Genomic DNA, 121,896 nt, shown 5'->3' on the forward strand with positions numbered 1-121,896 from the left:
AGTTATGAGAAACTCATCTTATCATCCAACTGCAGTAGTAGTTTGACGGCGTCTAACATGACTCTGATGGAAACCACCCTGCCAGTATCAATGCAATGCAATGGAGTTGGCTCCAATGAGTCCAGCCAGTCAAGGAAGCGGAATCAGCGTATAGTCACAAAGTCTTACCGCAATGGAATCACAACAATTGATGTTCAAGTAAGATTGCGTCGACCATGCCAATTGCTATATGGGTAATTTCATGGCGAAATTTGTCCCGTGCGAGACTTTTTACAGAGCACTGCAGTGAAAATAACATAAGCTGAAACAATTTGAAAAATAAGTGAATGTTATTCTTAAAGCTCTAGATAAGCACTATATTTAGAGCTAAGATTGATTTTAGGAACTTGATCCGATAAAATATATAATTTCGTTCATTTTTTGGTTTTGCGTAATTGGTTAATTTTTGCAATTATGACAACAGAAAACAAAACGGAAAAAAATTCCAAAACCATTCTTAGCTCTAATTAAATTACTTATCTAGAGCTATAAAAATAAACTTTTCTAATTTTCAAAATTGTTTCAGTTTATGTTATTTTCAATGTAAAGAGTCTCGCACGGGACAAATTCCGTTTTGGAATTACCCATATATTAAACATAGTCTTTTAATTTTCAGAATACACCAGCTTCGAGCTCCATGACTGACAAGTCGAATGCCTACGAGTTTTCAGAAGATAACGAGAAGTGTGAGAAGATTTCAATATTTCGAAAGCGACGACTCGCAGATAAAAAGTATGAGTTTTCCGAAGATAATTCTGAAAACATTCTACCTTTTACCAAAATTAGATCGGCAGGACGTACATTTAGTACCTCCACTACCAGTTCCACGGCTCAACGCAGTATACATCGATTTTCACCAACAGCACACTTTTTTCATAACTCCCCATGTGCTTCGCCTTCTTCCTCCCCGCATCCATCACAGTCTGCTCATACTCCCCCTGCAGCACCACATATTGGATTCCGCTCACCGCCATCTAGTTCGAATCTAATGCGATCGCCCAATCGTAATGCAAACACAGTCACTATGGGTGCACAAATCTACAACCAAAAGTCACCACCTCTTTCCCAAGCAACTCAACAGATGCTAAACTATAAGGCTGTTGGACCTTTGGGAGCACTATCTCCACTACAGGTGTCCATGGCTAAGCGCTTTGATATTGGCGGCTCCATTTCCCCCAACGCGGGGATGTCTTTTCTTTCGCCACGACGTGATGAGCAGAGAATTGTAGAAATGCCAGTACAAGGCGGTGTAATGCCAGAAATGCCGGTATGTACCAAAATACTGCAGCGTCGTTATGTTGATGAGGATGATGCGACCTCAGTGATTACCAGTGAAGAGGGTAAGTATACCTTATACCTTTTATTTATTTGGCTCTCACACTTAACATCGTTTTCGTACACAGACGATTGTATTTCCCCAGGCTATCACACGTCGCTTCCAATGGAGGTGCACGGTTCTTGTTACTCAGAAATGCAAATGATTTCTCAAGCATCATACCAACGATTACGGTGTAGCAGTGTCGTAGTAACGCAAAACTCTTTTGATCTCGAAACCTTCACATACTACGTCATTAGTATGATCTGTCAAAAGCATCAAAAAATCTACAACGTATTTTATGATTGGGCATATGAATTCATAAATGTATGCCCGATAAGCCATACCATAAGCTTTTTGCTAATGGCACAATTTTCGGCTAGAGATCAGATGCCAACAACTCCTACGAATTGCCTCTACTGCACAGGTCGAATGGGATGTGTTTTTCATAATCGACAATATGAATGTCGTATTCTTTTCACCTGGAACATGGATAGCGGGCAATGGCAAGTCCTTGATTATGGAGAGCTTAAGGAAATGCACGAACTTTTCAGCCCACTTAAACGGTTGGGGAAGTCTCGCTTAACACTGGCACAATTGGCTCGCCAAACGGCACAGGAAATGACAGCCAGTTTAAATGGTTTACCCGATTATTATTCTAATTTGCGAGTGCTCAATTCGGATATGAAGAAATCAAAATCATCCATATGTGATCTAGATAACATGGTAGAGTTTCATCTCAAACGCACAAACAACGAAATGACCTAAGTCCAAGAAAAGCCCTACAACCACATAGCATTGGACACTCTTGTTTTTCTCAAAATATACACATACAACTGCTCTAGTTCAGTTGTAAACAATTTATGGCTTTGTATCTAGTTTTAAATGAATAAACCTTTGTGCAACGAAATACTTTTGCATATGGTTAAAATGCGTCCTAATTTTGACTGAAGTAGTTTAATTTATAAGAAGTTCTACGACATAGATTAACATATATAGATTGATATTTCTCAAATGATATCTTTTGCTTAAATTAGTTATTAATTATGTAAAAAATTACGAATATGGTACTAATAAACGTATGTATTTTATAGAATAATTCGATTTCGCCTATTCGATAAGTAAGCTTGAATATACAAATCCAATGTACTATATTTGTTATTTAAATTTATATCTTATTTTGAAAAAAGTAATATTCTGGTAGTATTGCTAATACTTGACACCCTATTTCATTTTGAAACGTAATAAACATATGTTTATTTAAGTATGACTTTGAAACGATAATTATTTAATTTTTGTCGAACTACTTTATTAATGCTCGTCAATGGATTGTCTTGTTATTACAGAATAAACAAGTAAGAAAGCTACAGTCGAAAATTGCTCGACTTTGAGATACTCGCTACTGCTGTAATATTCTCAAAAATATACCGAATGACATATTTGGTATATCAGTACCGCATATAGTACCGCATTCAAAATATACCATAGACGGCACAATATACCAGATTGTTAGCCAAAGCAACTAAAGCCAAAGCAACTAGTAAGTAGGCGTTTTTGCCAAAAACAGTATTTCCTTAATAATAACTTCGACAATTTTTATCTGATCGCAACCAAATTTTCAGGAATCACAATTACTCTAGTTATTATTGTATATACCAATTCGCGACTCTAGCTTTAAAATTAAGCTTGTTATTCAATTTGCTGTCGACAAAAAAATTATAGTTCTATCTCTCATACTCTCTGAGGTCTAGATGTTCATACGGACAGACGGACATGAATAGATCGTCTCGCCTGTTGACGCTGATTAAGAATATCTATACTTTATAGGGTCGGAGATTCCTCCTTCTACCTGTTACATACATTTCCTGGCAGCACGAAGTTATAATACCCTTCTACTCTATGGGTAGCGGGTATAAAATATATACAAATGCACATTTTCATAATCAGATTCTGATCATTTTTTTTTCTCAAAAAGGAATAGTTATGAAATTAAATGTTTTTATTGAATGATCAGCTAGATGACACACTGATTTATCATTTGATACAAAAAAAAGTAAATACAGTTAACTTTAGTTGTATGTTAGTACTGTACATTTTTCTATTTAGGTACCCAATATACATTATCATTATACATTACATTAACATTATCGCAAGCAAAACGTTTTCGAAAAATTCAACGTTTTAGCTTTGAGATCGCAATATACTTAAGCAAACTTTACCTAAAATCAAGTTTTGGCTTTAACCCATAGTGTTCATGGAATCACAGAATTAAGAATTTATATGTACATATATGTATTTTCATGGTCAATCATTGTCTGACCAAGTAAACAATTTTGTTTTTCGAAAATCGGTTTATTTATTAACTTTACATATATTAATAAGTTCGGTATCTTTTATAATAAACATTTTCACACGCATGCGCTTATGTAATAACGGATGTTGGAACTATGAACATGAAAAAATATCAATTATTATGCTCCATGTATCCATGTATCAAGGTCAACATTTTCATGGAATTTCTCAAATTTTTTTTGTCAGATGAACAGAAGTTACACAATCCTTACGGCTTCATAATTCCTTTAGTCAACGTTTTTTTAGTTTAGTTATTTAGTTAGTTAGTTATGTCATGGTGATGTTGTAGATGGACCACTTTGTGATATTTGTTCCCCAATTCCAACACTATAATAAGATTTTAAATATACTTTGTTTTTGCTCTTCAATAAAAATACTCACCGATTAGCTAACGATTTTAAAACATCTTTTTTTAAAATTGTTGCTACAAACAAGATGATACCTTGGTTGCAATTAAAAATGTCCAAAATTGTAGTTCCTATATGGTTAAATTCTCCAAAATATGATATAACTTCCAAAATCCATAGAACTCCCATTATGATAAAAAGCCTTAAAAACATCGCAAAACTGAAAATACATTAAGTTTTATTATGAAGGAAAAATAAATTATGAATGAGCTTACTTAGTCAGACTCCTTAGACTTCTTTGGCTTTCCGAATTTATCAACTGAAGTCTATTTTTCCTATTTTGAACGAATATCTCACTGGCGGTTTTAATAAATAGTGTTGTGCTTAATGTTAGGTAAATACCTATTGGACCATAATAGTAGATTCTTGCCGACCAAGCAGTTGCTGTATCAATTATAAAATAAATATTTAATATTAAACGTAAAGTAAAAGGTAATTAAATATCCTACTATCGATCCAACAAGCATAAGTTCCGATATTAGGTGCCCATTTTGAGTCTATGTTTACCACCAACGCAACAATATAAGTTACTAAAAGTTGTAAAGCGGCAAGGCACAGTGGGCGATTTGGTCCCGCTAGCGGCATTTAATTCAAATTTTCAAATTTAAAAATCCGTTTATATTTTTTCACATATCGATAGCAGATGCTTTGATTAGATTTTTAAAAGCTTTTGAAAGCTCTACGATCAGCTGATCATCAGCTGTGATCGGTCAAACACACCATATGATTTCGCAAAGAGCTTTACACAATTTTTTCTCTTTGCGCGCATGGAATTTGAGTTCCTCGGAAATTTACAATTTTTGGTGAATTTGTTCGAAGTTTGGTTTTTTATTATATTCAAGGTATGTATTTTCAAAAAAATTAATGTTTGTGACCGGTCTATAAATGTGTAGCTCATAAAACGTAGTGGTAATTCAGTGTATTAACAACTAGCCCGGATTAGCGTACACCTGTCTTTCGTGGAGTAGAACTTAATTTATTCAACTAAGTTCAGTCTAACTCCTTTATTAGCCGAAAGTGTGAATCAGTGGCGTCCAAAATGTGTAATATCAACTGCTATTATCTGCTAGCCTTGAAACTATGGTACTTTGTAGACACAGTGTTAGTACCAAAAAGGGATCTTTTTTTAGTATTGCACTCAGAAGTCATCCCATTTTTTTCCATCATCCCATCATTTTTTAGATATAGTTTATATATGAAATATGTTAATTGAAGTTCAAATAAAATAAAAGTACAACAAAATTTTAAATTTAAAAAAAAAAAATTTTTAAATTAAAAAAAAAAATTTAAAAAAAAATTAAAAAAAAAAATTGTTTAACTTAAAAAATTCTATGATTTTTTTCTGATCAGTGAAAAAAAACCGAATGAAGATATCTATTTTAGTTTAGAAGTTATTAATTAAATGCCGCTAGCGGGACCAAATCGCCCACTGTGCAAGGCCCCAAACAAATATATGGTAATTCAAATATCTTGTCCTGCGAGTAATGACAATAGTGTTAAATGCTTTCCATAAATCGTAGTTTATAATTAAAAGCCAAAGAAATGTGGATATTGTAAAATAGTAACCAATATATCCTAAAAAATACAAGAATGATTAATTAAGGATCAAATTTGTAATCTCAATCATACCTGTTAACTGGCACAATACTTTTTGATGTGGCTCGATCCATTGAAAACGTACAATAACAATAAGTATAAAACTTAGGGTCAAACAACTGAAGTAGCATATAGAGCATTTAAAATAATCTCCTTTAAAATTCGGTAAAATCAAATACACAATTATGACCATAAGTAAGAAGAATATAGATACCGATTGCACTGCAAAAGAATTAAATAAGTTCAGTTATATTATAATAGACTTCAATGATAGTTTCTTAAATCACTGTTCCCAGATGAGTAAAATTTTGAACGTACGGAAAAGAAATATATTTCGCAAGCTCTAAAAAATTTAGATTGACCATTTTTGGAAACCTTTGGACACACTACTCAACCATTTGCTTATTAAATAAATGCTTTATTAAAAAAAAAACAGATGAAATCTCATTCATTGCCTATTTCTATGACGAAAATATCCTAAGCACATATTATTGTAAATTGGTTGAAATAATTTTAGTTGTTAAATTCCATATATAGTGTTTCGACTCCACAATATTAATTAATTTCTCATCACGAGCAAATGCCTTAGACACTTCATTCTTAATTTTAAATTTTAAATTATCCGTCTTGATGTCTCTCTTCACTTTGCCGATATGAGAGCGGAATAATAGGTTGTATATTTTTCGCATGTGCTGATTTGATTTAAAAATTTTGGTGTACTGGGAACTGCGAAATGAGTAGAAGGGTATTATAACTTTGTGCCGGCAGGAAGAAGGCATCTCCGACCTCATAAAGTATATATATTCTTGATCAGCGTCAACAGCCGAGACGATCTAGCCATGTCCGTCTGTCTGTCTGTCTATATGAAACACTGGATCTGAGAGAATATAAGAGATAGAGCTATATGTTTGCACGCAGATCAAGTTTGTTTAAAATTTTTTGCCACGCCCACTTTCGCCCCGCAAATCAACCAAAATCGAATAACAAGCATAATTATAAAGCTAGAGTCGAATTTTGGTATATACAATAATAACTATAGTAATTGTGATTCCTGAAAAATTTGTTGCGATCAGATAAAAATTGCAAAAACGCCTACTTACTAGGTCTTAGTTTATTTGCCGTCTATGGTATATTTTAGATGTGGCACTATATCGATATACAAAATATACCATTTGGTAATTTTTTTGCTTTTATTCAAAATGGGTAGCGGGTATATCACAGTCGAGCACACTCGACTGTAGCTTTCTTAGTGCTAAGCACTAAACACGTGTATCTACAGTGGCGGGATGATGAAGTAGTTGATTATTGCAATTTTTCCGATTAAGTACGAAATATAATGTTTAGTGTTAGTGAAAACCTATAATTAATCAGACATACTAGACTTATGGTCAAATTTAATATTTCATAACTATTCTTTGGATAGGAGAGTAACATCAAAGTCACAACTACTTGGACATTATATTTACTTACTGTAAGCGTTAGTATGGTCTGGAGGTTTAAGGCAATGATGCGGCACAAGCTTGTAGAGATCTTGAAATTTTCGAGGTTGTAAACAATAATCCTGCTTTGGAAGTAGTGCGCTGTCAAAATGTCTGAGAAGAGTGCCATTCTGATGATAAATTTAAGTAATTAAATATATGTTTGTATTTAGTAAACTAAAACATACTTCGTACAAAGTCCAAGTGTGGTCTGGATTGTCAGGTTCAAGATAATTATGATCATGACACGGTACAGGAAGATGTTGTTGCACCATGAATTCCAAGTCGCTTATATTTTTTTGTTAGTGTTTCATTATATGTTATGTTTAATAACATATTATAATGTATATTTTTATCAATATCTTCGCAAGTTCGTCTACCGTTTAAAAGCAATTGTTTTGGATTACAGCAAAATCGTATGCACGTTTTTAAATGACATACACAACCCCTTATATGCTTGGGCACCGTTTCGTAATCGCCATTAAATAAAATTTGGAAATTGTATTCCTGCGTTTTTTTCTTTTGGTATCAATACATCTTCGTACTGATATGATCCATTTTTAAATTTAATGCTGTTTGTAAGGTCAACGGTATCGAAATAATCACATCCTTGGAATATGTAAAATATGCCAAATATAAGAAATACTCTTAACTGATTCTTCATAGCCTAGAAGATAAATTTGAAATTAAAAATGTTAAATTTTTATATTGCACATTCTGAGCATAATTAATGTTACATTAACAAATATGTAATTCCATTTATATAATTCTCTTACAGTATGAATTAATCGAATAGGAAATATAAATAAATGTAGAAAATTTAAGTATTCTGGTACGAGTGTTATTCTTGAATTGGTATAATAAACTGAATTGAAATTATTTACTGCATTAACAATTCATAAGATTTAAAAAATCGATTGGATACATTTTATGATTACTCATAAACTTCTTATCGTTTATAACATAATTATTCTACATATGCATACATATGGCATTCTTAATGTGTGTATATACTTATGAAGTACATATTAGGTACTTAAAGGCCTGCTGATAAGTAAGAACCCAAGTCCAAAATCGTTTTAAAACAATCCAGTTTTGTGGAGCTTGTCAATACATTTTTATACTAAACTATAAAATTCCAGTTCAATAATATAATGTTAATGAAAGCTTCAGAAAGTCCTAAGAAATTGTAAATTTGATGCAATCAAACCCACTCTGCTAAGTGCAAGCATTTTTGTTGATTGGTGATAATGCCATTCTTATTCCACCAAAAAATGTTGCAAAAATTGTTTCTTTTAAATTACTTAAAACATGTTAATAAGAACAATTTATATATATATTATTATATATATTTCAGACAACAAATGTATAATTTTTTTTAATGTTATAAAATTGATTTCTAATTTATTTTCACAAGAAATCTTAACAAAATCAACCACCGTCCAGCGAATAATGGAATTAAGGCATATACATATTATTAATTCTTATTTTTATTGTGATGAAGTATGTATGTATGTATATACAAAGAAACAATTTTGTATTTTTTTATTAGCGACAGTAATCTTTAGTGGTCTTTACATTTTTGCTCAGCAAAATGAAAAAATGTGTTTAAATGAATAATTATTGATTGTTTTGCAGTAATCTACGGCTCAGACGGTTTAAATGATGATCTTTATATATAACCATAACCACTCAGAACCACATGTACAAGCGAGAGAAATTCAACCACGCTTCATTTCATTGGAAATTAAGTGATGGTGGTAAAATTTTATTTTCATTGCTACAAAAATATTTTTCATTTTAAAGAAAATTCTTAGGAGTTTAATGAAAAAAAATTTGTTAGCAATAATCCATTCGGTTTAGCCCAAATTATACTCTAAACATAAGTCTTAAGATGAGCTAGCACCAGAGTTGGTTGCACCGAACTGCAGGTTACGAAACACACTGCAGCGCATAACCAACGACACGTGCGCAGCGTCAGCAATATTTCGGTAATTAACTTCTGGGAATCAGAATCAGCAGTTGCAGCGGTACAACAACAACAGCAATGTTAATTGCAACTATTGCAATTACAACGGAAACGAGAACAACAGCAAAGTGGCAATGGGAAGGACGGAGCAGCGCCGACGGCATAAGGTGTCTTCATTCTTTATCAAATCATAACTAATGTTTAGTTTATAATCTGAAATGAATAAAATAAAATAAGTTGAGCTTGTCTCGCTAAGTTTATTTTTTATAAACTCATCGCTTTTATTTGGCGCCCGAGCAGGAACCTAATCGAAAGGTAGTTTGACAGACCAATCGCGTAAAACCCCGATGAAACTCGTGAACAGTGATCGTGCAAGTAAAGTGCCACAAAGGTTGATAAGTGGTTTAAACTCCCCGAATAAATAAGTGTCCCGTCACTACCTAGGTCAGGCCAAAAAAATTTTTATTGCCGACGTCCTATAGTGTCAGTTCGTAGGACACCACATGCAAAGTGTGCCCGAGGAGCCCCAGTCACCCATCGCTACTCAGCGAGGGCAAACGGGATTCACCAGCGCAGAAGATTCGCCGAATTGTTAATAGAACTGTAAGAGTAGATATTAAGTGAAACAAGAAAAAGAATAATCAAGTAAAAGGAAAAACGAAAAGAAACAAAGAATTAAGAATAAAACAAATCAAAAGAAACATCCAACACAGTCTGCTCATACTCCGCCTGCAGCACCACATATTGGATTTCGCTCACCGCCATCTAGCTCGAATCTAATGCGATCGCCCAATCGTAATGCAAGCACAGCCACTATGGGTGCACAAATCTACAACCAGAAGTCACCACCTCTTTCCCAAGCAACTCAACAGATGCTAAACTATAAGGCTGTTGGACCTTTGGGAGCACTATCTCCACTACAGGTGTCCATGGCTAAGCGCTTTGATATTGGCGGCTCCATTTCCTCCAACGCGGGGATGTCTTTTCTTTCGCCACGACGTGATGAGCAGAGAATTGTAGAAATGCCAGTGCAAGGCGGTGTAATGCCAGAAATGCCGGTATGTACCAAAAAACTGCAGCGTCGTTATGTTGATGAGGATGATGCGACCTCAGTGATTACCAGTGAAGAGGGTAAGTATACCTTATACCTTTTATTTATTTGGCTCTCACACTTAACATCGTTTTCGTACACAGACGATTGTATTTCCCCAGGCTATCACACGTCGCTTCCAATGGAGGTGCACGGTTCTTGTTACTCAGAAATGCAAATGATTTCTCAAGCATCATACCAACGATTACGGTGTAGCAGTGTCGTAGTAACGCAAAACTCTTTGATCTCGAAACCTTCACATACTACGTCATTAGTATGATCTGTCAAAAGCATCAAAAAATCTAAAATTTTTTTTATGATTGGGCATATGAATTTATAAATGTATGCCCGGTAAGCCATACCATAAGCTTTTTGCTAATGGCACAATTTTCGGCTAGAAATCAGATGCCAACAACTCCTACGAATTGCCTCTACTGCACAGGTCGAATGGGATGTGTTTTTCATAATCGACAATATGAATGTCGTATTCTTTTCACCTGGAACATGGATAGCGGGCAATGGCAAGTCCTTGATTATGGAGAGCTTAAGGAAATGCACGAACTTTTCAGCCCACTTAAACGGTTGGGGAAGTCTCGCTTAACACTGGCACAATTGGCTCGCCAAACGGCACAGGAAATGACAGCCAGTTTAAATGGTTTACCCGATTATTGTTCTAATTTGCGAGTGCTCAATTCGGATATGAAGAAATCAAAATCATCCATATGTGATCTAGATAACATGGTAGAGTTTCATCTCAAACGCACAAACAACGAAATGACCTAAGTCCAAGAAAAGCCCTACAACCACATAGCATTGGACACTCTTGTTTTTCTCAAAATATACACATACAACTGCTCTAGTTCAGTTTTAAACAATTTATGGCTTTGTATGTATATAGTTTTAAATGAATAAACCTTTGTGCAACGAAATACTTTTGCATAGGGTTAAAATTTTGACTGAAGTAGTTTAATTTATAAGAAGTTCTACGACATAGATTAACATGTATAGATTGATATTTCTCAAATGATATCTTTTGCTTAAATTAGTTATTAATTATGTAAAAATTACAAATATGGTACTAATAAACGTATGTATTTAATACAGATTAGTTCGGTTTCGCCTACGCGCTTCAATAAGTCTAATGTACGATATTTGTTATTTAAATTTATGTCACAGAATAAACAAGTAAGAAAGCTACAGCCGAGTGTGCTCGGCTGTGGGATACCAGCTACCCATTTTGAATGAAATCAAAATATTGCGGTAACATTCTCAAAAATATACCGAAAGTACTAAAAATATACCGAACGATATATTTGGTATATCGATATAATTCCGTATTCATAATATACCATAGACGGCACAATAAGACAAGTAGGCGTTTTTGCTCATACAACAGTATTTCTTTAATAACTTCGACAATTTTTATCTGATCGCAACCAAATTTTCAGGAATCACAATTACTATAGTTATTATTGTATATACCAATTCGCGACTCTAGCTTTAAAATTAAGCTTGTAATTCGATTTTTGTTTATTTGCGGGGGCGGAAGTGACCATGGTAAAAATTTAAAACAAACTATCGGCGAGCAAGCATAATAAATGCTGTCGAAAACAAATTATAGCTCTATCTCTTATAGTCTCTGAGATCTAGGTGTTCATACGGACAGATAGACAGACGGACATGGCTTTGAGATCGCCTTATTCTTAAGCAAACTTTACCTAAAATCAAGTTTTGGTTTTAACTGATAGTGTTCATGGAATCACAGAAGCGGACGTAATTGTCAAGATCATGGCGCGCTTATTAAGTATATATATGTATATATGTACATATATGTATTTTTATGGTCAATCATTGTCTGACCAAGTAAACAATTTTATTTTTTCAAAAATCAGTTTATTTACTTTATATTAATAATAAATTAATAAGTTCGGTATCTTTTATAATCAAAATTTGTACACGCAAAAGCTAATAGCGAAAGCTATTACATTAGCGCAGCTGTAATATTCTTACGATGTTTTGGGCTAACATATGAACATGAAGAAATATTAATTATTAAAATATTAGGGTAGAATATGCCGCGTATGCTCCATCTATCTAGCATTGTACCGTTTTTGACATCGAGTTGTATTTTACTTTTTTCAAAGAACAACATTTCTATAGATTAGGCAAAATATCTTGCGTACAATTTAAAAATTTTTTATCGCTTGGGCGTTGATACAATCAGTCAGTGAATGAGGATAAACAACTTGACCCGGTGAACTTTGTTCCGCCCTTATGACAATAAATAAGCAGATTGTGTTATTTTTTATTATTTCATTCATTATTATTTCTGTATTTTAGTACATACATAGAGTGCTCTTCAGTAAGAAATAATGTTTGGAAATACATTGTTGATAAGTTCGTCTTTTGATGAGCGAGAGAAAAAACAGAAAAAATTCCTCAAATTTTTTGTCAGATGTATAGAAATTACACAATCCTCGCGGCTTCATAATGCCTTTAGTCATTAGTTTTTCAGTTATTTGCATATGTCATGGTGATGTTGTAGATGGACCACTTTTTGATATTTGTTTCCCAATTCCAACGCTATAATAAGATTTTAAATATGCTTTGTTTTTGCTCTCCAATAAAAATACTCATCGATTAGCTAACGATTTTAATACATATTTTTTTAAAATTATTGCTACATACAAGATGATTCCTTGGTTCCGAATTTTTTAACTGAAGTCTATTTTTCCTATTTTGAACGAATATCTCACTGGCGGTTTTAATAAATAGTGTTGTGCTTAATGTTAGGTAAATACCTATTGAACCATAATAGTAGATTCTTGCCGACCAAGCAGTTTCTGTATGAATTATAAAATAAATATTTAATATTAAACGTAAAGTAAAAGGTAATTAAATATCCTACTATCGATCCAACAAGCATAAGTTCCGATATTAGGTGCCCATTTTGAGTCTATGTTTACCACCAACGCAACAATATAAGTTAATAAAAGTTGTAAAGGCCCCAAACAAATATATTGTAATTCAAATATCTTGTCCTGCGAGTAATGACAATAGTGTTAAATGCTTTCCATAAATCGTAGTTTATATTTAAAAGCCAAAGAAATGTGGATATTGTAAAATAGTAACCAATATATCCTAAAAAATACAAGAATGATTAATTAAGGATCAAATTTGTAATCTCAATCATACCTGTTAACTGGCACAATACTTTTTGATGTGGCTCGATCCATTGAAAACGTACAATAACAATAAGTATAAAACTTAGGGTCAAACAACTGAAGTAGCATATAGAGCATTTAAAATAATCTCCTTTAAAATAAATAAGTAAGAAGAATATCGATACCGATTGCACTGCAAAAGAATTAAATAAGTTCAGTTATATTATAATAGACTTCAATGATAGTTTCTTAAATCACTGTTCCCAGATGAGTAAAATTTTGAACGTACGGAAAAGAAATATATTTCGCAAGCTCTAAAAAATTTAGATTGACCATTTTTGGAAACCTTTGGACACACTACTCAACCATTTGCTTATTAAATAAATGCTTTATTAAAAAAAAAAACAGATGAAATCTCATTCATTGCCTATTTCTATGACGAAAATATCCTAAGCACATATTATTGTAAATTGGTTGAAATAATTTTAGTTGTTAAATTCCATATATAGTGTTTCGACTCCACAATATTAATTAATTTCTCATCACGAGCAAATGCCTTAGACACTTTATTCTTAATTTTAAATTTTAAATTATTCGTCTTGATGTCTCTCTTCACTTTGCCGATATGAGAGCGGAATAATAGGTTGTATATTTTTCGCATGTGCTGATTTGATTTAAAATTTTGGTGTACTGGGAACTGCGAAATGAGTAGAAGGGTATTATAACTTTGTGCCGGCAGGAAGAAGGCATCTCCGACCTCATAAAGTATATATATTCTTGATCAGCGTCAACAGCCGAGACGATCTAGCCATGTCCGTCTGTCTGTCTGTCTATATGAAACACTGGATCTGAGAGAATATAAGAGATAGAGCTATATGTTTGCACGCAGATCAAGTTTGTTTAAAATTTTTGCCACGCCCACTTTCGCCCCGCAAATCAACCAAAATCGAATAACAAGCATAATTATAAAGCTAGAGTCGAATTTTGGTATATACAATAATAACTATAGTAATTGTGATTCCTGAAAAATTTGTTGCGATCAGATAAAAATTGCAAAAACGCCTACTTACTAGGTCTTAGTTTATTTGCCGTCTATGGTATATTTTAGATGTGGCACTATATCGATATACAAAATATACCATTTGGTAATTTTTTGCTTTTATTCAAAATGGGTAGCGGGTATATCACAGTCGAGCACACTCGACTGTAGCTTTCTTAGTGCTAAGCACTAAACACGTGTATCTACAGTGGCGGGATGATGAAGTAGTTGATTATTGCAATTTTTCCGATTAAGTACGAAATATAATGTTTAGTGTTAGTGAAAACCTATAATTAATCAGACATACTAGACTTATGGTCAAATTTAATATTTCATAACTATTCTTTGGATAGGAGAGTAACATCAAAGTCACAACTACTTGGACATTATATTTACTTACTGTAAGCGTTAGTATGGTCTGGAGGTTTAAGGCAATGATGCGGCACAAGCTTGTAGAGATCTTGAAATTTTCGAGGTTGTAAACAATAATCCTGCTTTGGAAGTAGTGCGCTGTCAAAATGTCTGAGAAGAGTGCCATTCTGATGTTAAATTTAAGTAATTAAATATCTGTTTGTATTTAGTAAACTAAAACATACTTCGTACAAAGTCCACGTGAGGTCTGGATTGTCAGGTTCAAGATAATTATGATCATGACAAGGTACAGGAAGATGTTGTTGTTCCAAGTCGCTTATATTTTTTATACCCGCTACCCATAGGGTAGAAGGGTATTATAACTTTGTGCCGGCAGGAAATGTATGTAACAGATAGAAGGAGGCATCTCCGACCCTATGAAGTATATATATTCTTGATCAGCGTCAACAGCCGAGACGATATTGCCATGTCCGTCTGTCCGTCTGTGTGTCTGTCCGTCTGTCCGTCCGTCCGTATGAACACCTAGATCTCAGAGACTATAAGAGATAGAGCCATAATTTTTTTTCGATAGCATTTGTTGTGTTTGCACGCAGATCAAGTTTGTTTCAAATTTTTGCCACGCCCACTTCCGCCCCCGCAAATCAAAAAAATCGAATAACAAGCGTAATTTTAAAGCTAGAGTTGCGAATTTTGGTTTATAAAATAATTACTATAGTAGTTATGATTCCTGGTTGCTTGGTTGCGATCAGATAAAAATTGTGGAAGTTATTAAAGAAATACTTTTGTATGGGCAAAAACGCCTACTTACTAGGGCTTTTAGTTGCTTTGGCCGACCATCTGGTACATTGTGCCGTCTATGGTATATTTTGAATGGTGTACTATATCGATATACCAAACATATCATTCGGTATATTTTTAGTATTTTTAGTATTTTCGGTATATTTTGAAAATTATACCGCAATATTTTGGCTTTATTAAATTTGGGTAGCGGGTATCTCACAGTCGAGCACACTCGACTGTAACTTTCTTACTTGTTGTTAGTGTTTCATTATATGTTATGTTTAATAACATATTATAATGTATATTTTTATCAATATCTTCGCAAGTTCGTTTACCTTTTAAAAGAAATTGTATTGGATTACAGCAAAATCGTATGCACGTTTTTAAATGACATACACAACCCCTTATATGCTTGGGCACCGTTTCGTAATCGCCATTAATTTTTTCTTTTTGGTATCAATACATATTTGTACTGATATGATCTATTTTTAAATTTAATGCTGTTTGTAAGGTCAACGGTATCGAAATAATCACATCCTTGGAATATGTAAAATATGCCAAATATAAGAAATACTCTTAACTGATTCTTCATACCCTAGAAGATAAATTTGAAATTAAAAATGTTAAATTTTTATATTGCACATTCTGAGCATAATTAATGTTACATTAACAAATATGTAATTCCATTTATATAATTCTCTTACAGTATGAATTAATCGAATAGGAAATAGAAATAAATGTAGAAAATTTAAGTATTCTGGTACGAGTGTTATTCTTGAATTGGTATAATAAACTGAATTGAAATTATTTACTGCATTAACAATTCATAAGATTTAAAATCGATTGGATACATTTTATGATTACTCATAAACTTCTTATCGTTTATAACATAATTATTCTACATATGCATATGTTACATATGGCATTCTTAATGTGTGTATATACATATATAGTAATATACATATTAGGTACTTAATTATTGATTCTTATTGTTAATGTGATAAATTATGTACATATGTATATACATATATAAAATTATTGTAGGTATTTATTCCCAAATTGTATTTTTCAATACTACTTATTATTATGTATATAAGGTGGAAATAAATACCTACAATAATTTTTTAACCATCCAACTCCCCAGAATAATTGATTTTTCATTGATTGTATGGTTCTTTTTAAATGTTTTAAAGCATCACTCTAATACATGTATGATAGCATTACAATAGCAGGCAAAGGAACAATTATGTATTTTTTTACATTTTTGTTCAGCAAAATGAAAAAATGTGTTTACTCTTTTTGGCGAAAATTTCAAAATAGCATGAATAATTCTTGATTGTTTCTAAATTATATTTTTATACCCGCTACTCATAGGGTTGACTTAACTTTGTGCCGGCAGGAAATTTATGTAACAGGTAGAAGGAGGCATCTCTAACCTTATAAAGTATATATATTTTTGATCAGCGTCAACAGTCGAGACGATCTAGCCATGTCCGTCTGTCCGCCTGTGTGTCTGTCCGTCTGTCCGTATGAACATCTAGATCTCAGAGACTACGAGAGATAGAGCTATAATTTTGCTTTGACTGTATTCATGCAGACCTCTATTGAACACCTGGATCTCAGAGACTATAAGAGATAGCGCTAAAATTTTTCTTCGACAGCATTTGTTATTTTTGCACGCAGATCAAGTTTATTTCAAATCTTTGCCACGCCCACTTCCGCCCCCGCAAATCAAAAAAATCGAATAACAAGCGTAATTTTAAAGCGAATTTTGGTATATATAATAATAACTATAGTAGTTATGATTCCTGAAAATTTGGTTGCGATCAGATAAAAATTGTCGAAGTTATTAAATAAATACTTTTGTATTGCATTTGTTATGTTTGCACACATATCAAGTTTGTTTCAAATTTTTGCCACGCCCACTTCCGCTCCCGCAAATCAACACAAATCGAATAACAAGCGTAATATTATTATTATATATAATAACAACTGAGATAAAATTTGGTTGCGATCAGATAAAAATTGTGGAAGTTATCAAAGAAATACTTTTGTATGGACAAAAACACCTACTTACTGCTTTGGCCGACAATCTGGTATATTGTACAGTCTATGGTATATTTTGAATGTGGTACTATACCGATATACCATTTGGTGTATTTTTTAGTATTTTGTATTTTCGGTATATTTTGCTTTTATTCAAAATGGGTAGCGGGTATCTCACAGTCGAACACACTCGACTGTAGCTTTTTTACTTGTTTTCTATTCACTTGGTCACTACTCGGGCGCCAATTAACAAATCTATTGGTTCGATTTGTAAAAAAAAGCAAATTGCTTTATTGAGTTCAGAATTATAATTAACTTATTACTTATTACTTAAGAATAAATGCTGCTGTTGCTGCCGTCGCTGCTGGTGATTCCACGTTGATGATGGTTGCGCAAATTATATAATTTATTTCTTTGGCGGTTCCAGAATTCTGGGTAATTCTGACTATTCAATTTTTTATTCAAATGATAATAGACTGATATGGTTGAATCCTTGAACAGAAACGAATCTTTAAATTATGTTAGTATTCTAACAATGATAGGAATGGAATAAATCTAAATGAATCACAATTGATGTTAACAAAGAGTTTTTTGTCTTGCAGTATCTCAGATTTGTCATTCATACGGACAGATAAACAAACAAACTGATATGGCTTTATCGTGTCGATTGTTCATGATGATCAAGAAAATATACACTACATAGATGAAGTTGGAGATGCTTCCCTTTGACTGCTGTATACATTTCCTGTAAGTAACAAGTAAGAAAGTTATAGTCGAGTGTGCTCGACTGTGAGATACCCGCTACCCATTTTTAATAAAGGCAAAATATTGCGGTATCATTTTCAAAATATACCGAAAATACTAAAAAATACTAAAAATATACCTAATGGTATGTTTGGTATATCGATATAGTACACCATTCAAAATATACAATAAACGGCACAATGTATCAAATTGTCGGCCAAAGCAACTCAGACCCATAGTAAGTAGGCGTTTTTGCCCATACAAAAGTATTTATTTAATAACTTCCACAATTTTTATCTGATCGCAACCAAATTTTCAGGAATCATAACTACTACAGTAGTTATTGTATATACCAAAATTCGTAGCTCTACACTTACACTTACACTTGTTATTCTTTTTTTTTGATTTGCGGGGCGGAAGTGGGCGTGGCAAAAATTTGAAACAAACTTGATCTGCGTGCAAACATAACAAATGCTTTCGAAAAAAAATTATAACTCTATCTCTTATAGTCTCTGAGATCTAGGTGTTCATACGGACGGACGGACAGACGGACATGGCTATATCGTCTCGGCTGTTGACGCTGATCAAGAATATATATACTTTATAGGGTCGGAGATGCCTCCTTCTACCTGTTACATACATTTCCAGCCGGCATAAAAATTTATAATACGTTATGGTTAACGGGTGTAATCAACCTAATACATAAGTAAAGGGTAGAGTAGACGTAGATGTGTCTGGTCTCGGACAGAAAACCAATGTAACATAGATATTGTCGGTGTTGGATAGTAATAATAAAACAAGTAAGAAAGCTACAGTCAAGTGTGTTCGAATGTGAGATACCCGATACCCTTTTTTTTAATAAAAACACAAAAGTACAGTATTAAAATTAAAATAAACCCAATGAATACTATAAAAATACTATAAATATACCGAATATATAGTAATACATTGAAAATATAGCATATATGTATTTAAAAATATACCTGATTGTCATTTGTTGTTTATGCCGATATATATCGCAACAAAATTCAGAAATAATAAAAACTATAGTTATTATTGTCTGTCTCTATTATCCTTAATACTTGATTTTTATGGAATTGCAGAAGCGGAAGTGGGCGCGTCAAAAATGTAAAAAAAAACTTAATCTGCGTGCAAACATAAGAAGTGCTGTCGGAACAAAATTATATCTCTATCTCTTATAGAGATATTTGTTCATGCAAATGGACGAATCGACAGATAGACGGTTATGTGTATATCGTCTTTTCTGTTGACGCTTATCGAGATTATATAATATATATAATTTATAGGGTCGGAGAAGGTCCCATCTGCCTGTTACATATGTACATTTCCTGGAGGCACAAAATTATCATTGGGTAGCGGGTATAATTAAGGCCATCCATTATTTGATTTATAGAGTGTTGTTTCTAATCTAGAAAATTACTAATGCACCTAATGATTGTGATTGTTCTTCTATTGAATTATCTAACGGGTACTGGCTACCTCAAGCGTAGAGATCCTACCGTATGAAACCCTAAGCTGAATAAATTCTTAGACCAACTCACTTAAACTTTGAAGACTTTTTTATTTGCATAATTAATAAATAATATTGTTTTTGAGCCACGATTAAGGTAATTTTTCCGTTGATCATGTTATTGGTTTTGTTAAGAGACTAATTAATTAACTAATTCACAATTATACACCTACATAGATGTATCATTAAAACATATGAAATATTGTCTCATTATTAGGGTCTTTCGTTTTCTTTAGCCAAAGTTGTTGGTGAACAAGTTTTTTCCATTATTGGCGCAAGGATGAAATTTGAAATATTTTGTGTTATTCTTACTCCAATTCCAAATCTAAAATTAAACTAATGAATATACTTTAAAGCTTCTCGAAAATAAAAATACTCACCGATTAGCTAATGATTTGAGAATATCTTTCTTTAAAATGGTTGCTACAAATAATATGACACCTTGGCTACAGGTAATCACATCAAAAATCTGAATTTTAATTTGGTATATTTGAGCAATGTAATTTATGATATCAAGAATCCAGATGACGCCCATAATGATAAAAAGACGGAAAAACATGCTAAAACTGACAATCCATTAGGTTTTATTACATAAAAACAGTGAAAGAATTTACTTAGTCAAACTCCTTAGACATCGTTGGCTTTCTGATTTGGTTAACTGAAGCCTATTTGTCCTATTTTGGACGAATATTTTATAGGCGGTAATAACAAAAAGTGTTGTGTTGTATGTTAAGGTAATTAAAATTGGACCATAATAGTAGATTATTGCCGACATATCTGTTGCTATTTAATTGATAAAAGAAATATATTAAAGTAAGCATATAGTAAGACAAAAATGGAATAAATATCATACTGTTAATCCAACAAGCTGCAATTCCGAGCTTAGGTGCCCATTTCGAATCAATTATTACTAAATCAATTAAATATGTTATTAAAAGGTGTACCGCTGAAAGACTCCAAACGAATATATTGTACTTAAAAAATCTTCTCTTGCGACTAACGGTAAAAATGTAAAATCTTTTCCATAAATCGTAGTTTATAACCGAAAGCCAGAGAAATGTGGCGATAGTAGAGTAGTAACCAACATATCCTATGAAACACGAGAAATTTATTAATAAAGCTATATATTTTTGTTTTTGATTTTGGTATCATACCTGTTAAGTGACACAAAATTATTTGATGTGGCTTTACCCAATCAAATCTTACTATGATAATGAGTATAAAACTAAGAGTCAAGCAACCGAAATAGCATAGGCTGCATAGACCATAATCTTCTTTAAAATTCGGTAAAATTGAATACACAAATATGATCATAAGCATGAAGAATATCGATACCGATTGAACTGCAAGAGAACGGAATTTTAGAAGAGTTGTGATATATGTTATATTTATGTTGAGTAAGCTCGCGCTAGATTTATTCTTTAATAGAATGGTGGAATTTAATATTATGCAATTTAAATATTTATTATAAAATTATGTTATAGATTATTACTCTATTATTATTGTATATATTGTATATCATTATATTTACTTACTATAAGCGTTAGTTCGATCTAAAGGAATAGGGCAATGATGAGGAACAAGTTTGTATAAATCCTGAATTTTTTGAGGCTGTAGGCAACAATCCCGTTTTGTAAGTAGTGCGCTGTCGTTGTGTCTGAGAAGCGTGCCATTCTGATGAATAGTTTATGCAATAAAAATCAAATTTGTAGTTAAATTATTTAACTGTCACCTCATATAAGGTCCACACGAGATATGCGTTGTCAGGTTCAATTGATAAATGATCATCACAAGGTACAGGAAGATGCTGTTGCACCATGAATTCCAAGTCGCTTATATTTTTTGTTAGTGTTTCATTATATGTTATGTTTAATAACGTAATATAAAGTACATTCTCGTCAACACTTCCGCAAGTCCGTTTACCGTTCAATAGTAAGTGTTTTGGATTACAGCAAAATCGAATGCACGTTTTTAAATGACATACACAACCCCTTATATGCTTGGGCACCGTTTCGTAATCGCCATTAAATAAAATTTGGTAATTGTATTCCCGCGTTTTTTCTTTTGGTATCAATACATCTTCGTACTGATATGATCCATTTTTAAATTTAATGCTGTTTGTAAGGTCAACGGTATCGAAATAATCACATCCTTGGAATATGTAAAATATGCCAAATATAAGAAATACTCTTAACTGATTCTTCATACCCTAGAAGATAAATTTGAAATTAAAAATGTTAAATTTTTATATTGCACATTCTAAGCATAATTAATGTTACATTAACAAATATGTAATTCCATTTATATAATTCTCTTACAGTATAAATTAATCGAATAGGAAATAGAAATAAATGTAGAAAATGTAAGTATTCTGGTACGAGTGTTATTCTTGAATTGGTATAATAAACTGAATTGAAATTATTTACTACATTAACAATTCATAAGATTTAAAAATCGATTGGATACATTTTATGATTACTCATAAACTTCTTATCGTTTATAACATAATTATTCTACATATGCATACATATAATCACATCCCTTGATTATATGGAATATGCCGCATATAAGGAAGACTCTTAATTGATTCTTCATTCTCTAGAAGTTCAATTTTAAATATTTATTAAAAAATTATTTGTGTTATATTTATATATTTCACGTTGTGGGCACAATTGACATTGTTAATATAAAAATATAATTGAATTTACATTTTTACTTACGTATGTGTTTTTATAAATTATAAATAAATGTAAAGTATTGGATTATTCCCAAGTAATTTAACACACTCAAATGTAATTATTTATTTAATTACATTAATAATTCTAAAAATGTATGTTTTACTGTTTATTCACATATGATATATGGTTCTTAACAGAACCATACGCACACAAAATTCTTAATACTGCAGTCAAGATTGGCCCTCGTTGTATTTTCTATTAAAAGTTCTTTGCACTAATTTGGGGCTTCACAAAATGATCATCAAGAGTTAGGAAGCTTATTTCTTCACTATTTAATTTAAAGTAAATTCCGTTAGCTCTCACTAAGAAGCAGCTTGTCAAAATATGATCAACATATGATCAAATCATCATGATGGCAAGACACGGGACGGTATGTGTGTAAATATAGTACAATGCAGCGATCTCGCTCAGACGATGCAGATGTGCTTTCGTTTTAAGATTTTTATTTTTATGCAGCAGCAAATTTTTTAATATCCAAAAGAAATTAAAGAGCTCTCCGCTTTCAAGTGTAATTGATTCATATTTTACATGTGTTCTTACTCTTGTCTTAACATCTGACTTACCGACAAGGATCGGAATGGGGCATTTGGTTATCTTGGTTGTGTTTATACTGTATAGCATATTATATAAACTAAAGCCCAGTTGCCTTTTGTTTAAATTTTTCTAGTGATGCATTTTTTTATACAAACAGGCTTTATAATTTTTTGATATGTTATACAAAAGAAAGTCAATTCCTTCAATAGTTGTTAGAAAACCACATAGGAGCCCACCACTTTGCGTAATTTCGTCTGCAAGTGAATTCAACTTTTCGTATGTATGTATGTTAATGAATTTCTTGTTTAACAAAGTTAAATCTTAACAAACTTAAAATGTGTATAACCTGCTCCGCACGTATGACTGTTTCCACTCAAACTCAATGGTGAAGTCTTATTTTAGAGTACAAGTAGTTGGAAAACTCAGATTTCGCAGACATACCAAAGCCAAGAGAACACAATTAAAATTAAAAGAAAACCGCCGTTGCCTTTCAACGATAAAATTGCGTACTAAAATGTTTTAGTAAGACGGCTCCTAATTGAGAAGGAACGACAAATAGCAAATACTTTTGATGTAATTCAGAAACCAAAGTCACAGATGTTGTCACCGGGGCACTATTATTTCTTCAAAACAAAAAACATACAGAGAGCTTTGAATATTCCGCCTTGTTAGAGATATAATATATACCCGAACACAAGCAAATATACCTTACTAAGCTTTCTTTGTAACCAACTCGTACAAGAACTCACACCGTTATGCACCCATCTCCGTCTTCGTACCCGTTACCCATTTTTAATAAAAGCGAAACAGAGAGGTATTAAAACTTAAATTAATATACAGCAAAAATATTGAAATGTCCCGAAAACTATATTTGGTATATTGACGTTTGAAATAAACTATAAAATTCAAAATATACAATTTACTCAACCAAAGCAACAAAGACCCGAATAATAATTTAATTCAATTTTTTGTCATTTGCAGTTGGAGGAGAAAGGGTCGTGGTAAAAAATCTCAAACAAATTTATCTGCATACTTGATCTTGAGAATCGTAGTTGCGGTAATATAATAATAAAAAAATTCTTGAAATTGAAATTCGAATATGAAGGACAAGCTGGATAATTATTATACGTCCGTTTTTTAGCGTATTGGATCAAAAGATTTTCTTACTCTACCGTTAGACACATTTTTTTTACGGCAGGATGAATTACATTCTATGGGTACACTACCGTTTGTCGGAGTAAATATTACTTGAGTGCTATTTGCTAAGAACTTGAAACAAAACTAATTTACTAGATACCAAATTCTTAGCCACAACGCAAGGCTAACCCGGCGAAGGCTCAACCGGGAGTATAATAGTTCGCGCAAATCGACAGGTTTTCTGGGAGGGTTGGGTCACAACTGAAATGAGTTTGAGAAGTTATTAGTAGCTATTAGTCTATGCGTTCTTAGGTTTACTTTATTAACTAAGTACTGTCGGCTGTTATGGCTGTAGACATGTTAACGTCGAGAACTTGTCGACAAGGTGCTCTTCCGTCATAGTACTGAAGTATATAAGTATTTTATCATTCGTACTGTTCGTTCAGTTTATGGTGCTCAGAGCCAAAAGTTGTTTTAATAGTTAGTTAATTAAAAACGACCCAACAAGACCAGTCCTTCATTCTGGGAACTGGGTAACGGGTTGTCAGATGATAGACCACAGATCCTACTGATACTATTGCAGTACAGAGTGCGACTCGATTGTGCGTTGATTCTCGGCTAATTTTCACTAACGTAGTATACAATACGCTCTTGCACTCATGTTAGTTGGTAAATGTATATAATTGACGTGACTTGAGTGCAAAAGCGTATTGTATACTACGTTAGTGAAAAATAGCGAAAAAAAAGTTAATGTGTTGACGTTAGCGCTGAATATTTAATTTTTCGTTCGTCTTGTGACTGTGTAAAGAAGTTTTGGAGCATTGCGTTGCCTGAATTTTGTTTACATTGCAATTCGCAAATATAAGAATACTATCAGGCATGCTCCGGTTTTCACTTTCGGTTTTCGTTTTCGTTTTGGGACCAATAAACAACAATAAACCAATGAGTCAACAACTTTTTTTCCTTTTGCAAATAAGATCCGATTTAATATAGAAAAAGGCATTTACTTTTCATTTCGGCAAGACAAATTTTTTCGTTTTGGAATTCGAAAAACTCTTGTGAAAGTGAAAAAGGGGGCACCAATTTTGTCGTTTTCGTTTTCAAAACGAAAACGAAAACCGAAAGTGAAAACCGGAGCATGCCTGTATATTCAAAATCTATATATATAAAAGAAAGTCGTGTTATGTTTGAAATGTTATAAATCAAGAACGGCAAAGCAGATTTGAGTGAAAATTAGTAGGGAGGTAGTTTAGAGCCAGGAGACGGACATAGGATACTTTTTATCCCATTCGACAGCGCGAATTGTACTCCACCGAAATGGCTTCACTTATAGTAATGAATAACAGTAAGTAGGCTGTGAGTGTAACGTATCATACATTTATGTACGGTATTATGTATTTATACATTTATCTACAGTCAGCAATGCCGCGAGCAAGACGATCGAATCTGTTTTTTTTTTTTTGTCTCTCTCATCAAAAGATGAACTTATCAACAATGTATTTCCAAACATTATTTCTTACTACAAAAATAATGAATGGTTGAGTGAGCGAGCAATTTTAGCTGTTGAGAATAAAAATGTAACATATATGACCTGAATTACATAATTCAAAATAATATCATTTGAACAATGCATTCATTCAAATCTATTGACTGCGTCACAAATGAAGATGAAGCCACAAACTATTCAATTGAATTTTTAAACTCTTTGGATGTGCCTGGCACAATTTACGCCTAAGGGTTGGCGCCGTAGTAATCATGCTTCGAAACATAAACCAACCAAAACTGTGCAACGGTACGCTTTTGGCGGTTATAAAATTGATGAACAATGTATGTTAATTTACGCTACGATAATGATAGGAAAATTCAAAGGTGAGGAAGTTTTTATTCCGTGGATCCCGATAATCCCAACCGATATGACGTTTGAATATAAAAATATTTAATTTCCGATACGTCTTGCATTTGCCGTGACCATCAATAAATCACAAGACCAATCCTTAAAAGTTTGTGGTTTAAATCTAGAACATTCATGTTTTTCCCATGGTCAATTATACGTGGCATGTTCACGGGTCGGAAACCATCTACGTTGTTTATTTTTGCGCCTGATAATAAAACAAAAAATGTCGTCTATCACAAGGTACTTAGGTGAAGAGCAACCTATGTACTAAAATACAGAAATAATAATGAATAATAAAAAAAAAACACAATTTGCTTATTTATTGTCATAAGGGCGGAACAAAGTTCGCCGGGTCAACTAGTATTTATATAAAGAAGGCATTCGAAAAATATTTTATTGTAAAAAATGTAATATAACTCAAATAACTTGTTTCCATAGCATCAAAAATTTGGGATTTCTCCATTTATACTGATCTCAATATACAGTAGAATCCGGTTATAACGACTCCGCTTATAGTGTCCGACCGGTTATTACGACGAAAACTCGATAGCTTGGTTGGTCCCAATACAAACTTATATGAAAGGGCCTCCGCTTAGAACGTCTCCGCTTTTAGCGACTAATCGCTTATACCGAAGAAATTTTTCAGAATTCAACCGAATATTGCGACGAAAAAAAAAAAATCAGCGAAATAATGCCAAAAATATTTTAGCATCAAACGACGCTGTTAGAAATGTATGTATTTAACAGTGATCGGCACTCTTGTCTGTATTCGTAGGAGCGACAAATAGGTTCTTATATTGTCACTACTCTCTGTTAGTTTTAGCTGACGCCTTAGCTTATGCTAAGAAACATGCAGGTATACGATTTATTATGGGAAAACCATGATATTAAATGAAATTGATAAATTATTTTTGTTTTGTTTAAAAATTAATTTGTTTTATCTTAAAAACCTATTACGAGCATGGCAATCATAAAAAAAAACAAACCAAAAATTTGTTTTGCTCCTTTCGGTTAGTGCGTCTTCCGAGTATAACGACGTAAAATCGTCGCACAGTGGGCGATTTGGTCCCGCTAGCGGCATTTAATTCAAATTTTCAAATTTAAAAATCCGTTAATATTTTTTCACATATCGATAGCAGATGCTTTGATTAGATTTTTAAAAGCTTTTGAAAGCTCTACGATCAGCTGATCATCAGCTGTGATCGGACAAACACACCATATGATTTCGCAAAGAGCTTTACACAATTTTTTCTCTTTGCGCGCATGAAATTTGAGTTCCTCGGAAATTTACAATTTTTGGTGAATTTGTTAGAAGTTTGGTTTTTTATTATATTCAAGGTATGTATTTTCAAAAAAATCAATGTTTGTGACCGGTCTATAAATGTGTGGCTCATAAAACGTAGTGGTAATTCAGTGTATTAACAACTAGCCCGGATTAGCGTACACCTGTCTTTCGTGGAGTAGAACTTAATTTATTCAACTAAGTTCAGTCTAACTCCTTTATTAGCCGAAAGTGTGAATCAGTGGCGTCCAAAATGTGTAATATCAACTGCTATTATCTGCTAGCCTTGAAACTATGGTACTTTTTAGACACAGTGTTAGTACCAAAAAGGGATCTTTTTTTAGTATTGCACTCAGAAGTCATCCCATTTTTTCCATCATCCCATCATTTTTTAGATAAAGTTTATATATGAAATATATATATATATATATATATATATTGAAGTTCAAATAAAATAAAAGTACAACAAAATTTTAAATTTTAAAAAAAAAATTTTTAAATTAAAAAAAAAAATTTAAAAAAAAATGTTTAACTTAAAAAATTCTATGATTTTTTTCTGATCAGTGAAAAAACCCCGACTGAAGATATCTATTTTAGTTTAGAAGTTATTAATTAAATGCCGCTAGCGGGACCAAATCGCCCACTGTGTGACGCCGACGCGTCGGTCCCTTGAAAGTCGCTATACCCGAAATCTACTGTATATGAAATACCACAATTAACCCATATAAAATTCCATTAGAAACAAGTAAGAAAGCTACATTCGAAAAATTATAGTATTATTTTATTTACCAAAAATCCACTTAAACTTTTAAAATTACGCTTGTCATTCGATTCGAAATAAAATCAAAAACTTATATCTCTATCTCTTATATTCTGTTAAGTCTAGCTGCTCATACCGGTGGACAGACAGACAAGGTTATATCGTCTTGACTGTTGACGCTGATAAAGAATATATTATATGTATATACTTTAAAGGGATGCCTCTCTGCCTGCTACATACATTTCCTGGAGGCACAAAGTTAGAATATCTTTAAGCTATGTATAGCGGGTACAAAAACCAACATAACATATTTTCACATGCGTAAGAAATGAGAAATATCGACTAACATTTTTCAATAGATTTTTTTAGTCACACGTTGTTTTTCGAGGAGAGACCCAAACGAATCTCGCCTCTCAACAATATGTCGGTAAACACATGCGCAAAGCTATGTAAATTGCACTAATGATCACTCGGTTCAATTTTTTTATGATTTTATTGCTCGCTTTGTTTGTTGGTTATTATGACCAGTGGTTTTTTTACCTTTGTACAGTTCTGATAAAAAATAGCTGCTCAAAAGCGTTACCTGTAAAATTGCTGTGGAAGCGTCATTACGGGACTCGACCAAATGTGCAACCCACGAGCTAGTTAGAAATCTTATAAAATATCCAACCAAGAGCTATATAATTTTAAATTAACCAAAGCCATATCCCAATTATTGTAACTCTTTTTTACTGAAAATAATTCTTTAACTGTTGTAAAGACCTCCTGCAAAATATGTACAAGTTGTACAAAAACCACCTTAAATTATAATCAAATCCAAATTATATTAGATTGAACTATATAAGTGCCAACAAATCAGATAAAGCGGTCGCACTATATCATTTTTATAATTCTATATATATATATATGTATATTTATATATATATATATATATATATATATATATATATATATATATATATACATACATTTTTTAATATGTTCTTTCGCATATTAAAAGTATAATTTTCCGCCTCTGTCTTTTATTATTTCTTATTTATTTCACTTTAGAAATTTCGTTGGAGCTCCCATATATTGCGTCAGAGTCTAGTGTACGTTTTGGTGAGCGTTCTCGTTGTTATCGGAAAACCGATTTTGAGAAACTTGCCGTGCTTATATCTCAACTTTCTTTGTCTGCGAACTTGGACTACTTTGAACTCGCTACTTGATGGTTGTGTTCCATCAAGAATTCCACATTTGTCCGATAAACCCTTATGGTTTACTAAGAAATTATCGAATTTAAAAAATCGTAAGTCGAGACTTTACAAAAAACTCAAGGAAACTGGCTCTTCTCTTGATTTTCTCCGCTATTCTATTGCTCAAGCTGCTTTTCGCACTCATAACAATGTGTGTTATAATAATTATTTGAGTATGTGCAGAATAAGATTTCAGCGTGATCCAAAACGATTGTATGACTTCGTTAACTCGAAGCGTAGATCCGCGTCATCGCCATCATTTATGTCTTTGGAGAATATGACAGTATCTTTTTCCAAACGACATATTCTGTTCCAAGTTTTCAAAATTTCTCTTCTTATCCTTATCAGTTAAATTCATCTAATTGTATTTTTGGTCCTTTAATTACTGAAAGCTCTATTTTAACGGAACTATTGGCTATAAAACCTTTTTTTTCGGCAGGTCCGGATATATAGTTGTGTGCTAAGGTATTGTGCTAGTAGTATCTGTAAACCGCTTTTTAAATTGTTTGAATTGTCCGTAAACTCATGCTCTTTTCCAAAAATCTGTGAAAAAGTCATACATTATACCTATCCTAAAAAAAAGGAACAAATCTAAAGTTAAAAATTATCGCGGTATATGTAAATTTTCTGCGATTCCAAAAGCATTTGAAAAAATCATAACTTTTCAACTGCAACATTTGTGTAAATCTATAATTTCACCTTACCAACATGAGTTTGTGAAATCTAGGTCCACTTCTACTAACTTATTGGAGTTCTCGTCTATCGTAATTAAAGGATTTGAGAATAAAATACAAACAGATGTCATTTACACCGATTTTAGTAAGGCTTTTGACTCAGTAAGTCATCACCTCTTATTAAATAAACTTAATCTTTTAGAGTATCCTCATAGCCTAATTGAGTGGATCATACCTTTCTAACAGAATTCAGAATGTTTATTATAACGGCTTTGTATCTAAATGTGTCCAAGTTACTTCTGTTGTGCCCCAGGGTAGTCATTTTGGTCCTCTATTGTTCACTTTGTTTATAAATTATCTTCCTTCTGTTATTGAGCATTCCCGTGTACTTATGTACGCTGATGACGTCAAGCTTTGCCTGACATTTAATGATAGTCTTGCAATGTCACTGTTGCAATGTGACCTTAATCGTCTTGAATCTTGGTGCAGAGTAAATATGTTACATCTCAATAGCAACAAATGTAAGTTTATGACCTTTTGTAGGGGTTCTTCCCATGTGAATAACTATGTTTTACACAACACTCCTCTTGAGGGAATTGAAGTTGTGAATGACTTGGGGGTTCTGCTTGATGTTAAACAAAAATTTGATAAGCATATTCTGTCTGCTGTAAATAGGGCCATGGGTGTTCTGGGATTTATAAAACGCTGGTCGAAGGAGTTCAACGATCCCTTCATTGCCAAAACTTTGTACGTCTCACTGGTTCGTCCTATCATTGAGTACGGATCTCTTGTCTGGAATCCCCAGTATAGGGTTTATCAAGATTGGATTGAGTCGGTGCAGAAACAATTCTTGTTATTTGCTCTTCGTAGTTTAAATTGGAATCCTAATATTAGATTACCACCTTATCGCAGTAGACTTTTATTACTAAACCTTCCTTCTCTTTCTGATCGTAGAACTATGCAAGGTGCTGTTTTCATATTAGCTTTGCAGTTCCGGTCAGAATCACTAGGAATTTTCTTCCTCTTCTCATTTCTCGTAAAGCTACTAACTTTGCTTGCCATAATTCGCACGTCACTTGATGGTACTGCCGTTAGAACGTCAACGTGCAATTAACAAAAAAAAAAAAAGTGATTTACAGAAAATTAATAAAAACAAATAATAAGTACATTTTCTAACAATATATATTCTCTTATAAATGAGGTTCTTTGTTGTCTTTAGTTAGAATTGGTTGTGAAGATAAAACAGTTTCCATTCTGGCTGATGTTGTGGAAACACCACTTTGTGACATTTTTATTTTGGTATTTCCAATACGAAGTCTAAAATTAAAATAATTCTTGTATTTTTCTCAACATTTTCTCTTTAATAAAAACACTCACCGATTAGCCAACGCTTTCAACACATCTCTTTTCAAAATTGTTGCTACAAATAAAATAATACCTTGACCACAACAAATGACATCAATAAACTGCATTGATATGTCGAACATTTGTCCAAAATAGGAAATGATTTCAAGTATCCAGAAAACGCCCATAATGACAAAGAGCCGGAAAAATGTTCCAAAACTAACGTAAAAAAAAAAAAGTGAATGTTATAATTAAGAGCAAGAGAAAGAGGGTACTTAGTCAAAGTCCTCAAATTTCGTTGATGGTCCGATTGGGTTAGCTGACGTCTATTGGTCCTATTTTGAAAGAATATCTTAGAGGCAGTAATAATAAATAGTGTCGTGTTGAATGTTAAGTAAGTACTAATTGGACCATAATAGTAGATTATTGACGACCAAGCTGCGGCTATATAATTAATAGAAAAAAAATTGTAAAGATTAAACAAATTTTAATTTAGTATCTTACTGTCAATCCAACAAAAATATTCTCCGACATTAGGTGACCAGTTTGAATTTCCAATTACAAAATCAACAAAAAAGTGTTAATAAAAGTTGTACTGCTGCAACACCCCAAACAAAGATGTTATATTTGTAAAATTTTGACCCGTGACTTATCCCAATGTTGTTAAATGTTTTCCATAGATCATAGTTTATAATTAAAAGCCAGAGAAACGTGGAAATTGTAATGTAGTACCCAATATATCCTACGATATAGTGAATATTTTAAATTAATGGTATAGTGAAAATTTTAAATTAATGAAAAATTATTCATCCTCAATCATACCTGTTAGTTTGCACAATAATATTTGATGTGGCTTTATCCAATCAAATCGTATCATAACAATAAGTATAAAAGTTAGAGTCAGGCACCCAAAATAACATAAGCAGCATTGTCGATAAACACCTTTAAAACATGGCAAAAGCAGATATACAAATATAACCATAATATAGAAGAATATCGATACAGATTGGACTGGAAAAAATGGAATTTTAAAAACAGCTCAGTTATAAAAAATGTTTGTTATATGTATTACGGTAAAGCTAATAAATTGTATACTCACTATATGCGTTAGTAAGGTTAGGAGGAATTAGACAATGATGCGGTACAAGCCTGTAAGTATTCTGAAATTTTTGGGGCTGTAAACAATAATCCGCTTTTGAAAGTTGAGCCCCATCGAAATGCCTCAGAAGAATGCCATTCTAATGAAAAATTTGCTTATTAAAATAAAGGTTTAAAGTTAGTTTGTTAAGCTTATACCTCATACAAAGTCCACTCGTGATTTGGATTGTCAGGGTTAAGGGCTAAATGATCGTCACAAGGTACAGGTAGATGTTGTTGTACCATCAACTTCAAGACGTCAACATGTTTAATTTGAGTTTCATTATAAGTTATGTTTAAGAAAGAGTTGTAATCTAAATTTTGGTCGACATTCCCGCATTCTCTTTTATCCTGCACAAGAGTTTGATTTGGGTTACAACAAAATCGAATGCAGGTCTTTAAATGGCAAATGCATCCCCTTATGTGGTTGGGAATTATTTCAGTTTTTCCATTAAATAGAATTTGGTAGTTGTATTCCCCTGTTTCTTCCTTTGGTATTAATATATCTTCGTATAGGTAAGACCCATTCTCAAATTTCCTGCTGTATGTAAGGTCGACGGTATCCAAGTAATCACATTTTTCAATACGCCCGAATGTCTCAGCTATAAATACACTGAGTATAACAAAAGCCCGTATCACATTCTTCATTTCACAGAAGATAAGCTTTCAAAATTCCGCAAGAAATAAACTGTTCAATGTTTTAATGTGAGCACAACGTATTTTAGTACCATATACAATCATTGAAGTAACACAATAAACTGAGATTCAATTCTTTACTTACTTAATATTAATCCACAGTTTTTCAAAATTGATTACTCAGACTCTTATTTATAAAAAATATTTTATACATTCGTATTCAAATGTAAATATACTTATATTCAAACCGCAAAAGTACATATGGAATAAAGTATTACCTCCTTGAACAGAAATCAAAAGATTGCATTATGTTCCACATTAAGTACATATTTATTACATTTATATTTATTGTATACATGTACATAAAAGAGTATTTTACTTGATGCCTATGAGACACAACCTAATTTTTCTATCATTAAAAAAGTAATATATGCAAAGAATAAATTATTTTCATTAGGATTAAAGCAATTTAATATTTTTCTCTTTTTGTGTAGAAATTACTATTATTGGAAGAACTCATTTCAAATGTGTTGTTTTTTTCTCAATAGGAATTATATATTTATAAAAATGTATTATTTATTGGTGGTAAAACACATGCTGCTATGAGTATTAATCATTTAACTTTAATATTCATTATAGTCGTTGGTTTCGACATCGGTGTTGGTGCCCTTATTTATTATTTATATATCAAACAATTGTCACAATTTATTAAAAGTATATTAAAATGGCTTGGGTAGTACAGGACCTGCACATTTCTATTGTAGAATTCTCCTATACTATTGAAGTGTAGCTATACTTACTATGTAAACTTCATAAAGAATATTGGATAGGCCCTACTTACGGTTCTTGAATACATTATATATTATAACTTTGTGCCTGCAGAAAATGCATGTAATAAGCAGAAAGGACATCTCCGAGCCCAATAACTACATATCTTCTTGATCATCATTAAAAGCCACGTCCGCCTATCCACATGAACACGGAGATCTCAGAGACTCTAATAATAATTTTCACAGTCGAGCACACTCGACTTTAACTTAGATGTTATTTGTGTAGCTGCCAATTTATATCATCAGGTATTTGAGGATTTGAATGCATATGTTTAGCACCTTGATCATGTCCAGTCATCTAACATAACTCTATAAAGACAAATTTAGATTTTGTTTCATATAATTTTATATAACTGCACGAGCACACAATCAGCTAGTTCGAAGTTCGTAAAAGAAGAGACCAATCTATAATTAACTTGTAATACCGATTTTTGCAAGGTTACCATAAATTCAACACGCCCTCTCACACATAGCATTACAAATAATAAGATTAAATTATATTTCACTTTTGCAAATTCGGCTTGTATGCATATCTGGTGAGGTTTACAATATTACTCAGCATTTAATGGACTTCTTCAATTATTTATGAGACTAAGATTGCCACGCAGATATAAAAAGTTAGCACTACTATTCGTTCTCGTACAAACTATCACAAAAACATTAGTTATTATTGTATCTGGCAACAACTATGTTATTTTCTATGGGTATACCCATAACATATTTAAGGCAACAACTATGTAGGAAAAATTTAAAACAAACTTGATCTGCGTGCAAACCAAAGAACTGCAAAACTCGCATTTTTGTTGAGTCCGCTCATACGCAAAAATTTCATTTACTTCAAGTCAGCAATGAATAAAAACAAGTAAGAAAGCTACAGTCGAGTGTACTCGACTGTGAGATACCCGCTACCCATTTTGAATAAAAGAAATATATTTTGCGGTGTTTTCTCAAAATATACCGAATATACTGCAAAAATACTATAAAAAATATACCAAATGGTATATTTGGTATATCGACAAAGTGCCGCATTCAAAATATACCATAGACGGCACAATATACCAGATTGTCAGCCAAAGCAACTAAGACCCATAGTAAGTAGGCGTTTTTGCCCATACAAAAGTATTTCTTTAATAACTTCGACAATTTTTATCTGATCGCAACCAAATTTTCAGAAATCATAACTACTATAGTAGTTATTATATATACCAACTCTAACTTTAAAATTACGCTTGTTATTCGATTTTTTTTATTTGCGGGGGCGGAAGTGGGCGTGGCAAAAATTTGAAACAAACTTGATCTGCGTGCAAACATAACAAATGCTGTCGAAAAAAAATTATAGCTCTATAGTCTCTGAGATCCAGTGTTTCATACGGACAGACGCACAGACGGACATGGCTATATCGTCTCGGCTGTTGACACTGATCAAGAATATATATACTTTATAGGGTCGGAGATGCCTCCTACTACCTGTTACATACATTTCCTGCCGGCACGAAGTTATAATACCCTTCTACCCTATGGGTAGCGGGTATAATCAGCACATGTTTTCGTACAGCTCATTCATGTACGATGTGAGCGTTCGACCGAAATGCTTTACTCACATTTGCTTAGCCTACGAAGCCAAGCATTGCATAAACTCAGCCGCTTCCTAATTTGCGTATTTTGCCTTAGCTATATTTTGATGTGCGTAAAGCATCGATGCCCAAGCAGCGAATAGCAGACTATAAGGAAAAACCAAAAATTGTTTTTGCAATGCGTGCTTTCCTATGCTGAGTGCTGAATTCCCTAAAGAAAACTTTTCTATTTCGGGGTACCCAAATATCTTTTATTGGATAACGAGGAATCTTTTAATTCAGATTCAATACAATGTTCAAAGATTAACAAACATTTATAGCGCCCCCTTATAAGATCACTGTTAATGGGCAAATCTGAAGATTCTACTCTATATTGTCGGTGTCCGTAAAAAGACAAAACCCATAAAATATTCGAAGAACTTATAGAGCAATTATTCTATCGTAATCATAGATTAATCTATGAGTACAACTACATATTCCATTCAGTAACAAATAAAAGACCTTTCAAAAAGGTTTTTCGGAAAAACAGTCACTACCGGCCCAGAACAATAAGAATAAACTAGACTCGACAAACTAAAAGAAAATCAGAAAGCAGACTTTCGAATACCACCAGGAAAACTCTCAAAACCTCAAAAACCTGGACACGAAATATTCGTCAAAGATGATATTACTTTTGTGCACCGTCCTACAATTTTTGGCGAATATTTCGTCTCCTGGTTGGTCTGTTATTGAACAGACTAGGGTCAAAACTATCACATATGTATGAAAAAATCAAGACACAACTATCGTTACAATAGCAGAACGGTGCACAAAAGTAATATCAAAAACATTTAATTACAGATTTATGATAAAATGGACGATGACTAACACTAACGGATCACTGGACATAACAAGCTACTCAAACAAATCAGAGTATAAGTCCACGACCAGAATAATTCACATGATTGGCTTAAACCTAACTGAGGTAACACTAGATTTTATACAGAGCAAGACTTATAGTATAACATAACAATAAATTGGTTAGGAACAGCCTGGAAGCACGTCGCGGGGAAACTCGATCAGGACGACATTATCCAAATAGAAAATCACATTAATAAAGCAAACTCTAACAACAAATTATCATAAATAACCAATTTCATAATTTAACGAAAATAACTAACAGTATCAAATGCTATAAAAAAAGGACAATAGATTCAGTAACGAGATTTGCATTAGTATTCAAGTTAAATTTAATAAATACATTCTTATTCGGAGAACATTAAATATATGAAATAAATAAAATATTCAAATTCAGACGTATGCCATCCCTTTTAACAGAAGAAATTTTAAAATTTTCGAACTTTTTTATTTTGCACTTTTACTTATGTAACTAAAATTCTAAATTTAAAAGAAGAACAATATGAAAATATCGTAATTAAACCAATAATTATAAATATTTGGATTGTCAACATTCAGCTTAATGAAATATTGCAAATAAAAACAAGTAAGAAAGCTACAGTCGAGTGTACTCGACTGTGAGATACCCGCTACCCATTTTGAATAAAAGCAATATATTTTGCGGTATTATTCTCAAAATATACCAAACATACTGCAAAAATACTAAAAATATACCAAATGGTATATGTGGTATATCAATATAGTACCGCATTCAAAATATACCATAGACGGCACGATATACCACATTGTCAGCCAAAGCAACTAAGACCCCTAGTAAGTAGGCGTTTTTGCCCATACAAAAGTATTTCTTTAATAGCTTCCACAATTTTCTGTCTGATCGCAACCAAATTTTCAGGAATCATAACTACTACTGTAATTATTGCATATACCAAAATTAGTAACTCTAACTTTAAAATTACGCTTGTTATTCGATTTTTTTGATTTGCGGGGGCGGAAGTGGGCGTGGCAAAAATTTGAAACAAACTTTATCTGCGTGCAAACATAAAAAATGCTGTCGAAAAAAAATTATAGCTCTATCTCTTATAGTCTCTGAGATCCAGTGTTTCATACGGACGGACGGACAGACACACAGACGGACAGACGGACATGGCTATATCGTCTCGGCTGTTGACGCTGATCAAGAATATATATACTTTATAGGGTCGGAGATGCCTCCTTCTACCTGTTACATACATTTCCTGCCGGCACAAAGTTATAATACCCTTCTACCCTATGGGTAGCGGGTATAAAAAACATTAATTTATTCTAGGGGAAGATGAGTTGCTAATAAATCGGCGGAGATGTAACTTTTCATAGCGACATAACTCCGCTCGGAGATATGTCGCCTTGAAACGTCATATCTCCGTGCGAAGATATGTTGTTTTGAGTTCGGCGGATATATGTCGTTTTAAAAGCGCCATAACTCCGCGCGGTGATATGACTTTTGAAAACGACATATGTAGCTCCGCCAAAAATGAACGACATAATTCCGCTCGAAAATTGTACCGAGCGGAGATATGTCGCTATGCCAAAAATGAAATGTTTGGAATATATGAAAATATGGAATAGGGATTACATTGTCAACCTTAGATATAAAACATGTTTGCTTAGGCTCATAAAGGGAGAGCAGAACAACTTAAAATAGCTCGAGGGATTGTATCTCATCAGTTTGTGGAACGAATTAATATCGATTGACAACAACATAGAAACCACAACACAATAATAAAAACAAATACAAATCACCCCAGAGGAAAGTAAGCGCCTGGAGATATTGTTTCATTATCGCACAAGCTATGCAATCATTGCATATTAATAACACAGAGCGACTATATGATCTCTATCTTACATTGCACGGAATCATCGCATTCACTTCCGTCATGATGATGGTTGATATCTTTGGCATAATCTGTCTCTACAAGCAAAAGCAACAAAAAGTAATTCTACAAATACAGCCAAAAAAAGCCTCCACCACCAATGCAAAATCTAAAAGACATTAAAATTTTAACCCGACAGCAATTGTAAAAATAATTTATATTGCATCTAAATCAGATTGCTGTTTGCGCATCTTTCTGCTTCTAATTCCTTTTATTCTTCTTCATCAATCATCCTTAAGACATTTAACTAAAGAATTGAACGAATTCCAAATTTCCTCATCACCAGGGTTTTATATTGCGATTTTCCTTTGCCGACCATAGGCAGGGAGAAAAAAAAAAATGGTTTTGATTAAAATTTTAGATTTTTATTATTTTAGTGAACTGAGCCCATAACCTGTGCAATCCTTCACAACCCTCTAAACTGAATAACTCGAAATGCTCTTCGGAATTCTGCATGGATAAATCTGCAGGTTTGATTGGAACGGGAAACCTTACTCCTCTTTTCAACTCCATTTATGAAAACAATAAACAAATTACAGTAGATTTGTCACAGTATAAATGCGCCGATATGTTTTCGATTGGGTTTTTGTTCATTCGATATACATATGTACATAGAATATTTCGCTTATTTTATACTCGAAATGAATGTAAAGTAAAGCTTTCTTTCTTTTTTTGCTTTCTAGAGATTTTTTTTGTGATTTACACAGTAAATTGGAAGACATAAGAATGTATTTGTCGACAATCATGATCTTTCTGTTATTCGCGTTTCTAAATACGCATGTTATTATTACACCATATGTAAAGCAATATGTTCTACTATACTTCGGCTGCACAAAGTCAAGTTCAACAAAAGCATTTTTAAAGATTTGCCTTTCTAGGACATTTGTTGGATCAGTATTAGGTTAGGTTAGGTGGGACCGGCTGCCCCTGTACGGGGCAAAGCATAGACCAGTGGAGGTCCGTAGCTGTACCGGTAGCGTATCTACGTCTCAGAAGTCGCGCAGTATGGATGCATTTTTGGCAAAAGCCAGCAGCATCCTAGGAGGTAGCCGTGAAATGTCCCGTAGATCGTTGTAGCACGGCGAATTAAGGTATTTCAGCCGGAGTCGGGATAACGCTGGGCATCTACAGAGAAGATGCTCGAGTGTTTCCCTAACCCCGGGCTCGTTGCATTTCCTGCACTGATCACTGTTCGTGATACCCAGCTTTACAGCATGGACAGCCGACAGACAGTGACCAGTTAAAATGCCTAGCATTAGACTGCAGTCTTTCCTAGAAAGCTGCATGACGAATTTGGTTAAGTTTTTGTTAGTAGAGGCACACATCAGCCTTGCAGTTTTGCACGAGTTGGCAGTTTGCACGAGTTGGCAGACGCCAGCTCGCGTCCCACTGAAGTCTAGAGCGCACCTCAATTTCCCTGCCTAGAGTTCGCAGGGATATCGGAACATTGCACATGTTACCGTCATCGAGCCCCACTCCCTCTTTGGCGAGAGTGTCTGCGATCTCGTTGCCATCGATGCCCTGGTGGCTTGGGATCCAAAAGATACGCACGACCGCAGATGCTTGAATCAGTATTATTTTATCAACTTTATTAAATAAGAATACATATATATTTATATAAAATATATTAACCAGTAATATTACATTAATTGTACTGTAGTAAACGTAATCGTCATATTAAAATCCATACAACATGAATATTTTGTGCATTAAACTTTTAGTTCATAACAGCAGACACTTAAATACAATTTGGATTGTTGTTTTTTTTTATTGTTTTTACATTATTGTTGATTAAATATCAAATACATGGTCACAACGTTTAAGCTTTAAAACAAAGTTGTCAATCAATGCATTTTACACATTTAATAGTACACCGTATTTCGAAAATGAAAATTGGTATAAACTTTAACAAACATTAATTCAAAATTCATACATTTAGTAATAATAGTATTATAATTTGCCCAATATATTTGTAAATTCTCGAGCCCTACAAACCTATCCTAATTTGTCACTAAATCGTTTAATTTGTAACAAATAATATTATGTATAATTTGTTTCATTAATAATATGTACATATGGTTTTTCGCAGAAATACCATTCGGTTGAAATGAACTAGTATCTAAAATTTAGTTTGACTAATGATTTATAAATTTATAAAACACTAACTTGTAGGTAAATTTGAAACCACAATTCTATTGAAAAACATTATTACTCATCTAAAAATACATACTTATAGTAATGCACAATTTACGATTACTTTCAATTGTTATCTGCTTTGATTTGTTAACGTCGGCTGGTTCCTTGGCAACACACTAGAAAGTTTATACATCTGGTAGATAAATATATGTATACATATATTGTATGTATTTACATGTTTAACTGAGCAAAATTAAAAAAAAAACACAATACACTCTTAATTGATTTATGTTAATTTATCGAAACAGTAATATAAGTATACTAAACACACACAATGTGAACCATTTTGATATATGTACTTGTACACAAATAATTTGTGTTCCATTATTTAATTAATGAAGTTATGGATGTGGCTTAGAGACAACATCCGAGAAACTTTCAGAATATATGTATTCGAGTATACTCGAACAATATGTATTTTTAATTTTTTGTATGTCGCAGCCAATAAATTTTACACACAATATTTGGAATCAATCATTTGATGATTATTCACAGAAGTAGTGAGGTAGAATTGTTTTCTTCCATTTGTTTTTGTGGTGGGCCATTCACTCCACTTATGTTTACCAACTGTTACTGATAGCTTGCTCTAGTTTGGCCTTGGTTACAGCTGCTGCAGATCTTAACAGATCCTGAGCAGCGGCCGAGTTTGCACCCACCGTTGCGGAGTGGGTGGCAACTACATTCTGTTGCTTTCCGGCAGCATCTGTTGCAGCTGCAGCTGCTGCCGCCAGTAGTGAAGCTGACGTAGAGCTGGTCATAAAATTAACATTTATGTTGATAGGATGAACCACAGGCATACTCGTATAGCTTTTCTCGAGGAGATCGACACCGTTAAGATATGGCACCAACGCATTATAGTCCACGTTTAACGGCACGTAATAGTTTCCTTGGCAGTGCAATGCAAAAATTGGCACGGAAAATGAATGTCGCGGATGAATCGGTGCTGTTGTGCTGCTTGGCGTGCTTAACTGAGCGCCAGCAGCGCTCAGCTTCGCTAACAACGGACTAGAGTTTGAGTTAAAGTTGTGCATCTCCGACTTGATATCCTTGATGTCACTAAAGCTAAAGGAGGGCTTATCATCACGAAGTAGCATCATGGAACGTGGTGGATTAGTGTTGCTGGCTTCGCTGTGCACTTCTAATGGCAAATTGCCATTGCAAGCTGCTGCCGCCGCGGCTGCTGCCTCGGCCAGCTTGCGTTTCTTTGCCATAATGGGCGCTATTTCAGGTTCCGTGCCATCCTTGGAGTGCTCGGATAATGCATGTAGGTGAGAATGCTCGTTCTGTAGGTGCGGCGCGTGCTCGCTACTTGTCTCCTCATCGTGAAGCTCATGCACAAAACGCTCTTTAATGTGGTTTTTATATTTATAATTATTGTTATGCTCTATCTCATGCGACGACTCTGAGTAGTTGCGCATGCGTACAGACAGCAAGCTATCTGTCGTGTGAGGATTATGGGCGAGATGAGCGTGCTGATGTTGTAAAGCATCGCGGGGCGGGGGCGAATGCATGTTGGAAGTATCCGTATGGAGGATCGGCTCGCGTGATGAGTCAAAATCAGGCTGGCTGCTATCTGTGTGATGATGCGGAGCAGTCGAAGTAATCACCGGCGCCTGATGCGGTTGCGGATGGGCTGTGATTGCAACGGCGGCAGATGAGGTCTTTGCCAACGTAAGACATGAGGATGTTGATGTAGTCGAGCTTGCTGCGTTGCTACTGCCTGTGTTGGATGCGACTGAATTCGTGGGTACATTATCACTAGCACTGTCATTGGCACTGGCAATGGTAATGGCATTTCCATTACCCACCACAAGCTTATTGGGGCTCTGGCCCTCGATGCTGACATTTGAAGCGCTTGATGCATTGGTGACAGCAGCAGCAGCAACTGCTGCAGCGGCAACTTGTTGGCTACGCTGCAGCTGATTGAGATGATTGCGAAAACTGAGGTCTTTCACATCGTTGTGGTCATTGCTATGCTCTACATCAGAGGCACCTAGCATATCACGCAAGTGGCACAAAGGCGGATGATAGGCCTGGTGGGGACTTCCGCTGGATGCACTAACATTGTCAGGCATGTGACAGCTGCGTGTTGACTTGTAGCAGTCAGCTGAAAAGCAAGTAACTAATATTACTAACAACAATCGAAGGATAATAGAATCATACTACTCACCCTTGAACAATTCATCAATGTGCTCTTGCAGCCGGGCCAAAAGGCGATAGCAAAAGTCTTGCATTTGGCTATCGTAAAGGAACTTGGCGGCCTCCTTCATGCAGTCCATATACCCACTGCGATACTCGCTCTCCTTTTGCAAGCACTCACTCTGCAAGTGTTTCAAATGTCGGATAGCCATCTCAATGATTTCCGTCTTCTCAATGCGTCCACGTCCCTTGCGTTGGTATTGCGGTGGTATGAGGCGGGATAAATCTGCCAAGCAGGAATTCATGCGATCACGCCGACGCTTCTCAATGATGCGATGCGACAATGGATCTTGCTGTAGAATAATGAAATGAAGAATTTCGGTTAATGACTGCTTGCGGGAAGGCTTTAGTAACAACTAAAGTAAAAGATCATCGAGCTCATTCACCATTATACTAAATAATGATTCAGAGATTTTCAAATTCTTTATTAAATTTCGTTTTTTTTTGATTTTTTATTTTCAATTCGATGAAATATCTTATCGCTTTCTCTTCATCACTTCAATAAAAAAGGGTCAAAAGCGGAGACATCTCGGGCTGCTGGGCGTTCTGTGTGAGGCGTGTTACCGTGTAATCGTATCGTTTTGTGGACGTGGTCATCGACATCCATTGCCATTGTTTTCGCCAGTAATCGATAAACCGTTATCAATCAGGGTAAAATCTTTGATCATGTAACTCGGGTGCTCTCTCTTTTGATCCTTTGATCTTGTTTTCGAATTCGATTAGTTGATTTTGTCGCGAGTTTGTGTCGCTCTAAAATTGTAATATTTACCCTCGATGTTTTATTTCGTCTTCCGGTGGCATATTCAGCATCGTCCTCGCTGTATGCCGTTGCCGATGTTGAAAAATTTAAACTAGATTCTGTGCAATAAGGAAAACTGGAGACAGCTGCTTCGCTATATTTCGTAGCGTTTTGATTCATATGCAAAAAGAAGTGGGAAGGATAAGAAACACAAATAAGTCCAAATCGTGTTCAATAGTTTTCAAGTTGTTTTGTATATATTTTTAATCATTTTGTTTTAGTAATGCATTTATTGAACGAATAACTTAATCTGACTTAAAATAAATAATTAAAACTAAACAAGTTTTTATTATGTAGTGATATGAGTTGGTTTAACTGCTTTTTATTTTGTTTCAAATCAAATTGTATGCAGAAATAAGCTAAGCTGCAATTAATTGAAAATAAAAAATATTCACTTCGCTCCGCCAAGCGTCTCTTTAGCCCCCTCGTGCTCTACCAAACATTAATACGAGTGTTAAATCACGAAAGTGGAAAGAGTTAAAATTAAATAAAATAAATTAAAATAATTCGGACACCTATGATAGTCTAAGTATTTCTAATCCAAAGAATTCACAATCAGTAAATCAGTGATAATAGGCGAGAATTAATCCATTTTATTAAATTTGCACAACGAGTGCAGAAATATACACAACAATATTTAATGAAGAACAAAACAAATATTGCGCCAACGAAAAAAAAAAAGGAAATCGAGAAAGGCGTGTTCGATGCCGAAATCGCTAAAAAATTGTTTGCTACTTCGAGCATCGAGTAGATCCAACGATAACACGCTACGAATGCTTATATACATATGTATGAACGCATAAGTATTCACTAATAGTTATATTCACACAAAAATATGTTTAGATATGTGCCTACATGTGAATGTGGCCATTAAGTATTGTACAGCATTACACGACGCTGAAAACTTATGAATCTCAAGCAATCACCTGAAATCTGGCAACTGGCTTGCACGGTGACATTTTCAGCACAGTTTCAGTTTCTTAGCACCATTTGTCGGTTTATTTCATTATTTCTAAGCCGTACACAATACATAAATGCCTCGCACATACTTGAGTTTACGCTGCAAATAAGCAATGTACAGTTGTTTATTCCTACACTTCACATATGTACGTATTAGAATATACATCACATCTGAAACCTCTTCGATCTGTCGCATCATAACAATCGTAAATACATATATGGATAATTCGTAATAACTTTATTTGAATTGAAAAAGTGATATCGCAAACATTTATTCCATCAGCCGGGTTATTTTTTTTTCTTGGAACATCCTACGGTCGAATTCTGATTTCAGTTCAACCTTCTTCATACATTTTCTTTGAAGAGCGACATATAGCAAATCACTCTCTTGATTCATGAAGTATCGACGCGAACAAGACAGAACTTTGTACCCAAAAGATACGCCCCTAGCGCCCGCCCTAACTAGCAAATGCTTTTGCTAACACTTTGGCGAATTGCCGTTTTTATTTTATTTTATTTTGTTCTTTTGCTGAATTTGAGGAACAACAAATTTGCGATGTATCAGACCGTTGTCGCACTTTTGTTCTATTAAGTAATTGGCATCTAGCACCGTTCGTGTAATTTTAGACATGAGCAGCTCACTGCCACCATATACATAAAATACTCACTAATATATTCACATGCACAAATATTTGGATGAGCGAGTATTTCTGAGTCCTCGAATTTGCCACAGGTTGTCGTCAGTCTGACAAAGCCAAATGACGCCAACTGTTGATCAGCCGTAAGCTGTTTGCCAAAAGCATGAACGGACATCGACATTCATACATTGAACGCACATTTGACATCGTATTAACTAGCATTCGCAATGCACACACACAAAAAACCTAAATATGTACTGTCACTATATATACAAATGTTTATTTACAGATGATATCGTGCATTAACCTAAATTTATTCGCATTTCAGTGATGGACTCGTACAGTCAGCTTTATGGTTTCCTATTATTTGACCCTACAGCTAAAAAACCACGGTGAATTCAGGTGATCATGATAGACAACCGATTACGTTTATTAAAGATTGCACGAGTACACATACATACAGATATGTACGTACCAGATACGAGTACTAAAACTACTCTTATCAGGATCGAGCCTCGAATCAAAACGTGAAATCTGTCCGACGCTAAGGCAGCTCCAACTAAAATATCTTCGGTAGTGATCCTCCACAAAGAAATACTGTAAAACAATTCTTTCAATGTCGCCACGTGTCGTTACAAAACATATGTACATATGCATGCCCATATGTCAAGTCAAAGAAGAGAGAGATATTCTTCCTGCCTCACAGAATTTCAAAATGCATATTTCCAATATCGTTTTAATTAGCCAATGGAAATAAGTGCTGCAAATTGTGAAATGAGCATATTGGAGAGCTGAATAAAACGGTGACGCAATTTCGTAAACAAATTAGCAACGCATAATAAATTATTGACTTGTTGACTAAAATAAAAAAAAAAAAACAAAAGCGTTCTTCTACGACACACAAAATGAAGACAAGCTAAAACATTCTGCTTCATGGTTGACAAATAATGCCTGATGACTGGACTGATCGTTGGCCGGAATGACCTTGACTGCACCTGCAGTCAACGACGCTACTGATAAGATAAATGTCATATAAACAAATACTCTTGCTAGCAAATAGTCATAAACAGTCGCCAAAAGCTATTAGGAAACCACACTCGACGAAAATATAAACGAGTGTCGAGTGTTTCACACAATCAAGCTGCGATCACGTGAGAGCTTTTTTGTAACGAGTTCTCTCAAGTGTTTGTATAGAAAATGAGGTATTTCGACAACAACCGGTTGTAGGTGCTTCGCTAAAAATATTTCAAAGTGTGCAAACTGGACACGTGATATAATGAGCCAGAGGCAAAGCCAACCTGAAGCGTAGCAGTTCAAAGAGTGACAATGTGAATACTTAACCATCGAAGCAATGTTAACAAAGCTTCTATGTTGGGCAACAACACCGCAAACTGATGACCACGCAAGACTTAGGCACGTGTTGAATGGTCTGTTTAGCAACATCAGCGAGCTGACTACAAAATACCAACCTGGCAAACAATATTAAAACTCAACAAATACACATATATATTTGTGTGCACATATGTATATGTAAGTTCATAACAGCACAGTACAGTGGCACTTGGTACATTCCGTATTCGATATTTGTAAAAAACGAAGTGTTGAATGAGAACTATAGCGAATTATTACTGTAAAAACAGCTGAACAAAAAACAAATTTCTATTCTCGTTATGGCAATCGCGCCCATAAATTCGGAATGTCCAAATATTCGACATTTCACAATCACCATTTGCCTGCACACACAAGTGGAACACTTTTAATAACTAGGTCAAAAGACAAAAAAAGTCCATCTATTTAATCATTTAGCGGCAATCAAATGCAATGTGCCCAACTGACACACGTTACTGACTCATATGTCTCCACGAAAGCCCAGGGCCAGAGAGGCACAGTACATTAATCACACCGAGGAAAAGACGAAATACATAGATTCCCCCCACAGACACTCACACACTCATCAGTTTTTCAAGTTGGGTAAATTTCTCAATATTCGCATCACGTTTGTCAAACGGCACGAGGGGTTGGTAGACCTCTATAGAGCGAGCATATCCACACCGACACACTTATACATAAGTGTGTATATGTTTATAAATACGCTGCATACATGTAAGACTCGTTTATATTTACAATACACAAACCATTGTTAGTATAAGTGCATGGAATCGACGATCGTGGCTACGTGCCCGCGTTTATGATGCTAATGGACGAACGATGACGATGACGACAGCACAAATCCACGAGCAACCATCGAAAATTGGGAATAGGAATCGGAATCAGAATCACTTATTTGTACATATGCATAGATTTGTGTTTTGATAGTTTTAAATGAACATAACCTACTTTATAAACTAATATACATAATTTAAATTTAAATATACGCATAAATGTGTGGGCGTTTATGTATATCTGCTATCATTTGTGGCTTGCTTTGACGTGTTGTCTTGCTGAACATTTGTGAATTACTTTACATACATGACTAACCTGCGGCAGCTGTTCGGATTTCGTCATGTAACACAAACGTACCCAGCAAACAAACACACTTTCTCAGACTTCTCTCATGCGGGCATTATCACTAAAATGAAATCACAATGTATTAGACACTTTCTTATCACTGGGTGGTCATGGACGGAATTGTTGGGGTCACGTTGTTGTCAAGATCTCATAATCGAAAACAACGACAGGCAACTGCACATTTCAATCTTAGGCCTTTGAAGCAACAGCTGCCTAGTCGTGTATTAAACCCGAGATCTCACAAGAATTCTGACAGCCAACTTTCCAACTAATTACTCAACTCATAATCATAAGAATACGATCGATAATTAATTCATATGTACTTGTAAGTATGTGAATATGCAGATGCTTACTTGTTTATTTGTATAACTAAGTACTATATTTGCCGAAACTTACTCGAATGTTATCTGACATGTGCGTCACTACTCTGTCGCTTTTATCGCTCGCTCTTATCTCTTTTATGGATGAGTTGTTTGCAGTTCAACCATTTCTTTTTTATTTTTACAAGAGCTGCAAATTATAAACAAACGCGTGTTTGCTTCACGAGCGAGCAAAGAAGTGAATCGAATGGCAACTGTATGCCAAAGATTAATATAAGTACTACGATCGCGATTAAGAAAACAATATAGATAACGATAACGCTATCGATAACGATAACCGATAAGACGCTGCCTATTAAAATGCCTGTGAAATCTAGTTTAAAAAAAAAACTCTCCATTTGAAAATAACTTTTATTCTGTATTCATGAAATATGTTTGTAATATTTTACGACCAGATTTAAGTACCTAATAGTCTAATCTTTTACACTTTTCACAACTCAATTAATTTAAAACTGCTGGTAATTCCCAAGTAAAATCAAATAATAAATGTGTGTCACATTTTCAAGCTTTTTAAAATTATATTCACTTTGGACTACCCGTGCTCAATTATTGGCTCACGCGACGCATAAAAAAACATATCTACATATTTTTGTTATAGGTTTGCATTACATTCAAAAGGTGTGGAATTAGATTGTTATTGGAAATTAAAATACCCAACATTAAGTTAAGGCAATAATACTCGAAAATGATGATGATTGTAAATTAACAATTTATATCAATGAAATTGATTTGAATTACAGTAGAATCCGGTTATAACAACTCCGCTTATAGTGTCCGTCCGGTTATTGCGACGAAAACTCGATGGCTTGGTTGGTCCACATACAAGCTTATATGAAAGGGCCTCCTCTTAGAACGTCTCCGCTTTTAGCGACAAACCGTTTATACCGACAAAATTTTTCACAATTCAACCGGATATTGGGACGAAAAAAAAATACAGCGAAATAATGCCAACAAATTTAAGTATCAAACGACGCTGTTAGAAATGTTACATACATTTTTACCAGTGATCGGGAGTTCTGCTTGTGTGCCTAGCAGCGACACGAAGGTTCTTATATTCTCACTACTCTCTGTTAGTTCTAGCTGACGCCTTAGCTTATGCTAAGGAACATGCAGGTATACGATTTATTATGGAAAAACCATGCTATTAAATTAAATTTATAAATTTTTTTGTTTTGTTTAAAAATTAATTTGTTTTATCTTAAAAACCTATTACGAACATGGCAACCATAAAAAAAAAAAAATTATTTTTTTCCTTTCGGTTAGTGCGTCTTCCGGGTATAACGACGTAAAATCGTCGGTACCTTGAAAATCGTTATAACCGGAATCTACTGTACTTATATACTATGATATACTTTATGATTACTTATATATTATACTTATTTTAATTATTTAATTAGTAATTAATGTATTTGGTCTTTATTTTTATAAGTTTATATTTATTAGAAACGGCTTCGAGTTCGAAAATAGACGAGCCATTAGCAACAAAACTCAGGTGACCTTCAAAAGGACACAAACTGGCACACACTTATAGAAAGAAACATGCAAGCATAGGCCCACACACATACACATACACATACATGTGTTCAATCTCCTGCGTGTGGGATTATATAGGGAGTGAGCACACGCTAGCACACCCACAAAAGCCAATCAAATGAGCTGAGCCAATTGGCTGACTTTGTTGTTGTTGTTGCTATTTATAGCCACGCTTTTGGCCGTTGACATTTAGTAGGAATAAGCTGGCTTTATATAAAGCAATCAGTCCGGTCTCCCAACTTCATTCTTATATGTATTTATATCCACAATCAGAATCATAAGTATAAGTAAACATGTACACACATATTATGTACTCAAGTACATATAATATTTAAATTGCTTTATATAATACATGTCGACAAATAGTCATAAACAAACTCAATAAAAAACGTTAAAACAACAAATTCAATGGTTTCGCGCGATAAATAAAATTCAAGTTCAAAATACAAATATAATACGGCGAGAAAACGGGGGAAAAACCCCGCAAACTGAGTGTCACGTTTGCCTAATCGCGTTTCGGATTTTTGTTTGTGTTATTTTTCGAAATGTTTGCATAAATAATACATAAACTAAAAATCCATTTTATTTATAGATTTAAAGGCGTGAGGTAAACGCCAAACGAATGTCTGCCTGAGCACGTTTTCATTCGTCGATTTTTCACTTGATTTTCTTTTTTAACTCACTCAGCTACTAAATATAGCTTCTCGATCTACGCCCAATACTAATCTTGGTGTTCTTCAAGTAGCTGCATACACACATATTCACTCACACATATGTACATATTGACACTCTCTATCGAAAAATACACATAAAATAAGCAGTTACAAAATCAACGAAAACTTAAAGTTGAACTTAAAGACTAGGCTAAAAATATACAATAGTTATATATAGATAACCTATAATGCGCATAGGTGAAAGTGAGTGTGTAGTTGTTCTTGTTGTCGTTGTTGTTCTTCTTCTAGTGCTGCTGCACGGATTTAGTGGATTGGGTTTGGGCTTTTATTTATAAACGATACTTTGCAGCTGGTAGAGCCAAAAGCAAAGTTCCCATCTATACCTACCTCTCATACTTAACCGGATGTGCGGCATGTCCATTTGCCTCGCTCCAATAAGGCTCCATATTGCTGTTGTTGCTGCTGATTCTGTTGTTTAAACTTTTGCTGTGATGATTTTGATTTTGGCTACTGGAAACAATGATCCTGTGTAGAATTGTGAGTGCTGCTTCACTACGTAGCCCGGTCCTCTCAATCTGCGGCGTCGACGTTGCTTGCAATTGTGGTGGAATGGTGATGATGTTGCTTTCGACGTCAAAGCACAAAATTCGGAGCGAGCGAAAGAGAGAAATAAAACGCCGGCGGGCGAGTCAGCAAACAGGTTGTCGAGTACGGCGAAATCAAATACGGCGAATTGAAATTATTGTTGCTTGAGACGGAGACACGACGTTGACGACGATTGTGTTTGCGACGGCGTCGGCAACAGTGGTGGTATTTTCTGGTGGGTTCACTTTTTGTATATGTTTAAAAATTTTGCCATTCGAATATTCGATTGCTGTTGATTGTCAATTTGTATCACACGTGAATATCCAATACTCTTCGCCCTCCTGCAACACTCTTCTTATTCGATGTTTGTGTAACATAACATATCGTATTCGTATTTATTTTTTTTATTAATCTATCACTATCACTTTTACGGTCACAGTTGTGTCTGATGACTCTTATAGGCTTATCAGATCAGCAGTGTGGCGTTAGCTTTTGCCTTTTGTTTTTTGTGATTGTGTTTGTGAATGTGACAGTGCTGATAAGAAGCAACGACGACTGCTTATCTATACACACTATTCGCCTATAGATGTATATATCTTCATACACATTCGTTGGGCTCAAAGTATAATTGTAATAGACTAGTTCTCTCACTTCTATAGGTTCACTCAATACCGCCCACGCTTTTTTCTTTTTTTTATATTTTACTACTGATGGAAACCTTGAAATTTCTTTGCAGTCACGTCTCGGTTCGGCCACTCTCAGAGAATATACACACGCACAACAGAGCACAAAAATAAATGAGAATGATTGTCAAAAACGTGATTTGGATTCCTGTCACACGGCCGCGATTTACACGTTTTGCAATACCATTTATTTTTAATTTTGTATTTATTTTATTAATACACAACTTCCTTCGTTGAACAGTGGAATTTTACTAGCAACCAGCCGAGCATTCGAGTGTACACTACACTCCTATATGCCTATGTATGTATTTGTATTTGCATTTGTATTTGTATTCGAACGTTCCACTACACAGCACTTGTATTTTGTATATTTGTATGCGTATGCGTATTCGTATTTGTATGTGTGTATACAATTTATTATTGCTACTTGCTCGGCTGTTGTATGTATTTTTTTATTTTTTATATATTTGTTGTAAAAAAAAGCACTTGCGCAGTCCGATACGTTGGTAACACAACTGCTCACTTCGAACTGCTGAATTGAAATGAATGAAAAATTCACGACGAACGTGCTAAAATTAAAACAAAAACAAGTAAGAAAGCTACAATCGATATGATAGACTGTGAGATACCTGCTATCCATTCTAAATAAAAGAAAAATATTGCGGTATTAATTTTATAACATAACAAATTTATGTAACGCAAAAATACTAAAAATATACCAAATGATATTTTAGGTATATTGATACAGTATTACATTAAAAATATACCATTCAGCCAAAGCAAATTAAGACCAAATTGCATACAAAAGTTTTTCTTTAATAGCTTCGACATTTACACTTGTTATTAATTTTTTGTCAAACATACAAAGTACAGCCGAAAAAAAAAATATATCTCTATTTCTTGTAGTCTCTGAGATCTTCGATATGGCTATATCGTATCGGCTGTTGACGCTGATCAAGAATATATATACTTTTTTCAGAGATTATTCCTTCTGCCCGTTACACACATTGCCAGCCGGCACAAAGTTATAGTACCCATCTACCCTATGGATAGCGGGTATAAAAATCTGAATTTGAAACATCGACGCTGGAATGCCCTTCTCATTCAATTAATTTTAGTTGTTTTTCAACTTACATTTATATTAAAATAATTTTATCGTGCGTATATTTTTTCATTTTTATTATTGACGGCAACTAATGTGAACAAACAGAAATTAATATAAGCATTCATTTATTCTTAATTTATAAGTAACGCAACTGCAAATGGTGTCTTTAGAAAGGGTATGAGAACACACAACACGAGACTGAGCACTGTTTGCAAACTGTGAGAGTTGATGACGTGAATGAGACAGTCAGAGAGCAATGCAGAAAAAAAGTATACGCCAAAAGAGAGCAATAATGAACTTGCCCGCCGGTTCACTCTCTGACGAAGCCTCTTGGCAAGTCATGTTGAGCTGCGGCTGATAGTATGTATGTATGTACGTTGCGTATGTGTTCGTATTTATATCGTCGAGACTTACATATGTTGGTATGCGTTCGCTTTTGAATGTGCTTGCGTATGTGTTATCGCATTTCGTGCGCGGTAAACGTGATTGTCACAGTGGTTGAAGCTCAACAAACTTGAATTAAAATAATCCAAATGTTTCTAGTCATTTATAATCGATAAAATGTAATTTATTGATCTAAAAATTAAAATATAATTACATCCATATATAAAAAACTTGAAAGAAATAAATATATATGTATGTATGATTATGTAACTCAATAGTGCTAGTGTTAAACGTGCACCTAAATATGTACATAATACATACATACATGTACATACATATGTATGTATATAACACATGCTGATTATTGTTACAGCGTAGTCGCCATTTGGGCGTGCGTTGCGTGCTTTTGTCGCCTTTAAAGTTGTTGGTGTTTGGTTGTCTGACAGCTTTCTAGCTGAATACAAGCGCAAATACGAAAAGAAAACGACGTAGAAACCCAAGGCAAGGGAAACAGAAACAAAAACCGAAACAAAAAACAATAACAGTCACCAGCAAAAGCAACAGTAGCACCACATAATAAAACACGTGAACGTGACAAATTCCAAAATGATTCGCAGGTGTTACATTGGGCGGCGGCGCTGCAACGTTGACGTTTAGCGGCGAATTGCGACGAGAGCATTGCCTGGCAACAAAATGATTGTCTCATCAAAACGAACACAAGCATACACATGCAAACATAGATACGATACGAACATACATACATACATACAACACAATCGTACAAAGCGCCAAAGCGCAAGCACTCAAGTCGGCAGACATTTTGTTTTTATAATTCTCGGCAACCCAGTTGCGTTCGTATTATTAATCGAAATAATAATCATACGCTGTGTTGGTTTATCATAAACATGAGCTGCTGGCGCACCAAAATGCTCTCCCTACACATACATACGTATGTATGTACATACATACATACTTGTAAATATGTACATATGTATGTACGTGTACGTTTGTATTTTCTTGTTCGCTCTTGGTCTCTGTTTCTGTGTCTGTCTCTCTATTATAAGCGTGAGCAGCTTTTTAATCAAGGCACGTTGAAAACGGGCAGCGCAAAAAATTCATAGCGCATGACGTAATATCTCACGCGACGAGAGCGTGTCTGTCATTTCACGCAAACATACAGCAGTACACATGTAGTATGCATACATTGTCGTATGGATGTACGTACATATACATACATATATTTATAATAAAACAAATGTCAGTTTTGCTGTTGGTCACGTGTTGTGCAAATACTTTAGCTGTGTGTATGGATGTGATTATGTCCATATGCACATACATACATGCGTACGTATGTATAGAGTGTATGTGTTTCTGTTTTGACTATCAGCACAGCTCTTTGTTTACTTTAAGTGTGGGCAAACATACATACATAGTATAAACATATGTACATACATATGGCATTTTAGTTTGAATTATTCTCCATAATTTTAATTATATTTGAATGCCCACGGTTTCAAGTCACACAGAAAAACACGAGCTATTTATAACTCTACCAAAGGTCACAGCAAATCAAAGCAACAAGTCACTGCCTAGCACGATCTGGTAATGTCACAAACATGCCTAAGTCCAATGCACAATGCAAATAGGGCGCTGGCCGCTTCAATCGGTTTGCATAAGTTATATACATTCCAGTTGTTGTTTTTATTTTTTTTTTTTTAATTATTTGTGCTTACATATGTATGTCTATATGAACATACATATGTGTGTGCATACTCATGCGACGGGTATTATTATTGTTTGCTACTATTTCTGATCACACAATCAGCAAGTCGATTTACACACACATACATTTGTACATACATACATATATACATACATACAACCATATTTTGTATATGGGCTTTTTTGGTCGGCACGTGCGACGAAGCAAAAGCTATACGCGAAATACACGCTATTACGTATGTACACATGTATACATATAAACCCAAACGGGATACAGTAGAATCCGGTTATAACGACTCCGCTTATAGTGTCCGTCCGGTTATTGCGACGAAAACTTGATGCTTTGGTTGGTCCCAATACAAACTTATATGAAAGGGCCTCCGCTTAGTACGTCTCCGCTTTTAGCGACAAACCGCTTATACCGACGAAATTTTTCACAATTCAACCGGATATTGCGACGAAAAAAACGAAATAATGCCAAAAAATATAAGCATCAAACGACGCTGTTAGAAATGTATGTATTTACCAGTGATCGGGAGTTCTGCTTGTGTGCCTAGCAGCGACACGAAGGTTCTTATATTCTCACTACTCTCTGTTAGTTTTAGCTGATGCCTTAGCTTATGCTAAGGATCATGCTGGTATACGATTTATTATGGAAAAACCATTAAAAACCATTAAATTAAATTTATAATTTTGTTTGCTTTGTTTAAAAATTTATTGGTTTTATCTTAAAAACCTATTACGAACATGGCAACCATAAAAAAAAATAAAAAATTTATTTTTTTCCTTTCGGTTAGTGCGTCTTCCGGGTATAACGACGTAAAATCGTCGGTCCCTTGAAAGTTGCTATAACCGGAATCTACTGTATTATTCATTTGTACTAAGTCACAATACATATGTATGTATGTACATACAAGACCATATCTATGTACATACATATGTATGTCTCGTACAAATGTCTATATAATTGAAATGGCTTAAATTACTCATACACCCTTACCGTTATCAGAATATCAAATTGGTTCAATTGCTTAATAGTGGAAAATGTTATTTTCGTATTTTAACTTGTTTAAGTATTTAAACAGTTGGGTTTTGTTATGGTCACGTGTTGTGGTAATCGAAATGCATTACGTGGCCTGTGAAATTTCATAGAAATTAAATGCGATCAAGCAATCAGTATCAAAAACAAATCATTTTTTACGAAATTTTCAGGAATCAAATATATTGTGGTTATTATGTATACATATATGAACATACGTACCCAAATCTAACAAGTTCTGTCTAAAACAAGTAAAAAAGCTATATTATATACATACATATGTATACTATAAGTAGCGGGTATTACAAATTATTGCTCTATCTCTTGTAGTCTCCGCGATCCAGTGTTTCATACGCACAGACGTACAGACAGGCAGGCGGACGGCTCTATCGCCTGGACTGTTGACGCTGATCTAGATATATATGTATATAGTTTATGGAGTCGGAGATCCATCCTTCTGCAATGAATGCTGGAAAATAATACCCTTATACCTTATAGGTAGCTACTATAAATAGTTAGAAATATACAACGTTTCTACGTTTTGTACGCCGACGGCGTGATAAAAAGTAAACAATCGTAGATTTCTTGTAGTGCGTATCTTTATTGTTCTGTTTGTTTTGACTGAGCTTACTCCTATAAGCCAACCACATTGGATGTGTACATTTTATCGCAAGCTGCCTTCTCATATCTATATACACAGAAAGAAATCTAGATTAAAAAGTAGATTGTATATTTTGATTTTAAGGACTTTTTGTTCCTAAAGAAAAATGATTAAGACAAGAATACTAGATTGGCGCGGTATTATTCTGAAAATATATCAGATTAATGTACCGTAGGCTATAAGTGGTATATATATATCATATTTATATACATACATATGAATATACCAATAATTTACACCTTTTCCACTTTTCATTAAAACACACAACATCACCCCAAAACAAGTAAGAAAGCTACAGTCGAGTGTACTCGACTGTGAGATACCCGCCACCCATTTTGAATAAAAGAAATATATTTTGCGGTATTTGTCTCAAAATATACCGAATATAGTGCAAAAATACTAAAAATATACCAAATGGTATATTTGGTATATCGATATAGTACCGCATTCAAAATATACCATAGTCGGCACAATATACCAGATTGCCAGCCAAAGCAACTAAGACCCCCTAGTAAGTAGGCGTTTTTGCCCATACAAAAGTATTTCTTTAATAACTTCGACAATTTTTATTTGATCGCAACCAAATTTTCAGAAATCTACTATAGTAGTTATTGTATGTACCAAAATTCTAGCCTTAAAGTTACGCTTGTGATTCGACTATTTTTGATTTGCGGGGGCGGAAGTTGGTGTGGCAACAATTTGAAACAAACTTGATCTGCGTGCAAACATAACAAATGCTGTCGTAAAAATTATAGCTCTATCTCTTATAGTCTCTGAGATCCAGTGTTTCATACGGACGGACGGACGGGCGGACGGACGGGCGGACGGACGGACAGACGGACATAGCTAGATCGTCTCGGCTGTTGACGCTGATTAAGAATATATATATATTATAGGGTCGGAGATGCCTCCTTCTACCTGTTACATACATTTCCTGTCGACACAAAGTTATAATACCCTTCTACCCTATGGGTAGCGGGTATAAAAAGACGCTACCAGCTAAAAGTTCCAATAGTAGGACAAATACTCGTACAAATAGCTTTATGAAATCACAATTTATTCATATGCAAATAACTCTGCAGTGAAAACTCCTTCAGCAATTTCTCCACGAACAAATTCTGCTCTACAATGAGTGTCCGGTCAAGAGAGTCTCCACTGTACATACATAGTAAGTGGTCGTAATGTATGCACTTAATATTTGCGGCACACTAATTTTACACTCAATTCTTTAAAGAGAGTGACTGTGTGTTTGTGTCATATAAAACGATATATTCGTACGTGATAGAAGTAACCTACTGAATTTCATTTTTGAAATAGAGATAAACGCATGAAATGTAGACCTACATGAGTACAATTTATGTTTATATATACTCGTATGTTGGTATTGATAGAATTTAAAGTGAATTTTTGTATTAATATTTAAAAATATGTAAAATTCGTAAGTCGTTAAAAGCGTTAGTAGAAAACAAAATTTCAGATGAATGTATTTTACTTATACAAAAGAGTGAAAAACCGTTTCTGATGTTTCTTAAACAAATATTTTGAAAATAACAGAATGCTTTAGAGGACGTTAATCATAAACGTGTCACTGCGGCTGATTACTTGAGATTACTTGTACTATATACTTATAAGTTCTTCAATTTATATCTGCTCACTTGTATAGTCCGCTATAGTAAAAAGTATTATTACATGTCAGCTTTGTACTCAGATTTTAAGGTCGACAGAGTTTGCGATGGTTGAAGAAATTTGATCCTCACAACCCTCTGTTGAAACATTAGTTGTCCAGAAGAAGTTAGTTGCTGAATCATCGCTTAACCAAATTTTTCTTTCAAGTTTTTCGCTTGATACGATATTTCATGATATTTACGCTTATAAGGACTCCAAAACTCAAGCGTCATTAAGGTGGTCAAAATACATTTTTCTTTTGAACGGGAATTTTCTTCTTTTAAAATAAGTTTTTCTGCTGATCAATTTAACAAGAATTGCTCTTAAGAATTTTGGCCGGAACACCTATTAATTAGAGAATTTTTAGCTTAAAAGCAAAATTTGTACCATTGTATTACTTAACCTTCCCTCTCTTACTGACCATAAAACCATGAAGTTTTATTGTTCCGGTCAGGACCACTTGGTTATGTGGATGTGGATTGAAGCACACATGATCCTCACGGAATATCAGAATATTATGTATGATCTTTGGCAAGGGTGTCTGCGATTTCATTGCCTTCGATACCCTGGTGGCGCATTGATCTTATGGCAGCTTAGCTCTCAACAAAATGTTAATCGAGTTATGATTACAGCGTATAATCTGAGCCACTTCACATGTTAGTTTATTGTGCAGGACCCAGATAATTTAACAGCAGTCTAACTTCCTAGTACTAACTAACTAGTACCGTCAACTTTGAAATATATAAAGAAAAATGCACACAGAAAAAATAGATAATAAAGTTATGTGGATTAATTACTAGATTACAGTACTGGGGATATTACAAAATCTGCTACATAAATGCATTATCCACTACTGTTGTTTTTTATTGTATTCCTTACGCCTTTTTAATATTTATATTAGTACATATTTGCATTTTATTAGATCGCAAAGTTCTTTGTATTTGTTTACAGTCTCTCGAGTTCTATTTTCGCTATAATCTTAACTTATGTAAAATTTACAAGCTGCGATACACGTTTGGCATTCAAATGTGGTTGTTTTAAATCAGACAAAGCGGGTTTTGAATTTCCTATTACCTTTACGACCCTGACGACATATATGCATACATTTAGCAGTAGTAACACCTAATTTTATTCAATTTGCAAGCGACTTTTTGGGTGGTTGTCCTAACTCATATCACGAGACTCCCGAGAAATAAGAAATGTTGCGCATACACCATGGTTGCAGTTTTGAAAAAGAGACCAGTAAAATTGTATGCCAATAAAAATAAGTAAAAATAAAACAATCGCGCTGGGTAGCTGGTTTTTTCTAAGGGTATATACATACATATGTGACTGTATATGACAGCAATAGAAAATGGAAAACATTTTTATAAAGTGTCGCAGCGACTGCATTATGCATTACATTTACGTATGTATATACACAAGCTACAATTGCACTTGTATTTTCAAAACAAGCTCACCTTCTAACGAGACGAGTTGAAAACAATTGTGGACAGCGTAAATATGCATATATCAACTATACACTCGGTGTACGCTCAACTGGTGGATCGGTGAATAAGCTAATGTTCAGCACGTGTGCGAACAATCAGAGACCGCGTCCCAACATCTGATTTACTAAGGAAAACTACTGCTGTGTACATTTGCTTACACTATTTCTACATATAGACAAATGTACAAAAATTGCAAACACTCTGAAATGCATGCACACATTTTCACTTAATACAAGGCAGACATTATTGCTTAATATAAGCGTTAATTGGTTTTGTTTCTCTGCCAATCGTGTTTTGAAATAACTTTTTGCGACAGCTTTGTTAACATGTAATGTGTCAAACATCGCTCACGTTAGTAGAGTAGTGCTTTATTTTCTTGTGTAATGTTTTTGACAATTATATTTTTAACAATATTCACAGTTATCAGCAAAAATTTTCTTTTTTAATTTACATAATTTAATTTTAAATCTACCGCCAATAAATGTCAACGAGTTGTGTGAATGGCATTCGTATCTTGTGACACAGAAAAGCGTTGCCAGATAGAGCAAAAGTTTTACAAGCTACCAGCTGTTAATTGATTGCTTTACAACACTTGCAGCATGGCGAGTCAGCTGCTCGCTTTGTGGTTCAACTCTTTATTCATAAATAATTGCAAATTTTATTTAACCGTGCAATATGTTCCTGAGATACGTGCAATAATCACTTTCAAGTACCAAGAAACACCTCATCACCAGTGGTGCCGGCCGTATTAGTAAAAATACCTTTCGGCCAATAAAATGCCATCATTTTGTTTGTTGTTGTCCCCTGTATGTTACCAAGGAAACGAAAAAACGCAAACACAACAAGTTACGTCGAAGTTCGGTCGATCTTCGTGTAGGAGTGTTTCACATTTCCTTCCGGTCTATTTTTTGTATAAAATAGACAGAATTGCATAAAAAATTTGGTCTACAATTTCAACTATAATTGTCTTAAATCGTTTGCTCAAAATAATTTAAAGAATTAAAAATATATTGACCAGAACAAGGATAACAATAGCACTTGATTATATGGATATACTAAACGTTTAATATGGTAAGTGCTAGAAAAATCTATTGGGCCAATTAAATAGTCCTGTATGATACTCTGTCCCCCTAAGCTCCGCATTTACTTTAGTACAAGTAAGTACTTGCAGTCAATGCTAGGATTATATTCAAATAAGAAATAAAAAAAAACTTTCAGGCAGGCGACAAGTGCTGAACTCAAAGATCAAAAGGAAAACAACTTTTCTCATTTTGCTAAAAATATGTATTTGTGTAAATTGTGGAGCATATGAAATGAGTTTTCATTGAACGGGAAAATGAGAAAATGTCGCGACCTCGTTAGATACATTTACCCCACACTTCCACTTTCGCAGGCTCGTCATTTAAAGGCAATTAAGATTTCCCTTCAACCTTCAACCGACAAATCAACCACCTCGGACGGGTAACCTGTCCTAGTACAGGAGTAATAAGATAAGGAAAGCATATGGTGCAGCCTGACGTCGTGGTTCCGTATGTTACAACGTTTGTAATCCCAAACTGAGCCATCGCCAAGTGTAAAACAACCATCTCGACGCACATTTCCGTTTTGCTGCCTCGCGCGCCTAATTGCTTGACCGACTCAGTCAAAGGACACCAAATGTTCAGGAAAACAGGAGAAAAGGGTGGGAAGAGGAAGAGAGGCAAATGCCGGGGGGACTGGTATTTGAGGACAGGGTCCATTTTAATAACTGTCAACATCAAAATGCTCTTCATCACCACAGTCATCAATAGAATAAAATAGGAATTGGTCATTATAAGGAAATAAATTTGTACAAACTAGATCGTTAATAATTTGTAAAAAAGTTTTGTCAATGAACAGTCTCAATTTATATATACAATATATGTGTAATATGTTCATTGCCAACAATGAAGCCATTTTGCACTCATAAGGAGAACATTAATATATATACCCGCTACCCATATATTATATATACCCGCTACCCATGTATATATAGTTTTTTATGATCCCTGAAAATTTGGTTGCGATCAAACAACAATTTTATAAGTTATGGGTAAAACGCCTTCTTACTACGGGGTCTTAGTCGACCACACTCGACTGTAATTTTCTTACCTATTTTGATATGTGCCAACAGTAAAGACGATATTATTATAACCGCACATTTATTAGAACACATTTAAATTTATTTATATTTTTAAGTTAAAGTAGATTCGTATGTACTGAATGCCTAAAAGGTTGTAAATGTAAAACTTACTTAAAAGTCCGCTTCTCATAGCCTAAATACCCATTGATTATTTATTGCTCAACACAGAGGCAAAACAAGGAAGAAAGCTACAGTCGAGTGTGCTCGATTGTGAGATACCCCCCGAACATTTTGAATAAAATATTCTTATCTTATTCTTAATCTTTAATTAAATAATTGTGGTATTCCAGAGAATATACCAATATACTAAAATATGTCAATGGCCGTATTTGGTATATTTATGAAATTCTACATTAAAAATATATCATGGAGGTTAAAATATACCATATTGTCAGCCAAAGCAGCTAAGACCCCATTGCAGTAAGCGTAATTTGCAATAACAAAGTTTTTCTTTAATAACTTCTACAATTTTAATTAGATCACAATCAAATTCATTCATAAATACTATAGTTATTATTGTATGTAGAAAAATTCGCAACTCTAGTTTTAAAATTACGCCTGTTATTGAATTTTTGTCAATATGCGGAGGCAGAAGTGGGCCTCCCAAAAATGTAAAACAAACTGGATCTCTGTGCAAACATTACAAGTGCTGTCCTATTGTCTCTGAGATCTAGGTGTTCATACAGACGGACATGGCTATATAGTCTCGGCTGTTGACGCTGATCAAGAAGTTGTAATACCCTTCTACCGTATGGGTAGCGGGTATAAAAATGTTCGCTGGTTTGTTGGTAAAAGCGTCACGCTGACTGAGCCACAAGCTGGTTATTCATATACCAATAGAGCCACAGCTGCTAGAGAGCATTGGAGATATTTAATGCATATCCCTATTGCAGGGGTGAAAAGGGCACATTTTCCAAAACTAATGCTTAAAACTGCAGCAGCGCTCGGTCGTATTTTGGGCCAAATGTGAGTGCGTTTTTTGACATTGTCACTGTATCCATTTGAATGGTCTAGACACCACCATCGCAATAAAGGCAAACAAGCAGTATTGTCCAACTCTAGTACCAATTAACTACCCCTACGTCGAGTCTACCTAGTGTCAGCTCGGGTACGCCACCTGCCACCTGCACATGCACCGCCACATGGACCGCCACCGAAAATAATAATAGCGCGTTAATATTTTCCATGTTGTAGTTGCACTCTTACGTTCGTGGCAAGCGCAGCAAATGACTGAGCAAAAGCGTTCAATCAAACAATAATAAAGATTCCGCACAACGCTATTCATTCGATTGCACGACAAAAAACCCATCCAAAAACAACAAAAATAACAATAAATGAAAACAAAAAATGCCAAACTTATTTGATCAATAATTTGCCGTCGCGCGTCCCTAGTGATTACGAACTTGCCAGCGTTCTGTATGTTGTGCTTTAGTGCACAAGTTGCATTTTTACGCGTCAAATTTATGAACTTGTCCGCGTCGCTTTAATATTTGATTTGTGCACTAATACCCAAGAAGTACAGACTTCCGGTAGGAAAAGGGATACGCAGTTACCCTCTAAACAACAACTCCAACTCCCCCACGACACCCCCCAGCCACACATTCAACGACTTGCTCTCGCCACTTACTTCGTTTATTGTTTATAAACAACAACTTGTACTGCAAGTTTGACTGCATGACGTATGCCAGGTCGTCGTTAATGCCGGCATCCATTTTCCTAACTCACTCCACGTCTAGTCCTCGTGCAATATTCCCGTCCGATGCGAGGACCCGTTCCCAGTTGCAAGTTGCCAGTGCTGCCGTCTCCTGTTTGAAAAGTTGGCGCAGCCAGTGGCGCTACAACAAATATTATTTACATTGAACCGGTTGCCCAGTGAACAGTGAGCGGGAACAGGCCAAAGGCGTAAAACGGATTTGCCAAAGAGTGTGAATAATATGAGTGAGAAATATCGCAAATGAACATTTTTGACACTTTGTTTGCAATGATAAATGAAAAAACCAAGGAAGAAAGAAAGTGCTCGTATTGGTTAGTTTATTTCACACATACGACTCGTAAGCTACAACTAGAGCCTAAAAGATGCCGTTGTAAATGGGATGTAAATCAATACGACGCATACAACACCAGCATTTACTAAAAGAACTTTTTTTTTGGAAGCCTTCGCTTCGTAGTTGTTGTTGTTGTTCAAGCTGAAGCTGCAAAGAACAAAGCGAGGAATAAATCAAAGTATGGAGAAAATACCTGTGAAATGTTTAATTTCATGGCAACGCCCCAGTGGAAGCAGTCAACCCCCAAAGAAGAAGAAGGTAGCCAGGCAACAAAGGCATCAAGTGGGAATATCAAAAGCAGCAGCAGCAACAGCAACAACAACAATACTACAATATTATTAATAGTGCACCATTATATGCGTCGTATTTGTATTTGCCTTGTGTCGTGAATTTAAATTAATATTAAATTGCGAATATACATATGGGAATCTTTTCTTTCGTTTCAGCTACTAGAAACTTAACTAGCAACTAACAAACTAGAAGCACCGCAATTGCCTTACATCCAGCTAGTCATAAGAGACGAGAGCGAACGAATGAGCAGGAGAAAGTCAACGAATTTCGCATTCAAAGTGCAAATAAAACAAACGCCTTCAAACTGCAACCAACCAAATTGTAGATATCTACACACTATATATACTTAAATTTAAATTTGAGAGCTTTAAGAGAGCTAAGCAAATGAAATGAGCACACGCCTGGCAACCCAGCGACAGTTTATTATTTCGACCAGCGCCAACGTTGAGGCGAGTTCAGTCGATGCCGGCCAAATCGAATCCAAGGATGAGCAACAGCAGCAACTGGCGAAGGCCACAGAAGATTTGCTGACGGTGGTGGAACAAAGAACCCCCTCGCCGCCATCGGTTCATGGCCATGCCGAAGAGTTTGAGTTCTGCACCGAAGATGGTGTCGTTGTGGCAGCCACTCTGGAGGATGTGATGACACAGGTTTCTATTTTCAATACTAGCATATTGATTTAGAGATACTTATCGGAGTGTTGCTGTTATCATTGCAGAACTGTCAGTTATTACAGAAGAAATTAAGCGAAGGCATAGATGATGACACTACAACGACCACCGACCACCTAGAGGTGATTCGTGTCGTCCTCCCCATGGAAACGAGCGATTCTAGTCAGGAGACACATCTGCAAGCACATGTTCATGATGTCAGCTCTGTAAGCAACAGTGAGGCGGCTGCCACTGTCGCTGCAGACAGTGTTGCAACCATACACACCTTGCCGGGCCTAAGTGCAATCAAAGGAGACATCAATATAGCGCAACAAGTGGCAAATGGCCAATTAACTGTGGTGCAAACTAGTGAAGATGACGACGGCACTCCGTTCATAACCGTAACGGGTAAGTTTGGTCAAAACAGTTCTATTCTAAGCCGAAGTTGAATTAGGTTTTTGAGTCTTTCTTGGATTTATTCAGTTTAGAATTACTTTCTAAATATTATATAAATTCTTGAGGTTTTAAAATGATTGTTTGACTCACCTGCGTTTGATTATACTTAATCTTATTGATAATAAACTTCTCGTTCTCAATCCAAAGTGATGAAATAATTAACTATTGTGGTGTAGTACTAGAATCTTCACTCGAGGAATGCGGAACTAATATTAAAAAATTATTAGCTGTTGTTGTTGTTGTTTTTACTGACTTTCTTACTAGAAGCACTGGGGATAAAATTTGTATGTTCCACAACTTCTGACACGTAAACTATTTTTGATTTCTTAAGACTCCAATTATTTAAAACAAACAATAAAGCAACAGTCGAGTTTGCACGACTGGGAGATACCAACTACCCATTTTGAATAAAAGCAAATCAGTGCTGTATTATTCTTAAAATATACCAAATTAATATACCATAAAATACTGAAATATACCAAAGAGTAAAAAATATATCAGATTGTCAGCCAAAGCTACACTATGACCCGTAGAAAGTAGGCGTTTTTCCCCTATACAAAATAATTTCTTAAATAAAGTTATTTACATTACATTTTCTATCTGATCGCAATCAATTTTTTAGGAATCATAAACGTAACAGTTATTATTATATGTACCGAAATTCTAACTTCAAAACTACGCTAGCTACATATTAGATATTTGTCGATTTGCGGGAATACTTCATCCCCGCCCACTTCGGGCGTAACAAAAACTAAATTGACCTGCGTGCAAACATAAGTTCTGTCGAATACAATTTATATGTATCTCTTTTAAAGTCTCTGAGATGTTTGTGTTCATACTGACGGACGAGCAGACAGATGGACATGGCTATATGGTCTCGGCTGTTGACACTGATCAAGAATGTATATACTTTATAGGGTCGGAGATGCTTCCTTCTGCCTGTTACATACATTTCATGCACGCATTTTTTTATACCCGCTACCCATAGGTATTATAACTTTGTGCCGACAGGAAATGTATGTAACAGGTAAAAGGAGGCATCTCCGACCCTATAAAGTATATATATTCTTGATCAGCGTCAACAGCCGAGACGATCTAGCCATGTCCGTCTGTCCGTCTGTGTGTCTGTGTGTCCGTCCGTCTGTCCGTATGAACACCTAGATCTCAGAGACTACGAGAGATAGAGCTATAATTTTTTCGACAGCATTTGTTATGTTTGCACGCAGATCAAGTTTGTTTCAAATTTTGCCACGCCCACTTCCGCCCCCGCAAATCAAAAAATCGAATAACAAACGTAATTTTAAAGCTAGAGTTGTGAATTTTGGTATATATAATAATAACTATAGTAGTTATGATTCCTGGTTGCGATCAGATAAAAATTGTCGAAGTTATTAAAGAAATACTTTTGTATGGCTGACAATCTGGTATATTGAGCCGTCTATGGTATATTTTGAATACTACTTTATCGATATACCACATATACCATTCGGTATATTTTAGTATTGTTGCAGTATATTTGGTATATTTTCAGAATAATACCGCAAAATATATTGCTTTTATTCAAAATGGGTAGTATATCTCACAGTCGAGTACACTCGACTGTAGCTTTCTTACTTGTTTTATTCTTCGTTATTGAAACTTTTAAACATATTTTACTAATACTTAACATTGCATAATGTAAAGTAAAAAGCTATAAAAGGAAAACAGTATACCGTTTATAATATAAAATCAACTCTACTTAAAACAGCCACATATAATTATTGTAACTTTTATGTTTTGCACATAGATCAAGTTTCAAGTGCTTTGGTTGGTAATCTGGTATATTTTGTACTCTAAGATAAATATCAAATGTAATAGTACATTAATATACCAGGAAAAAAACTTTCAATATACTTTAATATTTTTTGAATATAAATACGGTATATTTTAAGAATAATACCACCCCGCTTTGCTTTTATTAAAAATTTGTATCGGGTATCTCTTAGTCGAACACACACGAATGCAGCTTTTTTACTTTTTTCTATAATTTTGTTAGATATCGTGCAGAGACATAGAAAGGTATTATCACCAAATAGAGTATATCTGTAAACCTAAAGAGATTTTTCCAGTTATATAAGTAGTAGTGCAAATATATGACAAGAGTAATCATTTATCACCTGCACTTGCAACGGAATAAAAGAGAATACCAGCAAACAAATAACAGACGGAAACGGCAAAAGTCGCGCCTTTGTAAACAAACATAATCACAGGATCAGCATGTCGTCTCTGAGTGCTAATGGGAAAAGGGTGAGGCAGAGCCCGGCGCACAAACAAGAGCAAGGACAGCAACAAGGAGATGAACCGACTTAATCCAGATACATTTTAAACGTTTGCCTGATATCACAATTAAAGCGACTTAATTTGAAAACTGAAACGAGCTGAGTGCTGAGCTGGTAACAAAACCCAAACAGACTGATAGACAACAAACTGACAGTCAGTTACCCCATGGCTGATGACAGCTCTACCTGTACCGAGAGGCAGAACAGTATCATTGTCCACATCCACATCTACAACCACATTCGTGTCAGCACCGTCAGGACGCGGTGCCCAGTTACGACACGTGCACGACTGAAAGTGTAGCAAAGTGCAGCTGTGTATCACAGTATTACTAAAGGGATGATTCGACAGATATGAATGAAAACTATAGCCTACACATGGACGTACAGCACACGTTTACGACGTCCACATAATTATTATATTCCACTTCAGCGCTGTACAATGGATAAATCGAGATTACATTTGGTGAGCACTATCTATAGGATAGGATCACACGCTGCCGCCGCCAACTGTGAGATGCGAAAAATGGAAAGGACAACGGGGAACGGGAAACGGAGGGTCGAATCATGAATTGTTTAGCCATGATACTTGATTTTATTAGCGCAAATTACCACCACCAGTCAATTCCAATAACAACGACTACAAACACGGCAAGTAATCACAACAAATTGTAGTGAGATTGGGAATCACGGTTGAGCACTGCGACTCATTAATAACCGCCCGCTGTGTCGTGTATTACTGAATACCTCATACATAAATGGGGTATTTCGACAACGATATCAATTAATTTCATTTGCGCGGTTTTCTGAGGTACTTACTCAATAATTCTTGCTCAGATTGCTCACGATAATTCCTATTAGCAAATAAAATTTCAAAAATAGGTAGCTAGAGTATACTGAATTCGGCGAAAGGTAATAATATACTCTCCATAAGCTTCTAGAATACTAAAATCCTTTTCATATAGCAAGTTCGCCTGAGCACTAGTTGCCACCCCAGACAACTATGAATAAGTAAAGGTGTATCAATTGGTATGCTTTCGTGGGGTGCTCAGTGAATCAAACATGCAGAAAGATTTCAAATTTAATAAAAGTAACAACTAATACAATTTTAAATCCATCCAAAAGAAGCATGTAATTCACCAGCTGACTACGAAGGAGTTTAGCAAAGACGTCCACGTGTTTGTTGATTGAACACGGACCAACTTGGTCAGGGAAAATGAGCATATGTTGAGCTTCTTTTAATTGGGAAAATATCCAAAAATGTTGAGATTGCAATCACTCGAGGTCGAAGTCAGGTTTCATATTTTGCGGAGTCTACAATCTCAACAGCAAATCAGAAGCTATATTGGAAACCCTATATATAACTCTGAATTGAATGGACCACAACCCCTGGTTTAAGCGAGGTCCATTCTGTTTACGAAAGGTTAATTGTTTGATGATATCGTTGTTATTATTTTTGTTGTCGCTTCTGCTGCTGCTGTTGATTTGAATACTTCAGATGGACGGATAACCTTCCTTAGCCAGAATTCACGGATGAAGATTACAATGCACTTGTCGGGTATCCTAGCAATTTACTTTTATTTGGTAGTCTTGGGCATAGAAAATTTTCAAAATTTCATGAAGACTTCAATAAGAAATGGTTTTTGTAAATAGTTATATTTGAAATTGATTATAAGAAAATATGCACAAGTGGTTTTTGTGGTGATATTTTTAAATTATTACAAGATTATTAAAAGAAAAAATTTTTATAATTTTTGTCATTAAAAGCAAATATACCAAAAGTTTTTAATTATATGGCAATTCTTTTCCCCCAAATTGATTTGTTTATTCAAAATATTGAAAATTTAAAAATATGGGAAATATAGTATTAATATTTATTATGTCTATAGTTGTTAGAATATTCTCGATCATATAAAGTATGAATCGATTTAATATAACAATTTTCGCCGAACGACACAACGATTGATTTTTCCTACAAATCCACAAAGATCTTGTTTATTGACTTGAAAGTTATAACATACAAGAAACTAATTTAGTTGACCAAAATAAGATATTTTGATAAATCATTGTTCGCGAAAACCAACAATAAATTTTCGGGTTTTCTTCAATCCTCATCAAGTGAGGTAGCTAATGTTTAGTATGGGCAACAGTAAGAGTCAAGAGGCAGCAATACGCCTTTAAATCTAGAGTAAACGACAATTAACAAGCAATGCTGGAGTAAAAAATAAAGAAGAATGTTACAGTCGAGTGTGCTCGCTGTGAGATATCCGCTACTCATTTTGAGTAAAAGCAAAATATATAAAAAAAAATATATGTACCTAAATACTTCAAAAATACTAAAAATATACCAAATGGTATATTTGGCATAACGATATAGTACAACATTCAAAATATACCATAGACGGCACAATATACCAGATTGTCAGCCAAAGCAACTAAGACCCATAGTAAGTAGGCGTTTTTGCCCATACAAAAGAATTTCTTTAATAATTGAAACAAACTTGATTTGCGAGCAAATATAACAAATGCTGTCGAAAAAATTATAGCTCGAAACTCTTATAGACTCTGAGATCCAGTGTTTTATACGGACAGACAGACAGTCGGACATGGCTATATATATATACATATATATACTTTATAGGGTCGGAAATGCCTCCTTCTGCCTGTTTCGTACATTTCCTGCCGGCACAAAGTTAGAATACGCTTCTACCCTATGAGTAGAGGGTATAAAAAAAACATCCAATACAATTTGTTATATGAAGAAGTACTTAAGAAGTATTCTTAACCGTCAAAGCCTAACAATAATCTACCAAAAAAGAGTTACACCGAGTTGTAGTTGTGTATGTATAGATTGTATGTTTTTCCAAGTTGAAATCGATAAATACTGCTGTACTTGTGCAACACTTTAATAAACCATAAAATGAATGTCAAAGCGATTTACTTAAAAATCTCAAATTTATTCGCAGCAGGACTTTTGTGTTTGTTAATTATCCAAGAATTTCTAATAAGCTGAGGGGTGACGCCATATTTACAGTTCTTGGTTGTGCTTTAAGTTTGAGGGGCTAATTGTAGTTCCCTCGACCACGTACAGCCATTGTAATATGTTATGTGAACGAGGGAGCACAGGCAAAGAAATATTTCTTGTAGACAACTGGACGCTCGAACATTTTGGGTTTGGGGGTTAAATTAATATGCGAAATATTTGCATGACTTCAACAGAGAACAGAGAGAAAACAGAAAAATATCACGCGTGAGAGTGGAGTGATAATTTGCAGGCACACGTGGGCATTGTCATCCGCATTGGCATCGGCATCGGCATCATCCTCACACCATATCCACCTGTATGCCTCTAGCTTTATACACCGCCCACCGCCCGAGGAAAACGCGTGCCGGCAGCAAGAGTTTTGGTTGGCCAGCGCCAGGCTACGCAGCATCCGCTGGGGGTTGGAAGGAAGCGAATGAATGCACTAGTGTGCGAGTGAGCTCGTTGTGTGTGTATGTGAGAGAGAGAGAGAGAGAGAGAGTGGTAGAGAGGCACAGGGAGAGAGGACAGGGCATGTGAGAGAGAGAGAGAGAGAGAGAAAACGCGCGAGAGAGTGTCCTAGCAACCACCAAGCAGTGCGGCTGTGACAGGGTGGCAGCGCTGCGCCAGGATGATTGGCTGCGTTGCCTTGGTGCCGAGGTTGCCACATGCCACATGCCGCAGTTGCTATCTCTCTTCCACCAGGAGTATCTTCAGGCCTCGTTCGACACTTGTTCAGATCCCAGAAAATGCGACTTTGAGACCGGAATTAGCTGACGTCGCTTGAAAAATAAAACGCAGCTACTTCCCCAGCTACCCCTGCTGTTATGGCTTTTGCTTTTGCTTGAGTCCTTGGTGTGAGCTGGATTATTTGCTACGGTGATGCGATGCTGTGTGAAGCTGGGCTGCTGCCCGGGATGGTTGCTGCGTTGATTGGGTGGGCAGGCACAAATCATAACAACGCAGTGTCAAGGCACCCATCCATCCATCCAGCCAGCCAGCCAGCAAGCAACCTACCAACTACCCATCCACCCACGATTCCATCAACGACACCACCGCCGCTGTAATTTAATTCGTTGCTGCGCCGCCGCCGCCATCATCGCCATCATTATTTTTTGGAGGCATATTGCTAGGATAACATTTGATTTTGAGTTCAGTTGTAATTCTACCGTGCATACGTTCTGGTTGCTCTTGCTCCGTTGCTAAGTCACAGCGCTCTACGTCCTACTTCCGTCATTAGATCACCCTGCGCTCCCCACCACCGCAACGACAGCAACAACAGCACTAGCCACAGCCACAACGAGAACATCAGTTGGCTGCGAATTTAGCGGGCTCTTGCCGATATTCACTTTTACTTTTCGCCTGTCACTGTGTAGCAGTTGCCCAAAGCAACCGAGCGGCAACAACATCTCGGCTTACAAGCTGAGGACAGCAGTTCATTTAGCAGCAATTCTGGGCATCAAGCCTTCGACACAGAGCATGCTTAAGCTTGCGGACATGTGACTCCTATATCAGCTGATTGGCGAGTGAAGAGCATTCTTGGCACTGTGGTGCCCAGTTAACTTATTTACCAACTGCCCACTTGACATAAAACCAAACGAATGCATTCGCGATTTGGCTTCAACTGTCAGACCCGTCACCAACAGCAACACCATCCGCAGCAGCAACAGCAACATCAGCACCAGCATCAACAACAACCCCAACAACAACAACAGCATCATCAACTCCATCAGCAACCTGAGGTGGATATCACACCGCCACCTCCGCCTCTGTTACCACCGAGCACTGCAATCACCGCCTATACAAACCTCTTAGAAAAGTGTCGCTGTAAAGTGCAGGCGCAGTCACCTTCACCTTCATCTTTACAACAACAACATCATCATCACCATCACCATCAACAACAGTCGCAAATACAACATCCTCAGCAGCAGCCACTGGCGCAGCACCCTCATCAATTGCTGTCGCAACACCAGCAACAGTTGCCAGTGGCGGCAGCAGCACCAACACTAGCACCGCTGCCAGCCGGTCAACTGCAATTGCAACTGCACCATCATCATCATCATCATCACCACCAGACGTTTGTGGCGAGTGCCAGCGCCGTTAACTATAGCAGCTGTACAGCCATTGGCTCTGCTGCCTCCTCCGCAATACCTTCGAGCTCAGCAGCAGCAGCGGCAGCTGCAAGCACAGCAATGTATCATCATCATCATCACCGACGTCACAACAATCTCTCCTATTGCGGTGGTAAATATTTTATATTACCAACAATTTCACTTCGAATCGCATCAATGCTTTTTAATTGATGCTCTGTTTACACACTTCCTTCATAGTGTCATTGTGTTTGTATCGTGTGGCTGTACACACATGTGAGTATGTGTGTTAAGTCCAGCCAACAAAAGTGTCAAGTGTCTTTCTAATACGTCATTGTCGAAAGTTGTAAACTTTGAAGTGAACTGGAATCTGGAATCTGAAAGATATCCACGACTTTATAATAAAGATGGTGAATATTCGTATTCTTACGGATTGATCAAAACACTAATAATATAAATCAAATGCAATCGCAAAAATCATCACGTTAATAACTAACTAAACTTGATGTCTTTTAAGGAACCTAAATATTTATACCCGCTACCCATAGGGTAGAAGGGTATTATAACTTTGTGCCGGCAGGAAATGTATGTAACAGGTAGAAGGAGGCATCTCCGACCCTATAAAGTATATATATTCTTGATCAGCGTCAACAGCCGAGACGATATAGCCATGTCCGTCTGTCCGTCTGTCTGTCTGTCCGTATGAACACCTAGATCTCAGAGACTATAAGAGATAGAGCTATAATTTTTTTTCGACAGCATTTGTTATGTTTGCACGCAGATCAAGTTTGTTTCAAATTTTTGCCACGCCCACTTCCGCCCCCGAAAAACAAAAAAATCGAATAACAAGCGTAAATTAAAAGCTAGAGTTGCGAATTTTGGTATATACTATAATCACTATAGTAGTTATGATTCCTGAAAATTTGGTTGCGATCAGATAAAAATTGTGGAAGTTGTTAAAGAAATACTTTTGTATGGGCAAAAACGCCTACTTACTAGGGGTCTGAGTTGATTTGGCCGACAATCTGGTACATTGCGCCGTGTATGGTATATTTTGAATGGTGTGATGTATCGATATACCAAACATACTATTTGGTATATTTTTAGTATTTTTTTTAGTATTTTCGGTATATTTTGAAAATAATACCGCAATATTTTGCCCTTATTAAAAATGGGTAGCGGGTATCTCACAGTCGAGCACACTCGACTGTAACTTTCTTACTTTTTTATAATTGTTTCGATTGCCTTTCTACTATGGACATTAAAGGAAGCGAATAGACATATCATATTTTAGAAAATAGTTGATATAAATTCACTTTCAAATAAATGGATAGCATTGCACTTAAATATTTTATTGATGCCAAATCAAACATAAAGCAAAGAACGGTTTAATTTAAATTCGAAAATCTTCAACGCTGATTTCGAAATGTAATTCAACAAGTTGAAAATCGGTAGTAGCGCAAACGCAATCTTTTGAAAACCTGAGCTTTACATTTTAAATAAACCAATCGTTGGCGACTGCTGATATTAATAATAATACGCAAATAGTTACAAACATGCAGTACATATGTATTATCTCAAAGACTTTTTGATGTGAGATTAAAAAGGACCACAATACCATTTTATTATATACCAGCCCGATCTTTAGCTATATTTTTATGTAAAGGCTTACTAGCATTTACACTTTAAAAATTAAAAATGGCTATTTTAATGCCACATTATTATGGGATAACAATTTTGTTTACTTATTGCAATTAACCTTAAAAAAGTCACATTTCTCATGCAATTTTTATCATTACTTGAAATGTAAATGTATTCATAACGTTCAAAAGTTAAGATCTCATATATAGATGGATTTAAATCTTCGATGATTTTCAAACTTATTATCCGTACTGTTATTATTATTGGTATTGCAAAATTCAACACTCGATGCTTTTCAATAGCGGGAGATGGTTGTTGAGTATATGTACATACATATTTATAAAAATTAAATAAATGTTTTAAAATAAGTGCTCACAGTGCAATCACTACGTCTATATGTAAATATCTAAGACCCATTTAATAATATATGTAACTTTGTTAACTTAGAGTAATTCACAATTTACAATTATAAATGACTATTTTACGGTTGGCGTTCAGTTTCAGGTCAGGAGCAAAACTACCAAGTGCAATATGTGGACTCGGAACTTTACCACAGTAATTCCAGTCAGACGCAAATGTAAGTACATCATCAGTGAGCAATTGGTCCGAGGGTAGATAAGTTATCGAACAATTGAACATATCTCGTCTATGTGCAGGACGTATCCATTCTGCCCGGTGGGCGATTATCAGAGCAATGGACAGACTTACTACTCCTCAACGGGGGCAACGGGCAACTATACTACTACGACGGGCAATACGGGGAATGCTCACTCCACAGCATTGCCGTATCTTGTACCCGTGGATGAAAGCCTGCTGTTGAATGGGTCCTCGCAGTCGCACAGCCGAGATTCTCCGCACAGCTTGACGGTGAGTAGTAGAAGGAATTGATGAGAGGTCAGTGAGCCGATGACATTGACTAACCATTATTGGAAATCATTCTCTTTGTGAACGGCAGCACGAGGTTGCCTACATACAGGAGGCGCAGAGCACTCCACAGACGCCCACCTCGACTACAACCACTAATTCGGCCAGCGGCGGGAGCATCGGCAATGGTGCCGATGGGGCGTCACCCGACAGTGACCAGAGTGCCATGGGAAACAGCAACAAAATTGCTTCGGCCACGGTGAGTACCCCAGATAAGAGATAGAGTCACGTTATGGGGGTTGTTCATGATGACATGCCCGACAACGAAAGCGAACAGCAGCAGCGTTGCTAACATCTCACTCGCACATTTGCAGATTAAATGGTTGTCGCGCAACTACGAGACGGCTGATGGAGTCAGTTTGCCGCGCTCCACACTTTACAACCACTACATGCAGCACTGCAACGAACAGAAGCTGGAACCCGTGAATGCAGCCAGCTTCGGCAAGCTAATACGCTCTGTGTTCTCCGGCTTGCGCACACGTCGCCTGGGCACACGCGGCAACTCCAAGTACCACTATTATGGCATTCGGATAAAGCCCGGATCTGTATTAATTCATCAATCCATGGAAGAAAAATCAATTCAGGGCTATGGCACACCGCCAGCAAATAGCGCCCTAGTCAACGTCACAAGTAGCAACAACAGCAACAACGGCAACCAGCTAACAAGCTCAAATGGAAGCTCAAACGGCATTACAACAGCCTCCAACGCCCAGCGAACAGTTGGCACAAAGAAGCACAACTTCAAACCGGAAACTTACGAAGCTTGTATACAGGTGAGCAATCCCTAAGCCTATCCTATCTCCTCACTCACCTCTATATAATTCTCTTATCCAGTATATTGGTGATGGAGCTGGTGCGATGCCCGTCTTTCCAGCGATTGAATTGAGCCACAGTTTTCACAGTGAGCTTACCCTGGACGATGTGGATACCTTTCGTGCACTCTATCGGGAGCATTGCGAATCATTTTTGGACGCTGTGCTTAATCTTGAGTTTGGTACTGTTGAATTTCTACTGCGCGACTTTTGGCGCACCACAGACAACAACAATCTGGACGAGTGTGAGGAAGAGAAATACTTGAGTAAAACAAAGTTGTATCTGTTGTGCCATTGCGCAGAAGTCCAAAATTTTGTGCGAGAGGTGAGTGCACAAATTGACCACAAATGAAGTCAAAATGCGTTTTTACCTTATCATCAAACGTCTAAAGTTTTAACCTAATGTTACTCTGACTCAATGCACGAATTAACATGTTTGTCTATCCACATGTTCAGTTACGAGCAGCAGTGGAGCAGCAGATACATTTAACATTTAAATAAACTAAATTTGTTGATATATTTAGAGATTTTAGAGACGTACATAGCCCATAGAGTCAAACATGCTGCTCTGCTGTTCGCTACTGTAGCTATACATATGTATACACTAATCATTTTTAATAGCATTTTAATTGCAATTAAGTTAAATAAGATAAGAAAATAAAAAAAAAACTGTTTACTGCAAATTACACAAAATGAATTAAATCAACAGCCCTAACGCGGTTTGACTAAGGGACTTGTGCAGCTATAATAAAAATAGCATTACATGCAAAAGACATTAGAATATAAGATACACAATCACTTATTAAAAAAATGGTTGAAGTCCGACCCTCTGTTAGGAAATGTTTGACATCAACTACCCATAGGGTAGAAGGGTATTATAACTTTGTGCCGGCAGGAAATGTATGTAACAGGTTGAAGGAGGCATCTCCGACCCTGTAGAGTATATATATTCTTGATCAGCGTCAACAGGCGAGACGATATAGCCATGTCCGTCTATCCGTCTGTGTGTCTGTGTGTCTGTCCGTCCGTCCGTATGAAACACTGGATCTCAGAGACTATAAGAGATAGAGCTATAATTTTTTTTCGACAGCATTTGTTATGTTTGCACGCAGATCAAGTTTGTTTCAAATTTTTGCCACGCCCACTTCCGCCCCCGCAAATCGAATAACAAGCGTAATTTTAAAGCTAGAGTTACGAATTTTGGTATATACAATAATTACTATAGTAGTTATGATTCCTGAACATTTGGTTGCGATCAGATAAAAATTGTCGAAGTTATTAAAGAAATTCTTTTGTATGGGCAAAAACGCCTACTTATAGTACTGGGGGTCTTAGTTACTTTGTCTGACAATCTGGTATATTGTGCCGTCTATGGTATATTTTGAATGCGGTACTATATCGATATACCACATACCATTTGGTATATTTTTTAGTATTTTTGTAGTATATTTGGTATATTTTGAGAAATATACCGCAAAATATATTGCTTTTATTCAAAATGGGTAGCGGGTATCTCACAGTCGAGTACACTCGACTGTAGCTTTCTTACTTGTTTTAGATTATAGTTTTCAACGAAATTACCCATGGGTGTCATCTATAACAATGCATTTTCTCGCTTTAGGTGGACTACCAGTTTTATCAAAACACTGTCGACGTCATAATACCAGATGTACTTCGGTCGATACCCAACGCATTAACACAAGCTATTCGAAACTTTGCAAAGAACCTGGAGCTATGGCTCTGTGAGAGCATGCTGGGCGTGCCGGAGCAGCTGGCACAGATCAAGACTAGTGCCGTATCAGCATTTTGCCAGACGCTGCGTCGTTATACGTCACTCAATCATCTGGCCCAGGCAGCTCGGGCTGTGCTGCAGAATGGTGCACAAATATCCCAAATGCTGAATGATCTCAATCGAGTGGACTTTCACAATGTCCAGGTGCGTTGTTGTGCCTGTGTCCTAATCGGGGAATTATATTAGTATCGTTATTTAATTCTCTTTCTTTTAAAGGAGCAAGCCGCGTGGGTAAGTCAATGTGCCCCAGCTGTAGTTCAGCGTCTGGAGAATGACTTCAAGGCGGCCCTGCAGCAACAAAGCTCCTTGGAGCAATGGGCCAGCTGGCTGCAACTTGTTGTGGAGTCCGCAATGGAAGAGTACACGGGAAAGCCAAGTTATGCCCGAGCCGCACGTCAGTTCTTACTAAAATGGAGCTTCTACAGCTCGATGATTATACGAGACTTGACACTGCGGTCGGCATCGAGCTTTGGCAGTTTTCATTTAATACGGCTGCTGTTCGATGAGTACATGTTCTATTTGGTGGAGCACAAGATTGCCGAAGCACAGCAAAAAACGGCCATTGCGGTCATTTGTGAGCGCATGGTAAGCCCCTAAGCATCTACTAACGAAACTCGAAAGCCTCTGCTAAATATGAACCTTTGCTCAGAAGAAGGAGATGGACTTTGAGTTCGAGTGCCAGTTCGCCTACATAACTAGTGATGGGGATCAACAGCAACAAGCAACGGCCAGCACTGTATCAGCTGTTCCTGTTGGTGCATCTGCATCTGGTGTCTCGAGTGTTGGTGGTGAAGGCAACGATGCTAAACGCCTTAAACAAGAATGAGCCGTTCGGAAAGCTATATGCACAGGACATTGTAGAATTTATGTAAATTGAACATTTCTGTCATTACCAGACTACGTTCACTTTACCTCATTCATATGCTCACATTTCGCTATTCATTACTCACCACATTTCTACTCTAACCCTATCGGTCTTTCATTAGTTCCATAAACTTTAAAAAGTCAACAATGTTTGTATGTACTGCTTGTCAGTTAGTTCATAGCTTAGGTTCTTGTCACTGTAAACATATTATCGGATTAACGTACTATACCAAAAGACAGAGAGACACACATATGCATTACTTATAGAATTGCCCCCGCATTAAAGTAAAAAACCGTCCAAGCAGCAGGCTAGTCACGCCCCTCACACAGCGCTGACCTTGTCTGATCTGATTACATATGTATTCATGGAATACACTTTAGTTTAAGTACATGTGCGTCAGTATTTGTATTTGTATCTGTATCTTTATCTTTAACAGTATCTGTATTTGTGGACTTCTTGTCTAACTACACTATAATAATTGTGTTTACTTTTAAGACAAACAAATGTATCACAACAGTTTTGCCGGGTTTCAACGAATAATGTACAGCATAGCGCGCGGCGCAAACACTCATGCATATATGCATACAAACATACTCGTACATACTACATACATAATTACACGCACATCAAAATACATCTGTGTATGTACGCACATAAGAGAGCGAGCACTTGCACTTATTTGAAATCTGTATAAATTGTTAGGAAAAGAAAGAGAATTAGAAAAGCTCATCAAATCAGCTTGCTCAAATAAAAATCTAACAACTAAGTTAAGTAAAACAAACAGGCCTTAAATGTGCAAATATTAATTCTCAACTTAACAACAAAACAACCTAAACATTATATTGCATACGCTCAATTATGTTCATATAGATGCTTTTAATGAGTATATACTCTAACTACATGTGACGACTATTTATATGTATATATCTTATATACTTACAAAGAAACATGATTAGCTTGAAGATTTTGACAGAGACGCTGGAATATTATGCCATTTTAGGTATTTACTCGAGCAACAAAACCTTTTGTAAGTCAGTCAGGAAATATAAATATAAGTTAACTTGTAACGAAAATGAAAAGAGATCTAGTCCAAATGACATGCACATAGAAAACAATATTGGAAAATTTTACATTCGGCTCCTGGTGCATTTGTAAGAAGTAGATTTTGGGAGAAAAGTATTTAATGAAATGGACAGTTAATACTTATTAATAATTTAATAATTTTCTAATACTCCGTTTATATTAAAATCTTCATCTGTATGTTCCACTATATTGTTGTATGACCTAACTTTAAGTACTGATTTTCATGATAAACCTGCAAGTAGGGAACTAAATCTCATCACATTTACATGATTAGTCATACTGTTTATTTTGTTATAATCAACATGGATGACACATTGCTCTCCTGTAAGACAAAATCCATTGCTCAACACGTATGCATTAATCTGAAAACTTGAGCTTTATTGGTTGTAAAAATAAACTGAAAACAAATTTAAAAAGTGAACAACATGCAACTAAATTAAGATTTTAATTAAAACCAGAATTATCTATTTATAAATGTGAAATAAAAATGTCTTAAAATCAATTTCTTCAGGTTTACTTTGACATAGAGGCTGAACCGTCTCCTAATGGATCAATTTCGGACAACTAATTGAGAAAATTAGATTTCGAATGCGACAAAACGCTCAATGAATTTTATTAAAGCTATGTATTCTTTATATTGGTTGATATAAATAAGATCTCAGGAACTATATTAGCAATAATCAACACTTCTAAAATAGATTCTAGCTTTCGTCAACGGTCATAGTTATATCGTCACGGCTGTTGACGCTGATTAAGAATTTATAAGCTGTTTGGGGTCAGAGATGACTCCTTTTGCGTGTTACATAAATTCCTATGGGTAGCGAGTATATAAATTATTAAGATTGCATGAGAAATTTTAATATTAATGCTTTACAATTTATTTGCTTGAATTTTCTTTGGAGTTTCTTTTCGCTTTAGTTTTTGACAGACGAATGTGTGATTTTTTGCACAGATCCTCCTTCGCTGTTTAAAATTGAGTTCATCAGGGTTTTCATTAAAAAACCTCTTGGCAATCTTCGCAATATGGAATAAGTCAAAGTCTCTCATATCGTTACATCCGCACAAGGTCCAAAAAGTATAATTAACTCGGTGCAGGCCTAATACACATCTCAGAAGTTCTTGTCACACGATCTAGCCATGTTCGTCTGTCTGTCTGTCCGTATGAAACACTGGATCTCATAAACTATAAAAGATAGTGAAAAAAATTTTTTGACAGCATTTATGTTTGCTCGCAAATCAAGCTTTTTTCAAATATTTGCCACGCCCACTTCCGCCCCCGGAAATTGACAAAAATGGAACAACAAGTAATTGTGATTCCTGAAAATTTGGTTGCGATCAGACAAAAATTGTCGATGTATGTTAATTAAAGCAATATTTTTGTATGATTAAAAACACCTACTTACTAGGGTCTAAGTTGCTTTGGCTGATATCTGATATATTGTACGGTCTATGGTAAATTTTGAATGTGGTACTATATCGATATACCAAATACACCACTTTACATATTTTTAGTATTTTTGTAGTATATTTTTAGAGTAATATATTTTGCTTTTATTCAAAATGGGTAGCGGGTCTCTCAAAGTCGAGCCCGCTCGACTATAGCTTTCTTACTTGTTTTAATAAGTAAAGGTTTCTCGTGAAGTCCTATAAGAAAGTGAAGATTGGCTCATCCAAACGGTAATCATGGCAAACCCTTTTGCTGAACTACGTAAAAGGCACCTCCAAAATAAATTGAGCAATTTACTACTGTGCGAGTGTCAAGTCGCCAGGACTCGACGGATTGTCGTCAGCAACGGTGCAATCCAGCAAATCTGCGATAACTGCATGGCTCTAAGAGATATGCTCAGCTTGCTGCCGAACATGGGCAAATGCAGTCTTATAGGTCATAACAACTTCAAGTCAATCAGGCTTATGTCCTCTGTACTCAAAACCTTGCAGAAGCTATGGAAAGCATGTGATGGTCAACATGGCTCCAGCGATCCATCGATAAGTCAATTGCCTTCCTGGTGACGGGTACCAGAGCATATTCAGCGAAGATAAGCGTAAGTCAACGAGGCGATAAAGAAATAAATCCATTAATCACAGAATATATGTTTTTATGATGCTTAACAGCTTCAATAACTATTGAAATAACGTAGTCTATCATATAACGTATTGATTTGCTCCCATTATCACTATTGAAGGACAGCAATGCTCACTGAACTGATTTAATTATACGCATTTCGTAATACTGAATTTCGTCTATCATGTAAATATTATATATAAAATATGAAGGGTCAAATGCATTTAGTCAACTTCTTATTAGCGTAATGAAGAATTAGTCTAGATTAACAGTAATCGTCTTTTGTTTAAAATATTCGAATATTGAAACTATGCACTTTTATACACTAAATAATTTGAAAAACATGAAAATTAAATGTACTAGAATTATTCGTAATAAGATTCCGAAATGTTGCATGAAAATTTACAGATTTTGGCAAGTTATTTCTTACCTTTTGACAACTTTAGAAATACCTATACTTTGAAAAATCCTATAGCAGAAAATGAACACTTATGCGACACTCATCAACGAACCCATAAAGTATACATATTCTTAATCAACGTCAATAGCCTAGACAATTTAGCAACTTTTATATGCCGGTCTGTCCGTTTATCGGTATTAAACACTGAATCTCAGAGACTAACGATATAATTTTTTTCCGGCAGCACTTTTTATGCTTGCAGGCAGATACGGTTTGTTTCAAATACAAAATCAAATTCAAATTCCACTTAATACTTCACAGCTCATTGGAAATAATCATAGCAACCATTGAAAATTATTGCCAATTTTAATTCATTTTCCGGATGTTCATATAATCGAAGTTAAACTGAAAATGCCTCTTATGATACTTCCTTCTAATTAAAAAAGTAAATTCAAGATGTTTAGATCAATTTATATTTCAGAGTACAAAATACAAAAAATTTTCTCTAAAAATTATTTGAAATTTTTTATTACATTTTTTTTTGTTTTTGGTTTCAATTGTATTGTACACATTTCTAACAATTATATACAAATTGTTCGTGTTGTCCAAAGTATGCACATTATACACATATAAATGTTTATACATACACATAATTTAAAATATATAATTGCTTAATTTCTAAATTATACCTATTCGAACAGATTATGCTGAATATTATAAAAATATTAATTGTATGACTAAATGAGATATAGAAATCGATATGGAACACAAAATGTATTAGTTTCAAATTGAGCAATGTAATATTTATTTACAGTACTTGCTCTTAACCCTATTTCAATTAACTTAAAAATTGTTTGTACTTTGTATATAAAATCTGAGGTCTTGTTTACTCTTACGTAAACTGAATCCTGAATATTCTGCTGTATAATCGTTGATTTTAAGTCTTTTTAGTTATCTTTATTTGGAATTTTGACAATTCTTTTGGAATATTTGTAAAGATGCAATATTCACGGCCTGCTGCATTTTATTGTTTTATTGTATACCGTTTAAATGTACATTTAATATACAGCTATATTAGTATACAAATTCGACGTAAAAAAAAATTTACATACCATATATATTTACATACGTTATATAATATATATCAATGTTTTAATTGACTGCACTTTCAATCGATAATTGATTGTTTTTTATAATATATGTATGTATTCATATAGAATATACTTGGTAACAATTGACCAAAAATCTGTGTGTTAAATACTGGACCGGCAAGTTTTGGGTGGTGATCTTCAATATTACGTACACGTAATTCTTCTTTTTACAAGTACGCCAAAAGGGCGTAAAATTCGAAAAAATTCAATTTTTTATGTACACTTAACAAAGAATCGGAAATTTAACTAATCTTTGTATTTCCTATTTCCTTGTCAAAAAATTTAATGTTCCACTTGATCTAATCAATTTTCATAGGATATTTTTTCGTATTTTTTACAAACTTGCATTGATATTATTAAAGATAATCGTCAGAAGTGATTACATGTAACATAAATTAATAACAATTTCTTTTCATTCGAGATCAAATTCGAAAATATTATCATCATTGTCAAGAAAATGGAAAACAATATACACAATGGGAATTTAAACAATTACATCGTATGGATTGAGGGTGGTCCCAATATGTCAAAATTTTGAACTGAACTTTAAAATGTTGCGTCAATAGTGGAAAGGGAATTCTTACAAGTTTAATGTTTGATTACGTAAACATTTATTTGACTTTACTGCATTAAGCTACGGTGCGAAAACTATGTTCTAAACAATTAAATTGAATAACAAACTTATTTGGAATCAACAGAATTGAAAGATATTTCATGTTCACACAGAAATCAACTTAACATTAATTAAGCGTAACTGACGGGAGTTCCCTAAAAAGTAAATCTAACACTAGTGCATACTGCTTAAAATAAAGTGTACGCTTCTGATTTGTTCCTTTATATAATTCGATTCACCAGTGGCATTTTTCTACGATTGTACGTAGGAAGCTGTTGTTGCAACACTTGCTGCACCTTTACCTTTTGACCATACTGCTGCTCCAACTCGCCAGCTGGCCCGATGGCATAGTTAATGTCAAGACGGGCACGCTTTTGTGACTGGTAACCATCGTTGGCATTTAGATCTGCCGGATTGAGCTCAATTATACTTGACGATTGATCAATGACAAGGGCGCCTCCACGTACTATCTGCTTGTCGTCCTCAAAATCAATTGCATCGTACAAATCGTCGACCTGGATAGAACCAATGAGACGAAATTAAATATGTTTTCTTTTAATAGCTAGGAAAGTCAGTTACGCACCCCGATCTCAAAATCAGTCCCCTTCTGGGCGTATTGGGCTATTAGCTGATTGTTTGGCAGATGATTGCTTAATTGATTTATTTGCTCATACTCATGTACCACGTGCTCGTCCTGGGCGTGATCCTCATCCTCGCTATTTGCCCAGCTGAAAATAGCGATTGAATAAGTGTAATGATATGCAGCCGTATAACAATATTTAATTTGACTTACTCAACATCATCGTTCTCTTCCTCTTCGACAAGCATAGCATCGATTAGAGTGTCATCAAAATCATGCTCCTCCAGGTCGGATGATTCCTCGATCTCAGATTGTGAATCTAACTCTACATCCGAATCGGCTGAGCCATGCTTCATTTCCCCACGCTCTAAGGCGTCAAGATGCTCCGGATAAACCATTGCACCGCGAATTGCAGCGGGATCCTTACGTGACCATTTTTGTACTTCCTCGTCCATCTTACAGATCCGTTCGGGATTCATAGCCCAACGACAGCCTTTGCGCTGATTACCATTTGTTGCTGGACGCTCAATTTTCTCAAAGCACTTGTTGAGCGACAAATTATGACGAACGCTGTTCTTCCAACCACTCGGCGCGTTCTCAAAATATGGAAAATGCTGGCACAGAAAACTGTAAATCTCCGAGACGGGCAGAGAGCCAGCACGTGAATTCTTCAGCGCCAGCGCAATGAGGCATGAATAGGAATAGGCGGGTTTTGGAAATACGCTGCTCAACGCTGACTGCTTCGTTTTCTGTTGTATTGCCTTAACGCTGGCATTAGCAATGGGATTGGTATGGATGTTGCCATTGTTAATGATGTTGCTGTTGCTATTACCCAAAGGCGTTAGGGACAACGGTGACGACGATGTGGCAGGTCGACCCACAGTACAGCCAGAGGTCGGTGAGTGTACTGCTGACGCGATGCTCTTAGGTGCACTGCCTCGCTTGGCCACGGCCCCGGCGTGCAGCGTTGTCATGTTTTGCAATTGACTCGCCTCTCGATCGCGCTTAAGCAAAATATTGCCATTTGATGTGAGTGGCGCCCCACTAGGTGACTTACTGCAAGTCTGCTGCTTCAGTTTGTTGTAAGTGGCGCTGTTGGCAAAGGTTAATCCACCAATGCCGGGTCCCAGTTTTATGGTGTTCGAGACACCACTGGAGGTGAGCAGACTATTACTACTTTTGGAAGTGCTCTTTGTCTCGTCCACGCTCGACTGTAATCCCTGAACCTTACGCAATTCCGTGCCCAGATCCTTGCGCACCGCATCCACGGCCGGAGAGTTACGTCGTTGCAGCAGGCCAGTCATGGTTGCCGTGGTTGTCGGTGCAATTACAGGCGATGATGCAATGGGCAAGGCAGAGGGGATCTGTTTCGGTATGTGGGCCATAACTTGCTCTCTGCGCAAGGATCCAGCGCTGACCTTCATCTGTGCTGGCGAGAAGGTCAAATGCGATTTATGCTGATCGCATGGTGAAGCGGGTGGAACAATTACTGATGCAGAGCCCCCTCTGCCCTGTGTCGAGGACAGACCAGCAGCTCGGGTTTTTTGCGGTGATCCGGAGGCCAACATCGAACTCGAGCTAGTGCTCGAGTTAATTAAAGGCATCACAGAAATGGGATTCACACAGGCACCCACATCAGCATAGTAATCAGTGGTTGACCAAAAATTTGCGCATGATCCCATCCACTTGGCTGTGGGCGACGCATGCAACGCATTGCTGGCTAACAGAGTTGCATTCGCATTGTGGGTTAACGATGAAGAGGACAAGCTGTTGGCTGTATTAGTACTGCTGTTGTTGATGGCCGAAATGGACTCTAGGGCATAATCGAGCGAACTCATCTCACTGGAGCTGCCCACGACGTTGGCAATCTCTGCCCTGATGTCCACATCCAGCATATCCTGCATGGAATCCGACACATAAAAGTCCAATGAAGGCCCAGCCGCATCCTACCAAAGATGATAATAGAAAATCAATTAGTCCATATACATTAACCAAATACAACATACCAATTACTTATTATTCTTTAGATAGATTATAATAAAACGTAGCATATAATTTAATTATAACTATTACAGCATTTATAAAATACAAATTATTAACGTGTTGATTTACTGTACTAAACGACATAATGTGTTTATCGCTATTCTGCATACCAATACGATATTCATGCACATGTGTGTATGTATGTACATATACATATATCAGCAGATACTTTTCCTTTTTTTCACGTGCTGCAACAAGGTGATGAAAACGAAGGTTAGGGGATAAGAAGCAGGAGCAATGTTCAAACCAGTTTTGTATTGGATGACAGGCAACCACCGCCAAACATGAGCACACAGGCATATACAAATATGAAATGAATTTGTATGTACAGCTGCATTCACAATAATAATAATAATAATAACAAACCTACCAGAGTAGAATAACCAAATTAAACGAATTTTAAATATTCTGTACCAATACCAATCTTGACCTAATATTTTATCGTTTACATATGTATAATATAATAATAATGTGACGCAAACTATAAATGTGTAAATATGCAGTATTGGGACTCTCAGGAAGAATGAGAAGGCCAACTTAAACCGGATATATGTACATACATAAGCAAAAAGGAAAGATTTATGTGCAATTACAAGCTACAGGCAGCTGCAATCTATACTCACTTTTACACACAAATATACAACCTAAATGTAAATATACATCGAAACATGCATATGTTCATATGTATACATATACATATGTATGTACATATACGCAAATAGGATTATGTATTGTCGTTTAACAAAACAGTCAACGAAAAAAGTCGTTTAAAACTTTACATAGTAAATTTCTCGCAAATACAGCAATTTGAACATATACAAATGCGTATACATACATACATCAGATTCATCGTTCTAGCAGAAACTCATTTCCCTTTATGCGTGCTAAAAGCAACCACTCATGAATGTGTTGCGGAGCAAAAAGTGTTGCAGCAACATTTTGCTTGTCACTAACAGCGACCCAACATGGGTGCCAGTTTAACAGAGAATAACAAAAGAAAGGGACAGCGTATAATACATACAGCTGGAAATTTTGTATGCCCACCAGTGATACCAACTTAGCTATTTAGCATCTATATTCAGAGTTTTTGCAGGCGAGAATTACAGTTTCGTATATTGGCAATTAAAATTATTTTTACTCATAATAGACCAAAAATTTAACTTTAAGTCTTGGTAATCTAAGCAATTATTTGAAATTAATTCGATATCAAAATAATCTCCCTTTTCGTTTGTCCTATGTGACTTGAAAAATATACAATTTTCTTTTTTTTTTTTTGATACAGCTGCGTTTACATAGTCTGTACATATCAGCATTTCCATTGAAATCGACGGAGTTGGCAGTAAAATCGACAGCAACAGTCTCATCAGCAGTAACAATTCAAGCACAGCAACGCTTGCGTGTATGTGTGCGGGTTTTATTCACAGCAACGAACGTGAGAACCAGAGAACGGGCAGCGACGTCGACGACGTCTGGTTTATGTTAAGGTTGAAAAGAGAAACCAACAGCACAGAAAGACTGCTGCTTTGTGGTGGAAACATAGAACATCGACGGCGAAACAGCAACACACAACAGAGTGGTCTGTTAAGCGCTCAAGCAGTACAGTTGGCAACAAAACATTTTGCAAATTGAAACATCAACAGAGCAGAGTTGAAACTGAACTGAGCGTTCCATCTGACTTTTGAGTGAATTTCTTGCTGTTGCGGAAACTTGAAATCTGCTACGAAAAGGGTAGTATTTACTTTTAAGCAGTATGCTGTCGCCACATGTTGATATGTATGTACATGTTGATGGAACATTGACTACCTTTGTACAGAGTATACATACAGTAGATCACAGCTTATTTCAACCACCACCAACCGACAACTTTGAGTTAGTGTACTGGCCAAACTAAAAGAGGTATTAACTTTATTTAAACGCAGGATTTTAGTTTAATGTTTTAAAATACAAGATATTTTTTCATTTATCCACTAATTTTTACTATATAAAATTATTGAAAACCAAAAATGCCAAAAAAGTACCACAGCTTATTTCAACCAGCAACTTTGCAGCTGTGCGAAGATCAGTTTCCTAGGAAAATAACTGGTGTTTATGGATTTATTGCTTTGTGTATAGTATTTTCAATATATAGAAGTTAGATTTTCGACATTTTAAGCTTTAGATTTCGAAATACACGCGTATTTTACAAAATGGGTCCGTGAACCACAATTGAGAAGGAAAATGACGTCATAGCTCCTTTAAAGAATGGATTTTCCGTCAAAAATTTATGAAATGCTGCATCTGAGTGTTTCGACTGTGCAAAGAATCATTTCATTGCTTTTTCGCGAAAGTATAGTGCATGAGAAGGGCAAAATGTACCCAATGCATTTTTAAGGAGACCGACGCGCGTTATATTGTCCGGAAAATCGGGAAAATCAAAATTTTCGCCACCAAAATTTGCCAGTGTTATAGAGGAGGAATTGAGTAAGGCGTGCCACCCAGAATCAATTCGAGAGTACTTCGGGAAAGTGACTTTAATGACAGTACAAGGAGCAAGAAACCGTTTATAAGGCTCGCGAATCAAAAGGCTCTTTTGAAATTTGTCAAGGAGCATGTGGGAAAGGATAAAACTTTTGGAACTTAATCATATTTGTGGACGAGTCCAAAATCAACATTTTGGCTTGATTGGAGCTCCATATGTCGGTCAGAATCAAATTCCTGGCGTCAAAACATAAATTTAAAGCCTACAGTCACGCATTACGGTGGTAGCGTCGTGGTTTGGGCCTGTATGTCCACAGCCGTAGTCGGAAAACTCAATTTTATTGACGCGACCATTGACTAGACTCAATACCTAGAGGTACTGAATGTCAATTTGGTCCAAAGTGCAGATAAACTAGGCATTAAGGATGATTTCCGCTTCTACCGAGACAATGACCCTAGGTTTAAGGCAGGAATTGGGCAAGATTGGCTAATGTGCAACTATCGTCATGTCATGAAACCATCAGCTCAGTAACCTGACATAAATGTTGTAAAAATTTTGGGCCATTTTGGACCAGAACATCGGAAAAAGGCCAATTTCCAACAAATCTAACCTTAAAACGGCTTTAGCGGAAGAATGGGACAAAATTAGCCCCTATATCACAAAAAAATTGGTGGAATCTATTCCAAACTGTCTGGAAGGAGCTATTAACCAAGAAGGAGGTCATACGAAATTCTAAATACACAGTTTAACATATTTATATTTAGTTATTTTCAGCTGGTTGAAATAAGCTGTGGTACTTTTTGGCATTTTTGGTTTTTCAATAATTTTATATAGTAAAAAAATTAGAGGATAAATGAAAAAGTATCTTGTATGTTAAAACATTAAACTAAAATCCTGCGTTTAAATAAAGTTAATACCTCTTTTAGTTTGGCCAGTACACTAACTCAAAGTTGTCGGTTGGTGGTGGTTGAAATAAGCTGTGATCTACTGTACATACATGTGCGAGTTTTAGGTATTAGGCGCAAGTTTTTGCATGCAGACAGCATACAAAACAGAATAAACGAAAAAGGAAAGCGGCTGGCGCCTGTTACTTGCCAGTGGGCGATTGGCGACGAAAGGGCAAATGGGGTTGATGGGCAATGTTTGCTTGTCCTTGGATACATTCCAACTCATTGACCCGCCCCTAGATCTGCTTTGTGCTAAAAAAAAAATCGATATAGACAAAGCTAAAAAGGCCTGATTATTGTTGATAAGTTACATAATTTAGCAGGATATCATAAATATTTGAAAGCTAGCGACGTTGATGTTGGTCACTTGACGTTTTTACTCTTTTATCAGACATACATATGTATGTATTTACGTCTCCATACACCGTAAAACTTGTGTGTGACCAGACTTTGAACAGCTTTAAAAACTATTCTATTGAAGGCTGTTGCAGAGTAGAGAATCCTTAATAGCATTCCACAAGCATACCAGTTTAAATACCACTGTGGACTCTACTCGCTTTCGGCTTATGCCATGAAGGACAGTTGCTGTAGCCATGGCTGTTTTTGTTGTGAGTTGCAACATTAATTGAGGCACACAGCCGGTGTTGGAGCAGCTGCACGCTCTTGTTGCAACAGTCATTTGGTTTTTTGACATGAAACGGTTGATCCAACCAATTTATATATGTGTATGTATATATACAGTAGAATCCGGCTATAACGACGGTTATAAATGTAATTAAATCATAATATATCATAAAATCATATCATATCATAAATTTATTTTTAATTAAATCTAAGAAACTAAGTAATTATGAAATAATTTTCATGCACACAGAAAATTAACATATTTTCAAGACGGTTTTTCATTGTAACTACACTTTATAGAAAGGAGTGCATTATAAATAGCATTATACTTCGAACTGTTTGATGTTTCTTTCCTATTGATCAATTTCTTATGCAGTTAAATATTATTTTATACTTAAGGGTTGTAACTCTTCTGTGTGTATGTATGCATTTTACATTTTTCCGATTTATCCGTCCGTCTGTCTGGCAGTCTAATTGCTGTCTACATGCCTATGTTCTGTATGTATGTGTTGGTGTGTTCCGATAACCTCTGCCAAGCAGAAAATACCAGGCAGCTGCAATGATGAAGCTCGGGTGTCGTTGCTGTTTCTGACATCACAATATGAGAAAGCTATATACATATATGCGCACACATACATACCTACGTAGAACTATTTTGACTTCAATGAGTACTTGGAGGTGAGATGTATGTACATTCGGAAAGAATACGGAAGGCGAACTTCCTGTAATTAATTGTAAGTAAGCTGTTACTTGCTGTACTTGTTCTTGTGTGAAAAATTCTTGTTCTAGATTTCTAGCACCTGCAGAAATTTATATATATGTACATTTATTTATCCGGGTTCATTGTTAATCTCCGTTACTCCTCCTCTCTAGCTTTTTGGAGAACCTCAGAAGTAAATAATAATACTATAAAAATAGTGTTTAATGCAAAACTGCACGACACCCTCGCATACACATACACATAATGTAACATGCCTGAAAGGACTTAGGTACCTTTCGAGCTAAGGCTTAATAGCAGGGAATAACAAGGAAGTCTTGGCAATGCAGCTGCTGCAGCAGATGTCTGATGACCTCTTTATGCTGTGCATCAAGGCATGGAAACACACAAAGAAGGTAGAATACTATTGCCATCTCTCTCTGTTTCTCACTGTTGCACCCTTGACAAGGAATTCATGCCCAAGACATTACGCCTGGGGTTCAAGCATTGTGCATTTTTGTGTGTCGTTTGAATAATAGAAATTTCGTTGTTGCCTGGTAATTCCTTTTAGCTGGATATGCACGATTTATGGGCCATGCATCGGCATCTGCCATATATTATACATATCCTTTGCCGTTGTTAAATCTTAAATGTTACTTCAAACACCTCTGGTTGCAAGACATTTCTTTTTCATGCTGCCAGGAAACTGGCACACAAATTCCAATCATCGTATCGGGACCATTATCACCATCAATATGACTAAAAAACGAAATCCCGCCAGACTTATATTTTATGAACGCCCATTTGTAAATTACTTTATGATCATTACATTTATTTGGATCCTTAGACCTTGTTGCTTGCGTGTGTCGTTGTGAGTGGTATGTTTGGCCGTTGCGGCATTCAGCTGGGCGCCCATATTCAAGCAACAGACAAAGCAACAGTCGCATTTACAGAAATCTGTCGAGTACGAACAGCGACATGTTGCCTTCTCATATTATGATTGCTGTTGCTGTAGGTAAGTGAGAATGTATGTATGTATGTATACTTGTGGGTGTTTCATTCACTCAAAGTCAAATTTGCTGGTGGTCGTGGCGCGCCTCGTTGAACTTTGAAGATTCTGCACTCGTTTGGGCTCGACGAGAGTAAGAGATACTAAGAGAGAGGCTGGAGCGGCCGGCTAAGCAAAAGCTTTTTTACGTATATACATATGTACCTGTGCATACACAGAGAGCAGAGTAGTGGCTTTAGCTTTGACTCCCCCTACCTTCTTACAACTTGTAGCGTTTCTAACCGGCGTTTCACATAAAAACATGTTCCTTGTTTAGTCCACACACACACATACACCTTGTCAAAAAAGAATTTAAACACACTTGTGGCATATGTACATACAATTGTATACAGTTGAGTATTGTACATTTTGATTAAAATTGCTTTAAGTGATGACACCACGTTAACAAGGACATTGCCTGGCAACTAATAATCAACAACATTCAACAACCGTGCTTTTCATAAAAATTTATTTAAGTTTATGTACATGTATTATGTATATGAACAAACATATGGATGTACAAACAAACAGATAAGTAACAAAAAACAAAAATATCCGCGATGAGGCATAGGTTTAGCCTTTAAAATTTTTAAGTCGCAAAAGCAAAAGATGAGCCAAAAACCAAGACAAACCAAGAGGCAAACAAGGCAGCGGTTCAAAGAGCCAAAAAAAAAAAAAATTAAAGCCGTACATAGAAATTAACATGTTTTGTATCTACATACATATACATATATGAGCAAATAAACATAATTCGTTTCCATAAGTAAATAAACTTCACTAGCTAACAGAATGCTGAACTGAGGTTGACATCAACTTGATCAACGTGTTCGGTTCGACCCTGTTGTTGCTGCAAACTTTTTAGTACACACAACAGAGGACTGGACTGTTGTGTAAGCATTAACATCGAAAATTCCCTCGGTCTCTACACAAGATTGTAGCCGAGTTAGTAACCAAAAGATAAAGACAGAAAGCATAATGTAGAAACAGAATTACGAAAATACTTTACATATAGATAAATTTAATAGAATCTAATTATCGGAATGCCAATACTCGACGGAACTCTTCCTGTTACGACTACTCGTCTTCGTTAATCAGCATTTCCAATAACTGTGATGAGTTAAGAGCAATTTTAAAGCACAATGCTTGCAAATAAATAAACGCGCTCACCCATACTTGTACATATTTACATGCATACATATACTTTGCAGTGGAAGCCACTCACGCGGCGAACGGGCGAATTGAAATTTAAAATGGAACGTTGGTTTTGCTTTTGAGCGAATTTGCGGCGAACAGACATGAACGAAGCAAAGCTACAAAGCTCCACTGAACAGGGCACCACAACTTGGCGACAATGCTTAGGGGAATGCAGGTGCAGAAATACCAGAAACAATTATTTGGAGAGCTGCTGCTGCTGACTGCGCTGCTTTGTCGACTGCGGCGAATTCTACACTAAACGAACGTTACGTATTTGAATTAAACGAATAATGGTCATGATTATGAGCTATTTTAATCATGAATGCGTGTACCCGGCCGGTAGAGCAAACAAAAAAAAAATAAAATACAATTTTGCCTCCTCTAGTGTTAGCTTAATGTATATATATTATACATTGGTATTTATTGGTAATATTATAATTATTAAGTATTTATGTACTTACCGCATATTTACTGAAGAAACCTTCATGTATATTGCTTGAATAATCCTCTAATTCAAACATACTGCAGACAGACGTTTGACGTTCAATTTCAACCTTTGTTTTGATCGACTTCCCTTTTCCACCTTTTCTTAATTCCTTTTAAACTGTGTGCGATTGTATTTGTGCGTGTGTATGAGAGCGTAAGAACAAAAACCGTTGTGCGTTCAATAAAAACAACAAAAAATTAACCGTTCATTAGTCGGTAATTTATGCTTTACGATTTAATGGAAAATTAACACTTTTGGACAATATATAAATACTTGGGTTTACAATATCGGCACATTTTTTTCATATAAATTCAATATTCCCAAGCGGAAATTATAAATACACCAAATCATAAATGCGCGTGCCGCGTAAAAACGTCCTCTTCGGTCGACGTTGTTGTTGCATTTGGACCGGGGATCGCGTGACCGCAAGTTGAATTTAAAAATGCCCTATATTACGGCATAGAATATACCGAAAGTACTCTTCCATATACGCTGCCTGGTAATACCTTATTGGCGCAATATTTAAAAAACCAAAAACCGTTAAAAATATATTTTTATTTTGTTATTTTTTAAATAAAAAAAACCGAAGTCTTTAATTCGGATTTAAAAGACCTCTCTTAATTTATAGTAATATTTATGTTGTAGATGTTGATTAACTATTAATGAGAGACATACATATGTATGTTCTTTAACATTACATAGAAAAACAGTGCTTGACGAGTTAATATTGAGTATTTAATATACATATATCAAATATTAATAATATAAAATATGTAATACATCAAATATTAATAGAATAATGTTTTGTCAACAGTGATTTATCATACGTTATATAGAAATAAATGCACTTGCAAGAATTTGACATCAAGGGCGTTTTAACATAGTCTTAACATTTTACAGTAGTACGTCTTTTGGCGAATTATTTACAAATGTGAAACATTCAAGTAAATTAATTATTGTAAATTCTCCCCAACCATACAATCGTTATGTGTAGTCTTTTATATTCATATTTGTAATTGATGTATAAGGCATTATCGGCCTCCGATATTACCATTTATAGTCATCCAAAATATCGATAATTCTACCAGCTGATAAGAAATTCTTTTTTTTTAGCTGTTATGAAAATATAATACAAAAAAAAAGAAATAGGTGCATCCAGCTTTATTATTCGTATTAATATAATATTAAATCGCATTAATGCGATAAGTCGCAAGCCATACTTTTACCTCTTTTAATGTCCAGAAAATTCGTATTAAGGTTGCAACCCAAAAGCAACATTAAATCAGCATTGCATAACTTAAGTACATAAACGAAACAAATGTTTTTAACATTAATGTAAATTATTTTAATACCATAATACAATTTGTTGAATTTGTGAAAAGAAAAAAAGCTCGTTTTAACGCAGAAAACAATTTCAAAAAAAATTTTTTTTAACATTCAAGAAAATATATAAAATAAAAAAAAATGACCACATTGCGCTGTTCGTTTCGCATGTAAATATATATGTATATTCCTTATTTTTATTTTCTATTGAACATTTGCCGCTTGAATCGAAGTGCCGATTCTGTAGCCGGGTTCCGACTCACAGTACTGCGTGCTCCAGCTTCAAGCCTTTCCTGAAAACCTGAACGGCTATCTGGAGTTGGTGGAAGCTCTTTGAAATATTTTTGGGTTGGTGTGCACGGCTCCACTTTAACGATGCCTGATCGCGTCTTAATAAGTTCAACTCTATCCTTGACATCCTTGGACATTAATACATATCCAGCACTGGTTTTAATACGTTTAATGGCATGGTGATTCTCCTCATCTGAGCTTTTCATTGGAGATGGTTTGTTCACTTTAGACCTCTTCCTTACGATTTGCTTCTTCACTTTTTTTGTCTTACTTGCTACATCAGGTTGAGGCGACAATTTGCGAGCCAGTGTCTGAAGCTGAAAAATATGCATTATAAATAAAAGAAAAAAAATGGTGAGTGTGGCTCACCTCTTTGCTTGCTGTGTCTGGGGCTAGAAGATGCATAGCATGCTTGACAGCATTTCTAGCGGCCTGTAAACGCTTTACACCCTTCTTGGCATTAGGTGGTTGGTCAGGCTGCTCTGATTTAGTGGTTGCTCCAACAGGATTTTGAACACTTTTTGTTATCTTACCAGCAGCAATTTGCTTAAAATAAAAATAAATGCATTTAATATATTGATGAGACATTTTTGAAATTAGTCTTACTTGCTTCTTTTGCTCAAGCTTCGCTTTATTAGCCGCCTGAAGAATTTCCTCACAGTATTCCATATAATAATCCGTATCCTTTAAAGGAGCATGTGCTTGCTTCTTAGGATTCGCATCTTCTGTCACAAGCTCTTCCTTGTTGACAACTGCACTAGTTGACGATACAACCTTCTCTTTGTCAATCTCAATGTGCAGAGCAGTTTCAGTTTTCGTGCCATCTGGTGATGATATCTTGATAGCATCATTAATTTTCTTAGGCTTCTTGGAAGTAACTTCCATTGTGGTATTCGAGTCTTCTGGTGCACCGCAGAAACTCTTTGACAACCGTTTCCGCTTCGACTGTTGGCGTTTTTCCTCGTCTAGGGTTTCGATGAATGACTGAGATGGTTGGACATCGCAATTTAGTTGCTCACTACGACGCTTCATTTTTGGTTTTGGTTCAGTGTCGGTAGATTGAACGTACAGTGTTTGCCGACGGGACTTCTGGAGTGGATTAAACATTTGCTGCAAATGAGACAAGTCACAAGAAGACAATCCTGCCAGCAGTACTGCCTCGTCCTCATAATTTTGCTTAGAATGGAAAGCACTTGATTTACAGTTGAGTTTCATTTTTTTAATAACTGCTTCTGGAGTATCATCCTTGTCTTTATGGATTAAATTCTGCTCCATAGGAGTGGGATTCTCATTATCAATAGAATTTACTGTTTTCTTAAGAAGCTCGGCATTGGGCGTTTCATCAGCACCATCTTCAGAAGGCTTTTTATTTTTCATAACATTAGGATGCTCTTCCTCGACCATAGATTTAGATTTTACTGGGGTGTGTTTAACAAGTTTTTGTGATGACTTTTCAATCTTCGATGCGAGTTTACACTCCTCTGCAACATTCCCCTTATCTACTTCCCCTATTTCTTCGCTGGAATCGAGAACTTCGCAGACACTCACGCTATTGAAATGACAACTCTTATCTAAATCACGAGCTTCGACTTGATCTTCTTCATTGGAAATGTATTGTAAATCTTTATCTTGTGAATAATCATGAAGCGATACATTTTCAGCTGTTTTAGGTTTATTCTCAGAGGACTTCTCTGTAAAACGGCTTAGAATTTGTTTAGTATAATCTGACGAATCGCTAGCTGGTTTCTGTTTTTTTCTTATTGTCCTGCTCAGCGACTTCTTCATCACTATCGCTATCATGGACAATGATCCGTCGACGTTTCTTAGTAGTCTGGCCGTAAATGTCGACGGATTCATGCTCAGAGAAGCGGATGAGAAGCATAAAGCCTCAATTCCTTCCTGATTATCTTCCTCTTCATTGTCGGACACAATGAAGGATAACTCTTCATCGTTGCTATCCTCAGAGCATTCATCATTAGTGTCCTGGCTGCCAACAGATTCGCCATCGTGGGGTATTTCATTTTCTTCAATCTCTCGGCGTTCAGCACTATCCATTGAATCGCCGGATTCATAATTTTCGACAACCTCCACTTCGTTGTCCACGAATTCGCACACACCTTGCTGATTGTCTTCCTCATCATCTTGCTCCTCCCGATCTTCTTCACTTTCTTCTTCACTAAGAAGACAACGTGAGGGTTTATCTTGTTCAACCACAACTTCGGCAGCAACCATCTCTGAGGGAGACCGCGGTTTAATTGTATCAATTTGAAGTGGTGGCGCCGCATTCGTAATTGACTTATTTAATTCACTTGTCTCAACAAGCAGCACATTTGACTTTGCTAAAGGAGTCGAGCTATTACGTTTCTTCAATATAGTGGCCTTTATGGGAGTATCAATATTGACACTGACGTCCTTCTTGGACTCTGCCGTCAAATTGTAATAGTCTACGGGTGGTGTATTAATGCGCGCTGGTGTTTTCGGGTATTTTGGCTTGGCAGCAGACTCTTCTGTATTTTTATCATGAAAGAGCACCTTCTTTGTGGAAGAAGACCGTTCCTCGACGATGGGATTATGGTCAACTTCGCTGGGTAATGGCACAACATTTTTTGTATCTATTGATACATCTCCGTCAGCTTGATTTGACTCAACAGTGTTAACATTATGTTCCTCGAATTCTGAGGTATCTTTCGATTTTTCTGTTACTAAGGTTGACGGCTTTTCTACCTTACTAATGACAATCTCTCCGGAGGTTTCATTTTCAATGGATTTTGGAGTTTTGGTCTCTGCCAACGAAGTCTCCACGCTGATTTTCTTAATTTTGATTTGTAGCTTTGCATTTCCCACACTTTCTGATTTCTGATTCGATTCAGCACTTTTTGCGGATTGTTCCTCGACACCAAAATGCGGAATCCCTTGTTGGGGCACAGATTGTGAAATCACATCATTTGTTTGTTTTTCTTGATTTTGTTTCTTTTCCTCCGAATTATTAGTATCAGATTGTAACTGCAGCGAACTGTTTATCGATAGTTTCACAGATGGTGGCGTCTTTGACATGGAGCGCGTTACGCGTCTATCATCTGATGATTGAGGTGAATTCTTGGGTGTGGAGTCCAATTCGGCAACTTCGTTGACCACATCCATCGGAGCTTCCACGACCTCTTCCTCCTTTAGTGGCAGCTGCTTGCGAGCCGATTTGGCCGGAGTGCGTGTTGCACGCTTTACAGACGATACATTAACCGGCGTGCTCGGTTCCGGAGTTTCACCACGTGCCACGGACAAGCGAGTTGAACGAGTGGGAGTCCTTATCTCAATGGTAGTCGAGTTTAAGCGAGTTCTGCGCAAGGGGCGGGGGGATGCTACAAGGAGAAAGCATTTGTGATAGGAAACAAAGGAAGAACCTTCAACTTACCACGTTCAATAGTTGCATCCACAAGATGCGGCGTCGAAGGACGATTGTCTGTGTCCAGAGTGGACAGACGCCGAGTTCTAGCGCGAGTTACTAACATAAAAAGAGACAAGTACGTACATATATCTGATACTCAATTTGATATTGTCGAATTTGTTTGCATTTGAATCGCAACGGTTGCAAAATATAACCAATTTGAAGAATTAATAATTTCAGTTTCAATTGTTACTTACCACGAGGAACGTCATTGTTATCTTCGTCCATATTGAAAAATTATTTTTATGCTTTAACTTGAATTCTACTTATCAACACACCAAAAATTATTGAATCAAATGAAATTAGTGATTTTTTTTTTTACTAATATTACATCTAAATGAAATGCTGCTGACACGCAACTGACGCTAAACTTAGAAATGAAATAATCCAAGCATCAAGCCGCCAAAATTACCATGTGCGTCAGCGTGACCACATATTAAATTTAAAAAATACTATTTTTTCGCAAAAATACCAATGACAAGCTAAAAATTACATTAAAATAGTAGTGTTGTCGTAAAGGGACGTTTTTTTTGAATTGTTGGTTGCTCTATTTAAATAAAGTGCGTCTGCTTCAATGGTGAAAGTGTTTACACCAAAACTCAAATCAACCAAAAATTGGCAATTTATTAAATTAGGTGATACTGAGGGCATTCAAAAAGTATAAGTATATATACTTTTTATTTATTATTCATAAATTGACATTATTTATTTCAGTTTAATATCATAATATTCAACTTGCTCTGCAATGATTCCTGTACAAAGGTGTCATATTGATCGTCTTGTCGCTTTCTATAGTCCTCTATCTATTTACTTTTATTTTTTCGACATATTTGTTTTTTTTTTTAAGAATTGCTAATTTTAAATAATTTGAAGGCGGTAAAATTCCTAAGTGGAATAATCAGCTGATTTTCATCGACAACGCATTTTTTTCGATAAGTATAATGAGGTTCTTCTTAAGTGGGGAATGGGTGTTTATGATTGAAATTTGGGTATGTTGTGGAACATCTACATATTTAAGAGAACAAATAAATTTTTTTCAAATAATATGGTAAGGCCCCCCGCACTAAGAAGTACATTTGTATGTATTTCGCTTGAAGGCCTCCGCGGCACGTAGCACACATTGTGTAAATTTGAACCTACCGGGTGACGGCGAACTTTTGAACAAAAAAGTCAAAATTTCACTACAAATTTCGGCAGTTTTTCATTAATTAAAAATCGCGAACTTAAGTTATGGTCGAAATTTTAAGCGGAAATATTGAGAATATGCTGTTTTTTGTTTTCAAATTCACCATTCACTTTAAATTTGGCACGCGGTTTACATTTTAAGTACTGATATTCCAATTGTATACATACATATATACAAAGAGCAGATGCAAAGAATAAAAATAAAGTATGCAGTAAGTTTAATTAAAGATGATATAGTATTTTTGGATGAAATATTATTAATTTAATGCAGGCATGGCATAGAAGATACAATTCTTTTAGTATTAAGCCATATTCTGCTTTGCAAACTCTGGGTTAAATTGGCTATTATACTTTTGGATAATACGAGGCGTGGCTGTTGGCGTCTTGGATGATGAATTCGAATTCGCTGAAAATTCAGAGTCTCTTTGTGCGAACAGCTGCTCCTGACGTCGTTGCTCAGTAGCTTCCCGAATAAGACGCTCTTTTCTCAAATTGTTTAGTTTGTCTCGCTTAGCTTGGGCTGCTTTTTTGGATATTTTATCAGAATTCTTGTAGCTTTTGTGTTTATGCTTCTTGTCTTTTTTGTAGCTTTTCTTTGGCCTTTTGTTGCCTATCGATTTTAATTTTGATTCTGGACAGGATGTGCATGTGCCCATACAAGAAAGTTTGTTCTCGGCAACAAATTGTTTGTCTGTCGAAATCAAAGAGTTTATTAATGTTAGTGGATCTTGTGATAACTTTTGCTTCGATTGAGTTTCTTCTCCCTTGTTGTCGCTTTCCGAGGAGCGTTTGGGTGCGACTTCATACCAACTGCGCACTTTCAGAGCTTCATTTGTGTCCTGGCCAAGATAGGTGAGATACCCGATTTGCTTTTCATATTTCTCTTGTTCCTCCTTCTTTTCTTTTTCCAAGTCCTTATTCGTCTTTTTTATGTGACTTTTGTAGTCTGCGAACAGATTAAAGGAAACTGACGGCGTCGATAGGTGATGTGAGTTTTTCTTTCGTGTTTCAGATTCACATGGTGCAGTTGTTGTTATTTTTTTTTCCAAGACGCCCGTTCGGCTACGCAAAAAGTTAATACGCGCCTCACTCTCCTGAAGATATAAGGATATTTGGGATACTACTATAGTGATTATGATAGATTCCAACTACTTACGGCTAATTCCAACTTGTCGCATCGTTTCTTTTCATCTTCTTGGGCCGCAGCTTCATCTCTCCGCACTCGGGCAATATTTTCTTTGGTGCGCACATGCCAGCTATTTGATAAGTGTAGTTGAAATGCTAGATATTATTCATTAATAGGTACGTACCGTTTCTTTGGCAAAATATTCATCTGCGCTAGTACTAAAAATAAAATAAAATCACGTCGAACAATAGTAAACAAAACGAGTCGTCATGTGAATGGCAGTGAACACTGTTCACTGAACAGTGTTGTAAAGCGTTTGATCTATGGAGTAGGTCAAAATAAAATGAATGTAGAATTGATAATGAATACAATAAATATTCGGTAGTATCAAAACAATCTAGTGGCGGACGAAAAAGCAGCATAAAACATTGATTTAAAATATTCTCTATATTAAATTGAACAAAAGTGTGAATAGACAATTGTCACAATTCACTGTGAATGGTTATTAAAATACTCATCTGTCAGAAAGAAGAAAAGGGGGAGCACAGAAAAACTATAGCACAGCAGAAGCAGCGAGAAGCACAGAAGAGTCCCGAAAGATAAAGTTTTTTTTAATTGTGAAGAATCAAGCGTAATTAATAATACACAAGAGACATATAAAAAAGAGGCGACTCTGAAATTTGCGTTGACATTCAACTCGTCCCAAGCAAGCATATGTATGCAGTTACAGCATGGAACAGCGTATTCTAAAGCAAGACGGCTACTTGGATGTGGGCGACGATAGCAGCAACGATGCTGTTCTACCAGGCGGAGCTCCACTGTTTGAAATACGCAACGTCGTCTATCATCCGCAACTCAATGTGCTACTTGCGTTTGGCGTCAATAATCTAGTAAAGGTTCTAGATGTCAATTCCGGCGTTACCCTGCAGACATATCAATTGAGTACAAATGGTAAGCAACACAAACACAAGCATGCATCGACACCTCTACATATCCACATATGTATGTATGTGTTGTGTATAGTAGGTGTGCACATACATACAGATATTAATGCACAAATACAAAGTGATGAAAAATTGCTACACAGACAAATGTACAATTACAGTACACGAATACAATTTGAAATGACAATTTATTGCAATGTATTTTGTAAATTTGATTCTATCATTTGCCTGCTGATATGTAGATTATGTATACACACACACAATTACAGAGATATGTGTATTTTCAGCGTTTTGCGAAGAGTTTTTAGATTGTTATGACTTGACTTCTATTATTTTATTTGCGCCCTTTCCGATAATCATTTTGTTGTGTGTTGTTTTTTCATTTTAACTATTACGCAGTTACACTTACATACATCACGTTGCAGTCAATTCTTGTAGATTCATACATTAGAGCGCTTGTGCATACATATGTATGTATGTATAGTTATGCTACATCATTCAGACATCCTATTCGCGAATCTTGTCAAATTGACCTTTCCAATTGCAGCTGAGAGCTTTATACTTGGACGTTATATGCCTCTGCAAGATAAAATCTTATTTTGGGATGGTCACAATCTTGGACTGCGTGGCGATTACAATGGCGTCTTGCTCTTAGACACAATTCTTCAGTCTCCTATTGGACAGAATGATGATTACATTAAGCTGGAGCTTATTTTGTCCGAGGCAATAATATTTCAAAACTGCATCAATGAACTTGAGAGTGAAGGTCTTGAATGTCCGTGCGACATAAGCAACGAGCTGACACAGAAGATTAATCAAGCCCAGTTGAATGCCAAAAAGGGAATTAAGGCACAACGTGTAAGTTTTCTTTAAATTATTACCTGTTCTTATTGATTGCACTGAATATAAGAACTTGTTTAGAGTTGGGAAACTGTCAAATTTTATACAGTACATATTGCATATTGAAATAGTGTTAAAATATGTTTGAAAATTATAACTTGTTTGTAACTAGTGTTAGAATATGTTTCACGATTATAACTAGTTTGTAACTTAGTTAAGCCCACGTTTACATCTAATGGGTTGGCCTAAACTTAGGTTCTGTTCTTAACTAATAATTAGAATTGGAATTTTGTGAAACAAGTTCTTGCTCTAACTTTGAAACTCTTATAAATCAATCAGTGAATCAGGATAATTATTTTGATATATAATTTTCATTTACATAATTGAATGCTAATTGATTGATTCATTACGATTGAAATTCTTTACAGTGGAACACAATTTGCTTGGAGGTGCCCTATTCAAGCTTGAAATTAGTGGCAAATAATGTAGTAATATTGCTGAAGCGCTTGGAGCGACACATTCCCGTATTGGCCATTGCTTCGGCCATCAATGAACGGCTGACGGACATGCTGATGGGTTCCAGATTGCCGGATTTTGGCTGGAAATTCAGCAATTTTCAACGAGTCCTCATGCATTCAGAAGCGGTGAGACGGCAGACATTTGAAAAGTGGCCACATATGGATTATAAATGGGCCCTACCCGATCAAATGGCTCAGGCAGGCTTTTACCATCAGCCATCTTCGTCGGGGGAGGATCGCGCCATGTGCTTTACATGCAATGTATGCCTAGTATGCTGGGAAAAAACCGACGAACCTTGGAGTGAACATGAACGCCATTCGCCGCTCTGCCCATTTGTGAAGGGAGAGTATACTCAGAATGTGCCACTGTCAATCAGTTACGCCACCAATCCCGCTTTGACCGCCCCAGGTGTTGGCTTCGATGTTATTTCGAACAGTGATTACGCGAATGTTTTGTGCACGAGCTGCACTCAATCCGGAGAGCTGAGCGTGTGGAGCATTGAGCGCCACCTAAAGCTAATGCACACTGTTCATGTGCCCACCCTGCTCAAAGAGGTCTTTGAGGAGAACTTTGAATGGGCGCGTGTTACGGCCATCTGCGTACTACCAAATGCTCGCGGTCGTGCTAAAGTTAACTATGTATATTCGGCTAATTACAGTGGCAGTGGAAACAGCAGTAGTGCTGCGCATACTGCTGGCACTCCGAGCTTTGGTAAATTCGATGTTGGCGTCAATGCCCAACACATAACATCAACATCTACGCTGCGAGCCGGTGTTGTTGGCTCCAAGATTGTACTTGGTGTCAGTGTGCTGCACAGCAGTGGAGAGATGGCACTGCGTATGGTGGTGTTAAATATTGTGGAGTTGGATAGGCACAGCGAGAACTCGGCCATAATTAGCAATGACAGCGGCAGCATATCAAGTATTGCAAGTCACCTGAAAAAAACTTCATCTCAAATGGGGACCAGTAAGTTAATCTATCTTCAAGAAAATTAACATTTTTAGTTCGCTTATGAATATTATTAATAATTATTAATTACCCTTTATGTTTTATTTTTCACAGCCTCCAGTGACTCGAATGTTGTTGCCAGTCAAGTGAGTCTTGAATCTTCGAAGGACGATGATAACAAATCGTTGACGCCGTATGAGAAATTCACTGATGGTTTTGATAGCAATGGCTTTGTGTCTGCATTAATGACATACAACAAGAACATTGGAGTTAATCAGACAGGCAACAACTCATCTATGCTATATGATTTTGACTTGTCCACATTGTCGCAAATACTTGAGAGCAATCTGGACGATACGTCTTCTGGTTTAATGGTATCTTCCAATACTGTCAATGTTAGCAACAGTTTACTGGGCATGGGCAATGAAATGGATAAACTTATAGATCAGTCGGAGATATCGCATCAAAATAACAATAACAACAATGACAACAACTCGCTGGGCGTGAGCTCCACAAGCAATAACAACAATAGCATAATAATGAATGGCAGTCACAACAGTGCAAGTGAAAAGTTGACTGCAAATGAGGAAATAGATTGCGTGGTGGAAAGCTGGACAAGTGTCAAACGCATGAATGCATTGGATGGCGCTCACAGTGTCGATGGCAAATCTTTAGAGGTTGAGGAAATTGTGGAGATAGCTGAAATTTTGCCCACCAGTCCAAACTGTAATCAGCTGCTAGTTAAGTTGCTGCGCACCAAAGCTCCAGAAACTGAAGCTGCCAAAATCATTATGGCCACGGTATCCAAAGAGGAGGAAGAGAAGCATGTGTCAATGGACATAGGTAAGTTTGTATTAAGTCAATATTTTAAATAATAAATTGAATATGAACACACATGTTGGTATTTTCAGATGATAACAACGCTGAATGCAATGTGGCCGCACAAATGCTTCTTTTTGACTATGATGACTTACAAATCTCGAATGACTATACTTTAGCCATGACTTTCAGTCGTGCCAAATGTCCAAAGCAGCTATGTATCCTACCACCCAGCATGTCATCGGCATCTTCGGATGTAAAAGCGGCTGGATCCATTTGCGTAGTTTGTGCAGATGGTTGCATCGAAATTTATTCGCTTGATGACTTCCAAGTGACTTCTGTCATCGAAGAAGAGGGCGAACATTTTGAGGCCGTGGTTTATTGTCGTAACCTCGACAGACTGTGTTGCTGTTCACGTCAGGGTGGCATGCTATTTTATTCGCTGAATGACGGTGAAAATGATTCTGGCGATGAGCTGTTGGAAATGGATGAGGACTGTAGTACAACATTAACCCATGCAGCGGATCTGAGCGTAACGGATGGTGCTCGCAATATGGCTGATGCCGATACAATTATGATCGATGGAAATATCTCAGTTGATGTTTGCAATGAGGCAGCAGCTACGACATCAAGCCAAAGCGTTCATGTTCAGACTTCACCATCGACTGTCTCCTTGCTAGCCAACAACGCGAATTTATTGGCATATAAAACTACAGACTACACGCTTGAAGATCTGCGCTTATTGTATGCGTTGACTCAGTTTGATGATAAACTGACGGTATACTCTGCTGAAGTACCCAGTTGTTGGAATGATTTGGGTCAAGTTCAGAAGCAGCGCAAGCAGTCGCAAAATATGCGTCATGGAGGCGACGAGCGGGACTTTACCCGCACCTGGCGACTTCATAACGATGCGTAAGTCTTCACATTAGAAAACAACCTTAGTGGACCTTTTTATACCCGCTAATCATAGGTAGCAAGCAGAAGGTGACATCATCGTCCGCTTAAAATATATATATTCTTTGTCAGCGCCGACACCAGAAACGATAGATATGTCCTATCTGTTTGTCTTTTCGACTGTCTGTTTGAACGCCTAGATATCAAGCAGGGATAGCGAAAAAATTTATTTTAACTTTTTGCCATGCCGACTTCCGGAAAAAAACAGAAGTTATTTGACAATTCATTTCATATGCCGTAGAATTGCAATCTGGTACATTTGTATTACTATAGTATATTTTGAGTGTAGTAGTATTTTGATATACCAAATATAGCTTTTTAAAATTGGTAGCGGGTATCTTATATTCGAGCACTATACCTTTCTTACTTGTTTTGATTTTAATTGTATACATTTTATATTAGAACCACTTGGGACGAGCATATAATTGAGCTTAACTTAGCACAGCCAGTTTCGTTGGGCCACATTGATTTGAAGTTTACTGTATACCAGCAATGCTCGAACCCAGCTGCCATACAGGTCACCCTACTGAAACAGAACACAAATGGTTTTGGTTACCGTATGAAAGGAACTCATGCCAGTTACAAGCCGAACGTGATTGACGACAATATTGATCTCTCTTACAGTAAGTAAACGATAATGGTAGAAAGTGATTTAAATAATCATATTTATTTATTTGCAGTTGTCAATGACAACCCCGTGCTTAGTGAGGAGTATTTGTTGGCTCACAATGCTGAAGTACTGGCTGGTCCCATAGAGCTTTCATCGTGCATTGATCTTTGCGATCAAGGCGGTACTGCGACTCTGACTTCACCAAAACTATTCAAGACACGAACTCGAAACTTCCTTTTACATATTAAAACCGTGGCAGATCCATCCAAGGAAGGACAAAACAAAACGAGGGGTATGTAAGATCATATCATGAAATTTCTATTATTTTGACAACCATACTACTAATAAGATAAGCATCATAATTTCTTTTATTTTCTGATGCATGTAGAACAGTTAAAGAGTTATATAAACATTAGCATATCTGCTCATTGATAATCATAAAAGTACGCTGTTTTTAAATAAGTATGTTAATCAGTTTGACTAAGATGTCAATAAAATATCTTTTGGCAGGTGATTAATAGCTTCAACAATAATTAATAGCTATAACAAAATTGTAATACAATAATGGAATGCAATTTAAATAACAATTACAGCTATTTCTTCGCGACATCCTGTCCAAAATTGGGTTAATCGAGTAGAACATATTAAAGTAACTCTTTCCCTGGATATTAAGAATCAAGAGAAAAAGAGTAAACATATGAAGTTACTTAATAAAACGAAAAATCATTTTTTGACAAATCTTGGAAACTCAGGAAAACTGAATTTACATGCCTATATAGGTCCAGATCAACCCGTACGATCAATGCCCCTTACTACTCCATTGTCCCTGACTGCTTCAGTTGAACAAGAATGTGATAATAAAATAGGTAGTTTTGCCTATTGTTTTACTTATTAATATTCCGCTCATTACACGCGTTTAACTAATTTTTTTTTTTTTTGCTATTTAAGGCTGTGATTGGCTACACGAGATCTCAATAAGTGTGCGAGCTGTTAAGTCCCATAGTCGAATTAATAATGCACGCATGCAGCGTATTGCTATGCTGGATAGCAATGGACTTTTAGAACAACTTTTCCGCGTTGCATGCGATTTGGAATCCATACCGCTAATCAAAAACTTAGCTCTCGATGTACTTAACTGGATTTGTTTTATACGTTTAAATCGTTTTCGATCTCCAAAGTCGGAGCGCATCAAGGATCAGATAAATAAGCAAACAGCAGCTAATATGAACGACCTACTAGCACAGCAATTTGAGTGTGTTTGTTTAGCAGAAAAGCACATCGAACAACTCATTCGTAACTGCATTGTCTATAGTGACCGCACCACTGCGCATAAGTGCGTAAAATTATTGATAATGCTAACAGAGTAAGTTTGACTAAAATGTATTTCGATGTACATATCTCATCTATATTATTTACTTTATTGCAGAGGTGTAGGTAATCTTCCTACTGAGTTGCAAAAGCAAGCTACATTGGATAGCAGCATTAAAACGGCAATTTCAAATACCTTCTGTGAGTTGCCGCAGGCTCGATGTGGAAGTGTAGTGCGTTGGTATACGATGCTTGCCTGTGCAACATCTACTGCGGAGTCACACAATAGCATCTCCGAATATGCAATCAATTTGCTTAAAGACATATCTAGCGAAATAGATAAACGCTGGGATCCACATTGTGCACTTTTAAGCACACGGTTTGGACTCTATGGCTTTCCATTTGAGCCTGAAATATTTGATTTTGATTTTCCCAATATCAATCGCAATGGCTCGAGCTCATCCTCCATGGGACTTACAAATGTGATACGCAGCAGTGCCACTATTCTGCCAGTAACCGGATTGGATATAAAGCGACTTAGCTCTATAGGTGAGACATGCTCGATAATTAGTTCAGCTTAATAAAGTCAATTAATGCTACTATTGTTACGTAGATGGTGTTGACTTTCGGACATTCCCTCACTTGATTCGCGGTAAGAGTATAAGCAACCAGTTGCGAGGTCTATTAGAGGTTGTGCAGTTGCACTTTACCTGCGTCCAAACATCAGAAGCCACACGCATTGATAATATTGACAGCACAGTCAATGGAGCAGCTAATGTCTTCATTGAGGATGTGATGATGATGCCAAAACTAGTAACCAAAGGAAAGGACGATGAATTGGTTGGTAATCCTGGTTATTGCTTTCACTAAAGAACCAAATTTATAGGCGTTCATCTTAAAATTATTTTCAGTTGAGTGATATGAGCGTGGAGTGCCTGGTGGAAGAAATCAAGGACATGAATGTTAAAACCGCTTTTGGGTCTTTTGGGATGGTAAATGGATTTAAGGATAAGTCTTGTAAGTGATTAGTTAAATAGCTATTTTAATATTATGACAGTAATATAAAATCTATTTTTAGCTGTCGCATCACTTACTGATCTTGAACATGCATTAAAAGAGGAGGTAAAAATCGAGAAAAGCGCGATCATAGATAAGCTGAAGATATCGAAGTTTTTGCCTCAGCTCACACTTTGGAACAGCTACATTCAAAAAAAACTTGGCATAAACGAAGAAAACGCATACAACTGGGAAATGGAAAACTGGGAAAAGGCTTTACTCAAGTCTTCTCTTGATGTGCTGCCTGAAGAAGCCTCCCCATCGCAGTCGTCTGATCAATCTCAAGCAACATCGCAAACGGGCGGCAATGATAGCTCACAGAACATTGTAGATGATGAGGCTGAGCGAGAGAAGATTACCGAAAATTTAAATGCCAATCCTAGTTCACCAATTGCTTGGCATAAACTTCTTACGCCTCCGCCGAAGCTGATGATTGTTGTCGATCGCATGCATTCTGGTGCCCGCCGCTTTGTGGTACTTGATTTTGGCCAGCACATTCTTCTAACGGATTTGGTAGTACCTGCATGCGATGAGCTAACATCACTCAATATTGATATATGGTGCTTTGATGAGGAGATCGATTGTACTCGCCTAGTGCAAGTCTCTGACATACAAACAAAGACACTAGTGTTGAGCGATATGCAGCCTCCACCTATTTGCCGCTATCTAAAGCTTACAATTGTTGGTCGCAATGGCATGTCATCGACTAAATGTAAGGTACCACTTGGAAGTTTCTTTGGACACCCTGTTGTTCTGGAGCATGATGGTTACGGTGATAACCTCGTTCGTTTCATCAAACCGCCAGCACAGTCGCTCCAGACTCACCTGAAATCGCTGAATGCACTGTACGAGGATGTTCATTGCCGCTACAGTTTAGCCAGTAGTAAATTAATGGAACTTTTGTCGCCGATGCGCAATAACGAACTATCGAATATTGCCCATCTTCAGGCTTTTATTAACAAGCAGCGAGATGAGGAAGTTAGTTGTGGAATGGACAATAACAACAAAGTGGTTTCTTTATATGATGAATGCATGTTGCTGCAATACCAAATCAACGTTATTCGAAATGTGGTACATCGTCTAGAGCGCGCATTATCACCGAAAGCGCATAGGATTCCCGCACCGCCGAATCCTTTGATCACTGACAAGTTGTTGAAAAGTGCCTCGCGAGATAAATTACGCGTGCTGAGCCTCAGTTTAGTCGAAGTGCTGTTGCATTTCTCTATTGAATATGGCATTAAAAACATACTGCCAGTTCATCAGCGATTTAATATAGTTACTGCCAAGACTCTCTTCAATTCCCTGGTTGTTTATGGTGATGCTCAGTTACAGTTAGCTACATGCTCATTGTTAGTTCGCATGTGCTGCTTTCAGCCGTGGTGGGGTGACTTTTTGGCCGATATGTTCTGCAATTTATTCTCGGCACAAAATTGTAAAGCATTTCCCCAGGATCGGTATGTGTAAATGTAATCGACACTGAAAAAGTATTTACTAAATTAGGTTTCAATCGTCACTCTTACAGAATTTTCTTTTTGTTCACTTATTTGGGTCGACGTAGTATTGCAATGGGTGCTTGTCGTTCGATCGTCATAGATGCCGTGCTTAAGACCCTTGTAAAGCTGCTAGCACCTATTTCTCCACATTACAAATTTCAATCAGAGCAACCTAGTACGTCGTCTAGCGCTGCTGAACGTAGTGCAGCAATGGGGAGCACTTCTGATCTTCAGCTAATCACGTGGTTACTTCTCTTCCTATCTGTTTGTCTGGACGATAACAATGCTCGAAAGGATAAATGTAAGTGAACTTTTTTCTCCCCATTTATCAATCTACAATTATCATTGTATCTTTTGTGCAGCGGCAGCTCGTTGGGATTTTATGAGTTGTGAAAGCGACTTTACTAAGGCAAGGCCGAACAATACACCTAATAGTAAGCAATTACGTTGCTTTAAAAAGCGAATAATACAACAGAATAAATACTCAGTTCAGCCGTACACTGATTGGGGCAAAAAAATCTACATGATCCAAAACGAGGTTATTATTTTTTTAATTACACCTACAGTTAAAAGAATTAATTAGCAAATTGTATTGTTTAGCATCCTGGTATATTCATGGAGTTGTCTACTAAATCGAAGGCTAGCGGTACATCCAAAGTAGCATCAACCGGAGGAAAAATGAATATGGTAACAAGTGGCATCTGTGCTTCCAGTATCGGTTCAGGTGTAAGCTCCATAAAAGGCACTAATGCCACCACCTCATCGCCAAAGCATTTGGATGGCTTGGGAACCAGTGTGGACGGAGATAGTAGTAACTTTGATAAAGGTGTGAAAGCACTGAGCATGTCAAACATCAAAGTTGTCATCCGAGGATTGTTCGCTTTGCTTTTGGAAATGGATTTTGATTGCAACATGGATCAGTTTCTACTTACTTGTAAAGTGATAGCGCGATTGGTAGCTGCATGCCGACCCTCGGTTCGGTTGTGCAAAATTGTGACAACTGCTCAATTGGAGCAACTTATACGTTTGGCCGTGTGGAACGATCAGCAACAGCCCTGGGCGGTGCATGCAATTACATGTCTGTTACAGGTAAATATGAATAAATATATTTGATATATGTGAACATAAATGGCCATAATAATTTTTTTCAGGACCTTTTGGACGCGGACAAGCAATATAGGGATAATGATGTTACTCCTACCAACGATGAAATTCGTCCCATCATCACTACAACAGCGCAGGAGTCTCGCGATCTATTCAGTGATTATTCTAGTAAGTATTATATTTCAATATTTTTCGACCGCATACTTATACACATATTCTAATTTTTTCAGCTGGCAAATATAACTACCTGCCATCTCTCATTGAGTGCGAGGATACGGAGTTTGATGAGATGCTGAACGACATAGATATGATTGAGCGCACCAAACCTATTACTAAAAAAGAGAGTAATGCACTTTGCAAAAACACATTCAACTTCTTTTGTAAGTCCATATCCATTGCGATGGATTCGCGTTTAGATGCTGGCTTGGAATTACATGTTGAAGCGCAATTGCGTCGCTTGACCAATCGAACATCGTTAGATTTGTACTCATCGTTGCCGCAAGTAGTAACCAATGAATTCGTGTCCGCACCGCCAGAGGCAGTAGCCTGGCCAGAGTATCTCACTCAGTTGTGGTCTGGCCCGGATTATAGTGGTGTCAATACTTACATTATGCTAAAGAATGTTTTTGATTCTATACTGGCCGATCTACACTATGAGGATACATGGGTTCATTTAGAGCAAGTATTGCAAATGTGGCTAACGCTTAATTGTGAGTTGGCCGATAAGCCATATTCGGCGGGAATCAATCAGACGGATAGCCCGAAAATTCCATTTGGAGCTAATGCTGTTCAAGGTCTTTTGCTAGCTCTGGCTTGGCACAATGATATAAAGCTACGTACATGGTGCCTGGGCTTTCAGAGTTTATTCCTCGCCTGTAATTCACTGCCTATTGGAGATGATGTTACCGATTGCAGTCGTATCAATGAGGTTATTGTAAATGATGAAAATTTTGAGAAGATGCTTCTTCGTTTCTTTTCGGGTTACGGCATGAGTTCATCCATAATAACGAATCGTTGTGTAAGTTAATCCATTAAGTATATAATTATAGTCGTAACTAATTTATATTCATTATAATTTATAGGCTGGCCCTACAATCTGCAGGCATTTGCATGAGCTCATGCTGTGGCTTCATAGCAAAAGCGAGAATAGCGGTAGTCTTATTCCATGCAAGCGTCGACTAAAGGATATACTTCTACATGTTGTTCTCCAGTTAGTTCAGCCAGACGGTGCCATTAGCAACCAGCAAGGGCCAATTGATGCACAGAATCAGTTGGTACGGGATTTGCTTTTAATGCCTAACGACAAGGGTGATCTCAATGTAGCCCTCAAAATTATCGAGAGTGTTTGTAAGTACAACAACTCTTCGTGATGAAAATAAACTAACAGCTAAATCTGTTTGGAATTTCAGCTTTTATAGTCTATAACAATATTTCCAATGGCGAGAAGCTACAATGCCAGCGCGGTAATGAAAACAGCAATGCTGGAAATAACTTTAGCAATTTATTTGCCAACGTATTAGGTTCAGAGAACCCTACTAAGCAAAATGCTACCATATGCGACAATTCGTTAATTATAAATTTGCTCAAATTGTCCTCCCACATGGTTTTAACGGAGATGCCCCGACAGCCTAGCGTAAGTAACGAAAATGTAATGCTATTACTAGCTTTAATCGTGTTTCCGCAGGAGGTAACCATACCTGAAGAAGAGGAACTGTCTAATCAAAGCCAAACGGATGAAACTAAGGCTGAACAATTAAATACAGATGGGCACCGTAGCAAGGTCCCTTGCATTGCTGATTGGGGTTTGTATTTTTTGTCTCTTAAAAAAATTCCCGCACTCTAATTATTTATTTGTAATACAGTGCTGCGTCATTTTCCTACAATGAAACGACTGTTTGGAGCGCTTTCTCAGTGTTCAACTAATACTTTTACAATGATGTCTTCGAGCTGTTTCTTTTCCCTTAAAACAAACATGGTGCTGGACGAACCACAGACTATTGCGGACGCCGTCTTCAGTTTGATGATTACTTTAAGTGAGAGAGCTTCTAATCCGCGACTGGTGGTTGCGCCTATTTGCCAATATCTGGAAGAGAGTAAGTTTAATTGCATCGTTCTGGTCGAATTGTATTAATCACATTTTTTACATTCTTTCAGGTACTGTACAACGCAATGCTACACTGCCACGTCTTCAGTTATCAGAACCCTTTTTATGGTACATTTCGAAGGTGCTGGAAGTGACAGCGGCAGTTCAAATATTTACTCAATTGGGAGGCATTCAAATAATTTGTCATAATTTGGTTCGACTAAACAAAACGATTATTAACATGCAGCCGGGATTGGTAAGAATGGAAATAGTATTCATTTAATAACTAATACTAATACTGAATTACCTATAACAGATCTCCATGATTATGCAGCATATGACACGAAATACGCGTCTCAAGCTTTATAATTATGTGAACAATGGTAACGCCTGTAAAAAGACAACTACAAGCACAGGAGCTGCTAGTACAACAACAGCTGCACAAACATCAAGAAATAGTAGCGCCCAGTATGATGGAATGATAAATTTTGCTCCATTCTCGCATATTGTATCTGAAAATGATGCGGCACAAAGTGCTGAGATGCTGATTTCTAATCCCAATGCCACTCATAGACGACCACGATCACCAGCTTGGAGTTATATGTTCTATCCCAATGAGACACATGTGGATTTGACCATCACGCTGCCAACAGCAATTTTGTTGAAGGAGGTGCAACTGGTACCACACACCTCGAGTCTGGCTTCTTGTCCTTCGGCCGTAGCATTGGAATTGTCTCGAGATTATGGTGTTGGCTCTATACCCGTGGGTGCACCAATGACAACAACTGGTCTCACTTGCATACGTCTTAAGCTAGCTAAAGCCGAAGTGGCAACGAGTATCGTTTTGAGGCTGTACAAGTAAGTAAATAATGTTAATAACATCAATTTAATTATCCCTATAATTTTGTTTTTTTTTCCTTTTTTTTTAGACCGAAGGACTGCGGCAATGTTGGTCTTGTACAGATTGCAGTGTTGGGCCAAACAATTTTTGGGAATCGTATGCAAGGTATTCGTGGAGGTACTTTTGGGGAATCATTCGCCGCCTGCTCCACACCTCTGCCTGCGGCTGCGTTATCTGCCATGGATGTTGATGCGATGCCCGAGGATGATGCATTTGCCAAAACTAGCATTGGCTGGGTGCGAATACTATCTCGTTGTTTTCATGTAGCTGCCTTGCAACCAGATAGTAAGCTAACCGATTTAATAGCATCATACCCGGCTGCCTATCCAGGCTTTCTAGAGGCGTGCTGCTCTTTGCTTAACATTATGCCTATGATACCTAGCCTTGCGCAACAGCATCTTGAGACTGTTCTAATCAAAATGGGTACCTACAATCACAAACTTAGTTTACAATTACTGAGAACTTTACTGTGGCACACCACTCCACAGGGTGAGTTTTAGCATTTATCGATCTAACTTCTAATGATCTAATTGTAATATTATTGATATTGCAGTATTTAAACTTTCCAGTGATGCTGTGTGCGATCTCATTTATCAAGTAGTTACCGGATCTACAGAACATATGCTCGATAAACTGCGTGTTCTGCTGGATTGGATAATGCAGTTGCATGACATCTATAGCAAACAGGCTCGCTGCAATAATCCACAAAGTGGGTTTGTTAATGTGATTGCCTCCATTTTATGGCAGGTTCAGCAACATCAAAATGTTCCGGACCTACCCAATCTTATTACGCCGAAATTGTTTGAGACTTGCTATCAATGGATTGCCGAATTGGAGCACGATGAGCCACTGAAGAGTAGTTTTGATTCATTACTGTGTGCTCTATGCAACATAAAATCAGAGCTCTTTAACCAGTTGCTGATTAAACTCGGTATAAAAATGGAGCAACAGACGCGTAGTAAAACGGATGACAGTAAAGTACAAAGCGGTAGCGCTTGGTTCCGTCGTGAGGGCGGTGATAATCTAACACTTCTTCTTCAACGTCCGGCATTCCTGAAGACGCTCGCTTTGGCTTGTCAGTCGCCAATAGCAGTTTATCAAATGTTGGACTCTGGTCTGCCTAAACTTCTAGCTCATGCTGTTTTTGAATACTGCACTTATATGCTACCAACTACTGAAGGAGTTCCTGCGGAAGCTGCAACCTCATCTAGTACGCAAGAAGCTGCCGGTGGAGATTCTTTGTTTACCGATTTTGATAAGGTGGAGGCAAGTGCTGGTAGTTATACCAAACCACTACTGAGCTGTGCAAATGTGCCCAAAGTCCTAGACTTTTTCTCAGAATGTTGCGCCGAAGGTCCAATGCGTGACTGGCTGGGCACTATGCAAGGCTCTATGTTTTGGAAACCTCTTTTGCAGCTACTGTGCAACACGCATATAGCACAATTCAGCAAAACCTTACCCATGCAACAGACATTCATTCGTCTTGAAAGGGCCACAATCAACTTTTTTACTCGTGTGAGCGCATGCCATCCATCAAATCAGGAAGTGCTCACCTCGCTGCTTATTGGTGCCATCATTTGCAAGCCTTTGCGATCTACATCGGGCAATCGTCCCACAATTTCTGGTTTTACCCGGCAGCTTGTGCTGCAACTATTGCTGGAGAACGAACACATAATGGTCTGTGTACGTAGTCTGCAGCCATTGCAACGTCGAGATACATTGTCTGCTATAATGGGAGGAACTAATGTAGCAGGTGCTAGTAATAGTTTACCAGTCGCATCTGCCAATCACCATCCGGCGAAACGCAGTTGTGCTAACCAAATGCTGTTCAATGTAACTACAAATACAACATGTCAAGAGATATTGCAGAACTGCGTCAGTGGTAAGTATTTTTTTTAATTTATTGTTCTTGTCCATGCAAATGACCAATTAGTTAAAAACTTGATTTATGGGCATTTTCAAGCATTACGATCGTACTATATTCTATATGAAATATATATATTACACACTAAAAAGTTTAACAATCAATATGAGTCTATCCAAATAAATAAGTAAATTCCAATTAAATTTGATTTGCTCGGTGGATCTATTTCTAGAAATGCCTATATTTATGTTGCGCTATTTGATTTGTTACAATTGTTTTAAAGATATTGGTTTATAATATTTTGATGGAATACTTTGACTATATATATTCTTTTGGTTTTTATTAATTTTTAATTTTCTTTCTTACTTTTGTTTTTGACCACAGTATATAGTAACTTAGTGTATCAACAACCAACAGATCAGCGCACTGGCGATGTTGCAGCCACTCTTTCAGGTGTAGAAAAGCCAAGTGAATGCAAAACTGATAAATCGTGTATTATAAACTTTAATAATATGGAGCACGGGGGTAGCATGGAGTTTTTGACCGTTGGTGCGGCAGTAGCGGCTAAAGACAAACGAATTAAAGATGCCAAAAACCAAGCCGCTGTCAATAAGGATAAGGAGACACAAACAACAGCCATGCAATTATTGCCAAATAGTGAGTACATCTACAAGTTACATATTACATCGATTAATATATTTTTACAGATACGTTTAACATTGAAGACTTTCTGCTGCAAGCAGCACATGCGGGCAATGGCAGTCAGTTGGTTATACCAGAATATCCGGATATACTGCTGGCTGGTGATGCCACCATATCACAAGTGTTAGCTACGCTTAAGGATGCAGGACATTCACTATCTGCACCATGCCTGACGTTAAATCTAGTTCCTCAATGCTCGCTGGGGGATGAAGTTGCGGAGTCAAAGAAAACAAAAGCCGCTTGTACAGAGCCCTTGTCATCACCACTTCAGCGTTTTTCAAGTAGCGGTGGTCTATCGTTGTTAGCTCACTATTTGCCCACGGTGTATCCTGAGCATATAGGCCGAAAGACGACTGCTGTAGCTGCCGAGAAGGAGAAGAGTCCACCTCTATCTGATTGGGTTAAGCTTGAGCCAAATGATGAGATATATGAAGATCTGGAGGATACCATTTGTGAGCCGACGGCGAAGCAGATTACTGTTAGTTCTGTGCCACAACACTCGTTAGCCGCTTTCGGTCTCTTCTTACGCCTTCCTACCTATTCAGATGTGTTACTTAGAGATAAGCAACGTGCCCAGTGTCTTTTAAGACTTGTTCTAGGTGTTACCGGAGATGGAGATGGTAGTAAGTATATCAAATAAGAATTCTGTGTTTGAATATTTTTTCTTTTGGAGACGCTTTTCGATTTTGTTTAAATTTTTTGTAAACAAGAAAGAAGCAGCGTTTTTTCTCAATGTTAGAGATGGATGTTTGCTAATATTTTTATATTTTCTATTACTCAGATGATATATACAGCCTTTCGCTGGCGCCGTCCTTACCTACATTGCCGTTTGAGGTATTCCGTCAATTACTGGATAGTATGCCTTTATCGACCGATGATGGTATGCTGCTTCGCCGAGTTGTCATTGACGTTGGAGCCATGCATCTCGTACTAAACTGTCTTGGAATATTTTCACATCAGTCACATAACAGTCAAATAGGGACATTGTTTAATGAACCGTCTTCCAGTGGCAACGGCAACGGCAGCGGCAACGTTAACGGCAATAGCAATACAAACGCTAGTGGAAATGGCCACAATAGCACAAAAACCAATTCAACAGAAGAACCTCTGCCAACTACCATAATTTCAGATGACAAAAGTCACATATACTGGGCGAAAGGCACTGGGTTTGGCACTGGCTCGACAACTCAGTCATGGAATGTAGAACAGGCTCTTCTGCGTCAGAAGAGTGAGGAAGAGCATGTGACAGTACTGCTGTTGGTATTATCCAGTTATATAAATCCGGGAGACTGCATACCCATCGAAATGCGCGGAGAGGATATTCTAGCCTATCACGATGTTCGTGATGTGGCTGGTGATCTTCCGACTATTTTCCAGACGCTGTTGCAGCAGTCGTGCCTAATACCAGCACTCAGTTCTTATTTGCGTAACGACTCAGTTTTAGACATTACACGACACATTCCTCTCTATCGTGCCATTCTGAAGATACTGCGTGCATTGTCGCTCTCCAAAAGCTTGGTTTCACTCCTGCAGCCGGCGCCAAATGCCAACGGAGAGTGTACACCACCTATTGCGGAGCTGCTAAAAAATATGAAGACTTGCGTTGATACATATGCCAAGCGGCTCAAGTAAGTTTTAAAGTTTTCTAATATTATATATTCAATTATTAACGATCTGTTCGTACAATATTCACAGAGTCAACAAGAAGTCAAACATCAAAGGTCAAACTCATCAGTTGACATTTAATATAGATGATGGCGATGATGAAGGATTAGCTCTACTTATTCCGGATATACATGAGACATGTGTTCTTGTGAAGAAGACCACGGCAGCAGACGCTTTGATAAATATGTTGCATACACAAGAAGATGGTATAGGTGCATTGGAGCGTCCAATAACAAAATCAGTTGAGCAACGTTACCTTGAGCTAATGAAAAAGCGTCAGTTTGACACGTACGACATGATCGTTGAATCGGATAATAACAGCTTCCGTTTTGTGGTCGCGCATCATTTTGAAAAAATGGTGCGACTAGCAGGCGATCGTTATCACCCATCTCGTGTCAAACGGCTGGCTCAGGAAGCAGTCACTCTATCGACAAGTTTACCTCTGAGCTACAGTAGCTCTGTATTTGTGCGTTGTGATACTGATAGATTGGACATAATGAAGGTGCGTAAATTCAGCGTTTGATTTCGTCCAATATTATATCCCAAAACATTAATATATCTTCAGGTGCTCATCACTGGACCTGCAGATACACCATATGCCAATGGCTGTTTCGAGTTTGATGTTTTCTTTCCACCTGACTATCCCAACTTGCCGATGCTTATCAATTTAGAGACAACAGGTCGGCACTCGGTTCGTTTTAATCCCAACCTTTATAATGATGGAAAGGTATGCCTGTCAGTACTAAACACGTGGCATGGTAGACCTGAGGAGAAGTGGAATGCGCAGACGTCCAGTTTTCTGCAAGTTCTTGTCTCCATACAATCCTTAATATTGGTGCCTGAACCGTACTTTAACGAGCCTGGTTTTGAGCGCAGTCGTGGAACGCCCAGCGGCACTAATTCATCCCGGGAATACAACAGCAACATCTACCAAGCGTGCGTGCGTTGGGCAATGCTGGAGCAGATTCGCAATCCGAGCCCTTGCTTTACAGATGTAAGTATCAGTTTTGAATTACCTACCATTCTACCCTTCTAAAAATTATGTATTTTTAGGTCATACACAAGCACTTCTGGCTAAAGCGCGAAGAGATTTGCACACAAATTGAGGGGTGGATTGAAGAGCTGAGTAAACCTCAGTACACAGAGCGTGCTAGTCGCACTATATCGTTTAATTCGATGGTCTTGCGTCGTCATTATCGATATCTTCGAGAGGAATTGGCTAAGCTAAAACCTCCTCGCGGTCTAGAAGACTTAGATGCCCCATTTAACCCGGTAGCAACTTTGCCACCAATGGATGTGTCCACCACAGCGGCATCTACCACAACGGCAACTTCACAGGTGGGCTCCGATGACTCACTGGTGCCGGAGCTGAACCTTATGGTTGAAAACGGTGACAGCGATTTGCCTCTCTCTGCAGATTTTTATAAGGAAATAGAGAAGTCTGAAGCATTGCTGACTGGAGAAGATGATGTTGTGGAAATTTTGAGTGATACGGAGAATGAGAGCAGTGTGTGGCAAGATAAGGAGGAGGATACACCATAATTTACTCTTTGATGCCGCTCTGACGCACTAGACAGTTTTATTTTTCGTTATAAGTTTTGTTTTATGCTCTATTGTTTTGTTTAATTTTTGTACAAGAGACTGCAACTGCAACAGAACTAGGTGTGCTTTACATAAAGAAAGCGTAATATTTAATGATAAAAAAATTGATTAAAAATTACCATTTTGAAAAACGAGTTAAATAATATATATGAAATACATATTAAAGAAAATCACAAATCACTCCCGCAAAAATGCGTGTTTAACAGCCAACTTCTTACAAAACTAACAACAGACTACAAAAATTTTATGCATCGCATTTTTGCTTCATCGAGCCTTTATACCTACCGGTATATTGAATCCATATGTGTATAGCATAATATTTCAGAATTTCAACAACACCACCAATACTAAATTAATCTGTATTAAAATATGTATGTACGTATGTAGAGATTTGGTTAAATATTTACAAATTTACTTTTACAATCTTACGCAACGCAAAATAAATTTTGTTGTCCGAAATTTCGTTTTTATAAATAATCCGGGAAGTATACATAAGCTGAAAAGTCCCAGGCCTAACAAAGGAAAAAACGGGTTTGGTTCAAAACTAGTATTATTCATCAATGTAATCTCCTTCAAGAGCATCGCAATCATTTCAGAGCCGCTGTAACATTTCAATATCAATTTTTTAGAACGATTTATTTTTTGCCTCAAAATAGGCTTCCATTTCAGTGATAACCTCTTCATTCATGCTAAATTTTTTAGTGGCAAGCATTTTCCAAGGACAGCGAACCTCCAGAAGTCGCTGGGAGCCTAATCTGGAGAATATGGTGGATATGGGAGCAATTCGAAATTCAATTCATTTAGTTTTGTCATTGTTTTCATCGACTTGGGACGGTGCGGTTCTTGGTGAAACTAAGTTTTTTTCCTTGCCATATGCGTTCGTTTTTTTGCAATTTCGGCGTTCAAACGCTCCAATAACGATATAATATATTCACTGT

The 121,896-nt window shown here is 36.4% G+C and overlaps 12 protein-coding genes and 1 pseudogene across 21 annotated transcripts in view; 4 read left to right on the forward strand and 9 right to left on the reverse strand.

Annotated features, from left to right (window-relative positions):
• Positions 1-2,285, forward strand: part of LOC133836910 (uncharacterized) — a 3,718-nt gene extending 1,433 nt beyond the window's left edge. For all 3 annotated transcript variants that reach the window (XM_062267509.1, XM_062267512.1, XM_062267510.1), the window contains 3 exons: positions 1-198; positions 656-1,379; positions 1,443-2,285. The exon at positions 1-198 is cut by the window's left edge and continues 449 nt beyond it. In XM_062267509.1, the coding sequence (XP_062123493.1) occupies positions 1-198; positions 656-1,379; positions 1,443-2,122 (1,602 nt within the window). In that variant the 3' untranslated portion in view covers positions 2,123-2,285. The remainder of the gene's footprint in view (positions 199-655; positions 1,380-1,442) is intronic.
• Positions 2,286-3,832: 1,547 nt separating this feature from the next.
• LOC133836642 (probable G-protein coupled receptor Mth-like 11) lies at positions 3,833-7,852 on the reverse strand. Its single transcript, XM_062267234.1, has 9 exons — positions 7,376-7,852; positions 7,180-7,318; positions 5,743-5,931; positions 5,544-5,688; positions 5,168-5,199; positions 4,563-4,688; positions 4,329-4,497; positions 4,088-4,273; positions 3,833-4,033 (listed from the first exon to the last, which is right to left on the reverse strand). Exons 1-9 carry the CDS (start codon positions 7,460-7,462, stop codon positions 3,979-3,981), a joined length of 1,128 nt encoding a protein of 375 aa, XP_062123218.1. The 5' UTR covers positions 7,463-7,852; the 3' UTR covers positions 3,833-3,978.
• Positions 7,853-9,863: 2,011 nt separating this feature from the next.
• LOC133838243 (uncharacterized) lies at positions 9,864-11,148 on the forward strand (annotated as a pseudogene).
• A 2,084-nt stretch (positions 11,149-13,232) lies between these two features.
• On the reverse strand, positions 13,233-18,322 carry LOC133836643 (probable G-protein coupled receptor Mth-like 3). The gene is given in 7 exon segments (XM_062267235.1): positions 13,233-13,387; positions 13,442-13,603; positions 14,850-14,988; positions 15,046-15,068; positions 15,964-16,046; positions 16,048-16,196; positions 18,293-18,322. Coding segments are annotated over 7 exon segments (741 nt in total).
• Positions 18,323-20,135: 1,813 nt separating this feature from the next.
• LOC133836644 (probable G-protein coupled receptor Mth-like 11) lies at positions 20,136-21,064 on the reverse strand (the record flags this gene model as incomplete). The annotated part of the gene is given in 4 exon segments (XM_062267236.1): positions 20,136-20,247; positions 20,303-20,488; positions 20,537-20,631; positions 20,633-21,064. Coding segments are annotated over 4 exon segments (825 nt in total), but the record flags the coding sequence as incomplete, so codon positions are not given.
• A 10,238-nt stretch (positions 21,065-31,302) lies between these two features.
• LOC133836645 (probable G-protein coupled receptor Mth-like 11) lies at positions 31,303-31,968 on the reverse strand (the record flags this gene model as incomplete). The annotated part of the gene is made up of 3 exons (XM_062267237.1): positions 31,303-31,493; positions 31,554-31,739; positions 31,796-31,968. Coding segments are annotated over 3 exons (486 nt in total), but the record flags the coding sequence as incomplete, so codon positions are not given.
• On the reverse strand, positions 31,826-33,569 carry LOC133838012 (probable G-protein coupled receptor Mth-like 11). Its single transcript, XM_062268933.1, has 6 exons — positions 33,439-33,569; positions 32,817-33,320; positions 32,620-32,758; positions 32,343-32,531; positions 32,025-32,262; positions 31,826-31,964 (listed from the first exon to the last, which is right to left on the reverse strand). Exons 2-5 carry the CDS (start codon positions 33,303-33,305, stop codon positions 32,087-32,089), a joined length of 993 nt encoding a protein of 330 aa, XP_062124917.1. The 5' UTR covers positions 33,306-33,320; positions 33,439-33,569; the 3' UTR covers positions 31,826-31,964; positions 32,025-32,086.
• A 6,506-nt stretch (positions 33,570-40,075) lies between these two features.
• Positions 40,076-52,194, reverse strand: LOC133835943 (transcription factor cwo). 2 transcript variants are annotated; one of them, XM_062266140.1, is made up of 4 exons: positions 50,782-52,194; positions 43,672-43,795; positions 42,874-43,195; positions 40,076-42,810 (listed from the first exon to the last, which is right to left on the reverse strand). In XM_062266140.1, the coding sequence occupies exons 1-4, from the start codon at positions 50,838-50,840 to the stop codon at positions 41,264-41,266; spliced, it is 2,052 nt and encodes a 683-aa protein (XP_062122124.1). In that variant the 5' UTR covers positions 50,841-52,194; the 3' UTR covers positions 40,076-41,263. The 2 variants fall into 2 exon arrangements, with proteins under 2 accessions (XP_062122124.1, XP_062122125.1); XM_062266141.1 differs by lacking the exon at positions 43,672-43,795.
• Positions 52,195-60,327: 8,133 nt separating this feature from the next.
• Positions 60,328-80,355, forward strand: LOC133836491 (DNA-binding protein RFX2). Of its 2 annotated transcripts, XM_062267007.1 has the most exons (11): positions 60,328-60,799; positions 64,381-64,875; positions 64,944-65,283; positions 74,898-74,976; positions 75,056-75,266; positions 75,355-75,522; positions 75,638-76,096; positions 76,158-76,460; positions 77,757-78,071; positions 78,144-78,512; positions 78,577-80,352. In XM_062267007.1, the coding sequence occupies exons 2-11, from the start codon at positions 64,615-64,617 to the stop codon at positions 78,751-78,753; spliced, it is 2,682 nt and encodes an 893-aa protein (XP_062122991.1). In that variant the 5' UTR covers positions 60,328-60,799; positions 64,381-64,614; the 3' UTR covers positions 78,754-80,352. The 2 variants fall into 2 exon arrangements, with proteins under 2 accessions (XP_062122991.1, XP_062122990.1); XM_062267006.1 differs by lacking the exons at positions 60,328-60,799; positions 64,381-64,875; positions 64,944-65,283 and adding an exon at positions 72,255-72,912 and having other exon boundaries at positions 78,577-80,355.
• A 3,555-nt stretch (positions 80,356-83,910) lies between these two features.
• LOC133837028 (uncharacterized) lies at positions 83,911-94,570 on the reverse strand. The gene is made up of 4 exons (XM_062267674.1): positions 94,154-94,570; positions 84,895-86,627; positions 84,685-84,829; positions 83,911-84,616 (listed from the first exon to the last, which is right to left on the reverse strand). Exons 1-4 carry the CDS (start codon positions 94,211-94,213, stop codon positions 84,323-84,325), a joined length of 2,232 nt encoding a protein of 743 aa, XP_062123658.1. The 5' UTR covers positions 94,214-94,570; the 3' UTR covers positions 83,911-84,322.
• A 928-nt stretch (positions 94,571-95,498) lies between these two features.
• Positions 95,499-99,622, reverse strand: LOC133836406 (protein slender lobes). Of its 3 annotated transcripts, none has more exons than XM_062266879.1 (5): positions 99,436-99,622; positions 99,203-99,331; positions 96,400-99,149; positions 96,163-96,339; positions 95,499-96,110 (listed from the first exon to the last, which is right to left on the reverse strand). In XM_062266879.1, the coding sequence occupies exons 1-5, from the start codon at positions 99,461-99,463 to the stop codon at positions 95,700-95,702; spliced, it is 3,495 nt and encodes a 1,164-aa protein (XP_062122863.1). In that variant the 5' UTR covers positions 99,464-99,622; the 3' UTR covers positions 95,499-95,699. The 3 variants fall into 3 exon arrangements, with proteins under 3 accessions (XP_062122863.1, XP_062122866.1, XP_062122864.1); XM_062266882.1 differs by having other exon boundaries at positions 99,203-99,292; positions 99,433-99,622; XM_062266880.1 differs by lacking the exon at positions 99,436-99,622 and having other exon boundaries at positions 95,499-96,104; positions 99,203-99,314.
• A 999-nt stretch (positions 99,623-100,621) lies between these two features.
• LOC133839068 (leukocyte receptor cluster member 1 homolog) lies at positions 100,622-101,856 on the reverse strand. Its single transcript, XM_062270398.1, has 3 exons — positions 101,731-101,856; positions 101,577-101,676; positions 100,622-101,514 (listed from the first exon to the last, which is right to left on the reverse strand). The coding sequence occupies exons 1-3, from the start codon at positions 101,751-101,753 to the stop codon at positions 100,723-100,725; spliced, it is 915 nt and encodes a 304-aa protein (XP_062126382.1). The 5' UTR covers positions 101,754-101,856; the 3' UTR covers positions 100,622-100,722.
• A 208-nt stretch (positions 101,857-102,064) lies between these two features.
• On the forward strand, positions 102,065-121,425 carry LOC133839067 (baculoviral IAP repeat-containing protein 6). Of its 4 annotated transcripts, none has more exons than XM_062270394.1 (32): positions 102,065-102,497; positions 103,038-103,348; positions 103,759-104,815; positions 104,912-105,640; positions 105,709-106,528; positions 106,973-107,193; positions 107,251-107,472; positions 107,774-108,046; positions 108,129-108,543; positions 108,607-109,037; positions 109,102-109,328; positions 109,400-109,505; positions 109,567-110,998; positions 111,067-111,338; positions 111,400-111,575; positions 111,638-112,126; positions 112,189-112,309; positions 112,372-113,159; positions 113,224-113,488; positions 113,551-113,774; positions 113,826-113,943; positions 114,004-114,234; positions 114,296-114,480; positions 114,541-115,082; positions 115,154-115,614; positions 115,679-117,007; positions 117,374-117,646; positions 117,715-118,314; positions 118,473-119,319; positions 119,387-119,858; positions 119,922-120,350; positions 120,410-121,425. In XM_062270394.1, the coding sequence occupies exons 1-32, from the start codon at positions 102,278-102,280 to the stop codon at positions 120,896-120,898; spliced, it is 14,775 nt and encodes a 4,924-aa protein (XP_062126378.1). In that variant the 5' UTR covers positions 102,065-102,277; the 3' UTR covers positions 120,899-121,425. The 4 variants fall into 4 exon arrangements, with proteins under 4 accessions (XP_062126378.1, XP_062126380.1, XP_062126377.1 ...); XM_062270396.1 differs by having other exon boundaries at positions 117,407-117,646; positions 117,697-118,314; XM_062270393.1 differs by having other exon boundaries at positions 102,066-102,497; positions 117,697-118,314.
• The last annotated feature ends 471 nt before the right edge of the window (positions 121,426-121,896 follow it).

The sequence above is a fragment of the Drosophila sulfurigaster genome, chromosome 2R (assembly GCF_023558435.1).
Source record: "Drosophila sulfurigaster albostrigata strain 15112-1811.04 chromosome 2R, ASM2355843v2, whole genome shotgun sequence".
In the NCBI taxonomy this organism is placed as follows: Eukaryota; Metazoa; Arthropoda; class Insecta; order Diptera; family Drosophilidae; genus Drosophila; species Drosophila sulfurigaster.

Coding starts and splice junctions, on each gene's coding strand:
- LOC133838012 (XM_062268933.1), bottom strand. CDS start 33,305: ATGAAGAATGTGATACGGGCTTTTGTTATACTCAGTGTATTTATAGCT. Junction 32,532..32,619: donor TAACCTTACTAACGCATATA/GTGAGTATACAA, acceptor CATTTTTTCCAG/TCCAATCTGTATCGATATTC. Junction 32,263..32,342: donor ATTATTGTGCAAACTAACAG/GTATGATTGAGG, acceptor ACTATATCGTAG/GATATATTGGGTACTACATT.
- LOC133835943 (XM_062266140.1), bottom strand. CDS start 50,840: ATGGAGCCTTATTGGAGCGAGGCAAATGGACATGCCGCACATCCGGTT. Junction 43,796..50,781: donor CATCCGGTTAAGTATGAGAG/GTAGGTATAGAT, acceptor TACGAAATATAG/CGAAGCAGCTGTCTCCAGTT. Junction 42,811..42,873: donor CATTGATGAATTGTTCAAGG/GTGAGTAGTATG, acceptor CTTGCTTTTCAG/CTGACTGCTACAAGTCAACA.
- LOC133837028 (XM_062267674.1), bottom strand. CDS start 94,213: ATGTTTGAATTAGAGGATTATTCAAGCAATATACATGAAGGTTTCTTC. Junction 86,628..94,153: donor GTTTCTTCAGTAAATATGCG/GTAAGTACATAA, acceptor CATCTTTGGTAG/GATGCGGCTGGGCCTTCATT. Junction 84,617..84,684: donor GGACTGATTTTGAGATCGGG/GTGCGTAACTGA, acceptor GGTTCTATCCAG/GTCGACGATTTGTACGATGC.
- LOC133836406 (XM_062266879.1), bottom strand. CDS start 99,463: ATGGACGAAGATAACAATGACGTTCCTC. Junction 99,332..99,435: donor AGATAACAATGACGTTCCTC/GTGGTAAGTAAC, acceptor TATCAAATTGAG/TATCAGATATATGTACGTAC. Junction 99,150..99,202: donor GGATGCAACTATTGAACGTG/GTAAGTTGAAGG, acceptor TTCTCCTTGTAG/CATCCCCCCGCCCCTTGCGC.
- LOC133836491 (XM_062267006.1), top strand. CDS start 72,270: ATGCATTCGCGATTTGGCTTCAACTGTCAGACCCGTCACCAACAGCAA. Junction 75,267..75,354: donor ATTCTCCGCACAGCTTGACG/GTGAGTAGTAGA, acceptor TGTGAACGGCAG/CACGAGGTTGCCTACATACA. Junction 78,513..78,576: donor CGGTCATTTGTGAGCGCATG/GTAAGCCCCTAA, acceptor ACCTTTGCTCAG/AAGAAGGAGATGGACTTTGA.
- LOC133839068 (XM_062270398.1), bottom strand. CDS start 101,753: ATGAATATTTTGCCAAAGAAACG. Junction 101,677..101,730: donor AATATTTTGCCAAAGAAACG/GTACGTACCTAT, acceptor CTTATCAAATAG/CTGGCATGTGCGCACCAAAG. Junction 101,515..101,576: donor GCGACAAGTTGGAATTAGCC/GTAAGTAGTTGG, acceptor TTATATCTTCAG/GAGAGTGAGGCGCGTATTAA.
- LOC133839067 (XM_062270393.1), top strand. CDS start 102,278: ATGGAACAGCGTATTCTAAAGCAAGACGGCTACTTGGATGTGGGCGAC. Junction 107,473..107,773: donor AGGACAAAACAAAACGAGGG/GTATGTAAGATC, acceptor TAACAATTACAG/CTATTTCTTCGCGACATCCT. Junction 112,127..112,188: donor CAATTACATGTCTGTTACAG/GTAAATATGAAT, acceptor AATTTTTTTCAG/GACCTTTTGGACGCGGACAA.
- LOC133836642 (XM_062267234.1), bottom strand. CDS start 7,462: ATGGTGCAACAACATCTTCCTGTACCGTGTCATGATCATAATTATCTT. Junction 7,319..7,375: donor ACACTTGGACTTTGTACGAA/GTATGTTTTAGT, acceptor ATTTATCATCAG/AATGGCACTCTTCTCAGACA. Junction 5,932..7,179: donor AGACCATACTAACGCTTACA/GTAAGTAAATAT, acceptor ATTCTTTTGCAG/TGCAATCGGTATCTATATTC.